The sequence below is a fragment of the Gavia stellata genome, chromosome 23, assembly GCF_030936135.1.
Source record: "Gavia stellata isolate bGavSte3 chromosome 23, bGavSte3.hap2, whole genome shotgun sequence".
In the NCBI taxonomy this organism is placed as follows: domain Eukaryota; kingdom Metazoa; phylum Chordata; class Aves; order Gaviiformes; family Gaviidae; genus Gavia; species Gavia stellata.
In genome coordinates this window covers 2,742,133-2,886,311 of record NC_082616.1, presented here as the reverse complement: position 1 = coordinate 2,886,311, position 144,179 = coordinate 2,742,133, and the positions used below count along the sequence as shown (strand labels likewise).

At 46.1% G+C, this 144,179-nt stretch overlaps 1 protein-coding gene across 1 annotated transcript; it reads left to right on the top strand.

Annotated features, from left to right (window-relative positions):
* The first annotated feature begins 39,414 nt into the window (after positions 1-39,414).
* On the top strand, positions 39,415-130,648 carry SPRED2 (sprouty related EVH1 domain containing 2). Its single transcript, XM_059828443.1, has 6 exons — positions 39,415-39,482; positions 104,774-104,951; positions 106,276-106,444; positions 109,313-109,377; positions 129,364-129,513; positions 129,920-130,648. The coding sequence occupies exons 1-6, from the start codon at positions 39,415-39,417 to the stop codon at positions 130,568-130,570; spliced, it is 1,281 nt and encodes a 426-aa protein (XP_059684426.1). The 3' UTR covers positions 130,571-130,648.
* The last annotated feature ends 13,531 nt before the right edge of the window (positions 130,649-144,179 follow it).

The following is a 144,179-nucleotide window of genomic DNA, read 5'->3' as shown; positions in this document are numbered from 1 at the left end:
GAGGGGAGACCTGTCAGATCTGTTACAGAGAGATCTTCAGACTCAGCTTTTCAAGAAGATCCAGAGCTGGTCCCCCGCTTCAGTTAAGTGGGAGTTGCAACACTGACTGCAGACACAGCAGAAACACACTGCATCAGGTGATGTGGCTACCTGTACCAACGAAGGACAGGATTTGAGGGCCTAGACATTCCTCTTCATACTTATGAGGCAGGGTTTTCAGATTTGTGGGTTTCGCAGGTGATCTGAAATGTCTGTTAGAGTGCAATTTAGTTAGAGTGCAATGAATTTTGAAGGGACTGATTCTGCAGAGTTTTACTGACTCTGCCGGAAACATTCTGGTATTTGCACTCCTTACTTTTGAAAATGTGCCCTTCAAAAGCCTAATTTTTTATCTTTTATTTATCAGGTTGATTTCTTATTTCAGAAGGTGAAACATAAACAACAGTGTCCTTCTCTTAGAAGACCAGAACACTTCTTTGTACCCAAGCACACCACAGTAACCCTTGCAGAAGAACAACAGGCTCTGCTGCTTAGCTTGGGCTTTGTAACTCCTACTGGTACCTCCAAAAACTCTACACCAAAGCAGCAAAGCTATTGCTCCAAAAGATAAATTGAAACTTCACCATCTGTTCCTCTGGGAGCCTTTCATTCTTTGACCATTCTACTTATCAAAGGACCAACATTAATCGATTAAATTCACCCTGCCATGGGCAGGAAATCCCAATAGAAGGCAGCTGCCCGGGAGGGATGAGGACTAGTTGGAGGTTGGAATTGAAGTTCTGGAGATCAGCATTTGTTTCCTCATACTGCACAGGTTTCCCGTGCAGTCTTGGGCCAGACACTTGATCTCTCTGTGACCTGGGTCTACGTCTGTTACAGTCAGCTCAGCATCGCTATATTCTTCCAACATGCCTCACTTCAGATTGCTGGGGTGGGGAGGGCAGGGATCAGCAGGTTTTTCACGACAGCAAAACCCAGCACCAACACTACCAGTCTGCAGCCAGCACCCTCTTCCAGAGCTGGCTGTGCCATCTGGGGACATTCTCATCACCCGCTGTCTGTTACGCACTTATCTGAAGTGAGCCTCACCTCTATACACCCACTGGCATAAAGGCTCATCATGAAAATTCTCCCCAAACCTGCGTCCAGCAAGGTCAAATTGCTCAGCTCAAATCATCTTACTGTTGCTCAAATCATCTTACTGTTTAAGGTAGCGTTGCTCATTTTGACTTCCAGTAACTACCAGAGACCATGCTTGAGCCTTGCCTTCCTGTTCCATTGTGAGTTTGAAATAACTATGTCCATCTCTATTCTCCTTCTCTCTTTCCCTCATATAATATGCACTTTCTCATACCTGCTGCCAAATCCACCCGGCCTCCAAACCCTACCCCCAGTATTAGCACACAAACACATACAGGCTCAGCCTGCCCTACTCGCTATCTCAATTCAGCAGCACTCCAAGCCTGAAAACACCTTGGCGAGGCAAGCTTCAAAAATTCACCTCAGTAGCCCTTTGCCATCCAAGGAGTTCCTGGGTACAAACAGCCATGAAACTCTCCTGGGAATGAAAGGAGGAAAGACGTGAACTGCAAACTGTCTCCCTCCCCAAGGTATCTTCTGTGTGTCCTCAAGGGATGACATCACCTTGCCTGAAAGTGGCCCCTTCACACACTTTCGGAGAAGTTTGATTTATTTTCAACCATCATTTGCTAACCCAATAATCAATAAACTTCTCACTGGTTAACAATCCCAGTTTAAACCAACCCATCTGGCTTTACCTTTAATGGATTAGGGACAATGCATATGGTCCCTTTCGCAGGCAGAGTTTTAACACTGGGAAAAAACATCTGGATTGTTTTCAGCTCTCGCAGCTGCTTGCAAAGCCCCGGACACGACAGCAGCAGTATTTAGTGAGCAACACTCTCACTACGAGGGCTGGCGTTGGGCCCTTTGCAATAAGAATGCGTTTTTACCTACAAATGGGTTTCCAGGCCTTAACATCTGAATGAGATGTGCCTCCGTTACCTGAGAACTGAAAAGCAGCAATGCCACATCCAGAGCAGACCTGTTCGGTGGAACACCTACAGAAGTACCTGAGAGCAGCGTAAGGCTTTAGGATGGTTTTTACATCTTTTCCTTTGTATTTCCTACTTATCATAAGAGCATACAAAAAGGAATGTGCCCTTGTCAGTAAGTCTGACTGAAGATATTTTTTCCTTGTCTTTCTTAATATCCAACACAAGGATAATTATAACTTTTTTCCAAAGCCTTTTTTTTGCCCTCAGTGGAGTCTCTCTCTACTTCCTCACACTTCCGCACGTGTAAGACAAATACCAGCTGCATTGCCAGCTATGCTGCTGGGATTGTGTGCAAGAACAAAAGTCTGGGGATTTCCAGCACGTGCATTCGGTGTGTCAGACACTTCATGGAGTGCTGCAAACCCCCAGTGAAGGCTTTGGATTTGTGTACATTTTCCATAAGCAAACACATTTCTTCTGGATTCCTCTGTGCTCACAGGAGCCTTGTGCTACTCACTTCTCCACGTGAGCTGACCAAACTGGCTTTCATGCATATGCTACACCAGGTTATATCTCTGCTGAAAGTCACCCCAAGGGAAAATAAATAAGTAGATAGCACAGTCCTTTCTCTCCTTTTTCCCTAAGACCAGACACATTTGGGACATAGAATAAGCAGAAAAAAAGACCTAAAAAACACCCAGTATGTTAAATCGCACTGAGAGTTGTTGGGAGAATTGCTGCAAATGATTGTCCTGAGATTCAGAGAGGAAAAAAGCCCACTACCACAACTAACAGGTAAGGATTTCTATTTCTGCACCTTCAGTAGAGCAATTTGTAGCTGACAGGATCTGACAAGCATCCCACTAGAAAAAAATTACTTCCACAGATGAGCTTTAGACCCATGGGATCATCAAGGCAGAGGATGGGGAGAAGTGGGGGGGGGGGTAGGGGGACAGCAGGAAGTTCTTTGCTCATTGAAGTGCAGTCAGATGCAATAAATATCATCAGCAACTGTGCATTGACAAACCATCCTGCCAAGGTCTGCAGCTAAGACAAAACAGGGATTAAAGTATGTTCTTAATCAGCATATTCTTAATCTCTGCAAGAGCACTGTGGACTGTCCTGTTCCACTGCTGATGTACCCTGGGCATACAGCAGCGTTACCAGATCCTTCCATTGGTGCAAACTGAGATCTGGTGTAAAACTGAGATCCTGATCTCCTTCTAACAGGAGGAAAAAAGTCTTTCTCAAATCAAAAAGATCCTGACTTTTTTCTGGACAGGTAACTTTCCAGAATTTCCCCAAGATCTTTTTCTTCTGTGTCTGCTCCTGTGTGGGAACCAAAGCTTAGGAAGGTGAGGTCCTCATAGCCAAGGGCTAGGAAAATGGTCATTCAATAGGAAGGAAGGTAATACACAAAGGACAGTTAGGAAACTATGGTGGATACATGCTAATGAAAGGCCCCCAAGAACCCTGCGGCTGAGATGATTTATTGATGGCTCATAGAAGGATCACAAAACTATCCATAACACTACAGAACTACCCATAATGCTGAAGGAACTGCTTGTACCATCTTGGACTACAGCAGAGAAGCATCTCCCTGAGCACTCCTGTGCATCTGGGCAAATTCAGATTGGCTTTCCCCCCTCCAGACTCTGTAGTAAATTGGAGCTACTGAAAAATCTGAAGTGCCTGGCACATAACTAACTTCTCTGAGATGCCCAGTCTTCTGACAAACTTTCTTGCCAAGACCTACATGAAAGATGAACAAGGCTGAAGGCTCAGTTTAAGAGATGGAACTCAGTACCTAAGCAAACTGTCCAATAAACTTCATCGCAAATTAAAAGAGCCAGTAGCCCAGATTCAGCTAGAAAATGGACTCAATGGGTTGTGCCACTGTCTGAAAAGGAAGATGCTATATCTGCCTGTAAAATGATAGCTTCTCCTTTGTTGGGTTTAGGGGTCTGCAAGGCAGAAGAGTGGCAGGACCCTGCTCCTCTATTGCATGGCAGGAAACAGCCTTCCATATTCAGTTCAGGAGCAATTTTTTAGCTGTAGAGCATTTGTGGGATGAGCTCTCCCTGAGGAGACACAGAGATAGAAGCCAAGCACCAAGCCCAGGAGAAACAGAAACTGATCTTCCCAGAAAATACTGTTATGCGTTGCTGTTAGAAGAGGCTTCAGACGAAGAGCTGACCTTTTGGGTAGCCTGTGTCAGCACTCAGGCTCAATGAATCATTTAGTCACTACTACTACTCACTCAGTCACTATTAAACTTCACTGCATCCAATTCAACAACTAACTGCTAAAACATTACATAGCACATCCGAAGTCAACTACCCTCAAGCTACCTCAGAGAGGGACAACAGCAAAGAAAAAGATGTTTATTCATTTCAGTTTCCTAAGCTGTAGGAGGAACCCATCTTTCTCCTATACCCTCCCTTTCTGGCTGTATTATCGTGCATAAACTCTGCCTTTTGGAACAGAGGCTATAGAAAAGGACTCCTGGTATTGTCTCCTTCAGAGGCTTGGTGGGAAATACAATCCCGAGTATCACAGCAGAGAAGGAAGGAGGCAAATGGGCATAAGCAAAACAGGGGGTAAGGAGTGGGGAGAAAATGCAAGGAATAATCTTTCTGTCCTTCAATTACAATGAAGAAGTGCAATTTAAATGCTCCTCTGTGGCTACATTTATGTAGATACCTTCAAGGCAGATATGGAAATACCAACAAAAAGGTGTCTCAGAGGTGCGCTACCTCTTTTTAAATGGTTCCTTAATAGACAGTGGATGTGTAAGAGAGGAGTTGGCTCAGCTGCCTACAGTAGAAACGTTAAAGGTTTGCAACACAGTAAAACACACATGGAGCTGAAAGTAAGTTGGAAGACAGAAACCAAATTTTGGGTCAGAAAATAAAAGGGCCTCTGTACCTGGCAGGAAGAAGGGAGCATTAAGCTCAGGCAGGAGCTTGGGAACACCACGAGAGAGCCCATGCTAGAAACAGGCTGTTTTGCTGGTGAAATTCTCTCAGTTGTGAGTCTACCTGACGACTCTGCAAACACATTAATAAAAGCAGACCGAGACAATTTAATAAGCTCACTCCTGCTGCCAATTCCTTTTCCTCCTTTAAAAGAAATAACCCATCCCTCTGGTTCCAGTCTGCTAACCATCTGGCATAAAGCCCAAGTGGGGCTCGGCTCTCCAGCCCTGAAAGGCAAGAGGTGAAATCCAGTCCTCGCTTAATACCAACAGTGTAAAGCCAATTTAAAAGTCTTTAAAAATCTATCTTTGATCGAAAGGAAGATGTTGTTTAATTGAAAAGTCTCCTTTTCTGGAACAGCTGGATTTTCCTCAAGCTGCAGCCACTTCAAAAGGATTCCCAGTAATGTCAGAGCTTCTTAGCTTCTTAACTGTCAGCATCGGAAGGGCTGCTACAGGCTTTCGTCTCCTGCAGGTTCCTAAAGACCTCTAGTGTATAAAAATACATTTTAAATAATATAAATGCTTTAAAAATACAGAAGGGAGGGAAGAGGCTAAGAAAAAACATTCCCTCCAAATATGAAGTTATCATAGTTTCTGCTGAGGACTGATTTCTGCAGTAGTTGGGTATTTTTTCAACAGTAATACTTCTGCTTCTCGTTCCTGAATTTGCATAACATGTAAACAGCAATGAGGTACCCATTGCTGTATACACACAAAAACATGTTTTGGAATTGCTGCTTTACTTCAAATGCATTGCATTTAAATGCAGATGGAAAATGCACTTAGGCAGGCATTATTATTCAATAAAGTGTGCCCCGTCATGTCTCATCATGCTTGACTAAAACTCTGTAACTCTGGCATAGCTGGCATAAAAATAGGGATGTGCCAGTATCTGGATGGAGACATAACATTCTCCTCCAGGGAGAGCAGACAGCAGCTTAACAAAATTGATGTCATACCCAAACTCCACTGAGCCCTCAAAATAAGAGAGACTGGCTTTTTTAAAATTTCAGAACTGCCCTCTGCACCTTAACTTTCATGACCCATGTGAGGCTTTACCATTTCTGTATATATAGCTTTAAATTCCTGGCACACACTGTCTTCATAGATCAGCAAAAACCATAGGCAATTGGCTTTAAAAACAATTCCTCCACACAGACAATGCTGAGGTCTGTTCAAAATTAAAGTAGATGAACAGAGACCCACCTGTTTTCTCAAATCCATGGGCTGCTCAGGTTTAAGGACAAAAGATTTGAGACCATTTCACTGTTGGACTGGGGAGAGCTGTGCTCTAGAGTCTGCAAAACATCAGGCAGGATCAGTCCCCTGTTCCCTCAGCTCTCTGCCTGGACTCACACAGGCCATATTCAGCCAACCTGGATTCTGCTACATCTCCATGCCTTGCTTTTCCAGCACATGGGCTCCAAGACACTTTCCGTTCAGCAGCTCATGTAAGTGTTGAGAGTTTCCCTGCCTGGACTTACATCTTTAGGGTGAGGTCCTCTGTGAATCTCATCCTTGTGTTTCTTTGTGCTTAAATTCCTCACTCGCACAGTAAGAACCACAGGACTTCAAAGGGTATTTGTGAGGGCAAACAGGGCTGCTCAGAGGCTGTAGGAATGGAAGTCATAAAGTGGGACACTGCAAAACACGTGACAGGAAAAGCTTCTAAAACATAGGCACATATTTAAAAACAACTGATTTTTGGGTTCCCCATGCATGAGGACCTGTAAGGAATCTTCTGTCACGTCACATTGTATTAGTCATAGTCATACCAGCGTATTCCCTTTACAGCAACTGGGGTGGCTGGTTTTCTGAATACTCATGTTTGATATCAGTAAATCTGGGAGTGAGTGACAAGGGGTTAGATTAGCACAACTAGAAGCTTATTCTGTTACCTATTACTTATATTGCTATGCTACCCCTGTGTTACCCCTGGTGTAATTCTATGAAGTTTTTGGAGTTGCAAGAGGGACAAATTTGGCTCAATGTGCTTAAATATTTTTTTGTATTCGATACTCGTGGCTGTATTTATATCCAAAGCAATACGTCTTTTATTACAAACATAAGTCTTTGTAATGGCATAAGCCCTGAATGCATAGGACATTTAGCCCATAAAAATAACCAAGGTTTGATCCAGTCTCCATTGAAAGCATCTACAAAACTCCCATAATTTCTAATGGGAACAGAATCAGGCCCCAGCTTTTCTGCCCTTAGAGGGGAGAGTTGCATTAAGAGTTAGTGGTAATATCCCCATATTGATGAGTCACTCGCTTTGCAGTACATAACATTTTATGAAGTAGAGAATCACTTTCCCTAAGCAATTACAATTTTGAGACAGGATCTCAGACACTGGCAAGTTCCTTTGTTTCACGGCCCGCTCTCGCGTGGTGCTACAGCCATTCTTAATGTGCCTGCCTGTTTATTTGCTAGGGTAAATAATCTGTAAAATGTGGGTTCTGTGATAAGAAGAGATCCCAGCTGGATATTAAAGTGTGGCTTAAGATTTCAATGAGGGAGAGTGTCTCTTAAACTTCTCACCCCGTTTCTTCAGCTTCTTGATTCGGGGCCTGTCAGTAGGAACAAGGACGTCCACCTCTGAAGCATATTAGCCCTACTGAAAGGAGTCTCTTTTAACCCTTGTCCAGTATCGAGTGTGAAAAACAGAAGCTTATCACATATGTAATAACATGAGCAAGTGCAACTACTACAGAAATCTTTAAAAAACTATGCGTGTTACCTCAGCACTGGCAGAAACGTAGACATTCCTTCTACCACGTTTTGGGAAATATTGCAGACCACTAGCAAAACCCTCACATCTCTCCAGCAAGACTGCTATGATCTAATGGGAGCTCTGCCCACAGGAACAATGGGCTGTACTGAGAGCATTGCAACAACCGAAATTTACTGCTCCATCAGAGGGAAAAGTACGTATTGGTATCGATTGCTCAGCTTTGGTGGGTGAAATAGGAAGATTTAATTATTGGGGATGAAGCCTCCAAGCCACACCTCTGTAGTAAGAAAGAGAAAAGGTGTAAAAATGGACAGGGCATCTAACGGCGTTTGGTGGATTGGTCCGGGGGGTGGCTGTATTCTTTTCGACTCAGAAACATTCTACAGGACTTAAGCAAAGCATTACCTTGGCCACTTGCTCTCTCTAGTGGCCAGTACGGAGAATAACCTAAGCCTTCCACAGCATGTACAACGTTTCAAATGTTGCTAAAGGAGAAGCACTTTTAGAAAAGAAAGCCAAACTACAAGCTTTAAACGGAGATCATTAAACACTTGATCTGCCACTCAAAGCTTTGTCATCTCACCATCACGCTGGGGAGAATGTAGGAAACAGGACTGAAGTATCTGATTTTCCTCTTACAAACCTCCCTGAGCTGCCAACTGAACTCCCTGCTTCAGTTTTCAACGTGGTCGAATTGTCCTTGAGGCACACTACTAATGCACAGAATGACTGTAGATGGGGGAGAGAAAATTAATCCTAGAAATTAAATTGCTATGGGCTCTGCAAAAATATCCAATTCTTTTTTGAAAGGTAAACGCAATTATTATAACCCAACAGACTTATCAGCCAGGCTTTCTGAACCAATGCATCTGCTTCCTCTTCCACTATAGTTTCTGCTCTTACAAACTTCAGATTGCCCAGCAGCACTGTAAATCCACTTCTAACATTTCCCAAGGAAGGGCTGTGGACCTTTGAATTATGTTCTACTAGAACTGGAGAAGACCACTTTTAAAATGTAAAGAAGAAATAAAAGTTATAGATGAGAGTCTAAAACAAGTGGAAAATAGATGTAAATTAAATGACTTACTGCATAACGGCAATGGAAAAGACAAGTACCAAGGCTTTGGTTTTAAATAGAACACTTTCATTCCATGTAATTTTTTTAATCCAGAGATTGAAGTTACAAGGCACTACCTCAGTCTATTGTTTAATGACATTTATAACTCTATAACAGTATTTTGCAAAAATTACTGCTCAGGCTTAACATTCCTGATTATGGAATAGACAATACAGTGATGTCATGAATGCAAAGTTAGTAAATTATAATCTGTCATCTGGCTTTAAATAAGTGTATTTCTTCAGACAATAGGCATGATGAATATAAGCACAAATGAACCATGAATCTCTTCAATTATTCTTATTTAGATTCATTTTCCTATGAATTTTCATTTAATTCCAACCACAATCTCTTTACCATAAATCAAAGGCAGTCCTGTCTTGTGGCAACATGTCTACTTAATATAATGAAGAAACACCTACAGTCATTAAAAATAGCATTTCTGTGATCTCAGGTTTTTTTATAGCAGTACAGTCTTGTGTTTGAGGCTATATCCTGGAGTTTGCAATATTGTCCCTTCTTCTCTAGCATCAGATTGTTACTATCAACCACAGCAATTACACAGAAACTTTTACCTTTAACAGGAATCCCAGGTAATCTGTGGTTAATAAAGATACGATTCTCCGAGTGCTAGAACCCCAGCTCATCTACCCATCACCATTCACCTCTTGCCCTGACAGCATGGAAATGAGCTGGTATCATCAAAATAGCCCATGTTGCCTCACTTGGACTCAAGCCCAATGCCTGAGAGATTCCAGATCCAGCTTTTCAACTCAGGCAGATCCTCGGGGGGACAGCGTAGGTCCTAATTGCATCAGTACTAATAAAGATGCTTAGCTTTAGCTGTCCCATTCAAGTCCACAGCCCCCTTGAACATGGCAAGCAGCTGGTCCAAAGTTTCCCAGCCAGAACCCTTGCGCTCCATCTGGCTCGTGCTGTCTTTTGAGTTGCAAACCGCACATCTGCAACGGGATTCCCATGCTGCTCATGACACCCCGAAACCATCCTTCTGGATGTCGTGGTCTCAGCTGAGGTCATGACCCCTTGTGAGAGTAAGCAAATGCATCCTAACTCTCCAAGAGGCTCCAAAAGACTCCTGTCATGCCCTCTGTTGGGAACCACTGATTTAAAGCCCCACACAACGCCCCGGGGTCGTAGGGTACAAAAACTGTGCCACAATTCCTTTATGTTGCTTCTCCCTCACCTGTCTGCCTCCTAGTACCATACCAGGTTTTAATCTTCTGTTTTCCTAACCTTTGTGGCATACAGTTGATTGGCTTCAGCCCACTTCCCAAGGTGATCCTGTTCACCCGTGGAGCCTCCTGCTCCTCTCTCCTGACACTCTCCTATTGTAAGCTAGCAGAATAGGCAGAAGGCAAGGGGATAATCAGGCAGCCGATGTGGTCTGAATGCAAGTCTCGTTATCTCCTTATGCATTCTCCCCTCAAATTGTATGACCTGCATTTCAGGCACCCTTGGGCTTGGGATTTACATTTTTAATATTGGGGGCTTGTGACGCCATCCTCTTGTTGGTTAATTGGTATCAGAGAGCAAGTGTTTTCCCTTCCACTGAAATAAATCTCCCCTAAAGCTGCAATTGCTCATTCTTTTGTTCCATCCTCATTTGAAATGGGTTCTGCAAAGCCTCCACACCATGCTAAATAATCTTCAACTCTCACTTTTTAAAATCTGTTGGTTTATGCCTTAATGGCTTTGATGGGCTTTGCTATTCAGTCTTGTTACTTAAACCACTTTCCTCATATTCCTAAACTCTGTGTTTTCATTCATCCTCACCACAGTGGACTCTTTGAAGCTGAAAGGATTTATTTATTATCCAGAATACTTTCCCCCCCTGATTTTGGAAACATACCTTTTTAAAAGACAATGTGACACAGTTCAGGGTATTTTCTTGGTCTAGAATACTGAGCCTAAAACAAACGCATTTTGTGTTCTGATTTGCTGAAAAATCCATCTGTACCTCGCAGGGAATCATTTTTCCAGTGGATCTGTGTCAGCTCCAAACAATAGAAATGTTGCACTCATCATCAGTTTAATGTGATCTGAAATAACATTCTGTTTGAATTCAGTTGTTAGTGGTGTTAATAAAAGCTAATCAGTAGCAATGGTGAATTTCTGGAAGATTACTGCATATGAGCTGTAATTCTCTGTCTTCAATATGCATTGCAATTTTAAATTAAACTAATTTGGACACACATAGGAAATGTCAGTCTGGGTAACGCTGTGTAAACAGACTGAAGTATCACAGAGGAGGATCAGGAACAAATAAAATTGTCTGTGTGACTTTGTTCTTAAATCAATGTTGACACTTTTGCTGCTCCTACAACGATAACATAACTTTCAGCTCTTTCTTCATATGCTGTCCTTATTGTGCAACCGTGGAAATATTGAAAAGTGTAATCATCATTTTGTTAGTCATTTGTTTTAATATTGTTCCCCAAATATTTGAAAATATCTAAAAACAAGGGCAGAATTTCCGAAGCTCATCTATCAGTCGGAGGCAGCCAGCTCTCTTTCCAACCCACACACAGCTTCTTCGAAAACTGGAAAGATGTCCATGTATTTGAAACATCGCCAGTTGCTTCCAGGCCAGACAGCTGATGTGCCCAGATTCCTCCATTCTCTGGGGAAAAAAAATGCAACCATAATCAGGAGCCAAAGTTTTTTTGCTTTCTTTTATATTTTTACACTGATTCCAGAAAGAGATGGTGTCACCGAAACACTTCAGTCAAAAAGAGTTTTTCTAATGACTGAAGCTGTGGGTCAGCCCCAAAAGACACAGCCCTTGAGCCAACCTGAAGCCAGAGATTTCACTTCATCTGGCTTCCATGGGAAAAGAACTGAATCCACACTGAGCCCGAATTTCTGGGCTGATAGGGAATAGCATTGGCCTAATTAGAGTCCAGCTGGAGGCTTACTGTATAGCTACTTCTCCAAGGGAGTTAGTCATGCACACAGGCTTGGCTGGAGACCTTTGCTTTCTGTGACCTAACCAGGACACAATGGTATTTAATGGGACTGTGACTCTTTTTGTGTTGCAAAATGGCCCCTGCAGAGCTTTGACTTTCCCTGCAGCCATGGTCTCTCACCTGCAGTACCTACATGCTCCAAGCTGCAGGCTGAAATACCAGTTTTAAGGGTGTGGTCAAATACGGAGGCAGGAGCCAAGGTTTGTATCTGCATTGGGTGGCCTGGGGTTAACCCACTTAACTACATTAAGGTCATCTTCTTAGTTTTAAGTTGAGAATAATACCACCTGTTTTAGTATCTCACAATGGGAGGGGCACTACCAGGATTAGCTGATGCTTGCAAAGTGTTCTCGAGGTTGTAAAGAATTTTAAGTGCTATTTTGTAAAGTTGTGTGCAGAACATGACAACACAAGCCACTCCTCACAACGTCTGTTGGTCAAGATGGATTTCTCCAGCATCAGATTTCCTAGTAATACAGTTCCCTGCTCATATTGTGGCTTTGGTTTCACCAGTGAAGAATTTGCTCTTAGGTTAGGCAAAAGGGAAAATTGAAATCCCATGACAGAGAACATTCCAGCAGTCCTTCCAGTGTAGAAATGGGTTTGTGCATTATCGGATACGCTTGAGGGGGGAGGTAGTCACCAGGACTCTTATCTCCTTGCACAGTGAAATGTTCAACAAGGATCAGAAGAAATATACCCTTGCTCTGCAAAATGCACCATGGACTACATGTCATTCATAGCCACGGTTCCCCATGCTTCCAGGAGGACTGTAAATAGAACTTTAGCGGGATGTAGACTGCTATCTCCATACTCCAGTGATGCCAATCAGTATCCATTAGGACTGAGGCCTGCTATTAAGCACAGCAAAAAGACAGCTTGCCTGCCACAGATTTTTCCCAAGTTATGTATGATAAGAGAGTCTTAGGCCTCACACAAACTTTAAAGACATTGAGCTTTAGGTGAGCTGTGGTAATTGCCCACGCATGGACACAGAGTCTAAGGGAGGATTTTGACTCATCTGAATGAGCTTAACTTTCAACAACAGAAAGTAGCTATGTTCAAAGTACGTTACCAGCTCAGGGACTAAGTGCTTGTGCATGCATATTTACCACAGGTCAGACAACATGATTAAACATATTCCCAAAACTGGTTGACACTCTTTGTCCTGATTTAATTATTTTAGATGTGGTATTTATTTTGTAAACTAACAAAAGCAAATCCATGCACACCCTTAATGCTGACACTTTTATAGAAGAGCAATGGTATAACTTCTACTGCTTTCATATATTCTCTTCTGATCACAGAGGACCTACCTCAGTCACTGCCCACCCTTCCACCTCTGCCAGAAGAGTAGGCAGGTCATGCAACAGTTAAGTTCTGGTCTAAACAAGTCAGGCTAAATAAACCATCAGCAAGTCCTAGTAAAAATGACCCAAGTTAAAAGGGCAAGGCTTGTTAACAGTTGCTTAACTGAACAGTGAAGACTAGGTAACTTAAGTGGGCTTGTTTGGACTTATACCATTTCAGGCAGTGACCACACATACAGTTCAGACAGCCGATGAGAAGGGAAGGGAAGGAATTAGACCCCTATCATTGGGCCCGCAGGTATTAAATTGATGGGAAGCTAAGAGGGGAGACTCCTTCAGGTAGCATAGCTACCTACCTTGGAAAGGGACACCTGGGGTAGCACCTTTCTTAACTGAGAGTAGCAGTGGCTGTACGTGGAATCTCCACAGGTCACTCTCCTTGCCCCACAGCTCCTGCAGCCACCTCCCTGCAGTCATTATGAGGCCAAGCGTGGGTAACCGGCTCCTGCCCTGTGCTACTTCAGCTGCTGGCTTTGTTTTTGCTTGCATGCCTCTTCTGCCCTGGCAGTATCAGCCCAGAATTTGACTCAGGAACTCTGAACCCAGAAACAAAACAAGCCTCTACCACCTAAGAGGGACAATATCTCTCTCCCTTTGCTCACTGATTAGTACTTTTTAGCTGCTTCTACTCCCCCTTAAAACTTACGGTTCAAGAAGTGGAGAAAAATAACTCTTCTCATTAGCAATAACAATCATGTGAAAAAAATACTTGTCTCACTAATTACGGGCATTGTGTTCGCAGTCCATTTGCTCTTGATCATCACTTCTGTTCAGTTACTCCTTGTACTGCTGCTTCATCTTGCTCAGTGAGTAGGACAGCCGCACAAGGGGATCCAGTACCTCCTACTGCTCAGCTACTTCTTTTTTTGCACAACCTTAGTGAGGCTTTTTCACCTCTCTCCCAGAGGATAATTAAGTATAGTGAGGGATAATACTAGAAGTCCAGTGACAGCAAGTCCTGTGTAATGCTACTCTTTACAGACATAGCATATCCTTAAACAGGTGAGCCAGCAGTATTTTTCCATGGAGCTTTCTCTGACCCAAAGAAAAAAGAAAGAAACCAATAAGCTAAATCTAGCAAGCCCCTTAAACTGATATTATCTCCCTGGTCATCCAAAGGAGAGACTGAGGACAAGATACCTCTGTGCTTAAGAAATTAAGTTAGAATAAGAGATGAGCTCAGCATCCCAAACTGGAAAGAAAAAAAAAAAATTGACAATTCCAAACTGCTTTCTGTTCATCTTGTTTGCAACCAGACAAACCTCATTAGAGCTGAATTTCTGCAGAGCATCATAGTGACATTCAATGGACTGCTTGCAAAGTATGCATTTCCTTCAAGTGTCCAGAACAAACTCTCTGGACCTGGAGCTGGGGCCAGCTGTTTGTTAGAAAGCCAAGCTTCGGGCAAAACAACCTTCCAAGCTTCCACACTTGCTCCAATTTGCCAATTAAACATACAAAGCAAATAATGGGGAAGGGGAAGAAGGAGGGGGGATCACAGTGTTGCTTTGCCAGAAAATGTCAAAATAAGCCAGAGACAGAAGCCAGTAAAGCTACTTACACCACATTGTAATATGCAGAGCATTGCCTGCCTCCTGATCCTGATAGTAATTTGTCATTATACTGAAGCCTCATTGCGTTTGTTTCCTTTAAGAGAGCCAGAAGTCTCATACAGCACCCCCGATCTTTGACTGAATGTGGTCAGGCTGCCTATCAAGACATTTCAAGGGAAGGCCAAGACCTGCGCCTTGGAAAGCCAACAGTTTCTCTGTCTGTGCGGAAACCTAATGGACACAACATAATGTGGAACAGTCTGTCCCAGCAAAGACCTGAACTACTAATCTTCTCTGGTACTGGCTAAAAGCTGCAAATGCTCCTGCTCTGGAAGCACAGTGAGGTATATAGCTCTCAGCCAACTCACGCAAGCAGTCAGCGCTGCAAAGGATGCCTTGGGATGCTTCTCCAAGTTTCAGTACCTGCCTTCTATCTGCACCCAGAGGCAGGTAGCCACACACCAGGGAGACTAAAGACAGGCCTGTGTAGGACCTTCTATATTAGACTCACCTTGACCTCCAATTTTGTTTGTGCACCAAGAAAACGGCGACTGGACACCATGTGAAAAAGAACGATGCTGAAATCCTCTCATTTTATCCATCTCTCTGGCACTCTGAGGGATGTTTCTGGCTGGGAACTGTGACTTAGACAGGTTGGGCGTCAAAGCATACTCGCTATGGCAGCTCAGGTCTCTGTGCAAGCTAATCTAACCATAAGGAGAAGCCAGCTCAGTACCTCAGCCAGAGCTGGCCTGAAAGACGATTGCCCTCCCAAACCCTCACTCCTGCCTCCCACTTCTAAAACCCGGCCTACCTATCTTGAGCCAAGACCCCAGCAATGTGTGGGTTGTCTCTCTACCCTGTGACTTAAATTCCCCATGCCTTTACATGCAGAACTCAGCTCTCTTTGCAACCCTGTCCTTTCTTTTCTAAGTTCTCTCCCTTTGCAAGCATCCAAGCCTGAGGGTAAGGCTCCACAGTAGCTTGAGCTTGAGTCTGTTTTGATCCCATCTTCATCTCTGTAACACAAGTCACATAATCCAGCCTCCTTCCTTGCACTGTTATTGGTGGTCATACATGCAAACCAGTTTAAGGAGCCAGCACAGCTGAAAATCACCCACACCAAACAGAGAAAAGAGAAGTGATTAAGTTTCAGACAAATCAGTCTCCTGAACAGATTCACTGCATGTGAATGGAAAAGGAGGGAAACATCTTTCCATGGGAAAGATATAACAAAGCAGCGTGGACCTAGTACAGCAGAACTGTCCCCACCGGCAGCAGCCAGGTGAGAAGTGAACCTGATACTTGCTAAGCCCAGAAGTATGCCTGTGCCAGCTGGTGGGACGTAACTTAACAAGATGGGGGCAGACGGACAGAAGGAAAGGAGGAAAATCCCAGGGTGGCTTCAGCAAGCCGTGTGTACCTAAGGCCAGCTCTGAGCTCTGCGCTGCACTGTAGCTCTGTCGTACAGACATACATATTCACTGATCTCAGAGATGGCAAGCAAAACCATCAGCAGTGACTCTGATTCACATGTAATTTCCCTTTCTAGCTCCAAATGTGCCCTGTGAAACTGTTCAAGAATCTTTCTTTGTATGAATTAGGAAATGCACATAGTTTGCTTCATTCATATATTTCTTTAATTATCAGGTGCCCATCTTGTAGTTACAAAGGTTCTGATTGCCTTTGAAATATAATTCATATCTACCCTTTACTATAAGAAAAACAGCAATCCTTACAAAAGACACATTATTCCAAGCCACCACCCTGTTTAGACTATACCAAGGAAAAAATGCCATTGGTAATTCGGACCATTGTTGAATATACCGATAGGTTTGTTTTGTACTCTGAAAGGGAAATCAGATAATTGCTTTGGCAAGACTGCACATTGCTTATTGGACATGGTTATTGCAAAACCTCCAGCGAAGATATATTTTAAAAAAAAAGTTTTCAGAGTCTTAAGCCTATCCTCTTGCCCCCAGCACCCTCTTTTTTCCCATCCCAAAATCTCACAGCTTTACTTTATCCCTGACTGCAAAATCGGCATAGAAAGTGAAACCTGACAGGAACTGGGGAAGCAGTTTTTAAGTAAAGGCAAAACAAATCTTAAAAGGATTTTGGTCATTTTTAAATATTTTAAGACTGCAACCACAAAATCAAAGTTTTGTGTTTCGGATACTTTTATGTACTGGTCTAACCGAAAACAGCTTTGTATAAAAATACAGTTTTGCAAGTCAGCCCACTTCAATAAAGAGAACTATCCCCTTAAGCTACTGCTAAAAGGTCATTTGGCCTGCAGGGACTTGCCCCCTTCTCTCCTACACGCCCCTTAGCAGAATGGGAATGACCCAGCATCCCATAAACCTCTAAGCTCTTGAAATACCAGAGGCACCCAAGTCAAAGAGTAAGAAAAGCCATTAATTGGGCGTTCATTTCCCTTTTTAGATGCTTGGTGTGAGCTGTTTCTGGACCTGGATCCTGCAAAGGCTCAAACACAGGTTTAGCTTTACACACTGCATGGGGTTCCATTTACTTCAACAATTGCAAACACTGGGAGGCCCAGGGACTTACAGACAAACTGGAAATCAGGCTCCGCTATCTCTTTAAAAAGGATCCCATCTATCTGGAAAGCCCATTTGCATCTGGGGGGGTTGGGGTTGTTAACCTATTACAGTTACATTACACCATGATTAGTCCAACTGAAAGAAAACAGCAGGAAGAAAAAAAAATAGCTCCTACTTCCTCTCCACTCCCAAGTTAGTTTATTATGTGTATTTGATGGCCCTTCACGAAGAGGCAGTAAGACCCTGAACCTGCAATGACCCCTGTTTCCACACAGAACATATGGACTTCAGTGCAGGGGTTTGCCTGGACAGGGCTCATTGTCAACCGAGACTCAAACATCCCTGAGCAAGCAGAAAAACAAAAACATATTTTAATATTGCCCTTAAAAAAAAAAAGATAAGTCTAGCAGAGTTTGACTATTCTGTTTCTGTGAGACAGTTCCTATGCTGTTGTTTTACAACTGAACACATCCCTGTAGGTGCTGGATGCTCTGCAGGGTCCGCACTATTTATGTGTAAGGCACCATTCTAGCACCCTGCTAGAGTTGAGGGCACTCAGACCCTCTCCGGATGGGACACAAAACTAGTTTACTTTGATCTTAAGTGCTGGAATTGTTTGTGATTAAATCTAATTTCATCAAATCCTCGAATGTAACAATTCCCCTAACATATGCAACTTCACTGAAAACAATACATGTAGAAATCACCAGCATCACACGTCCTACTGAAGATGAAGTTAATTTACAGAATCTAGGCTTTAAAATACAAGGATTTCACAACAAATCTGTTGCTATAGCAACAGAGTAAGCTTATGTGAACTTCAGGCATTCATATTCATAGAAACTCCTGAAGCAAGACTGACTGTTGGCCATAACATCCCTCCTCTTGCCAAGTTTCAAATAGTGCATGAATTATGCCAAAAATAAATGGGTGTGACTAATACAAGCACACAGAACACCGAGGGAAAAAGAAACACCCAAGCTTTTGCCTCTAAGGCAACATTTGTTGATAGAAAAGATGGGCATTTGGAGAGCATGCCTTTTCCTTCCCTCTATCTTTTTGCTTTACTTGCACTTCATAAAAGCCCCACATGCACATTTGCCTCCCATAAATTGTACGACTGCTAGTAATCGCACATCTTTGCAGTCCATAGAACAAATCTTTTTTTAAAGACTTGCTCCCTTTGTACTCCCCTGGTACTTAAGGAGCACGTGTGTGCTGGAGGAGGAAAGTCAATCTGGTTTAACTCACACCCTTCTGTCTCACAGAGCTGCAAGCAATTCTTTTTTGCAGCCTCTGAAAAAAGGATGCCCAGCCTCAGCCTGTGACAAGCTCTGCGACATCAAATCCATCTCTCTCACACCATCTCCTTCCCATCTCATCTCTGCACCCCAGCCCAGCCTGCCCGCTCTCATTTACCAAGGTCAGACTTTTCTAAGGGCCAGCCCTGCATTTAACGTGCTGTATCCAGATCCAGAAACTTCCTGCTAATTACTGTGGTCACACTTCCTAATCCAACAAGCATCAAACTGCACAGCAGTCTCTCAAGTGGAATAGGTCACCTAGCTATCTGCTGCAGGTCATTCAGTTGGCAGATTTTTCTTGATGAAAGATAGTTCTGCAAGGTAGCTGTTCCAACATGAACGGCAATCTAGACTAATTACATGTGATACACCCACTCTGACTCATGAGATAGCACAGAAGGAAAGGGAGGGAGGGAGGAAGGGGAAGGAGTTGAAGAGAAACGGGAAGAGTAAGCACGGTAAGTCCTTAACTCATCTAAGGAACAGAGGAAAGTTTCACACTTCCGACTGTTCCCTATGGAATAGAAAGGTCCTGCAAATTTTGGATTCCAAGAATTTATTCAAATCAAGATGTTACCCCTCTTGCTCTACCTGCCCCAGCTCCTCTTCCTAGGCTGTACACCAGCTCCGTTTCCCCTTACGATTCAACCAAAACCAACATTTCCTTCTCAGAAGTCACTAACTGCTCTTGGGTCTGATGAACTCCCTAAACGCTGAACAACACATTATTCCAAACAAACATGAAGGCAGTGGAAGCATCTCTCTGGCTGTCATTTCACCCCATGTTCCCACAAATGATTGCACAGTCTTTCACTCTGCTCAAATCCTGATTTTTGCTTAATGATGGAATTATCCCAAACACACGTTGTGAGAAGAATGTGAAGACATGGAAGGGTTCAGGAGACCAAGGCAGACCACCATGGAGCAGAGGTCTTGCAGTTGGAAAACATAAGGCCCATTAGATTAACTTTACAACTGATCTTGAAATTCAGTGTGGGGATATGGAAGAACAATTTCTTCTTTGCATGCGTTGCCTCAACATTCAGTCCACCTTCTCAGATCAAGTGTTAGGCCCTGAACCTGTATCTTTCACAGTGTATTTTGGACAGAATGGTGGCGTCTGACATGCCTCCTGTCAGGCATTATGTCAATGTGCCTTCCCTCATTTCAGGAGTGATGACACCCACAAAACTTCAGCTCAGCAATTAAGTTCCGTGTGGACAGAATTTTAGCCAGGCCTTAAGATGGTCACCTCATAGCCCCCATAAGTTTATTAGCATAGTTATTTTTCATTTATCTTGATAGTAAATGGATTTCAAGTGATTTGCATAGTTGTTCATTCCAGATTCTGTAGAGAAACTGATAAAAGTCAGCCAGGTCAACAACTGAATTCAAGAACATGCCATCTCCTCAGGCACAAAAGAGTTGGCCCAATGGGATAGATTAAGTAAGACACAACTTGCAACATGGTTGATTCAGGACTGATGCCACTTGGCTGGGTTTCCTTGCATGTGTCCTGGTTTTGGTGGAGGTTGTACTGATCTAGATACTAGACTGCATTTATTGTTTGCTCCTGCACCAAAAAAAAGGCAGTCACCTGTGTGTTGCTTGCTAATCTTAGTATCTTCTGCTAGGATGGCTACAAATGTTCAAGAATGAAAAGCGGTGAAATACAATAAGTCCTTATGAATAAGCAGGATAAGAACACAACTTGCTGATCCATTTTGACAGTCCATTGACAAGTCCACTTACGTATGATAGAGACAGCTGTTTCCAGTTTCCAGGAGCTGGGCCTGGAAGCTGTGAGATCTTGTGTGAAGTATCAGAACAACAGAAAAATAAGGAGGAGGGGAAGAAGGTGAGAAATCACAAAAGCTACTCATGGTCCACGGATTATTTAAGAATACCTATGTTACCTGAACACTTGACCTTGCTTTGCCCTGGATAATTCCTAATGCTGGCATCGAGTCGCCACTTGCCAGAAAAATCATGTTGGGTTACTCACCATCACATGAGATGGGCCTGCCTCCAAACAGTGCAGATTCAACCAATGCCGAAAATTGCACGTATTCATAAGCCTGTGCCAATTGACTGCCTACTTCCCAGCCATGAGGGTTTTGGTAGTTTGCCCTCCAGCCTTGCTGCTAACAGCACTCAACTGAACATAACAACAACTCTTCTGAGCATGCTGGGGCACTAGCAGACACTGCAAAGCCAGGTATGCCCCTCAGGGCTTGCTCAGATCTCTTAGAAAGGTTTACCTTGGCTAACATGCATCTTGGGTCAAACTCCACTCCCTCATATCAGGCTACAACAGTGAGCCGTGGGGGCGAGGAACCAAGATGTGGATTCACCCACTAGATTTTACACCACCAATCACAGTTGGTTCACCCTTAAATTATGTTAGAGGTCACTCCAATCTAACTGAGCCCTGTCACCTCATTCTGAAATGTTGGCCATGGATTTTGTCTTCTTGTTTCACAATCACATTTTGGTCTTGATTGATGGTTTCTTGAACTGTCATGGAGCGCTTTCACTCCCCTCTGGTCACAGCGTAGCACTGTACCACATTAATACATTTTCCTCTCAGAGTTTTAGTAAAGGCCTTCTGCAGGATGCAAGCCTGCACTCCCTCAGGCTTTAAACCATCTATTCTTTCAGCACTATAATGCCAACATCCTGGGGGCAATATGGACAGTCCTTGGAAAGGACTAGCAAGAGGATCTGGAACTTGCTTTCATTTCTACCTGTTACACATTTTTGGTGGCCTCTACCCTTTGGCAGAAATACTGAACTACCAGCAAGCAGAAGCAAATTCCTATAGCTTCATTCTAATAGTAGCCAAGGCTGTGTTGGCAGGCCAAGTAGTGCCCATCGCCTTTAAATGGATTAATTCTGCTGTTTGGAGAAGCATGCAAGTGAGTCTTGGCAGAACAGGAGTTAAGATTTCAGAGTAGTTGTCCTATAGTAGTAGTCTAGCTTAAAGAATTACAGGTGTTCCAGATGTGGGCCACCATGTTCAAACTGGTATTCTTAATACCAGCTCCCAGAACTGCCCAGGACTTGTAGCTCTACCTTTCTTCAATAGTTGTGATTAGTTGACTTCACTGGAAACATGAGCTTTTGTCCCAGTCAAGCTCCCTTTTCCATTTCTTCCCTCTAGAACAGAAAAATTTATTTCTACCTGTTTTAACCTATTGTACTTCTTACTCTTTGCTCCCAGAAAAAAGTTGGCTGTTTCTAGCCTGCAGTTTTTTGGAGGAAAAGAAACATTAGTTTCAGGCCAAAAAAAGCATGTAAGTCAGTTTGTAGCTGTTACAACCAGGAAGCCATTGTTCTTATGTGAACAATGAAAGGGCAGTCTCCACAAAAGTGCAGGATGTTCTGGACACTGCCACCAAACCGCCAAGCATCTACCCAGCTGTGTCAGAGGCAGCCTATCTAAGCAAGCACAGTAGTCTTGGTGTGATGCACTAGCGGGCCTAACTACCCCTAGAGGAGACAGGTTTGGTCTTGAGTGCCCCACAGCTGCCCTTTGCTTGCAATACTGGCAATACCCAAATGTCCTTTGATACTTTGCTCCCAGGTAAGTGCCCAAACACTTCTGGGAATTGAGGAGTCCTCCACAAATTTGCAATGTCAGAAGTATGAGTGACAAAGGACGTGCTATTGCTCTGGGCTTCCCATTTTGCGGTTCACAGGATCCGAAAGGCCATGTACTTTTAGTAGAGACCACACTGACCTCCCCATGAACTACTTGGGGCCAATGGAAAAGACTCCCACAAATATTCATGGATGTGAAACAGAGCCACTAGTAAGTGTTTGTAGGTGAGTCCTACTACTCACACTAAAGGAGCTTAACAACTTCTAAAAGAGAGGAAAGAAAGTACATTCCTAAGTATTATTTTAAATAACAAGTGCACTAAATATCTATTGAAGTGTCAGATTCAGAATGACTCTGCTCTTGGTAAATGAAGGCTTCAGTTTTCCTGGTAGCAAGATGGAGATCTGGTGCATAGAGATGAAAAACATTTCTCTCATTAATTTCAATGGGTCTGCCTGGAGACCCAAATCTTAAGCACATGCTTATGTACTTGATTGAACACGGAAAGGACTTAAGCACATGTTTAAGTGTTTTGATGAGTGTTGCCATATGAATTTCAACATGGATTTACAGATCTATGGCTTGACTGACAGACTCAACCCTTTCAAACACATATTATCTAATTAGTGCCTGAAGGGAAAGGCCTAGATATAGAACATTTGTCTTTTAGCATACAACTCACACAGCGGTTCATGACGTCTTGACACTTATTAATTGCATTCAGCTTGAATATAAACACTGTCACATGATCCTTAATTGAGAATTGGCTGAAATACCATAAACAAAGGATTACAAGCAGAGAGCAGGGAGGATGCATCTCAGGGGATGCCATGGGGAATTTTGGTTGTGTCCAGTCTTGTCCTCCAATGATAAGGAAAATAGAATTAAAAACAAGCCAGAGTTTGCAGATGGTAGAAAACAGTCATGAGAGGAGCTAGAAAAACATAGTACCTAGAAATGTTTGAAACTTGGTGGAAAGAAAGAAAGGAAGAGTTATAATGGAAGGGAAGAAAAAATTCCTATCTTTTTTGTCTCAGCTGGAACAGAGACAATATTCTCGACACCTTCTGTCCAAAGAATTAAGAAAAAAACACAGATGATCCAAAATATGCACAGAGCAATAGTAGAGGCAGTATTGCAGTATCATACAGAGCGTAAGAGTGAGACACTGTCTCCAGGAGGAAAGGCAGAGGACGAAGATGTCTGTAAAACTACCATGTCTTCTAAAAAAACCCTAGCAGCAGGAATGGCACCAGTATAAATCCCCTTCCTGCCTCCCCTCTGTCTGCCAATCTTCTTCCCTGAGGCTGTTACAGCTTTGCCATCTCCAGGTCTATGGACTACGGACTTCAGTCGTCCCAGCTCCTGTTAGAGGCTGGGACTTGTGACAGAGGCAAGATAAACTACTTTTCCTAGCTTGCCATGACCATCTGGGAAATTCCTTCCTTGCTCAAGCAATCAAAGCCTGGGACCAGGATGTGACTGCCACCAACAGGCAGTGGAAGAAGTGGATGACACAGAAGCACTCCTGGGTTTTAGAGTCTCCTGCAGGCGTGTATGACTTTGCATGTGTTCACAAGAGCATGGAAGCTCGTACGGGACTGCAGGACAAGAACCTAAACTTGCATTGGAAACTACGAGAAGGACTGCAAACCCTGGTACCCTCTTTCTGGATGGAATACGCTCTACCCTTCAGCTAAGAGGAAGCAACATGCTGGGGCCTGCATTCTGTATTTGTAGAGCTGCCAGAAGTTAGCCCAAAGACATTTTTTCACATTAGTTTGGCATTTGCTAAAAGCCACTACAGTTGCATTTATAGCATATCATTTTTCAGATGACCAGAAGACTTATTTTCATCTGCCTGTCAATTAATTCATTTATCATTCGGACCTTTCCTTTAAGTAAAAGCGTTCTCTCATAACTTTCATACCATTGTAAATTTTTACCATGTGGGGAATCAAGTAAAATTCATCAGAGCTTTCAATCAATGTGAGATATATATAGTTATAGAGAGAGATATATGAAGGAAGTGCAGCAATGGTATTAAATTTCAGAGCAAAATCATTTATTCTGCCTAACAATGAAGCTGCTATCTAGAAACAAGACTGATTATTCATAATACTACCCACTGCTATTACCAGAACTCTTTACAGCCCCCGATAAGCTTTTATCCAACATGTTTAACATGTCAAAGTCAATTTGCCTTTCCACATGTATATTTCATGAGGTTACTTAAGTATACAACCAGACAGCCAAGTATTAAATGCAGTATACATTTGTTTGTATTTATTTAATATTGGCCTAGCTCTTGACAACTTTAAAAGAACACACATCTTAGAAATAACTGAGGTTTCCTCAGGAAAAGATCTGCCGTGAAAAGTTATGGTTTTTCTAAGCAGCTTAATGGTAGACGGTTACTATTTTGAAGCAGGAAGAAAGGTTGTGTAATTATATATCTTTATAGTTACATATTGCAATATACAATACAATTTACATAGCTACAGTAACAAAGGACAAGGATATCTCCCCTAACAAACACCCAACAATGGTGAACTCCAGATAACATGAGAAATAAGAGGTAGGCCAGGGAGCACACAGCAGACAAACTGACCGCACCGATTCAGTTCAGATCCATCAGGCCTCCTGATCCCTACGACGACACCAGTCCCAAGCCAGCTACTGGAATCACTGACAATCCCTGTGCAGGTGGGGCTACAGTAGCTCAAGTAAAGCGACAGCACGTGGACATAGATCCGGTCCAGTACAGTCAATGCTGAATCAGACTTTTCAGCCCTACTGACACAGGGGCAGGCTGTTTCTGCCTGTGGTCCCACTTCTGGAGGCACCCAGATCTATCAGCTAACTGCTCGAGGGCTGCTTAACAGCAATGCCACCACTTCTGGTGTCAAGCTGCTCCTGAAAGCCATACAACTATTCTCACTCACTCCTGCATCTGAGCCAACACACCCTATGTCTCTGCACAGAGCAAGCTGAGGTCGCCCCACATCCATAGCCCAGGTATAATCCACAACCCAGGCAGCCGCTCACAGAACCCCAACAACATCCTGCACATAGCTTCATCTGCCCAAGGAGCACCACAGCTTCACCTGGAGCACCTGCGGGGATAACACCCACTGCCTCCTCCTCAGACCACCAAGCCCATCCTCATCTGCTCCCCACACAGCCAGTGGAGTTACCAACAGATCGCTCACCCTTCAGAGAGCAGCTTCTGCTGCCCGGTAACCTCAGGACCCTGCTGTACCTCAAACACAGGGCCCCATCTCCAGAACCCTCCTTCCCACGAGGGCACAGCTCTCCCACTCCACTCCAACTGAGGATCTTTTTATAGCCCAGCCTCCTCATGCTACACAGGACGACTAGGCTGACTGAGAGCCTATTAATGCTCCTTTGCCTGGTGAGGGTGGGAATGTGCCTCCCCACACTGCTTTACAAATACTGAACAACTTTACACAGCCTCTGCAGGACAAAGAAATTGTCATGTCCCCAATGGGGAAACTGAGGCAAGCAGCTTGAGCATCATCCCTGCTGTCAGCACCAAACCTGTGCCCTTCTTACATTAGCACAGTAAGTCGGGAGAAGCTGTGTAGGCCATAAGCAGATCAGCTCCTCACACACGAAAAGCCTGTCTGAAGTGCCCAGCACCGATGAGCTCTGAAGCCGATTTCCACGCAGTACTAGCAGGGCTCCCTTTTGGATGAAGCACCTTCACAGCCAAAAATGAAAGCCTGAGGAAAGCTTATTATCCATGAAACGCAGACTTACCAAAAAAATACAAAAACCCTCGGTATTTTCAATTTAGCTTACCTTGGAGCATCCCTGCGAGTGAGAGTTATGTGGAAAGACACATAAGCATGCGAACACTCAAGTACAGGTTAAGAACAGCTAGCTGAAACCTTGGGCCCAGTTTTATTCCTGTTCGCACTTCTGAAATAAGCCCATTTGGGGCCAGGACGTTCCTCTGCTTTCCTATCACCAAAATCATGAGCAAAATCTAAACTATTCCTAGTAAAACAGTTCTGGAGCATTCAGCTTTAAAACACACGTATTCCTCCTTCACACTGTACACTGCATGTACCTGACAGCAGATGAGAATGACAAAATGCAATGTTTTGCTGTGTTCACTTGTGTTCTTCTGAATAAACACAAAAAATACTGAAGATTTTCCCCTAAGTTACTTTGGAAAAGCTCCTTAAGTCATTCTTGCAGCCTACTGAGCAATTCCTCTAATAAATGCAACACCCAGAAAGATTGAGTTCGTGTCACAGAGACACATCCTTACAGCTGAGAATCACTTTCAGGCTTTGAATGCAGCTAAAAAGAGATGCATTAGCAAATGCAGACAACACATTACTATTTCATTTTGAAGGAAGTCTGACCAGTACACATGATGAATTCTTAGACGCCTACATGATATAAATAAATAGCCATGATTTTTTATTATTATTATTTGGAGCATTAGGCAAGCTTTTTCAGTTTAAGATTTAAATGAAAGACACCACACTTTTTCCCATTTATAGCGCATACCTTGGACAGCGCTGACAACAATTAAAATGGGGTAAAAAGGCTTCCCAAATACCTTGGCATTGTCTGGATGACCACTGAATTTTAATAACAATTTCAATTAATTAAGACAGGAAAATACTAGAATCATAACAACAGTGCTCTTTCATTGGCAGGCTATTGGGGGGAAAAAGAGCAGATTCATCTGTTCGCCAGCAATAAAAATCAAAATAACTGTAAGTAGCCTCAGGGCTAGATTCTGCTCTTATTTACACCATCCAGGTAATTCCATTTATTGCAGTGGGATTACTCCAGGCAGATATTGTGGTCATGCAGCTGTTGAACACCTCAGTCAGAATAGGGCCCTCCAAGGAGAACGTGGCTCCGGTCTTTTTTCGCTTTCTATCAGGCACATACCCCTAAGGGGCTATAACAAAATGTTAAACAAACAAAGTAAAATAAAAATAGGGACTTCTGACTCAGGTTTTAACTCTGCCCTCCTGCACAAGGTTCCAACTGATTTACCAAGTTAGTATTGTGCCTGGGAGGCACAGGAAAGTATGAGGGGTAAAGAACTCATTTCTCCATTACTAATTCCTATTATTGTTAGCTGGAGTCAAGAATAAGGTGATTCAGAATGAAGATGTCAGAAAAAAGATCAAATAACTTGAACAGGCAATAACAGCACATTGACTAGCTACAGCAGCTGGATTACAGGTGGTGGTTCTTCCTCCCAAAGAATGGCTGGCATAGGAAACAATTTTCAGGGTGAAACACAGGATGCTGCTCAGGAGAGCAAGAGAAGATAGAGTCTTTGAATGAATTCTCCATTGCAGCAGCCCTAAAGTAAGATACCCTCCTAGAATGAGGAAGATAGATTTTCACATGCCCTTATCTTTCCTTATGCTCCCTTACGTTTCTCAGTCACTGTGGAAGAAGTAAGCATAGGTTGACGATGGATGTATCACTGGAAGGTAAGCGAGTGCTATGGCTGGGGACCTATCCCCTGCAAAGGGTCTTTCTGTCAGGCTACACATGAAGATCTGATGTCTTTGGCTGAGGCCACTGCACTAGGAAATGTTCGTGCACGCCAGTACTTCAAAATGGTGTGACCGGGAATATTCACTCACTGCCCCTAGCTCAGGCAGCAGAGTCTTCATCTAGGCGGCTGTTTCTTCCTGACCTTCTCAGTTGTGGCCCACTGGTATGGTGGACTTGATGATCTTACAGGTCTTTTCCAACCTTAGTGATTCTGTGATTCTGTGATTCTGTATATTAAAACAGATGTATTGCCTCCATCAGATCCCTTCAGCTCCTAAGTAGGTTCTTGTGACCTTGTCACAGTAAACTATGACACAAATGATCTGCAATATAAAATTACTTCCAACCAAACTGATTCAATTTCACAGGTCTTTAAGGACCAAATGCTTAGGGACATGATTTCAAGAGAATGTATGCAGATGCTTTTAATTAGCTGTAGAAAGAAGTGCTTTGCTAAACGAGAAGCTAATGTGCAGCTGTGAAAGGTTGGCTTGTTAAGTGTAAGATTTCTCACATACCTGGAATAATACACCTGCTTAAGTTGGAGAGCAATAACCATTTTGTACCTCCACTACCCACTGAAGGCCAGGCAACCAAGTGTGTCTTTTGTCTGCACTGAAGTTGCAGAAAAGTCTCAGGCAAACAACTTAGCAGAGAGAAAAGAGTGTTTTCCATTGCACAATACAGATGACATTTTTCTTTACAAAACACTGCAGGCTGATGGCAGGATATCAGCACAGAGAAGTTATCTGTACTTGGTGACTAATTCACCTTTGGAAGATATTGCTCCTACAGCTGATAACAGACTCAGACAGGAGTCCTGCCCCTGAAATCATTTCCCATCAATCTCAATCACTCTGAAAGGCTCAGCCACCAAAGGTTCCCAAGTCAGCTGGCACACAAATGCCCAGACTCTGCCAATATTTTGTGATCCACTTACTGTAAACACACAACTAATGAATGTTCATTCCCTTGATGATTCTTTTGGAAAGTAGAGACACGTCTAAGAGTGCTTAGGAGGTATGTAGCACTCCAAAAAATTGATAAACATTCTGACACATCTTAAAACAGAGGCACCAATGCCTTCGGCCAAATAAATAATGCTAATCTTGTATGAAGACATGAGTTATCTCAGGAGCCTCAATGTATTAATTTCATTATCACCGATCATTGCAGTTGTTAAATATGCTGACCCCATAGCTTGGGGAAGGACAGGAACAAGAGTAATGTACATGAAAATTGTTTGTTGTTATGGAAACCTTTGCATAACTGTGATGGTGGTTTTGTGTCAGTCTGTGGATTTCGTATTTCCACCACCAGCAATGGCCATCGCTAACCCATAATGTCCACTTAGCAAGATCTGAGACTGTGCAGCTCTTCCAGCAAACAGGATGCCCCGGCTCTGGGAGAAATGCTGACCTGCAAGTGAAAATGAGATGTGCCAGGGATACTGTCCACCTTCCCACTGAGCTAAGCTAGAACTCAGCAATGCAGTACCAATAGCCTACGGGAAGACTCGAATCCTATTTGTCTTGATGCCCAGAGGGACTGCTCTTCTAAATAGCTGGGCAGAAGACAAAAATTGTTGTATGAATGCACTCATGTGCACACAGACATGCACACACTCAACCAGAAAGTTGCAAATGATGTTTTAACAATATTGTGCTGAGAACCACCACCAAAAAAAAATATTTGAGTTGAGTTTCTTTTCACTACAAATCCCTACAGGCAGATGATGGGACCCTTTGAACACAGTAAGAACTTGGCAAATGAAGTGATTTGCAGATGCTGTGTCTGACACAGCACATCTCCTATAAGGCTGTATTCACCGACTGCCATCTTAGAAAGCTTCAAGGCATCAAGGAAGTTGAATGCAATCTTCCGGTCCTCTCAGTCCTTCCACAGAGAGTGTGTCTTCCAAGGAAGAGAACAGGAATCCTGCTTCTGTGTGTGATCATGTTGCCATCTAGTGACCACAACCTAGAGAATACTCAAGACCTAACACTCCTACACAAGCACAGACAATGTGCGTGAAGCAACAGGGTCTTGTATAACTGAGACCTCAAGGGAAGTCTAAGCTGTTGCCAAGATATACAGGACTATTTCTCCTAAAGTTACAAGTCTCACTTAAGCAGAAAGAGCAAGTTGCTTGAGTAGGGTGATAAGGAACTGAAAGCTCATAGAGGCTGTAGCTCTTGCAGAATCATTTTCGTGCCACCCTTCAGCTCTAGGGCCAACACGGCGATTCCCTTTCCTGAATTCACACGGAGAATTGGCAAGACAGAATCACAGAATCACAGAATCACCAAGGCTGGAAAAGACCTGTAAGATCATCAAGTCCAACCATCCACAAAAAAAAAAAAAAAACAAAAAAAACCACACCACACACCATTAAGCCATGTCCCCAACCACAATAGTCGGTCGTGGCCAGCTGGTCTCTGCCATTCCTGTGAGACTTGCTCAACTTTTCCTGTTAAGCATGAAGAAGAACAAAACACCCCAGCACAGGTACTGAAGAGTGCAAGGCCTCCTCTGCTGCACCTGGATTCAATGGCAGATTTTCTGGGACAGGGGGAAAATGCAGTTATTTTCTACAGCCCAAAGGATGTAGGTACCCAGCACTCTTTTTTTAAAAGACCAAGATATGTAGGCAAATAAAATTTGAGGATTCCACACACAGGCACTTCTGAAATCCAACTCTCACTGCTCTTCAGGCAACTTCTACCAATCCTGGCCCAAGACGCTCAGTCTCCATCAAAGTTGTCTGAGTGTTTTTCAAACTTACAATTATGGTGGAACACTTCTTTTTTGGCCATTTGAGAAGGCAAACTTTTTTTCATAAACATGTATGTGCTGGGTCCATTTGTATGTAGATAACTGTACATATATGTGTGTGTACATGCGTGGTGTCTGTATAAATACATACATACACACAAACAGAGCATCCTCTCCAGGGTCCAATCTTTTTTTTTTCCCTATATACACATTGCTACAAAGTCAGTTGTAGACAACTGGCCAAAGATATAGAGATGCACTTGTATGTGACTTTCTGCAGTATCTCTTGCAAGTTTTTCACCCTGCCTAAGCACCAGACATTACCACCCCAACGTCTCTGTATCCTGAAAATGACTTCTCCCCACAGTATCAGGTCTTGTGGAATTTGTCTTTGGTTTTCCCCTTGTTGAAAGAAGGCCTCTGTTTCTGCCTTAACAGAATCACTAGTCAGTCTGGATCAGTATCATCTTGTTGGTTCTGTCTATAAACATACACACACACAGAGTAACAAAAACAGCTCATGTGTTTTCTTCCTATTATTCTCTGTATTACATTTTTCTTTTGCTTTGGGATCTGAAAAGCCACTGATTTGTTTTTACTAAAATGTAAATAAATTTTAGGCCATATATTCCCTGATCAAATACAGACAATGAAAGGCTAATTTCAGCATACTTTTCTCCTTAAACTGTTATAGAAGTCTCAATGTGGTTTCCTGAGAGATATGATACACACAAGAATTGTGAGCAGATATAATTTACTGGCTCCGATTTATTAGAGATCAAAGAATGAGGAAAATAGGCCTCATCTTTCCTGTTCTTCTTGGCAGTAGAACTTTTAGATCACTTAGAAAACCAAAAGGCAAGAGGAAAAGAAACAACATGAGGATATACAATTGCACTGGGGAGAAAATCATGATTACACTGAAATACCTAAGGGACCTAAGGATGGCTTCCAAAAGCCTTCATAATAATTAAATGCATAAACCAAGTCAGATGCAGATTACCAAGCACCATGGCCCTCATCCTCAACAGCCATAAATCAACCCTGGTGTAGCTATACTACTGTGAAATAGCTAAAGATCTTCCTCCACTGTGGTGATGCTCTAGGGTTTGGGATGGGATAGTTCCAGTGGAATATGGAGGAAAGCATGCAGCTACGTACATCCCTGCCTGGGAAATAAAGGAATCACATTTTTTAAAACCTTTTCCATCAAAATGCACTAGCTGATGAAGCTAACCTCTGCCACTCCTGTGAGATATGCTCAACTTTTCCTGTTAAGCACAAAGAAGACATAAAACATGAAGCAGAATGAAGGATGGCCATGTGCAGGATTGCTATTTTTGCTCTATTATGCTATATATAATTATTCATGCAGTCAATTAATTTTTCCCCAAAATAACTCACTAGCTGCGACTGGAGACTGAAATTTTGTTCTATTCTCTCCTATGGGAACTTACATTCCTCAGGCAACTCCTTAAAATCAGGTTTTCTTTTAGTCTTTAGCAAAGTGCTTCCTTTCCAGAGACACAACCCAGAGGAAAATAGAAAGTTCCACCGTTTCATATTCTTTGAGGAGCAGGATGCTGCATTCAAGCCCCATACTTAACCAGCCAGCAAGGAGTTAATGTGCTGAGCAGCTACTTCATGTTCTGCAGCTATGTATGTACTGATTAGCAGTGGTTGGAATAAAAGAGTACAGCCCAAGGAAGGCGGAGAGTTCTCAGAAACAGCAGTCTGGCAAGAAGCTGTCAAGGGAATAGATCCAGAACCCCCAAGAAGAATGAGATGGACTAACTGGGAACAATTAAGGAAAATCATCCCGTTCTCGATAAAGGGAAGAACAGAGGATCTTTCTGAAGTTGTGGGGTCCCTGGAAATCCCCATTAACATAGGATACAGATGGGACTAAAAGACAACAGACTGGACCGCTCATAATCTCACGGAGGATGACAGCAAAACCCCTCACAAGGAGAGTGGAAAGTCTTCCCCAGCATTATCTCCCTGTCAAATGTGCAACAGCGTTTCTAGAGCAGGTTTCACCTCTGTGCAAACCAGACAGCAGCTGGCTCCTTGTTTTGGGGGTCATTCGCAGTAGCTGTCTATTACTGCCTAGGTATGCAAAATTTCAAACAGCAAAGCAAAATGCTCCAATGCTAGTGGCCAATCTCTCCACTCACCTGACCAGCAGCTGCACTATGCTGCTAGAGAAAGCTATCCAAAAGGCAAAAGGTGAGAGCCCATCCCCAAGCCCATTAGTTCTTTTATTACTCTATTGACAGTGCTAATGATTAGCAATGACTATTGAGAGAGGTATGATGGAACTGGCTGATTGACTGACATTATCAGCTCCTTTTATGCAGACACCTGAACAACGCCCAGTCCCACCTAGGAACTTTTTCACTGAATCTTACCCAACCGCAGCTCAGGAAGCAGACAGCAGTAGTCATCCTGGAGAAAGATACAGGATGCTAGAGATCAACAATAATCTGTTCCCCATCCTCGTATTTGGACTTCACCTTGATTCCATCAGGTTTTATATCTTTTTCAAAAAACACGTTTAGCGTAAACTGTTATGAAACTGATTATCTTAATTACGCAGACAATGAGGATTTCTTCTCTCTGTCTCTTGCTGAGTTTTGGTCCCAATGCAATCCAGCGGCAATGACTTCCACAGACTAATTCCGTGTTATGTGAAGATGCATTCCCACGGGGCAGCTGTGATCCCTTATAGGAATCAGCAGCTTTGAAGTTTTTCTGTTACAGTGAGCATGCCTCTGTGGCCACCTCTGCTTCTTTCTTTCTTCTATGGGACCTCAGAGGACAAGGGCATGTCCCTGGCTGGACCTGTGTCACAGGTTGACAATCACGGTACAAAAATAGCCCCCGGCAAAACAGTTTATTAAAACTATTAAATGGTCAGCAAGGAGCAGGTCTCCTTAAAGATCAGAGACCCAGCCGGACCCGCCTCTCAAGCTGGAGTGAGGGCAGGTTACAGATCGGGCTAATCAGCGCTCTCTCTCACAAAACAGGAGTGAATGGGGGACTGAGCCATGAAAGCGTGAGACAGAGATCTACGAAAGGAGGGCGCAATGCGCAGGGACTCAAAGATATGTGTCCCATTGCTACTGCAGAGGATGTGCCAGCAAGTTATATTCCACAGATGATGGAAGAAGGAGACAACTCCTGCCATCATTCCCATGCTATTCCTTATTTGGGGAACTTTATCACGTCCCATCTCCTTGATCCTTGTAAGGCAAATGAAACCGTTCTACAGCAATGACTTCCTTCTGGTACATGGGGACTAGACAAGCTGAATGCACTGCCTGACCTCAGCACTTACGTCAAGTACTTTTGTGCCTATATGCCTCTTTTAGGGACAAAGACAGGAATAAAGTTCATGACTTGCATCCTGTCAGTCAACAGGTATTCTCAAATTCCCCTGAGCGTAACATGCATGGGTAGAGCAAAAAGACAGCCCTGTTTTCTCCAGACTAATACTCTCAGCCCTGCTGTGGAAAAGCCAGGCAAATCCATGGCCTGACTTTCAGAGGTGTCACAGAATCGCGTAATGGTTGAGGTTGGAAGAGACCTCTGAAGGTCACCTTGTCCAAACCCCTGCTCAAGTAGGGTCACCTAGAGCAGGCTGCCCAGGACCATCAGCCTCACTCCTGTTGCTTTCAGTGGGAATTACTGGTGCTTACAGCACCTGTGCAGGACAGATCTCTCTCCTTAGGCATGCATTTGATTATACACCAATATATAGACGAGGAAAGCAAGTGATAATATTTCACAGGAAGTAGTGCTACTTGGAATGGAGATGGATTCTGATACAAAAGACTGTTTGTAAAGCAGCTATTTACACACACACACACACGAAAGCAGAAATGTTTAAAATATTTGTTTGCAGGTTTAAATCTTAGCCTGTAAAACTCTGACTGCAATCTTGAATCAGAATGAGCCATCTGCTTATTTATCCATCTTAGTAAACCAAAAATATATAAAATAGCAAAACTGCACAAACCGCCCCCTCCCCTTATAGAAAATACGTGTTGCTATCTCAACACTGAAACAAAAAGAAAATCCATCATCTTTGCAAATCAATTAATTTATTGAAATTATTAAAGAACCAATCAGAAACAGTTGTTAAAAAATAAGGCTTCTTAGGCTTTGAAACAATTCAGTACTGAGAAATCCTATTATTCTATTGGAAAGGTCTTGAAGTGCTTTGCAACGGACAGCTATTAACTTTACAGATGGCAAACCAAGACCTTACAAGGTGATATGATTTATCCAAGGTCCTTTCACCGCTCAGTAGCAGAAAAGAGGAATACAAACAAGGTTTCCTAATCCCCAGTCCACCGCCAGCTTCCCTTAGCCTTACCTCTATCACAAGCAGGACTGGAACCGCACTTGATAACTAATCTGTTGACTCGTGGTCCCTCACATTGTGGTTTCAGCAGAATCCATGTGGAAACCTGGTGGGATGTAACAACACTGGAGGCCACTGTGCCACAAATCATTCTTCCTTATGCAACTAAAGATGCTAAGATGCAACAGGGACCCACTTCTGCATGAAGAAAAGCTATTTCATACTAGACTTGAGTGAAATGACCTTGTGTAGGAAATGCTGGGGAAAGGCTTTGACCAACTTGCCCCCAGTAGAGTAACGCTGAGGCGCTGCTTCTCCCTCCCTCACAGGCGCCTCGTTGCAGTCACTCATTCATCTGTCACCTCTTTCTTGTCGCCTACTGCGTCACAAGCGGAACAAGAACATGCTGCTGTGCCCACCCCAGCCAGATTCCCGCTCTTAGTCCCTTTAGGGGCACGTCCACCTTCAGAAAGATGAAACCATGCGGCAGGCCCAGCACAAGCCACAGCAACACACACCAGCTGCCTGGGCCTCTCCTGCAGGCCGGCGCAGCGGCCTTCAGCTGCAGCTTAGCCACCCTCCAGGTAAGGACGCCCCGGCTGAGGAAATCATTTCCACCAGAGGCTCGGAATTACCTCTCCCAGCCAAGCAGAGCGGGGAGCCACCGCAGAAGACCCTTGGAGAAGAGGCAGGGCCGGGTGTCGCGGGGGCCCAGGAAGGCCCTCAGGGCGACCGACTCCCTCAGCCGCCCACGCGCAAACGCGGCCCCGACGGCGCGCGCCGCGCCACAAGATGTCGCCCTCCCCTCAGGCAGGGCGGGCGCCGCGGCCGGCGGGGCGGTCGGGGCTCCCCTCAGGGCCGGTCCCGCCACCGCTCCGGCGGGAAGGGGGGGGCAGGCGGCGGGTTGCTGCCTCACCGGAGCCGCCCGAGACCTGCCGGCCTCCACCTGCCGCCGGCGGCGCCGGGCTGGCGCGGAAATGCGCCGCCGGGCCAGCGGCCGCCATGTCGCCGAGCCGCTCGAGGGCCGCCCCGCCGCGCCCTTCCAAGGCCGAGGGGCCGAGGGGCCGAGAGGCCGAGGGGCCGAGGGGCCGAGGGCTTTGGGGGCCGCGCTCTGCCCCGCAGGTCTGCTGCCTCTTCCCCAAGACCTCAGGCCCGCTCGCTGAAAAAGGGAGAGTTTAAGCACTTGGTTTGGGGACCAAAAGGGCTTTGTGGGGCGCGGGCTGCCTCCCCTCCGCGGCGCCGCGTCCTCCTGCAAAGCCACCGAGCGCTGGCTTCAAACCAGCCGCCCTCTTTGCACCCAGGGCACGGGAGGGTCCAGCTCTGGGAGGCTGTTCAGGGGCCTCACTCCTCCGCTTTACAGAACTCTTCCTTTCCATGGCCGCTTCATTCTGCTCTGCTCCTGCAACAGCACTGTCCTTTAGCCCATCTTACTTTTCACAGTGTCTTCTGAGCAGTGACAAAACCCCAAATCCAGCAGTCTAAGAGGATGCTGCTATCTCCTCTTGCTAGGAGCATGCAGCAGCATCTTACGGTGACACATTGTCAAGTAAAGCTACCACCTTTACTAAATCCCCCCATCCGGACCAAGCATTCCTCCAAAAATTGCTAAATGCAACAACTTGATCCTAAAATGGGTCTCTTGCAAGGCTCAGCAGCTTCCGCTCCTGTTCCGTTGACTCCTGGAAGGCAGCTACAAGTTTGGACTAAAAGACCTGGCCGGCATGCAAACAGCTGCTTTGCTGAAGATGTATCCACCTCTCACTTACTTGTCAGCTCCTGCCTGCTAGAGGGTTACCACCTTCCCGACTCTGTAGGTGGGATCACCTTATCTAAGTGCTGCCTAATCCGCTTCAGGCACAGACAGGCTGGCTCAAACAGTCTGAAATGGTGGGCTGAGCTCAGCTAGCAGGTTCTCCTTGAAGCCCGTAGTGGATACTAGCTGCACAACTCCATCAAAGTGACAGTGGTATTGTCTTTCCGTAGGTCCAACCAGATGAAGAAGAGAATGAGTGTCCTTCTGGGCTGTCACTCTCCATTGGCTTCCCAAGCTGAATGACCCTTTTCAAACGTACCTCCAACCTTTCACTAAAGACGTTCTGGTGATCCTGGAGGAAGCCTCCTATCCTTGCCATACGTAACATCTAGATCCAGCCCAGACCGCATGCGTTAGTACTCCGGTTCTGAGTCCAAGAGGCTCGCGCACATGTGGCCGTAAGTGTGGGGGAGAGGGGAAGAAAGAGGTCACCCACAGCAGCCTCTGAGCAATCCTCTAACGATGGCGCGTACGTAAATGACGTAGGAGAGTTCAGAACAGGAATCTGCTCTCAGAAAATATTTGCCCTCTGTGACACGAGGAGTCCTGCTGATGTCAATGAAACAGGAGTGGCAAGCCCTGATCCTCAGTAAGGAGTCAGATTTCCCTTTTTTTTAATATTCACAGGATTATTATGAACATCTGGTAAACAAATTTTTTCTTAACGATTGACAAGATTTTGACCATTTCCTTTCAGGCAGCTGGCTTGGAGTAGTAAGACACAGACTCTAGGGTTTAGATTCACTCTTTTTTTCATACGTAGCTTCTTCCGCACAAGAACGAAGCAAAGTTTCTGCTTACGCATAATTGTACTCACCAGCAAACCATAACTGCTGGGGGGGAAGTTTTCCCTAAGACTGCGTTTAAATCCAAGCATTCCCCCTTCCTTTTCAAGACCGTGGTCATTATTACAAGACAGACGCAATAGTACGAGCTTTGTACGATCCAGTGTTTGTTTGGTACTTCTGGAAAAAAAGATTTAACAATCCTAAACTCTGTGCAGGAAGTTAGACAGAAGAGTTACACAGCAATTCAATGCACCATGAGGAGATAGATAATTAAACCTGGCACACAGGAGAATCCTTTCTAATTGACTCCCTGGATCGGATTTTGCTGGCAACCATTGGAAGTGAAGATTAAAAGAGTTTAACAGCTTCCATTTTCAAAAAGTGATTTTCAAGAGGAAAATACCACACTTCATTAAGAATTTCATCGGAGCTGCCATGAATTATGTTCTGAACAAGACATTTCATCGCTATCTTTGCTTACATTGGTTCTGTAGATTCAAGTGGATTCTAGGGGAGGTTACCATGGTAAAAATTATTTTAACTGTATATGATCAGCATTGCCCCCTCTGTTTGCTCATAATCTCTTCTACTCCTCCACTTTTCCCTTCCAAATATATAAGCATCAAGATTTTTTTCCTTCTTTCTTCCTTTCACTCACATAAGTAACAGAAAAACAATCTCTCAAACATATCCAGTGGTGACACCTGTTTATTAACTGGTCTGGCTAAAAACCAGTTCTCTTTGTATAGCTAAGTATTCAAGACAAATCCAAACATTTTAATAGCTAGAAGTTAAACTCTCTTTTTTTTAGCCTGGCTTCCTAATGAAATGAGGCTTATGTGATCCTGCTGTCTGTTTTCCTCTCCTTTCCCACCCTCCTCCCCCATTCAAATGCTTTTAAACCTGTTGGCCAATTCCAGCTAAATTTGGCAGAGAGGTAGGAAAATAATATCTTTGCAACCTCACCGAGCTTAATGAAAATCAGCTCTGGGCTGAGAAGAGATACCCAAATGAATGCCCTTGTTTTAGGAAAGACCACGTAGTGCCACAGTCACCCGTTCAGCTTATGGGGTGACCCAGCAGCGTGCACACACCGGACAGCCTATCCATATAACGATTACTTGAGCTCTCCCACCCCAAGCGTCTGCTGCTTGGCTAGCTGTCGCTGTGGTATAGGAAAGCAGGTGAGACTTATACGATGGCTGGGGGGAAATGGAAGTGGTGCGGGGCTGTGCAAGGCATTGGGTGAAGCTGTAGTTACAGGGCTGTGTATACAGAGGCATGGGATAACGACACATAGGATGCAGCTTTCACTGCATTAGCTGCTCCCAGAACAACTACTCGCAGTGACTGATACTACCCACTTGGTAATAGCACAGTAATCCAAACCGGCACGATTCTTTCCCCATGATACATTTTGCTGTTCTGCATAAGCAATTTGGGTAGGACACGCACGACAAGATTTCCTGTAGAAAATACTGAACAGGAATATTCCTTATCTTCCATAGCCACTGCCTCCAGACAGCCTATATTATGCCCTTTGCATCCTGGGTGGGAGCCAGGACTGCAAGAGTGATGAATCAATAACATCCATAAGGAAAATGAAATGGAGGAGACTCTTATTCAGTACATTTCTCTTTTGTTAATTGTTGCTGTATTTCATTCCAGCCCCCCATCCCTCCAAATGGCTGGGACTGTGACTCAGCTTCAGCAGTTTACACGCTCAGAAGAGAGAGGAGTCATCCTCCTGGGGCTGATTTCACTATCGCTTCATAAGCTCCATGGCTCGGCAGGCTGGTCCATCACACGGACCCTTTTGCAGGTCTCACCCATCCCACATCCTGGATCCCTGGCTTGTCCCAGGCAGCTGACCACAATGGACAAGGACAAGGACAGCTATGGCATCAGGAGCCAGCAAGACAATCCTGCTAGCAGGACAGCTGCGTAGGGAAATGCTGGCTTTGCTCACCTGGTACGTTTATCCTGTCCTCATCAGACGCATAATCTCAATGACAGAGCATGAACCGGGTCTAAAGACAGAGATAGAAGACCCACTCTCCAACCCTGCTGCAGAAATGCCAGCACCTGATGGACAGGCAATGCAAACTAAGAAGGACAATTATTTCTTTGGCTGTGGCACTTAAATCCAGTAGATTTGGTTTGTCAGTCACCAGTCAGCTCTGAAGCAAGCTTGTGCCTTCACAAGGTATGGTATAGAAGCTTCAGAGTTGACATCTAGTAAGTCACTCTGTATGTATGGAAAGCTTAACATTGCTGTTCCTAGGTAGCAATTACACTAGACGGCAGATTGGAAGGAGGGGTTCACATAACTGACAACCAGAAAGAAGGAGTCAAAGTTAATGAGATTTCTTTTTAAGATAACTGCTGTGTCCTCCTCGAAATAGATCAAGGCCCCTTAGGTGGAAACTGAGTGAAAAGTGTGGTGAAAGCAAAACAAAAAAACAGTGAATAACAACAGGAAAATAAACTAGAACCATATGTAAAACAAAGGCAGATGCAAAACAGACAGGCCTTTTCAAGCCTCACCCTTTAAGCCCCAGCTCCTGGAGCCAGGGGATTGCATACAGTCCCCAGTGTCATTAAAGAAAGTTATTTTCTCCTTCTTGCTATCCTCTGCAAAGAAGACTTCAAAAACATAAGAGAGATGCGCTTTAAAGAAAAGCCAGAAAAGGCACCCAGATTTGGCTAGCAAACACCGGGTCTTTAAAACCAGAGTGACCTGGTAATTCTTTGAGATTTGCCCCACAACTTTTGAACAGTGAGGAAGTGTTCAAAATGCTGGTAATACTGCATGGGTTGGATGAATTAATAGTTTGAGCCCTGGAAACACTATACAACTATGCTGCTTTCCGGACATATTAAGACTATTTTCATAAAAAAGGTGTTTATGTGCAAATATGCAGCTTTCAGGTCAAAGAGAAACCTGCTATCAGAAAGTAAACAATGAGGACGGAGATGTCTAGAGAGGTGCTGAAGCCTGTAAGCTCTGTATTATAAGGCTAATGTTTCCAAGTGCATCTGGAGATGGTACATTTATATTGCTAAAAGATGCAGCTCACACCACAATGACAATGGGACACTGTAATGATATTGGTGGGACACTATAATGGTATTGGCAGCTGACTGCAAGTCTTCTACTGCTAATGTTTTAGAATAGGTCAGACACCACAACCCATATTTAGAGCATGCTTTTCAGAGACACTGGCCACCCACAATTCCTACAGGGCTGGGCACAGACATCAAGCCAACAGCTGTAAAGCTCTTATTTCCAATGTCGTGTTTCCAGTCAACACACAAAGCTTAGGTAGGGAACATATTGTCAGGAATGTCTTCTGGGTTTGTCTTTTTTTTTTTTTTTCAGCCTGTTTCCCAGCTAGCCTTACTGAGGAACAAGAAAATCAAATGACTTGCATGGAGGTCACAGAGTGAGTCATCAGCTCAGCCCAGTGACGGTCAAATAATGCTTATTTGTAAAACTATAAAATTATAGTGCTCTACTGCATAGCTTTAAAAATGAATGTATGGGAAAAATACACCCACATATGACAAACGTACTTATACTCTCTCCGCTTTGGGTGGACGTTCTGTTAGTCACAGGGAAGCATCTGTGTAAAGCTTTTTTTGTTGCTGCTTTTTGCTTCTCTAGACATTTCATCAAATGGTCCCTGAGTCAGAAGAAGTGGGTTTTGCTATTAAAGTCTGTGTGGAGGCTGCATTCCAAAGCTGTTGGAGGATTCAAAGATAAATATTCCTACTTTGGGGAAAAAGAAAAAAATTCAAACATCTTTGATTTAAAAAACAACAACAACAACAAGGCAAACTGAATGTAATGTTTACAAAGACAGCAAATAACTAATGAACCTGCCTGACGGTCACTTTGGAACTGAAACCCAAGAGGAGTTTCATTAAAGAGCAAGATCCTTTAAAATTGCTTTCAATTGGATAGTGTATGCACCTCCTGCGCTAAAAAAAATGGTATTGATTCATATTGAAACTAATTCCAACAGCAACAAAATATTAGCCAGCAACCTCATACAGCCACTGTGCGAGGAGCGAAGCTCTTTGGAGCAGGAGCCATCTCTGTTTCGTGATTTGTATTTTGTGTGGTAAGGGTGGAATGCAAGCCTGTAATAATCTGTCTCAAGAAAATATTTGGGGGTGAGCATATGGGCTATGGCTCCTTTGGCTCGCTACTTTGGAAGCCTCATGTATCCTCTCAGATAGACGGCTTGCATCAACAAAATGAGGGAGAGCTGTGCAGTGGAAGATGGTGGAATCACCTCATCCTGTGAAAGCGTTTCCCGTATACATATAAAACCAGCAGCTGCAGAAGACACTGGAGGTGTAATACAAGGACGGCAGACTTCAACTTAAATCTAGGTACGTTGCTGGAAGTAGCATCCCTGTCTTAGTTCAGGGCAGCCGCTGAGCAGTACCTTCAAACCCACAGTTCTCCCTGCTGTGCTCTGCCACGGACAGCAGAAATGTCTACGCTCTCCCTACATAGTATCTGTCATCATCCCTTCCATGGGGGTACCTAGGCCTAGATGGGCTTGGAAGGATTTTGCCCTCCCGCATGAGGCAGAAGGAGTGTTTTCTCCCTTTTGCCCTGGGTGTGCTGATGTGCAGGAAGGAGGGACTGACTTGTTGAGGGACAGGGAAGCCCACAGCAAAGCGGGGCCCAAAGGTTGAGTGCAAAGTTGAGTTCTTACCCCATCCCACTTTGGCAATGTCCAGCAATATTCCATGGCTGGGATGATCTACTTCATACTGAAAGAGTGCCCTGGATGAGGGGAGGGAGTTTAAGAAATTCATCTAGCCTCCCTCCCTCCCGTAGCTTTAACTCTTTCTTGCCTGGCTTAGCAGTGAACAGTTGAAGAGCTCCACCTCAGCAACCGTTCGAGGTGGAGCTGGACACAAGGGGAGGCAATGAGACTCTAAAAGTGGAGCTTTGCGGAAGGAAAGCTGTTGAGCAAGACTGCACAGGAAAAGGGGACAATTTTGTTTGAGCTGGCCTGGTCCTAGCCTCACATTGCCGTTGTGATCACGACCTAGGGAAAAACAGTCCTCAAGCAACATTAATGAGCCTGGTGCACCTCATCTCCGATAGCCAGATCACCAGGGCAATTATAGCTCATGTCCAAGAAAAGCTAAGAAGATGAATGCATAAAAATGTTGAAATATTAGATCATCAGTAGAACAATGAAAACCCCAAACAGATACAAACAATGTTATTGCCTTTTTTCTTTTTTTTTTTTTTTTTTTTTAAACTTCAAGCTGAAAACCTGTTTGGGCCAGAATTCTTTGGAATCGTGCTACTGAATGTGCCTATAGTTAGGAGATAAAAAAAGAGGCGTTAAAGCTGCTAGGAGATGTGATCATCAGAATGAGGGACTGGTTGCAGCCTGCAGGAACCTGAAAAGAAACTGGTGAGTGCAGGAGTTAGAAGGCATTGCTATGACAACAAAGCAAACCACCCCTGAAGAGAATAGAAAATATGTATAGCCATGCCAAGATCATAAGCAAAGAAATGTATATTCTAAGAGGAGGCAAATGAAACATTGACTTGGAAAACAAAATTATGCCTTTAGCATGATTTCTTCTTTATACATGGCACCTCTTCAGGAAAAGCATGCATTTAGCAGAGGGAAAGAAACTTTCGTCAAAGCCCCTCTTTGCCCAGTCGTTACGCTTTGAGGATGTAGCAGAAAGATCTGCGCTCTATGTTTGCACTCTCAGATTTCGGTTAGCCGTGGTTGTTCAAGCCATCCATAAGGTGGTCTCTATGCTTTTTTCCAACCAACACTTACTGTAATTGTGAACAAATTTAATGCTAACTTTCTTACATTTTCCCTCCTAATAAAATTAATCTCATTTACCAGAAGACGCCTTTTTATTCACATTCAAAGTCTAGGATACGCCATGGAGGGTTAAACGTAGAAATTCCTTTAGCATTCTGGCAGAGAAGGTTTCCATGTTCTTCTACAGCTGCACATAAGTCATTAACAAGATCGGTCCAAGCAGTTGTCTGGACCATACCTAGCAGAAAGCTCCCTGGTGACGCTGATGCTTGATGACAGTCAACTCTTGAAATCAGAGCCAGCATGGATGTTGACATAACGGTCCACACTTTGTGTGCTCAGCCAGGAGGGGGAAAATCCTCTGGTTCCCAAAGTGAAGGAGCAAATGAGCAGGCTGGAGGAATATACCGTAACAAGAGTGTGCTGAAGAGGTGGTGAGCAGCATCTAGGGTTTGTCGCAGGGAGCAGAGCTGGGCAGCTTTGTGCCACTGGATTGTTCTGCATAGGGGATGTCTTACACAGGGAGAATTGCATAGATACGGCTGGAGACAGAGCAGTATCAGTCCCCACCTGGACCATCTTACAATGGCTTTTAAGATTTATCTTCTAATTTAGCTCTGGAATGGTAGGAGAGAGAGTGTCATATACACAGGCTCGAGTGGTTTGTCCTCTGTCTCTACAAGGTCCTCATGATGCAGCCTCCTGCCTCTCTCCAGCAGACCTGAGCAGTTCTGTATCACTTTCTGGCATACTTTCCTGCTTCAGCCTCAGAGATTTCGTTCCCCTACAGCTCTCCTTAGCCAGAGACTGAAACACGGAGCTCAGCTGTTACAAACATACGCTGTACTCCGTAATATGTCTGGAACATCAGCAAACTAACTCACGAAAAACATTGTCCAGGGCTAGGAGATATCTTGCAGTAACAACAACAACAAAAACCAGTGTAATTGTCCTTGCCTGTCCTGTGAAAGCTACTGCCGTGGAGTGGCATGGGTTGAACCCCCTAGCAGGGACATGGCCTGTGCCACCAAAGGGAATTTCAGCCTACGGCAACGCCACCTACGTACCCAGACACGCTAAACTGTCAGAAACACTCATCTGTCAGCACAGCTCTGTCTACACCAGCGCCTTGCCAGCAGTGGGGGAGTTGATTTCTTTCCACACCCTAGAATTACACTGGCAAACTCTGTAGGTTACACTAAGCCACAGAGTGCAGGCCACGTGTGCATACACTTTATTGGCCTTCATTTGATCCTCTGCATTAAAGGCAGCTGGGCTTCCTCTCTTTCCAACTAAATAATAATTACACCTATTGTTCCCAGTGGGCAAAGAGACCCTGTTCACACATATCCAGAAAGACGAGGCATATAATTAACACCTTGCTGGGATAGAGAGCTTTTGTTCAGGTTAGTTATTACATGTCTTGCAGCCTGAAAACAGTGCTTCTTACATTCATTTCAGCTCATTTCCTCCCTGCCTCAGAGCTTAACTCCCTGCTTCTTCCCAGGTCTTGGTGCACAGATGAGTCCAGCAGCAGTGCTCGGTAAGCTGAGGCCAACAGCTTAATCCAGATGTCCGGAGCAGGAGGTCCGGAACTGTTGTGTGCATCCCAGATTCCTGCAAGTGGGCGGGTGCTGCGGCTGTCATTGCTTTGCCAGACCCATTTGCAAATGAATGGCAAAGGTGTCCCCCAAAGATGCAAGGCAGAGGACAGGTGTCTCACCTTGAGACTTGGGCTACAGGAAGAAGGTGAAGTTCCACCAAATGGCCGGGCTTAAATAATAGCTCATTGCTCTCCTCTTCCTCCTTCCTTTCTCTTTTCTTCCTTATCCCATTTCCATCCTCACTGCAGCTCTCATTTTCACTCTGTGTTCTGTCCCTTCCCTTCCCATGAGCTGGACTGCACCCTCTGTCTGCTGACCAGCATGGTCAAATAAATCTCCTTTTTTTGTGTGTGTGGATTTAGGTTTTTACTTTTTCGCTTTAGGTTTCATTTTTCAAGCCTCTGGTTCAGTGCGTTCAACTGAAGGATCCCAAACAGGCTGAAGACTGGCACAAAGGGAGAAGCAGAATAGTCATGGTTAGGGGCAGAAAGGGGGTGGACAGGGAAAAGGGGGATATGCTCCCCTCTTCTAGCAGCAATCTGCCATTAGATCGGCTCACGCTCTCTTCTGTAACTTTACCATTTGTTTTAGCAACACAGCAATTTGGATTACAGTGCTCTGAGGAGGTAGGGAAGGTCGATCATTTTGTCAGTAATAATGTTGCCTAGGTACAATTATAGCAGCAAGGAATCACTTCATTTCAGGGCCAAAACCCCATAGGCAAAAGCGTTGTATTGCCAGAGTAAGGTCTATCTTTATGACATGAGCTTCGCAGGAAGGCAGCGCTCAAAAACCCTTTTGGCCACGGTGCTCCTCAGCACACTGAAAGGCCCTATGACCCATCCAGGCTGAGCAGAGAGATCCTCCCCGCTCCTATGCCCCTGTTGCAGTCTCCATACATGAACTGCTGGCAAGACCGCTGCTTGTACTGACAGGCGCCAGCGCTCAGGAGTACAAGGCAGAGAGCAGGAGCTGAAGAGCAGAAGCTACACTCAAGACATGAGGAACCAGAGCAAGAGCAGAAACCAAATGGTCTGGCACAATCACTACAAGTTTTGGCCATCGACTGACGAAGAAGCAGCTGCGGCTACTGCCTTACAGCAATAGGTCCTGGCAAGCAGCAGGGTTACCAACGCCCAACCGACAGGCGTTTACATAGCCAACATTTCGTCACTTCGCTCCAAGCTCGGTCCAGCTGGTACTACCTGATTTGGCAAGGTCTCTGCAACCCCAGGGCGGTGTTTTGCCCACTAACAGCTTTAACTATATATATCCAAAGCATCGTACCAATACAACCTGAGTGAGAAGGAGCACTTATATCAGCTTAAAGACACCTAAGTACCAAGTTCCTTTGGTGGGACCACTCTCTGCTGCCTGTCATCAACATGAAGCTAGAGGTCAGCTCTGTATCAGAGTACTCCCAAATCAGCTGGATTAACTTAAAACCCCTTTGTCAGCTCCATAAACTAACATGGTGCGCAGCTGGGCTGGTAGCATGTAACATTTTCACTGCCTCAACACAGATAAAGCAGCACCGCTGCTTTGAAGAGAAAAGGTCTAAAAAAGACCATTCACACCTATACTAACTTAATAAAAACCATAATGGCTGTGTTTTGTAAATGGAAAGTGCAGTCTTGTACTTCCACACTTTCCTTGCACGCTCACGCGATCCTGGCAGACTAAAGTCTCCTGTAGCGCACAGTTCTGTCTTCTTTTGCAGCCTCTGAATGCAATGGCATCTGGTGCCTTGGGGTTTCAGCCCTTCCAATTAACTAACAAGCTTTATCTCCCACTGGTGCAACTGAAAGGTGATTCTGTGATCTCAGGAAACACTAATTGCTCTTTTTTTTTCCCCTGTTCTAATTTAAATAACATTCAGTCCTTCCCTACCAAATAGCCACTGTAAGGAGCTTTAAAAAGATACGGACTTAGCAGAATGAGATTGCAGCAGACAGGTAAGCAATTAGGCAAAATAAGCAGCAAGTTCTAATACAACAGCCATGCAAAGGTACTGTTCATTTCCTGTAACAACTACTGTATCTAAATGACGTAGGATGTTTAAATGGATTTGACACATAACATTTTGCTAATGATCTCTGGTTTCAGACCTCAGTCTTACGAAGTAGTGTGAAGGTCCCTTATGTATGCACCCCACGAAAATTGGTAGGACCTAGACAAGCATGTAAAACCAGTGTGATAGCAATGTCCCTAAAGCACATGGTGGTATTATTGGACTATGATTTTAAATGTTATTGTTAGAATTAGCAGTTTAAAGCCTGATGTAGCAAAAATCCCAACCCAAACCAAACCAAACCAAAACAAAAAACCCAGTCCCAGCTTCAGTTCTCCTTATTTTCCGATTCTGTGCTCAGCAATATTTCAGCAGCTGCCTCTGGAGAGGCTAAAATATCCCTGCAAGGATATCTCCAGGCACTGCCAGAAGGACACAGGCTGCTGGAGATGGGCGCTGCTTCCCCCGTCCCACGAAGCTGGCCCAGGGCAGCAGCCAAAGGAGTGTTATTTCAGATCCTTCTGTAACAGCAAGTCGGGAGAGTTCAGCAGTGCCTGACAGGCCAGGCAGAGACAGAAGGGATTTGTCCCAACTGCCTGGGACACTCCTGTCCTACTTTCCATAGGAGGTCTCTAATCTGCTTTTGCTGGTGGTGGCTGGAGATAACAGTAGCTGTACTGCCTTGGGCATTTTTCTCCAGGATCTCATCCAGTCCCCTGAATGGGGACAACAGATGCACATCCCTAGGTTCCCAATCTATTCCCTCAATGAAAAGCTACCTGACGTCCAAGTTATCTCAAAAGGATGGCTCTGGGAAGCGTGGCTTAGCCCTGAAAAAGGTCCTGTTGTGAGGAGACAGGGGAAGTAAGGTTAAAGAGAAAAGCAGCAGCAAAGCTGGACCACAACATCTGATTGAAATCTCAGGTTTTACTCACAGTTTACTGAAACTTCCCCCCCCCGCCGCCGCCACTTCCAAATTTTCTCATGACAGAATGAATTGCTCTATCAACAAGTGTAAAAGGAAATGATTAATTTACCCCTCCCATCCAAACTGATTACCAAGACTTCCATATCTTCAGGACCTGAGTAATGAATGAGCTTCCTGTGATTATAGCCAGGCACACCAAGAGGGCTCTGGTGCTAGTGTTCACGCCTCTGGGTCAAAAGCTGTAAGGACCACACAGCGTATCTGTGCTCATCAGAGACAGCAGCAATGTTTTCGCATGGCAAACAGTAACTCCTGTAGTCTTTGACCTTGTGCACAGGAGTAATCTTGTTAAAAAAAAATAAAAAAATCTCTGTTTCACACCGCACGACAAGGCACACGGAGCACTAGGCTAATGGGAAAATGCTGGAGTCCTGCTTTCCCTGCCATGCAGACCAGAGCAAGGGCAGCATGCCAGCTTGGACTTTCTTTCCGAAATGTGAGACTCGGCTTGCTGGGAGAAACACAAGAGGAATCGGAAGCTCCTATCTCGCAGAAAGACAAAATGCTGCCAGCAATTAATGGATGGTATCTTGCTTCCTTACATGACAAGCCTCACTCCTGGTGAGACGGGAATTCAGGGTGAGCTGAAAGCTGCAATTTCTTGCAGCTCCTTCTCTTGTGGTGGCATGGTTCCCAGTTGCTGATCTTACTGTGTGCCAGGCAAAAATCTGTCCTCCTGCTATCTTTGGCCTCCATGCTATCAAATGCTGACCCTGATTCAGAGCTGTGCCGGTCTGAGTTAAATGGCATAGCAGCGAGACAGCGGGGCTTCTCTGCGCTAACGCGCTCCCCGTTGCTAACAGCGATGGGAAAACCAGGCTGGAGATCCAAGCCGGGACGTGATGGTCACCCTCCTCCGTTCTGTCCTTCAGATCAGATGTTGAGCCAAAGCCTCTTCTCCAGCTGCTTTCAAGGTAGAAATTACAAACTGTCACCACCGTCATTCTCAAAAGAATAAAAAACGAACCTCAGCCTTAGCGCACAGGCCAGCATCCCCCCTTCGCCCCAGAGGAAAATGGTTTCTGTGTTAAACTTTCACAACTAAACCTGAAACCCAGTGATGTTTGTTTTAGGTTTTGTTACAAACCTAGAACGCAGGCCAAGTTTGGGAAAAAAAAAAACAAAACCCGCGGGCAAAGTTTCAAGCAAATCAAGACCGATTTATGGTTTTGAGTGGAAACCATGCTCAATTCACTATTTTCACAGGGGTTTGATCTGAAACCAGGCACAATCTGGCAGCCTCCAGCTGACTTTTGCTTCAGGTTAAATTGAAAGGCAACCTAGCACATCTCCCCAAGTACCCCGGTCTATGGGGTCCTTGCAAGAAGGAAGGATTCACAATCACAGATGCCCTAGAGATCCCGTAATTGCACAGCAGTACCTACGCACCGGTGTGTCACTCCAGTATCCCATGGGCAGCAGATCTGCCTTCAAGACAGTACTGTAACATACGCTGAGAGCTTTCAGTATAAAATACATCACATAATGCAAATTCTAGCCTGTAATTTTTCATTTGTTGGTTTGAGCTTTTTTTCCCCATTTCCTTTAATTGTTTGTTTTGCTTTTAATCTCTTTGCTGCTTTGGTACAGTTGGCTTTTTATCAGATTGCAGAGAAAAATTCTGGTGGTCTTGTATCAAAGGCCGTAAGTTGTTGCAGTAATTGAGAATGCTGTTGCGGCACTGATAGTAATTCACCAATTTTACTGAGAGATAAGGCTCATGCTTTACTATGTGCATATACTGCATTATCTCGGAGCTTTCTCTCCTTCTGCCTAACACTGATACTTCTGTACGTTTTAGGCCTGCTTTCGAAGTATTAAGCAAAATTGTCCATTTTAAAAAAGTGATGGCAACTGTGCCATTGCTAGACAGACGGCACAGGAGTCAGCGTTTCACAGAGGCAGAAGGAAGGCTGAAGTAAATAACGGACAACCAAAGCCATTATTTAATGATCCTGTGCCTGGCTTCTACCATTATTTCACATCGTTAAATGTAACGCCTTGCCTCTCCCTGCCAGCCCTCCATTTTCCGAGTCCTACTTAATACCTTGTAGATCCAGACAGTGAGGGTTTATGCATCCCTGAGTCTGAAGAGACGCTCCAGACATGCAAACATTCGCAACGCAACAGCCCTAAGTCAGCACATCAGTATTAGGGCCGTGCAGTCCGTGCCGTATACAGATGTACGTGTGTGCTTGACTATACGCTGGGAGTAGACTTTCATGGGATTAGCCACCGGGAACATTAAGTGCATGCTTAAGTTTTTGTGGGACTGGCAGGCCTATCTATTAACAAAAGAAACAGATACATAAATACTACTTTGCACGTATCCAGTTCCCCATCCTAATTCTTTGTATTTTAATCAGATTAAACTTTGCAGAAACGTATTATTTCGTGACAAAAACGCCACGAGGAACAATCCTTTGTATAGGATATCAAAGAACCATCTTGAGACATGGCTCCAGTCGAGTTGGCACGGAAGAGGTAAAGCATCCCCGGCCATGAATCCTCCCCAAGCCGGCAGTAAGCCACAGGGAAGTTTGCTTGCTGGAGCCAGGCTCCTGGAAACGCGCTGCTCTCTGTAGTGGTTTCAACAACAACAACAACAAAAAATCCGATAGCAAGTATGATGGGCTTAACCTAAGAGTCGTTCCCCATGCAGCCCGCTTGATGCGCTTCAGTGGGCACAGGGGAATCGTTTTGTCACCACCTATTTCCCCAGGTCCCTGCTGAGATGGGCTGTGCCTCCCAGGCGGCCCTTTCCCAGCGGGAGTATACGGGTGGAGACACACGTCCTCCTCCGGCCGCAGCTGTGCTGGCCGAGTGGCTCCCACCGCCACCGTCCCCGCAGGTCCCTCGACATGCTCCCTTCAAAATCTGCTCTTTAAGCTGCTTATCGGGCTCATTTTCACCTTCCTGTGACAAGCAACTGGAGACAGGCTGCAAGGAGCAAACATCCGCCCGCACCTTCACAGGCACATCTCCCGCAGTGGCTTTGGCTTCCTTCTCCGCAACACCGTGAGCCCCAGCAAGCCGTGACAGCCTCCTCCAGGCACTCCTCCGAGCCGGGGGACCGGCCAGGGGGTCTTCACATCTACATGGACTTTGCGGGGGGTTAAACAGAAGTAGTGAATAGCCCAGCACTGCCAAGAAATCTGAGTAACCCTAGTCCTTGCCAGACAGAAGGCTGTTTGGGTTGGTATTCCTTTACTTATCCTTCCCAAATTTCCCAGCCTGTGTGATCTTTTCCAGTGTAAATCACCTGAGGTGACTAAGGTTAGGAATGAATTTCTAGATGTTAATAACAACCGCCAACGATGCCACCATTCAGCTTGTGCACAGAGCTGCCAAGTAGCAGACCAAATTCCTCCCTAATATAATCCCAACGAAAGGAAGGTTATTCCAGCAGACGTAATTCTTACTTCTTCATGCTAGACACACGCCACTTCTTAAATCCAGTTTTCTATTTACATTTTAAGTATCCTTCTCGGAAGATAAGTGAATTAGGCAGCCACGCTGGCTACTAAGGCTGACTGAAAAAATGAAAAGAGAAAACTATTCCAGCTGAAGCACAGCTGGACAACTTTTCTTGTTCTTATTATTTGATGCCCTTCAGGATATAAAGAAAGTCCGTGCTCCATTGTTCCAGTGACAGAGTAAGGCCTGCTGAGACCCCACCACTTCGTTACAAAACATCACATTCTGGAGCAACCACAGAAGGCCACAGCTGGCCAGCTCTGGGAAAATCAGAAAAAGAGTTAGCTAACTTAAAATGGGTTGAATTCAGAATTTCTGTCCCCTGCTAGTCGGAGCACGCAGCGTTATTTGTTGGTCTGGAAGGAAATGCCCATCACCTAAGCTGCCAGTTACCATACATCTGGTTTTAAATGGCTACTGCCATCACATTAGATGTTACGGCTGGAAAGAGAAGCTTTAGAAGTTGACTGTCCGCTCGACATCATAGTGCAGCCCTGGTCCCCCTGGACCAGCTCCTGCCTGCCCCTGCCCAAGAGTGCCAACAAGTCGGGCAAACACTCCAGCTGCAAACCACATTTCTGCTTCAGTCAGTTGCTTGGGATGTTTCTCTCATGCCTATCAGCATCACCTCTCTTATCTGGAGTGAGCACAAGGCATTTTGCTTCTCCGTACGTCCCTAGCCTGCCTGCTACTGAGCAAGCAAGCCCCCGGCTCGAGCGGGGAGGTAGCTCCGAGTGCGCCTCCGCACCCATACCCCTAACAGGGCAAACCCGCTGGAGGAGCGAGTCCTGCAGAGCCCCACAGGGGATGGGGTGCATGCGAATAAAATAGCCCCCAGCACCTCTTGCCTGACGCTACACATCTTCCTCTATACAACCTGCCAGCAAGCTGAGAAAACCTGGAGTTTAGTGGGATGAAAGGCTGGTGCCGGCGATCCGGTTGTTAGAAAACCAACCAGCCAGCGGTATAGCCATTTAAAACCAAGCACCGTAAAGCTGCACGCATCCATGCCCTGTTGCCTCAACTCTTTCCTCACTGCTGCTTCTCCAATATCTTTGCTAGGAAATAAGAGGGCACTGGTAATGCTCTTGCCTTCAGCCATAGCCTGGCCTCTGCCCCAGGCGCTGTTGTGAGCCTCGTCCTGTGCCCTGAAGACACAACCAACAGTTGCAAACACTCCTGGGGCCTCCCTTGAGCTGTGACCCCCCCATTCCCCAGGCTACATGCCTCCCTTTTCTTGTTTCTGCAGAAGCAATTGCTCAGCAGAAATTGAATGAGGCCAAAAAACCCAAAAAAATGTCTAGGAAAAAAAAAGACAAACCCAAAACATGCAATTTTGGAGCTTCCAAAATTAATGAAACATGGTAAACATTTTCAACTGTACCCAAAATATAGGGGGAAAGGACATGCATATCTACATTTCTTGAAAGAAGCAGTTCGTTTTGAAAATGCCACAGCATTTTATTTCAATGCCTCTTAAACACAACCCTTTGATTTGCTATTTTGAAGTGGCATTTTCCACTCAAAAAGAGACCTGAAATAAAAGAAAGTGTGAGAAGCAAGAGGGGTAACTAACCTCAAAACAAAACATTACATTCAAAATGCAATTCGGGTTGACCCAAAATAACACGTTGGGTTTTTTCTCATTTCCCCCAAAGAAAAAAAAGACAAAACGACCATTTCTTTCGCTTTGACCCAATCCAGTTCTTTTCCTCTCCATTTTCCAGCTCAGCCCCTGAACTGAGGCCGCTATCATTTTCCCAGGTCTTTCCAGAGGGCATCTGCTCTGCTTTGTGCCTCCCTGCCGGGCGGTCCATGGGCAAACACAGAGCGAGCAACAAAGCTCTGCTCCTTCGGGGCAAGCCGAACCCTCAGGTGCCTCATTTTTACTCCATCTTAACTTCTACATAAGAAGTGAGTCGGTATTATCCAGGCTGCCTGACTCATGAATTTCAGGACCATCTATAAGGCCCAATGCAGATACAGTCTTTGCACGAGTGCGTGAAGCAGGCAGGGGAAGGGAAATCTGTTCACATTTATTCTTCTTTCTAACGCTGTCACACTTACTGTGTGGCTTTGGCAAGTCGATTTGCTCCCATGGCTCAGTTTCCCCGACTCCAGAGCAGAAACGAGCTTTATCAGCACAGCTACCTGCTCATGGGTGCACTCTCCTGAAAACAGGACGTTAAGCACTGCGCTCTTGTGCAGCGAAGTTTCTTTCCCTCTATTTCAGCATCTACAGAATACGGAAAGGTTGTAATGGTCTAAACCTGCCTAACACGTGTGTCTCTTTTGGGATGTCACCCTGCTTGCAAGGGCAGCCAAGCTTTGAGAAAAACAGCTCCTTCCCTCCCCCCTTTCCCCTTTTCACTTGTTGGGTTGGTTTTTTTTGCATCTTCCTCCGCGGGTTTCCGGCGGTTCCTTACAGCCCCACAACAGACAGCTGTGCTCACTGTACCTGTGCGTGTGTCTGACTTTTCCTCCCCGGGAGATTTGTCTAGAAGATAAGCACGCTTGCGGAAATCCTGTGATGCCGACCTTAGGGCAGCTCTTTGTAGCGGGGATCCCAGTGACATTTTGTCCTTCTGGAGGTCCCGCTGATGGATACATCCATGCATTTTGCACCCCCTGAAAATCTGAAGTAAAGCTTTGGGCGCTTTTCGTCGTCTCCCCAAACACACGAGGCTCCGCCGCTGCTCTGTGGTTGCTGTGGCCAAGCCTACTTTTATTTTGACGTGGTAGAGGGGAACGTGGTGTCTGGGTTTCAGCCAGGGAATCCTGCATCGAGGTCCTGTGTGCTGCACCCGAAAGACACTGCACACACAAGAATGATCCCTCTGTGCGGGGTCGACAGGGAATTTATCCCTCAATATCTGGGAGAACAGGGGTATAAATGCACCGCAGTGCTTAGTTGAGTGATGACTCTGAAGGGAGAAAGGAGCAGTGGAGGGAGGAAGAGTTGGGAGGGTGGTGAGATGGGTCAGGCACGTGTCTCCTGCATGGGAGAGTCCTGTCTTCTTGGCATGGAATAAGGTCAGTTCATTGCGTATTGTTGGGAGAAAAAACATATCCAGAAAAAAAAATCGGGACAAAACAATATCCCAAAGATACTTGTTAGGATGCCAGGACGGACCCAAGCCTTGGGCATCTGGTTGCCCTGAGTCAGAGAGAAGCGGGGTGCAGAGCCCCCGCGGTTTGACTGAGCTTATAGGGGAGTTCGGGGGCACCCGAGGGCAGGCAGCCAGATTTCAGCCTTTCCAAAGGAGCCACCTTGGTGCCCGAGCCAGCCGCCTTCTCCTCAACATCACGACAAAACTTCCCAAGACAGACCCTACAATATTCATCACAAAGACACAAAAATACACATAAAAAAACAAAGCCAGGCTTTCCTTTCCCTGAAGCTGGCACTGCGTACGACGTATCGGACTTTTCCAGTTCCACTTCAACCAGAGGGGTATAGGCATGCATTTTTTTTCCTAGTTTAGGAAAGCAAAAAATATTTCTTGGGCTTTTGTTTGAAAAATCACTATGCTGTGACATTTTTCAGCAAAATATTTCAATTAGGGTTTTATTGTTCTTTTTTTTTTTTTTAGTAAGACTGATTTAGTAGCTGGTTCCACGGACTCAGCAAGAGAGTAAATCAGAATTTATAGGAAGCTGGGAAGTCCCAAGTGGACCTACCCGGGTACCGAGCAGAGATTTAAGATTTATTTGAGGACGCGGAAGCAGAAAGAACAACAACATTTCCTTTGGGAGGAGCAGCTCTTGTGTTCATGGCTTCCAGTTTAAACAGAAACGTCTTCCCTCAGCAATTTCGCATCACAGGGAACTTGGGCGATGTAGCACAACTGGAAGAGGACAGGGAGGGGAATCCCTAGGACTCGGTGACAACATTAAGTAATTCCAGAGACTCTCCTACAGGAAACAAAAGTCAAAAGAGGAAAAGGAAAAAGGTCAACAACACCTTCCAGTTCAAAACTCTCTGTAAGCCATTGTTTTGCGGATGAAAATGTCAAGGGAGGCAGTGTCTTCTGGTGGTGAATATTCCCATGTTTCCGCTTCCTTTTGAGCTTGGCGAGCACATTTGTGTCGAGCCTGGTAACCCCGCAGGCAGCTGAATAACATTTACTGCAGCGTCTAGACACGGGAGAGCACTGCGCCTCCCAAATTAGCCCAGGATACCCTCCAACCGCGACGCTCTAGGAGAGGGATTGACAGTGTCCGATACTTGAAATGGATTGCAAAATCTTTTCCCCCAACAGTGAGTTATGAGTAAAGACTGCCGTCAAATAGAGGCAGAAGAGGAATTCTCACTCCAGCCGGAGTTTGGGGGTCCCTCTATATACCCACAGACTGATGGAGCCGATGGTTCTCTGAAGCTACTCGTTCAGTTCCCGGGAGCCATGGAGGTGGAGAACAAATTTGGCATCAATCCCATACGAACCCAGAAAGGAGGACTCTGGTTCTGTAGGGATGCACAGCCTGTGGCAAGGTTTCCGTAGCTGCATGGGAGCTATGTTAAAGGCCAGCTGCTGGTCTCACCGTGGTATATATATCCAAAATAAAGGCACCAGTGGTATTACTCCTGGTCCATACCACCATACCGGAGAGGAAAAATTTTCTCTAACAGTCTTAAGTAAGAGAAAGCCACCAAGAGCTAAACGAATAATTCTTTACACTGGACATGACCGGCCCTTCTCAGCCTGCAAACCACTAAGCAAAATCTTCACACCATGGGGAGCCACCAGACCCTGACCCCTGAGCCTGAAAACCACCTGGAGGAGGAGCTGGGAGGCAGAAAGGGAGAGTTACGCCATCCCTGAGCTCTGCAGCTCCCTGGGTCCTGCCGGGTGCCTGGCCACAGCGGGTCCTGCACAGGCTGACGTCCCCCAGGCAGTCAGCCACCCCCAATTCAGCGCTGGGCTCAATTTTCGCAGTCGCACACGTCTTCAAACCGGTGGGAATTAGAGGCTTTATGATCTGACTTCCATGATTCAGAAGCTTGCAATTTTGCGGGATGTGGGTGCTTCCCTCGCGTGGGACATCTGAAAGGCCAAGCCTTGCTCATCTTTGAAATTACATATAGTGTTTGGATATCTTTCATGTCGCAGTGCAATTTCCAGGATGAATGCATATGCTGCACCCCTTTATGGTAAGTGTGTTTTAATTTAGGCCTCTGTGATGTAAGACCCTGAAAAGTGCATTTAAAATTGAAAAGGCAGCTGGTCCTCAACACTAAAGGCACAAATATGATACCGCAAAACATTTTCTGAAGGGCGTGCCTTCTTCAAACACACCTTCATTAGAAAGATTAAAATTCAGAAGAGAGCCGGCATATGTCTTACAGTCATTATTAAAAAAAAAAAAAAGTCGGGGGAAGCATTATAAGTAAGAATCTAAGTTTAATTCTTTATCCAAGTTACATGTTGGCACAAGTGCAAAGGAAAGGGCTCTTGTTTAGGCAGCAAAAAGTATTTGTAGGTGAAAACACTTTGGAGGGTGAAAAATGTGTTTCATCTGTAGAGAGTGATTTTCAAACTTGGAAATCAGGACGTAAAGAATTTTCCTAGGGTGGAAATGCACACTGGAGCACTTTTACTCAGGCCACACAGGGCAAACGATTACAACCACGTTGAGTTTGATGGGGCAGCTCCACAGCAGCATTTTGTTTTAATCCATGCTGATGTCAACTGTGAGAAGAGAATAAGCAGTGTGGTGTTTAGGCTTGAAGCATTTAACTTTACTCCAAAATTCTCATAAGTTTGGAGTGATACTGGTATGTCTCACAAACATGTTAGAATTTATTTCTGTCCTTTCTGATAGTAAATTACAGGGGAACAGAGGGGCTGAGGTGATTTAAATACCACTTACAGCCACGCAATTAGACACACATAAATAAGCAGAGGGAATTAAGCTCAAGTGGATGTTGTTTTCCTGTCCTAGATGACTCCCAAGTGCTCCTGAGTCTGAGTTCTCCCCCTGAGAACTGGGTATCTCCTCGGGCTGTGATTTCTTCTGCTGTAAGGGAAGACCAATGCTTTTCTCTGCCCTTACAAAAGACTCTGAAGGATACTAATGAAAATTAGTATATAAGACCAGACATGATTACACAGATGCACTAACTATATCAAAAGTCGCAATGTATCAGTTATTACCTGGGTGATTACCTTTTTTCAAGATCTCATGTTCCTCAGTGATTATCTTCCCCCGATACTTGGAAAATGAATACGAGAAAATTCTGTATAATGAAGTGCCATTGTCAAAAGGTCAAAGACCCTTTTGGGGTAATTGTGTGTAGCAAGGTAAGTTACCGCAAAGCTTCCGCCGCTTTCTGGTATAGCAGATTTTACAGTCAAGTAAAGCTCTGGCTGTGATTTTGGTGACAGCCGTATAGTAGTGGCACGAAGTCCTTGCCACTGTTAGTATTCTTCAGAAAGCAGAAGGCAGCGGGCTCTGGTGCCCGTTCTCAAAGGGTGCCTTGCCCATTCCATTGCTAGCGGAGCTAAAGTCCATCTGCAGAGGGGGCAGAGTTGACCTCAACTTGCTACAGCAAGGTGAAAATCACCTCTGCTTTGCACCCTCCCAGGATTTTAAAGCAAGACAGATATCCATCTTCCTTTCAAGAAGACAAAGACTTATCCTGGTTTGCCTGCGACCCCGAGAGAGCAGAAGGGCCAAAATTCAGACTGCCATCTCCCAGGCCTGTGATCAAGTCTTGTAGGAGAGCTTTCACCTGTGTTACTTCCTTAGACCCAGAAACGTCAAAGAGAAGACCCAAATCTCTTCAGAACTGAGCAGGAACCAATTTAGAAGCAGCTTTTCAATGTCGCAGTTACCCAGAGCATTTTAGGCAGTAATAAATTAAATACTGGTAGTGTGGCGATGGCTTTGGTACGAGGAGCAGCAGTTATATGCAAGGTAATGCGTACGGGCCATGCGGTTAGGGTAATTCTGTCACCCCTCGAGGAGTTTTGGACTACATTGTATGGAAGGAACAGTTCTGGTGGGAGAGAAGAAGCAGAAAGCAAAAAATAAAGGAAGAGCCCAGACTCTGCGATAGGTCTGATGAAGGCAAAACCGATGGCATTAAAAAAAATATCATCAGTCACCAAAACGTCTTCTTCATAAGCTCTCTATCTCCCTGTTTAAAAAAAAAAAAAAGTGATAAAATGCTTGAAATGCCAGACAGTGCTGCCAGGTTGGGGATGTATAAGAAGCTAGGTGTCCACATACTGCTGAGGATCTTGTTCTTTGTTCCCCCAGAAATTTAGGGCCATTGAAAACCTTTCTGAAGCGAGGCCCATAACTTTGCAGAGATTCATGCCCACGTTGAACACGTGTGATGCTGAAGCCGCGCATGGTCCTAGCATACATGTGTTCCCCGTGTTGTCAATGAGACCTCTCCGACGTGTGAAATCAGGAGGCAGGAATTTGCCATAAGCTACTGAAGGTATGTTATGGCTATTGAAAATATAAAGTCCCTCCTGATCCTGCTGCCACTGCCCTCAGCGGGGCTGAATCAGGCAGTTATCATCAGTGCCACGTAACTCCTCCGGTACAAACCACCCCTCCAGCCATACTTTGTAAAGCTGCAGTTAAACAATTATCATGCGTTAAAAGTACGTGCAGGAGGGGATGAAATTCTCTTCCTAAACACAGCTTTCAGCACATCTATTTAAGTGTAAATGCTGGGGTTTATAGACTCAAAGAGAAAAACAGAATCAAAGGCAAATGTTTACCCGCCGTGGATCTAGGTTTCCTTCACAGTCTCTACAACATAAGTCAAGTACTCCTGACTATGGAAACAAAGCTTGTTTTCCAGAATGTCTTCCATTTGCTGTTTTCTAGCACTTTCTAAATAATTCTTCTTTGTCACAACAAACCTTAAATTAACCCCCACTCCTCCCCGCTTGCAATTTTAGTTTGATGGTATTAACCACAGAACGAACAAAAAAAGCCCTTCAGCTGCCACTTCAGTATGTCCCATATCTTGGATTGTTTTTATTTTCAGCTTTTAAGGTCAGAACATGCACCCAGCAATAACCAGCCCTTTTTTTTCGCCGGGAGACCAGAGAGGCTCCTATCTAAAACAAGGGAGTTTTGTGAGCCGGCTGCGAGCTCTGGGAGGCAAGCCTGTACTTTTAGCTTTGCAGGCGTGAAGCTCATAACCTGGGCTTGCATTTCTGGGCTTCGTTAACCCTGGCAGCAAACGCTGCTGGAGATGCGGCTGGCAATAAGCACGTGAAAGGCCTTGCACCCAGTTTCTGCAAATGGCAGCGTCTGTTAATAACCATGCACAGAGCAGAGCCGTGCATCTTCATTCCCTCGTAGACAGAGCTGGAATACATACCGGAGTATATGTACAGTCCCAAAAGATTTGTGTGGGGTGACTAATTACTCTTCTCCTTAGAAGTGGGCAGGGAAGCATAATGTGTTTGTGATTACAAGGACATAAAAGGAGTGTAGGATTATTTTCCATGGGAATCCTCGGGAACAGCGATGCAAGCGTCTTGGAGGATGGCTGTCTAAGGTGGTGCTCTCTGCAGGACCTTTAAACTCTCCCAGCTTCTTCATCATGTGCTGCGACTTATCCCTGGCAAAGCTATCCAGTGGTGCATGGGGTTAACCATGAACTTTCTTTAGCTCCAACTCTCCACCTCTGAGTCCTTCCAGGACACTCGTAAGCCATGTGCTATATTCGCCTAGCTGGAGTCGTTACGAGGACGTTGACACAAGGGAAAATATCTGCCTGGAGAAGAGGGTGGACTGCTACCCTTTGAAATTAAATATTGTCAAGCATCCATAAAGGACGTAAAGTGTCACTGAGCAGCCATGAAGCCGAGGGCTCGGTTAAGGACGGCACAGGCTCGTTCCACTCGTTTCCCTTGCGTACCATACACCACTAAACGTGTGACCCAGCCATGTCCTCACGTCCGTATTTCAAAAGCTTAATTTAACTCCGGAAGCCTTTCCTGATCAATACCCGTGGGGGCGTTTCTGCCACGGCTGAGCCTGGACTGGGTAAACCCGCAATTATAACTGCTCAGGTACTGAACTAGGACCCTACTCACAGCAAGACGCCAAGTGAGAAAAGCAGGTCAAGCCACGAAAACTGGTTTTGCCAAAGTAAGTAGTCAACAGTTCATCCTGTCGCCTGCTGAGGCCGACCAAAGAGCTTTGCAATAAAGGAGACAGGGGTGTTCAGATGGGATGGTCTCCCATTAGCTGTGCGAGAAAGGGAGGAACATCGGTTATCGAGTGAAGTTTGGGTATCTGAAAGCGACTTTCTTAAAATACACTTAAGGGTTCAAGCCTAATTCAAAAAATCCCCAAGGAGGGGAGGAAAAGGTGTGCACAGCTTCAGTGTCTTTCCCAGATCCATCCACTTTTGTGCTCCCTGAAGTAAAACCAGATTATTTCGCATCTGTTTATTTGGCTCCCATGAGGCCCTGGAAACAGCTGTATCATAAATGCAGAAACTTCTCAAGGGTGGAAAGGCATCTTGAGAGGAGAGCAGCCCTTCCCTCATGCCAAAAGTAGCCCAGCTTTCGGACAAACCCTGAGGTTGCCAGTGCCTCCGTGACACCAGCGGAGTTTGTGCATACTTATTTTTCGATCCGATGGGCCAGGGCACGCTCTGAGCCGGGAACGTACAGAAGCAAAGCAGTGCTGGGGAACCGACGGTGATACGTGAAGGTTTTGTAGCAGTTTTTCCTTCCAAGCATTCAGCAAAAAAGGGTATGCAAGAAGTTCAAGAAGCAGCTGTGCTCCCATCTCTTGTTGAGTCCCGGCTGGGGACTCAACTCTAATTGGACTCCCAAAAAATACCATCCTGCATCGCTACATCTGAAGGAATCGCCCCCGCCAATGTTGCTGTCTCACCAAACCTGCTCATGCCACCCTGTCACCGGGGTGAAATTTGGGGGGGTGGGAGGGAGGCTGAAGCACTGAACTCAGGATCAGAGCATTTTCCTGCTATCTGCACCACAGAGACAACGTGTCATGTGCTTGTGAGATTACAATTTGGGTTTGTTATCATCCCTTCAAATCAAAAGGAAGTTATGCACACAAAGGAAACACCAAACCATCATGTCAGAAGGGCTATAAATCACTTACTGCTGAATATTAAGAGGACATGAGAGTGCCCAGGAGGAAAGCAAGGGTTTTGAAGAGTCCCCTTTTCCTCGCAATCCCCTCATTTCAATAAACCTTGCTTTTATTTTGGGGGAGGGTGAAGGAGAGCGCATGGTTTCGTGAATGCAGCTACGAATGAAACCAGGTTAGTCCCATACGTGTGACTCACGGCTGACTGCGAGCGCTGGTCAATGCCTTCCCGGTCGTCGGGAAATTGCTGTTGCCCAGCTGGATCCCGTGGTGTCCGGAAAGGGCTGAGCTCCTGCTCCACCTCTGCTTTCAGCTGAAAGCACTGAGCTGCTCCTCTCACCAGCCATTTATTTTATTTGAACCTGCGAGCACTGGGTTATTTTGGAGATCTCTACTCTCCTTTCCCATTCCTCCCTTCCCCTTCTTCCCCCCAGCCACCAGCCCCAGCATCTCAAAGTTGTACAGAGGCGCACGCATGCAGTAGCGAAGAGGTCACATAAGCTTTGTTGCAATTTTCTTAGTAAACTGGTTACAAAAACCGAGAAATGGAAAAAACAGTGGGATAGTCAGATCTCGGGCAAAGCAGCCCATCTGGCAGCGAGGGTCCCTTTCTGCCTTCCTGCTCTGGTCTTATCGCCCTTCAAAAGGACATCCTGGGAAGACTGCGAGGAGCCCTGCACCTCCTCTTCCCCTGGCAGGTGCCCGACATCCTCACGACAATTCTCCAAACCACATGCTGAAATCCCACTCCTGCTGAAAAAAAGCTTTGTATTTCCAAACTCTGTGTCCTCCCAAAATGTGTCAACCCTGAAAGCTTTCAAGCTGACCGCAAACGTTGCAGATCGTTTCTGTAGCTCTTAAATTCTGAGCTATTATGATGGGGGAAAACACAGATGTAATCATTGCCTTTAAAATATGATTGCTGCTCGAAAGAATTATCGGGGAGGGGGGTAATTGTCTGGAGGATGGTGTGATTCAGGACTGCTGACTTCTACTCCGCACTCATTCAAAGTCACCGTGTGAGTCAGTGGAAAAGTCATTGAAACTAGCACAGTCAACAAGGTACCGACATTCATATTTAGGTTCCTAAATCAACAGTGGGGAACATTTCAGCTCAAAGGTATGGGTTTTAAAAGCAAGAGTGGGTGAAGGGAGCAGGCTGCGTTGCAAGCTTGCGGTAAATGCCATCCCAAACTCTGCCGCTTCAAATTCCAGCGCTTCTCACCCCAAAAAAGTGCCAGCTAAAGGTGTAACAGCCCATTTTCAGTCCAAGCAGAAACAAGGTCCATATACCAGGTTGTCTGCAACGACTGAAATATTACTCCGCAAAATAAACGTTCCTTTTGAATATAAAACGCAGAATAGTCATAGCACGCAAATCGTTAGTATGCAGAAGCTGCTGTCTCGACGCTCTGCCACCAATGGCTAATTAATTCTAGGTACCGTAACGATCGCATCACAGGGAAGCGCTATTCTGTGTGTAAGCAGAAGCTCTGTGTACAAACGGTACAATGCACGAACAGAAATCGCACCTCTGAGAGCCTTTGCATTCAGAAAAGTCAGTCATCCTGAAAGCGCCACTCACAAGAACCGGCATGGTAACCTGAATATGAGAAAAGTAAAATTCGTTATTTATCGGTACGAAAGTAATTGTAAGAGGGTTGTGCAGCGAGAGAAATCATTTGGAGAATAAATGGCTTAGCAGCTTCCAAATTAGGAGGACAGTGAAAGCAGAGATCAGATGCGAGATCTTGCAAATCCACAGGAAACGACTCAAGAAACTGGATCGAGTAAAACTTCAGCTTCCAAGCCTCAGACACGTTTGCTTCTCACCGTTGGGGCAAATATACGCATACACAACACAAGGACATAAAAATACATCCAGATCATACAGTCAAGCTCTCAAGCATTAATCAGACAGTGATTAATACCCAGTCCTCCTCAGCGGTACATGCATTATAATGGCCTTTTAATTACATGATTGTGCCCTGGGTTTTTCACGTGGCAATATCTCTCCCCATATTCTGGTTCTGCAGTAGCCAACTGTTAAATGCCACGCTCCCCACTTCATGCGCATCGGTGCTCCTGCTGACCACGGAAATTTTTGGCATGAAAGATTTTAAGGATGTCAGACGACTGTGCAATCTCAGCGTCGTTTGGGGGGAAAAAAAAATAAAAGACACAGGATGGGTGGAAGTGTGTCAAATCATTGCATCTGCTCTTTTATGGTAAAGCAGCTGAAGACGTTCCTGCCATTTCCTTGCCCCCAACCGCTTACTCCTGCCCTGACACTTCCTTTTGCTGCCAGCTCAGCTTTGCCAAGATGTTTATCATGCCATTCTGCAAGCTGGATCCTTGAATAACTTTCCAAAATAAAGAGGTATTGGGGGGTATTATTAACTGGGACCATTTAGCAGATCCAGCAGTGTAACTACCCAACGGGGGGATGCATCAGTGCAGCCAAGGGGGTGTCAAACTGTGCTTTGCAGAGGAATGAATGGGTGGGAAGGGGATGGGGAGAGAGGCAGCGTTGCCACCCGAATTGAGCGCGCCACAGGCTGCCAAGGGGAGGGAAGCGGGCTTGCACTCTCACACGTCATCTGCTGTTATGGCTGAACCTCCAGCAATGACAAGTGCATTACTATAATATTGTAACGCCACCAAAGCTGCGGGTTCTGGTACCATCGCCAAAGGACACGCTGCTTCTCCCCGGGGGTAACTTCCCGTAAAGGAGACCTCGAAGCTTTCATCAGCTGTTGCCTCCATCGCATTACTAGCAGCCCACAGATTTTTCTCCAGGTTTCCACTTCTGTTCCTGAAAAGAAAATTTACAGCACTTAAAAACTGAAACCCAACAGAGCAGAAACACAATTTCCACCCCAAAATCTGAAGGCCCCTTCAGGACTAAATCCCATAGACCAGACTTGAAAGATAAATCGGTAAGTGCCTTCCTTAGGAATCGCAGCCGCACGGGCTCTGAATATCCCTGTGCAGTGAGAGCAGAGACGGGACATCTCCCTACCCGCAATGGGAAAGAGATGCTGCAGCTGAGGAGCCTGCGGAGGCCGGAAGGGCAAAGTGATGTGCTCGGGTGGGACAGACAGATTTCTTCTCTCGGGATTGCCCGGTCATGGAGAACCTGATGGAGAAAGCAGAACCAAAACTCACTGCTAGTTACTCAGCTTCATGGGCCAAACTTTCTTTCCAAAAGTCGTCTCCTGTCACCCCCTCCTCTGCGGACCGAGCAAGTTTCCAGGGCGGGAGAAGATGTCACGGTGTAGCTGTGGACACACCGCAAGTTGGGAGAGCGTTCACGCTTACAGCACCGTTCATTGTAGCAAAATACTTTTAAACTGACTACAAAAAAAGCTGGGCGACGCTACCAGCATGCCCGTGCTCACCCCGGAGCATTGCTGAGCACGGCTCCCAGGGCTGATGTGAGCTCTTGCAGAGGGCAAGATGGGATGGGAAGAAGGCAAGGGAGGTGAGAAACCCAACTGCACGGGCCGAGGAGCCCCGTCACCTCAGGACGCAGCTCTGTGGGGGCAACACCGCCCCTTCCCCGAGCTCGTCTTCTACCAACAGGCTGTTAAACCCCTCACTGCGCACACGGCATCGCGCCCATCGCCTGCAGGAACCAAAATCCTTCCTACGGGCCTCGTCAGCCATGGCAAGGAGCTGCGCCGAGCCAGGCTGGCTTGGGCCGAACCGAGCTGGGCTAGATTGCGCTGGGCTGAAGCCAGCCGAGCTGGGCAAGGTCAGGCTGAGGCGAGCTAGGCCTGGCGGGGCTGAGATGGGCTCGATCGGGCTGAGCCGGGCTTTGCTAGGTCAGGCTGCACAGGACTGAGCGGGGCGGGCTGAGGCTGAACCCAGGCGGGACGCGCTGAGGTGAGCCTAGAGCCGAGCCGAGCCGAGCCGAGCCGAGCCGGGCCGGGCCGGGCCGAGCCGAGCCGAGCCGGGCCGAGCGGCGGCGGGCGGGGCGCGGGGGCTGCGGCGCGGGGGGCGGCGCCGGCGGGCGGAGGCGAGCGCGGCGGCGGCCGCACCCCGGGCGCTGCGCCGCGGGGGCTCGGTGGGCCGGGCCGGGGCGGGCCGCGCCGCCGGGGGGGAGGCGCCACTGGCAGGCGCGTCTCCTCCTTCCTCGCCGCCGCCGCGGCTCCCTCCCTCCCTCCCGCCCGGGTCCAGCGCTGCCCTGCCCGCTCCCGGCGGCCGCGGCCGCTCGGCAGCGCCGCCGCTTCCTGCCGGGGCTCCCCCCCCCCCGCCCTCCCTCCCTCCCTCCCTCCCCGCTCCGCCGCCACCCGCGGCGCCCCGCCATGGCGTGAGCGCGGCCATGGGGCTGGCCCGGCGCCGCCGCCTGCCCCCGGGCGCTGCGCCGCTCCCCCGGGCCCGGACCCCGCGCCGCCGCCGCCGCCGCCGCGCCCCGCCGCGCCCCCCGCGGCGCGCTGACCGCCGCCTCTCCGCCTCCGCCCGCCGCCGCTCGGCGACGAGCGCGGCCGTAGCCCCCCCCCTCCTCCTTCCCCCCCCCCCCCCCGCCGCCCGCGCTCCCGCGCCGTCGGGCCCGGCGCGGCCGCCAGCCCCGGCCCGCCGCGGCGCGGCCTCCCCCGCCATGTGAAGCGCAGGAAGATGCGGAGGCGCAGCCCGGCCGCCCGCGGCGAGGGATGAGCCTAGACGGGGAGAAGATGACCGAGGAAGCCTACCCTGACGAGTGAGCGGGGCCGGGGCCGGGCGGGGGGGCGGCGGGCGGGGGCCACCCTTTGTTGCCCCGGCGGAGCCGGTGCGGATCCCTCTCCCCCCCCCCACAGACCGCGGGCGGACAGAGGGACACGGACACGCGCGTACGTGTGCGCGCTGCCCGCCCGCGCATCCGCCATTTCGCGCTCCCCCCCGGGCCGCGCTCATTTGCATACCGCCTTTTCATTCATAAAAACCCCCGGGAGCCGCGGGGACGTCGGGGTGCGGGACGGGGGGGGGGGGGGGACGACGCGCACCCCCGGACACCCCTCGCCGCCACCTCTGCCCGCCCCGCCGGGGGGGGGCCCGGGGCGCCCGGCGGGGGCGGCCTGCGGCGGAAGCCGAGGGGGGGGGGGGGGGGGCGGCGCGGCGGTGCGCTCCCCTTCCCCCGCCCCGCACCCCCGGGGTTGGGGGGGGGGGTGTGGATCGGGGAGGGGGGGGGCACGTCGCGGATCCCCGCCCCGGCCGCCGCCGCCGTTTTGTGAATAGGAGGGCGGCCGCCGCCGCCGTCACATGACGCCGCATTCATAAACCCGGTCACCGGCGGCCTCCCCATTCACCGCCCCCCCCCCGCCCCGGGGGGCTGCGGGTGATGCTGCTGCACCCCCCCCCCCCGCCGAGGCACCGCCACTCAGGACCCCCCCGCAAGCTCCCCCCCAAATAAACCCCCGGAGAGGCCGCAGCGAGGCGTTCAAAATGCCTGGCGGGGCTCTTTTCCCTTTTCTGCCCTTTTATTTTACATTTTTCTTCCCCAAAATAAAACTCGGAAGATGCGACAGCGGCGTTGCGGGAGCGGCTCTCAGCAGCCGCGCTGGCCCAGACGTTGTTGCTGGCTATCTCTTTCTGCGCTTTGACAGTCAAGAAAAATGACTCACTTGCGTGCAGGACTGGTTTCGTGCCAAGCGCCATAGGATGTACCGCGCTTTAAAATGACTTCTCTCAGGGCTTAGAAAGCGGCGTTGAAATTGTGCAACTTTTCGGCTCCGTTTTTGGAGTCTGGGGGAAAAAAAATGAAATATCATCATAATTGGCGGCATGCGCTGCGCTTATACCTTCGTAACGTCAGACTTGTTTTTAAGGTGATTTACCGGAGAAGCGTGAGCGGCGAAGGAAATGGCTTCTGCCTGCAACGCGGGTGTTAGGAGGGATTGTTCTTTTGGCACTTCTTAATGAAGAGACTATAAGTACGTGTTTATATGTAGCTTCTGAAATTGTGGTTATTTTGAAGTTGGTATGGTTCTTCCAAAAAAAAAAAAACCCCCAAAACTTGAGTTTCTCTCTCGCGGATTGCCATGACCTAGCAGGCTGGAAAAATGCAGCCAACTCATTTCCAATAAAAACCCGCCACTTCTTGGTTTGGTTTTTCTGGTTTCATTTCTGAAATGGGACAAGAGGAGGAGAGGTGGGTCCCTGTCTCCAGGTTTGAGAGCGCGGGGGCAAACCCAACCCGATGCGGTGGACGAAAGCTGGTTCTCGCCAACCTTCGTCTTGCGGGACGACGTTGCTCCGAGCACGTTTTCCTGCGGGGCTCGGCGCGGAGGTGAGTCTCGCTGTAAAACAGCAAGCGCTTGGCTCTGATGGTTGGTTTGGGGTTGGTTGGTTTTTTTTTTTTTCACCTTAATTGTAGGCTGCAGTTTGTTTTGGAGTAAATTCTTCCTCCACGTGCCGCCGCGCCGAGGGAGGCTTCGGCTGATGGGTTTCGTGCGCGTCCTACCTGGGCTGGGCAGGGAGGCTCTCTGGTCCCACCGCCTCGCCGGTCAACCCAGCATCCTTGTGCTCCGGTCCCTGGGAGATGGGGAGCACTGGTGGCCACCCCGAGCTGGTACCCACCCCGCTTCCCGGGCCAGCCTTAGCTGCTTCCTTGGCGGATGGACCTGTTGGCTTTCGGGGTCAACGATGCGCCGTGGTCCTTACCCCGGCGCACATCCCCAGCAGCAGTTTTGGAGGCCGCGGTTGGGCTTGTGGCGGTGTAGTCCGGGCCTTCGCCGTGCCCGCACGGTGAGGTGTTCTAGGTAAGCCATGGTTTCCTCCGTCAGCTCTTCGCTTCCAGCCTTGCATTGATTGATAGCGTCGCTGAAGCCGGTGACTCATGGGTTGTTTTTCGTTTTGGTAGTGGGTGAAGTGATTTAATTCTCCCCCCCCCAACATATATGGTGTTAAAAGAAATAAGGACAGGCTCTCCTGATAAGTTTTCTCAAGCTGTCAGAACAATGGTAGTATAGCGTGCTATTTGCCCTAGATATCTGGCTTTAATTTGCATAGCTATTCTCATTTCACTGAGTGCACTGTGAGCAAATGTTAACAGCCAGATTACAAAAAAAGACCACTGTCAGGACGCGTTTTCAAATAACCCTCTTCAAGTAAATCGCGAGGGGTTTTTCCCCTGTTTTTGGCTTTTTTTTTTTTTTTTAATTCCTTGAGGACACCTCGATAAGATTTTGAGTTTGGAAACAATTTATAAAACCGAGGAGGGGAAAAAAATAGGGCTTAGGATGCTGGAAACTCATTGGTCTCTCCGTGACTGCACCATTTCGGATCGATACTTAGAGGTCAATTTGTCATTGCAAAGCGAGCGCCTCTTTCTGCATCTCAGCCTTTATTTCTGCTTCCCTCTTTCCCCCCCCTCCATCACTGCCGCGCTGCTCCTTTCCACGTTGCAGGGCCGGGGTGGGGGGGGAATGGGGACGCCCGGTAATAAATTGGAGGTGCGGAGCGTGAGTGATGGGGGAGTTTGGGGCAGTGCTGCCTGCACCCGGGCGAGGGGCAGCTGCCCGCCGCGAGCGGTGACCCTCTCCGCAGCCGGCAGCTCCCGGGTGGGCTGCTGGCCTCTTTCCGCTTGGAAGTAGGAGGATGGAGCCGAACCCTGACAACGATTCGGTTACGCCCGGAGGCTGCCGCCTGCTCGTTCCGATGCACGGTTCCAAGAAAGTCACAGGAAGTAATTAAATGGAAAAGGTCAGAGAACGAGGAAGTGTTGGTCCGTAGCTTTTCGCTGCTCGGGATGGAGCCGCGACGCCCTGCCCGAGGACACCCCGCCGCTCGGCGAACGCGTGCTCGATTTATTCCGGCGAGCCCGGAGCGCCCCTGCCAAGCGTTTGCGCGCGGGACCGGTCCCCCGGAGGTTTTTAACGAGTTGGGTTAAGTGGGAAACGTCTCGGGCAGCATAGGGGGTTGCTGCGGTGTCGTATGGGACAGCAAACAGTGGCGAGAGATGGCAGCGATGCTTCGGGGTGATGCGTTTTTCCTGTTCCAGGGAAAGAAAATTAAACTTGACTCACACTCGTTTGTCCTTTCGCTGGTCCCAAAATCCCGCTTCCCTCCCATCGCTGAGCAGGGGCCGGCAACGCTTGCGCTGAACACTGAGTCTATCGATATTGCAGTTTGCCCTTTGCACTGAAAAACCAATTTCTTTCTTTCTTTCTTTTTTTTTTCCCCCCTTCATTTTCACCATGCTTTTCCCAATACTGATGATTTTTCTGTAGCTGTCATAAGCGGCTCATTCAGCCAGCTTTTTTTTTGCTGCAAGCTTAAGCCAGGGAGGAAGGCATGGGACACGCTGTGTGTCATGACATGATTGCTCGCAAATAGGACAGGAAACGAAGGATTGCCAAAATATAACTGTTTATTTCTTGGCCTGAAAACACGCCTGTTTAAAATATGACATGAAAGTGGCTGCTTTGTTCAGTTACTGGGAGAAGTTGCTGTTTATAAGGGAATAATAGCTCTGTTGGATGAAGGATGAAAAAAAGGGATTTACCCTTTCTACTTCTGTCTTGGAAATGACTTGGGAAGGAGCTGTAGGTGGAAGATGTGCCGAGAGGGTGTTTGGTTGGACGCCTGGAAGAAAGACCTGTGGAAAGAGAGTTGCCACAAGCGGGAGAGAGCCAGACTTGAAATTCTCACCACGTTAGTCCACGCTACGGCCGCAGGCAACCCTTGGATAACCCCGATCCTGGACTGAAGAGGAGAAACCTAAACAACCCGCCTTTGGGCCAGAAAGTGAGGTGGTTTTTTTTGGTGAGGCTCCCCCTCGGCGAGAAGCGTGGTGGGACGGCGGCGGTGGATGGTGTCCAAGTGTGGCACAGATGCCGCACCAGCCAGGGGATCATCTTCGACCTGTTTTTGCAGCCTGTTTTTTATCTCGCTGGGGCGCACCCTCGAGCGTGGGTTAAAAGGTAGGCTTTATCTGCCTGTTTAATTAAATCCCGAGGCTGCAAACAAAAGTACGTTGTGCGAAGAGGCTCGCTCTTAACGTGGACTGGGTTCGCTGGTAGCTGGATGTAAACCACAGAATTGTTTCCTGTCGGCCACTGAACCACAAGGAGATGATGGTAATTGTCCTTCTTCTTCTGGACCAGGCTGGAAAATAGGAGCTGAGGACCAAGAGGCAGCTTAACTATTGGTTTCAATCCCTTCTTTTGCTTTCTTACACATTCTGGCACGCTTGAGGAATGGGTAAATAAAATTTCCTTCCCTCCAGCAGAATAACAATAAATGATCCTCCGGAGATATTAAACCTGGGAGAGATGTACTTGGAACGTTTAAGTACTGAAAGGGTGCAGGCAGTCGGCCGCATCCCGACACAAGCAGGGTTGCACATTGATCCAGCCCGTTGAACGGCAGCACCCTGTTTCTGCAGAAGTTGAGATCCTCCGGCTCGTCAGTAAAGGTGCACCTCTTGCTTTCTCCACTGTTAGAACCAGCTTTGGCCATAGGAACTGCTCCCTTGAAAAAATTTATTGAAAAATGTGTTTTGTTTCATTTTTCCTCCCCCCCCCCCCCCCCCCCCCCCCTTTTTTTTTAACAGTAGAAAGTAATCCGTCTCGCAAGAGATGTGCAGGAGTGGAGAGGGCATAGAGATCAGTAAAACTAAAAGTACAGTTCTGGAGACTCCGTTTTTGATGTATGCCGTGTTTGCTAAGCGGAGCATTTGATTTTTGGAGGACTTAAACTTCTGAAGCAATGCTGAAATTTAAAAATAAATAAAATAAAAAAGGTCAGTTGACTAAAAGAGGCACAAATAGACTGTGGAGTTGATTGACAGCAGACGCTAGCCGCAGCGGTCCCTGTTTCTGTGGACTACAGAAAGCAAGTGAGAAGCTGTTGTCGCATAAATCCTGGCACGGGTAAGAGAGGTCTTCGCCAAGCCTGCCAGCAAGCAGAGCCGCGCAGCATCTCCCAGCACCGTGCTTGCGCTGACCCTTTCTTCCCACCTTGGCCATGGGTCAACTCAGTTGATGGTTTCTAATGCTCCTTTTTTTTTGTTTTCTTTTCCTCCCTATCGGTTTTCCGCCAAGATTTTGTGAGTTTTTCTTTTCCTTCCTTCCCTTTTCCCTACCCACGTCTGTCCCCTTTCCTTGTCAAATTTCCTTTAATCATTTACTCTTCTGGTGCGTGTTCGGTACTGAAAACCAGACCCTCTAAAGCCGCAGAGAAGCGCAGGTGGGCTGTGCTGGCCGCTTTCTTGATGCCTTCCCTTTGCGTCTAGCCCTCACCTTTGGTTTTGCATCAGCTTTTCGGAGCAAAGGTTGGGTTTGCCCGCATGGTTTCTCACGCTTCGTTTCCTCGCGCGGCCGGGCCGGCCGTCTGCTGGTCCCCTCCGCTGGGTGAGTCCAGGGTGGCAGGTTGCAGAAACACAGCCAGGGCACGGGGGCAAGCCCGGCTAATGCGGGAAGAATAGCAAAGCAATGCCCAAGTGCTGCGCTTCTGCGCGCTGGCGCAGTCGTTTTTAAGGGTTTTATCGTATCGACGTGACCATCGGTGTTGGTACACACAAACATCACAGCGGTGCTCCTCACCTCTTTTCCTAGTCCGGCTCGATGTCAACCAAATGTTGCGTGGGCAGAGGAGGAGCATCTCCTTTAAGTCCAGGAGGATGTCTTTGCTCCGTCTCATCGCTGTCCCTCCTCTAGCAAAGTCACCGGTGCTTCCTCCCTCCCCTGCCCCGTACCCATCGCACCCAGGGAAGGGGGCTTGCCCCGGCGCCCGCTGGCCGGCTCTCCGGCACGGGAGATGCAGCTTTGCCTCCATCCAAGGCTGGAGCAGCTCTCCGCGCGGAGCCGGCGACGAGGGGCTTTTCCCTCCTTCCGCTGGGTTTCTGCACTTTCCTGCCCCTTTCTCCGTTTCGCTTCTTGTTTTGTGCCTTTCGTTTCCTTTCCCGTGCACTCTTGGGGTTTTCTTTTTTTGCCTCTTGCTTATTTTATTTCTATTTCTTCACGTGTCACTCTTGTCTGGAAGCAGGACTTCTGCCATCGCCGCAACTCCTGCTGCAAACCAAACGCCGCTGGCAATACTTTCTCCCTAGCGTGAGGAGAAGGTGGTCTCCCATAACGTGCACCTGATGTAGCCTTGGGAGAGAGATGCTGTCTGCTTCATGGAGTAGAGGTAGACGCTTCACCTTAAAAGTAAGCTGTGTTTTACCAAAAACAGCATTACAAAGTGTCCTTTCAAGGCTGTTAAAGACCTTTCTGCCAACAGCCGGCAGGTTCTACCTGTTGCAGTAGGTCTAAGTGAGATTTAACCCAAATTACTATTTTTGTCTCCGGTCTGCTTGTTCTTAGGCTTTTTGATTAACTTTCTTCTTTGACTTTCTTGCTTGCAGCTCGCACTTCAAGGACTATGTTTTGGCTTTTTTTTTTTCCTCTCCCCTTTGTTCTCAACTCCTACGTGTGCTGTAATCGGAGGAGAGATCTTGAGTCTATCAACGGAGCCCGATGGCTGATGGCTATTCCAGCTAGGAAGGAAACTTCTTCTTACTGGCACGCGTGGAGAGGAGGGGATACAGGGCTTTCTAACAAAATTCCTTGCTTTCCCCCTCTGTGGTGTCTTCAGAAGTGAGGTTGCGGAGTTGCCCACCTCTACGAAGTGCTTGGACTTGGACAGCGGTGCCCGGCAAGGAGGAAGGCGTTCCATGGCCAGAAGACTGCCATGGTGGTAGAGCTCGTTCCTTGCTAGCTAGTGCTTTTCGTCCGAGGTGCTGCAGAAACCAGGCAAAATGCAAGCCAAAAATAGCCTCTTTAGTGAACTACCTAAACAATTAAATGTTTTTTTCTTTTGTTTGTGCATCTATTAAAGGGCCTTTCAAAAGTAACGTTAGGACTTGTTACCTGTGCACGTCTCTCTAGGAAGAAAAGCGTGTGTCTCTTGTTGAGAGCAACCGCTTCCCCCCCACTTTTTTAATAGGAGAGTTGAGTTGGTGGCTGTTACGCCTCTGCTGTTGCTCTTTGGGAGACTCACGTTGATGGCGCTGGGAGATGTGTTGTAAAACCTGATAGCGTCTTTTGATCTAGTGTATGGGAAACATGTCTCTCTGCTTGTAAGGACCTGCGCTGCCGTGCAAGGACAGGAGCGTGTTCTGCACATGCACTCAAGTCCCGAGGAGGTCTGGAAACGCTTAGATTATTTTTTTCTTTTAATTGCATTATACGTACATCCTGTTTGGATAGTCCCTTTACTTCTTTTTTTGCTAGTTAAAAGTGGGTCTGATGGCTAGGCACCTTCCCTCCCTGTGCTGCGCGTTAAAATGTTGAGCGTTGCCAGTTCGGTGGGTAGTTAGGAGCAAGATTAGTTTCCTTTGCAATAGCTGACATACACTGAAGGTGTTTGCACAGCAGTCGGAGTTTCAAAACGCTGTGGGAAATCACGAAGCTTCTTCCCTAAACACCGGAGCCTGTTGCAGCACCACGGTCTCGCCTACCAGCTCCTTCCTCGTCCTCCCCTCGCCTGCGGAAAGACAACATTTCTTAAATGATGTGGTTTTATAGGAATTAAGTCCGTGCTTAGGATTAGTTGATGCCACTAGCAGCAATTAGCAGCTGAGCTAAAGCACATCTGTGTAACTCTTTTTTTTCTTTTTGAGTCACTAGACCATTTACGCCTTTTATTTATTTATTAATTCAGTACTGGGGGTGGAAAGCGTTTTTCAGGGGGGGAACATGAGGTGAAAGAAGGCTCTCCCATAGCCTTGTGTATATCTGTTTCTAGGTGGGGGGTTTCCTCCCTTTAAATATGGGCAACACGCATTTTTCTGCGGCCGAAATGACTCCTCACCCGTAGCGCCTGGAGCGGGTCCCCGCGGTGAAGGGGATGCTGCCCGAAAAGATACCTGTCGTGCTCGCCCCTGCCTCCGTCCTGCGCTTGCGCTCGCTGAAAGCTCACCTCTGCTCGCCGCATTTCTACCGCTGACATGTCCAAACACTCCCGCCCGGGTTTTTAAGCGCTTGGAAGGCAAGCGAGCTGTTTACGTGGTTTTACGAGTGGAAAGGTATGCCCCCGAGCTGATAAAGGTTACTGATGCTTCAAGTTGCAGCATATAGGGAAGCGTGTGCTTTGCCTCGAGTTGGGACAAAATGAGGCACGGAGCGGGGTGAATAGCTGGGTTCGTGCCCCCACGCTCTCGCCGCGCGCATCCTTCCTCCCCTGCAGCCCATCACCCTGCCTCTGGGCTGGGGTGCTGGGAGGGTACCACCGGGACGGGTGTTCGTGGGGTCTTTGCAAGATCTCCGAGGGCTGAGAAGAGAAGAAGTATCCAGGTGTTAATACTGGAGAGATGCTTTTTTTGTTTATTTGTTTTCCAGAAATTGAAGTAAAGAGCTGCTGGAAGGCATCAGCAGAGCTGGCGAGTAGACTTGGCCACTGCTGCCGGGCTTCTGGGTCTGGGGTTGCAGGTTATTTACAAACAGTCTGCTTCTTGAAAATTACTTAGAGATCTGAAAGTATCACCTAGGCTAATCCAAAGCACGCTCAGAGTTTTTTTAACTGTTTAGCTTAGGTTTTGTTGAATAGCACGATTCCTGTAACGCTTGGACCTTTGCATCTCTCCATCGTTCGTCCGTACCGCCTGGGTGGGGGTGCGAGGACAGAAGTCCAGCGGCACGATGGGGACAGGAATGCCTAATTTTGCCTTAGGTGCCCAACGCAGTGGGTCCTCACGACGCCGGCAAATTCACCCTCCTCTGCTGCCAGGTTGGCCGTTGAAGAGCTGCGTGGAAGAGCACGTTGCTCAACGTTGGGGCTAGACCTGTCTTCTACCGTCTTCTCCAAGGTTTTGGCAATGCAGCCGCCTTATTTGATCACATTTCCTAAAACCCAAGGTGCTTGATTCCTTAGCACTTTTTTTTTCCCCAGTTTTTGGTTTTATTTTTTAACTTTTATTAAAACCCCCGCTGCCTCGGTGGGGATGGAGAGCCAGGGTCCTGCCACCCCTGTTAGACCGCAGCGTAAATCCCTGTATTTCAGGGCTTGTTACGCTCCGTGTATCGAAAGTGTGTGTATAAATTACCGAAAAGCCACTGATACTTCAGCAGAGCAGGCTTGCGCTTTTTTTTTTTTAAATACTGGCAAAATTACAGCGAAAACTTTATCGCTGGAGATTTATAGCGCTGCCAACATAATTCATCCTTGACTGAAACTTGGCATGGGAGGTGTTAAGCTGGTTGCAGCCCATCGTTGCTTTACGTGTTGTTACTGGATGTGTGCAGTTTGGTGGCTGTAAAGATAGGAAGGTTGGGAAATGGGCTAGAGTTTTGTAAAACAGTAATTGTGATACTTGCGTTGCTTGAATAACCTTGTGTTTTTAAAAAGGCGTTGGATGTTTAGTTGAACTAGAGGAAAAACTTAGTGCAGGGCTTGTTTTCTGTGTTTAAAAACAAGAATGAAAGACTGCAGTCCAATTAAACCACTAGAGCTGCTTAAGAGAAAAAATTCCTGTTTGTTTTTTTTTTTTTCTCTCCAAGTATTTAGCATTTCGGTATTGTAACACTGCCTGAGAGTCCAAACATTGAATGGGTGGAAGGTTATTAAGCAATGCTGGAGATGAGCTTCTGCTTGTAGTCCGAAGGAGGTGAAATGTAGAATTGGCTAGCTTGGTTAAAAACAATAAATAAAATAAAAAATTAAAGGGGGAGTGATAGGAGAGGGGGAGAAGGGGGACTAAATGCATTTTAAAAGCGCAGTTGAAAACCCAAACAGCATGATGAGTTATATAAACAAGGATAACTTGCAGATTTTTCTAGGAAAAAGCACGTCAAGAACAACTGTAATTTTGCTGTATCTTGTCCACCTTCGTCACTCGGAGCTCGGTCCTGCTGAACCACGGGACTTCTCGTGAAGCACCTACAGCCTCTGTGCTTCTAAGGCGCTGGGTATAAATATTACAGACAGGCAGGCTGGCGTGGAGAGGAGCTGGAGGCGTGCGGGGATCACGGTCTCACAAATGCAGTCAGGAAGTTCTCGAAATACCCTTTATAAACACTGCATCCTACAGGAAGAACCTTAAAGCCCAAATAAACCATTTCCCCCTATGTCTATGTATACATAAACTCTGCTGGTTTGGAAGATCTTACCAGGTCAGCGATGTGCCTTTTTACAGTAGTTCCCAAAACAAGTTACGATATATATTAAATATCAACTTTTTTTTTTTTTTTTGAGCCCTTCATCAGGTCTGTCTGTGCTTTTATCAGTTATTAAAGAGTTTAGGTCTCCCTTGCCCTTACCCAGAAGTCACAAACCTTCCCAGGTCAGTTCGTCTGCGTAAGTGACCGTTTTTGGTTAAAATCTTTCCAACCGCAGAGGTGTGCGCCTTGGGGCGGGAGGGCAGAGGCAGGAGGAGAGTGGGTGATAAAATGATGCACGCGTGTGGCGGGGGGGTCTTCCCCCACCTAAAAGCTGTGTTTATACATGTGTGGTATGTGTAGAAATGATTAACAGACAGCAGATAAAGGGGAGGCAGAAATAGGCTTTTCTTTTTTTTTTTTTTAATGCTTTGGAACAAACTGTTTCTTGGTGCTGAGATTGCCGTGGCTGTCTTGCGTGATGCTGGGCTGGACGATGTTAAAATAAGTGTGCTTGAAGTACAGCGATGTTTTCACCCAACTTCTCTCCTCTGTTTGCACATTAAAAATCTTCTTGCTTCTCTCCCAGTTTTATTATTAGGTCCCAGAAATCCTGTGTACCCAGAAGCCACTATCTAGTTGGGGTCTCCCGGTTTTTGGGTGTGGAGCTAGCGGTCGGCGAGCCGGTTGACCTCAGCTGTGCCAGTCCTCCCCCAGCGAGCGGTTAAGGAGCCCTTCGAAATCACAGCCTATGAATGAAAAAAATTACGGCTTCACAAAATCTGCCACCAACCACTCATTTGGTTGGGTCCTGCATGCACGCCTTTAAACCAGATCCCCGAAATAAATTTCCAGGGCGTGCAGAAAAGCTCCCCCCCCCCCTCCACCCCAAAACCCCGGTAAGCAACAAAAAAGACTGTTCCCTGAAGTTAGCAGCCGCATGGATTATTTTAGACATGGTGATCGTAAAAAGATCTGTAAATTGCAACGCAAAAAGCCCCATCTGAGGCATTTGTATCTTGGACGTGAGGGTTTGGCTATGGAGCGCTGAAATTCTGCGGTGCTTAGTGCCTCTGCACCCGTGTACCTCTGTATTTTCTTCTTCAGGAAAGCTCTAGGTGCATTGTAAACTGGGTTAATTTGTTGATATAATTCTCCATTCTGTACAAAAGCCATTAAAAAATATTTCTAGCAGCTTTGTTGCTGGTGAGGGTGTTTGGGTGGGTTGGTTTTTTTTTTTTCCTCCTTCCCTTTACTATATCGCTAAGGAAATGCGGGCTACCTTTATCAGAGTATTGGTGGAATAGCTTCCCCAACCTTTCATAAGGTCAAATAAAAAAACAAACACTCCTCCTTATGGGAAGGAAGGGATGGGGAAAGGAGGGTGTTTGCGTACACTTTCCCATTCATGTTTTAAAAAGAAAATATATAAACTTCTGGAGTCGGTGCTGCGTAATTCATGCGATTGTAGGAGTTGAGAGTCGGAAGCTTAATTTGCTTTCTCAGCGCTGACTTGAAGAAACAAAACTGAAGGGGAATAGCAGTGAGCAGAGCACTTGCTGCTTCGGTTTGGACAAAATGCACTCCGCGTTCTGCAGTGATTTAAGCAATCAGGTCACCAAATGCTCTTGCAAAACTGTTCTCTCTGGATTACGAATGTATCTAAGGTTCGTGTGTTGATTTGGGGTAAGATGATACAGAGGAAAATGTGTCCTTTGTTCCAGCTCTTACATTTTGAGATTTCATTAAAACACGTACCTTTTGTGCAAACTTTGTATTGAGAAAAACCAGTTAAATATTACTGGACTGTTTCCCTCTTCTGCTTCCTCTCTGCTGCAGGAATAGGAGGAATAATTTTTCACAAGACCGTTTACCAGGTTGCGGTTCTACGTGGGTCTGGTACCCTTCTGAAAATACCTCGACTGCAAGCAGTACTTCCCTATACGTGTTTTAAGAAGGTTGCTCTGATTTCTGTGCTTGGGGTACAAATGGTAGAGGTGGGACTAGAAAGGAGCCTCCTCAGTCGGACCTTCTCCAGATGATCACCCACCTTGGGGCACCGGTGGTGAGCCCTGGCTACCTACTCGTCGTGTAGACGTTGAAAGCAGCCCGGTGCCGCGTTTGTGCGAGAGTAAAGCCACCCCTGCCCCGTAAGGAATGCTGGAAAAACCCAGCTGCTTTGTCAGGGGCTTCTGGATCTGTCGTTGCTGATCAGTCGTCTGTGGAACAGTAGGAGACAATATACGAACGTACGCTATTTGTTGCAATTAATGCTGTAAAGGACTCATTCAATGGAATTCCAGGGATTGAGTTGAAAACTGCTGCTGATGGTTGCAGGGAACACGCCTGTGCCTGGAAGAGGTTGTCTCTTCGGAGGGTTAACGTTAGCTGGCCTTCAGCTATGAACCATCAGAGAGATCCTTCGCATCCTCTCTAATCTTCTTATAAAAGTGACAGTCCAAATATCTGGATGCGTTAAAAAATACTTGGTATATAGCTACCAACGTTGCGTTTGAGTACGGTTAGTACTGGATTTTTTTGCAGTGTTTATGGAAGTAAACATCCCTGTGTGTAATGGGAGCAGTGGGGAGAGAAGGGAAGGATGGGATGGCAGAGAAATTTGTTGACTTAATTGGTGATGGGTCAGCAGAAAAAGTACTCGTGTTTTTTGTACTGATTCATTCCAGTTTGTGGTTTTATAAACTTTCCAGAAAGTGAACCTGGGCCAGCTGGGTCACCCCTTGCTGCAAGGGGCACGGATTAAGCCGAGGACCGTGTCTTTACGTTCTGGCTCCTGGCCGGGTGCAGACGCCCAGCTGCGTGGCAGGGGAGCGGGCGACGTGCTGTTGGCTTCCACCCCGACTGCTCGTTGGGGCTCATCCTCGTTGCCTTGCGCGCTCGATGTCATCCAGATGTGTGACGCCAGGGCAGCTTCAGGTGACTCCGGAGCTGCAGAAACAGCAGTTTTGTGTATTTGCTTGGCAGCGCCGAATTGCTATAATGTTTGCAGAGGAAAGCCCAATTCTGCTTTCTTCCCTGAAGCGGTGGGGAACACAAGGTCACGCTGAGCTCCTGTTTGCAGAATGGCCCAGGTGAGAGGGGTGCTTTGGCTTTAGCTAGTTCTCTAATTGAAAGAGGCTCCCAACAACTAATAACTCATCTTTTAAGCTGTCGTTTCCTTAGGTGGAAGGAATAAATGCTCAGCCCCATTCCTCTACTTCTGCACGTGACTTTCGTCAGCAAGAAACTTCTGCTGCTCCCTGAGCTTCTGAGTAGAACGAGCTCCTCGGGACAGAAGAGGGAAACTCCTTGAGAGCCCTCTCCAGCGCTGAAATGTGCCGTATAAAAGCACGTTTGTACATTTTGTTACGTGACAGAACTCCTGGCCGTGCCCAGCCTTAAGTAAATAGCCAGGGAGAGGCGACCGAAGCGTGACGGATGGCTGTGGTTGGCGAGGAAAGGCACGCGGCGTGGAAGCAAACAGTAAAGGGAACCATGCCGTGTTTTACGGAAGTGGTGTTGTGTCAGGAAAAAGCTGACCGGTGCCTAAAGCTATGGTCAAGGTCTCTTGCAACAGGTACAGAGGATGCGGAAAGGTTTTCTTCAGTCCATAGGTAAATTTTCCTGTTACGTCATGCATTTCAAGACACTTGAAAATGGTAACTCTTCATCAATGAAAGGAAGTAATCCATTGTGGTGTTTTGCTGATTTGATGTTTAGCTTCAGATTCTGGACACAAAAAAACCTCTGGAAGTTTAAAATCCTTTTCTAGAGGATGCATAATACAAGGTCCAGGAAAGTCCTACTTGTAGACTGCCTGAGATGCCCTAGGTTGGAGAGATGGCAGAAAACCAAGCAGGGTTTTCCTTGAATGGTTCCAATAGGAATGTGCCTGGCTGAGCACCTGATTCAGGCGTCTCTTGCTGTATAATTCATAAAGGGGATTTAGAAACTCCCTTGACAGCAAAGGTAAATTTTTAAAACCCAGAGAAAACTCAAGACCGGAGAGAGGGGAAAATGTGGCTTGTTGGAAGGCGCTGCGTTGCAGGGAACGTGAACGCTGCTGTGCAAGAGTTTCTTTGCTTAATTGAATAAAAGAAGTTGAAAGGTTGTGCATGTTCACAGCTTGTACACGTTCTTGCTATTTTATATTTAACTTCAGAAAATTGTAGACCTTAAATATGGGGAAGGAAATACTTAAAGGCTAAAATCCAGTCTCTGTATATTCGTTTTATTTTGGAACATCTCGAATACAGGAACTTTTTTGCAGGAATGTGGCTTTGTCATTCATGATCTAACTAAAATGCTAGATATGCTAACCTGTTTTGTGCTCAAGGAAGATACTTGCTTCTGTATGTGGTAGCTTCCCTCTGCAGGATAGCCGTAATTTTGTCTATAGTGGCTTGTTGTAAAGGTCAGAAGATGGTTACTGTCTTCCTTCCGATCAAATGTGTGCAGGCAAACATGGAAAAAGCCTCTCTGAGATTGGTCTTTGTGGTTTTTCATACAAAAACACACAATAGCCTGGCACAGGGATATATAAGCTTGCAAGGAAGCTATTTATAGAAGAAAGTATTTCCCATGTGTTTGGTGTCCGGAAGGTGGCTTGCAGATACAGTCTCCTGCCCAAGCGCGGGTGGCAGCCTCTGCGAGGCCATGCCTTTGGTTGAGCCCAGCAGTTGCCAGAGTTGAAGAATGAGGTTTGCAATGGGCTCCCTCAACGGGTCGGTGCCGACATGCGTGGTAGCGTCAAGGTTTTGGTAGCGTCAAGGTTTTGGTAGCGTCAAGGTTTTGGTAGCGTCAAGCATTGCGCAGGCTTTTTCCCTGCATTGCGTAGCACAGCAGTCTTGGTTTACGTTGTCTATGGCTGTAGCTCTAGTTTTGTGAATGCCTTTTGCCATTTAGCGCTCCTCTGTGTAATAGATCATGCATGAATTAGTCTGCCCATGTCATGGAGCAGGATTGTGGCAGAGTGGATTTTTATTTTATTTTTATTTCTTTAGCTAGGCAGCGTGCTGAACATGTTCTCCCTTTTGGCTAAAATTAAACCTTCTCCCCACCCCAAGCTGCTCTCCCACCCTTGGACTTCACCACGCAAGGCATGAGAGACATGCAAAGCACACCATAGGTTGGCGCGATGTTTCAATTAACTATTAAATTCTTTAGCCTGGGATATGACCTAATTAAACTTGAAGAGCATGCTTGCCCCAGGTGAATAGAAAGCCTGCCTGAACAAGCACGGGGACACCAAGCAAAAATTACTCCATATTAATTCTAGCCTTACAAATCTAAATGTAACTTCAGCAGCTTCAGTAGCAACTTCAGCAGCCCGTGGATGCAGGTTAAAGTCAATAAAATCTGCTATTTGGAAACGGCATGGGTGCCACCGGGCTCCTAAGAGCCATCCGTGCCCATTTCACAGCAGTGTTTCAGGAAAGCAAGCGAGGAGCCGCTTTGAGCTTGCAATGCCACTTGCTTGGCAGAGGGTCACGAGGAAGTCCCAAGCGCTATCCAGGAGCAGGATTTTTGGAATAGTCCCCGTACCATCCTCCATACTGGCAACAGCTGGTCATCACAGGCATGATGGGCGTCTAAGGTCCCTGGCAGCAGAGCCCAGCCTTCCCCGTTGCTACCTTGGTTGGCAGGAGAGTCCGCAGTCTGTAGGTGCCATGGAAATTTTTTGAGCTGCTTGATCTTTTTTATTAGTAGTATTTTTTATATTTTATTTCTGATGTCATTGGCATGCATCTCTGACTTGCTGAAGTACCCATGGACCTCAAACACTCGTTGATTTAATGGATAAGGCAAAAACGCCCCGTGGAGCCGGGACTGTGCAAAGGCAAGAAGCCATGAGATGCCCCGGAAGAAGAGATGTCTGACGCTTTCAGCATCGGCTTACAGCTGTCCTTGTGCACCGCGTGCTCTGTAACCAGGTCACCAAAGCTTGGAAGGCTGCTTCGGACAAGGCACCCATCATTTTATTGTGCTTTTTTGATACTTCATGCTATTTTTGTATGCTTTGAAGAAAGGGACTTGAAGAGCCAATCTATGACTCCTTGAAAGTATCTCTTGAGTATTGACAGAGGATGGAGAAAAATGGACTGTTGTATTTTGCCGATGGGCTCACCCTTGACGAGCTGCCCTAACGGCACGAGTCAAAGTTTGGTATTTTTCTGGAAGCGTTGTCTAGTTTTTGTTGGTAGCTCGTTCCTCTGTCTTCGGCTAGGGCAAAGAAAGAAGGGGTGAAGCCAGAATATCTGGGTGTCATTTCAGGGTTGAAATGGCATTTCTGGGTGCGAAGCGCGGGGAGCCTCAGCGAGTGCCGTATATGGGTGCAGTTTCTCACCGCCGCCTCAAATACTTAATTAGCTGGAGAGCATGAACTTTAACAGCGCTCTTGATAGCGATTTGCTAGAAGCCGGTGCTCAAGGGCTCTGTCTGCGTCTATTATTATTATCCCAGTTTCTGCTTGTAATTGATGTGAGCTGTTTAATTACCAATACCATCAGTTAACGTGAGGAGCTACGAGGTGGTGTAAAACACTTGGTCGCGCAGAACCCTGGTACCCCAACACACGTGGGAGACAGAAACAAAAATTAGAAAAGATTAACAACCGGTCTACTTGGACATGCAGCAATTTGGCAGGATTTCAATGTAAGTAATCACTTGAAAAGGGAATGTGAATTGGCATAAGGCGGGTACCCACGAGCTAGCCTGGCTGGCTCAGGTGGGCTTTTGAGCACAGACCTTTGCTTACCCCTCGCCATCGGGGAGCATGTCGATGCGCTCTAGTCCACTGTAGCAGTATCGGCATTTCTCTAGATAGGAATAATTTGTGTGAACTGAAATTTTAAGTTATTTCAGCGTCAGATTTTTGCTTCTCTGATTTTACTGCAATTTAATTGGCCATACTGTTACAGTCAGTCACTGTCCTAGTTGATATGTACAAAACCAGAAAACGTGTGGCTTGGTATATTCCGTCAGACAAGTAGGAAATGCTTAATATTTAATACAATATATAGATATTTATATATCTATACAAATGTTCCATACAGTAAGCATACAGATAACATCTAGTTCTTCAGTGCAGTTGTGGTAGAAGTCAAATCCAAGTGGAAGGTTAGGTTGATAGTGTTCCACTTGATTTTTTTGATGTAGATCATTATCTTCCATAGTTAACTAACATCTGCTAACTCACGTGGAAATTTAGTTATATTTTCTAAGTGATGAATGCCCTAGTTCAAAGGGATCACTTCTAGTGGACAAAAATAATTCAACAGTATACGGTACTAAAGAGCAAAGTGACAAGAACATTTCAGAAGCATAAATATTTAAACAAACTGTTTTTTTCAGTTTAGGTTAAACTCCATTTCTGTAGTTATGGCTTTACATGCTTTGGGAATTCTGCAGACAGATGTGCGCTTACTTCAGCTCTTAGAGCGGCATTCAATACATCTGTGTAGCATTGGTTGCAATGGGAACAACGTAGATTTTTTTGCAGGCTTTTGCAAGAAGGAGGTGGAGAAGTTGCTTCAAAAAGTTCCTGGATGAGGACAAATTGATGTGGTGTCCCTGTCCCCTACTCTCCCCATCTCCTTTAATAGCAGAAGAGCCCTGGGCAGCGCTGTGGCTCAGCCCGACTCACTTAAGTAAGATAACTTACCTATAAGACGTGACATGAGTCCAAGGGCTCCTTGGGATGCTACCGTGAGCTAGCGCGAGATGTTTGAGGTGGAAGAAAAGGTTCGTGCCTCCGGACAAAACGCTTGTGTCTGCTCAGCTTAGGTGACTCGTGATGGTCTGAAAATAGTTGTGTCACCAAGTTGCTGCAGAAGCGGTGCTTGGCCTCAGCACATCCCCGCTGCATCCTTGGAGGGACTGTAATTCATGGTGATGGTAGTTTTGTTTTGATTTGAACAAAAACCAAGGCAGGAGAGTCCAGATCAGCTTTTCTTGATAGTTTATGTTTGTGGCAAAACCCTTCATTTCCAGCAAGTACTTCCTTCATATTCAGTATTCACACTGCCTTCATATTCAGTATTCACGCTACCTTCGTATTCAGTATTACGGTAAATATACCGAAATACGTATCTGAGGGAGCGCCTTCGTCCTGTGGCTGTGGGGGGGAATGCAACAGCAAAATAACTTGATTTATTGGTATCACCTACAGAACATTGTCCACGCAGCGATTGCCCTTTCAGTGACTTGTAATGACTTGAAATGAGGTGAAAACCGAGTAACAATGTTGGCTGACCCGTAATTTGCAGGATGGCCTCCCCAGACTGACAGCTCTGGGGACCTGGGTGAGGAAACTCTCTGCAGCTGCTTTTGTATAGAGAATAGCGTGACCTGCAGATGGAGGCTTTTGCTGGTATCTTAAGCTTCAGAAAAACAAATATTCCCTCAAAATAACATAAAAAAAATAAACTTCCACTTCTTCCTGTTTTTATAGTTTGCTTATTTCCTCAGTGTCATGGTTTTGTCTCCAGTACTGTAGATTATTAATCTTCAGAGGATCAGGACCTTCATAGAAGTATTTCCTGTACATGTTTATCTGTCTCTTTTACAAATTAGTATCTACTTGTTCTCTTCTGAATTTTCCTGCAAATAATGGGAAACTCTCCCCAGTAATAAGGCTTTTTGTGAGAAAAAAACATCTAGATGAATCAGTGCCAGGGGTTAAAGTACCTTTTGTATGACTTAGTCGATGGCATCCTCTAGGACATCTGCAAGTAGCCCCAGATTCCAGAGGTCACTGTCTTTGTGTTGGTTTTGGCGAAGCATTGTTTCAGCTAAACTTCATTTATTTGGTTGTAAGTGCATCTGGAAGTCTCCTGTCCGAGTGTTACCTAGGCTCCTCGAAGCGGGGTGCTGCTACCTCTAGAGCTTGTTTCGAGACTGCCATGGGTTTCCACCTAATTTATTAGCAGGAAGATGGATGCAAGGTGAGCGTTGGCCGTTAGTCAACAGAGGAGTGCCCGTTTTGTACGTCCAGCCCTTGCGTTGCCTTGTTATAAAGGGATGGAGGCAATATTTTCAGCCGCTATACTACTAACTTTTGGTACTTGTAGCTAATCTCAGCTCAGTTTTTAAATATATGCATTAAATACATGCATTTAAATATATTCCTCCTAAAACGTGCATTCATGTGGATGGGGACTTGACTCCCAAGTTCTCCATGGACTCGTTCCAGCCCGGGCACATCTGGACAGGCTGAAGCAAGGATGCGGTTTCTCCCTTCTACCTCAAAGTTGACGGTAGGCATCATCCACGCATCTCCAAGGGAGAGTGCTGCATTGGGACAAGTAGACGGCTTTCCACCTCGGCTTTCTATTTCGGATGGAGCTGTCATCATCCAACTCCATCACTAAACCTGCTGAAGCTGGGTCTGTTACGCCGCTCATAACTCAACGCTCGCGCTTGCACCGCCTCGGGTTTCCGCAGCACACGCTGGATTGCAGCGATATCCAGAGCATCTTCACAGCGTTGGCCTGGTGCCTCCTCCAGAGCTGTCCCTGCGCTGGAGGAGACATGGGTTGGGCACCTGCCGCCTCATGGTGCTAACATTCATAAAGAGGCATCCCTGGACAAAGAAGCAGCTTGTGGGTCCTTCGAGGCATAACCTTTTGAATTGCCCCTTGCCCCACCTTGCAAATTAATATTGCAAATAGCACTTGATCAGACTCAGAAAGGCTGGGGGGGGTATTTTTTAATTTTTTTTTTTTTTTTTTGCAGACAACTTGACAACTTGTGATTTCCCATCACAGTGCGAGTTGTTCAGCAAAGCTCGTATTCAACGTGCTTTTGGGCAATGCGTGCGTATTTCTCTCCCTTAGCACGCCGAAACACCATCACTGTTTTCTCTGAATATTAATTTCTAGCAGACAACAAGGCCTTACAGGGCAGTCTTGGCACGTTGCGCTTCCGCCGCCGTCTTGTCTGGGAGCCAAAACATCCCGCTGGAGTGCTGGGAGCTGCCCTCCCTTTGCACAAATGCAGCAGAGACCCATCTTCAGACCAAGGCTCTTCCTTACTAAACTTTTTCCTGCTCCCAAGATATTAGTGGACATAAAAAAAATCCTAAGCAAGGAAGCCAGAGGCTCATAATATACCTGGGTGAAACAGCCTTAAGGAAAAAGAAAACCAAGCTGTTAGATGTACACGCTTATCCTTCAACGTCCCCTCCTGTCGATTTTGCGTCCTTGATAAACAGGAATTAAAACCCTAGTTAAATCTGAGTTTAAGGGGCGGAAAAAAACTTAAGACGTTTCGGATTGAGATAAACGCTTGCGGTTCCATTATCATCCGCTGAACACGCGTAGAGTGGTTGTAACACGGCTTGAGACAGTGAAAAACAAGTGGGAAGTTGGAAAAAAAATCAGGGTATATCTTCTTCCTCCCTTCTAGACGTTACCTTAATAATTTATTGGGGGTGGGCAAGGTATAGATGGGGCTTTGCTCAAACATAAAAGGTAAATGTTTTCTTCTCGCAGATCTTCAGCGTGAAGATAATACTGCTTTTCTTCAGTGTTCATTTTTTAATCTTTTTACACAGAGTGTTGTGGCCTGTTAAATGAATAGACTTGCATAAGCTGTTACTAGATACTTTCTAAGCTTAGCAGGTTTTTTTGGTCTTGTGTGGGGCATTGATGTTCTGGCATTCCCTGATTAAACCCAGGAGATTTGAGATTGCAGCTCCCAATGATACCGAGTGCACCGAAAACCCTGACAGCAACAGGGTGAGAAGCTCCTTTGCCATCTATGCTGCTCAAAGGAGACCCCACCGGAGGCTTCAGTCACCTTCCGATACGCCAGAGGACACCGACGGTCCCTGGGCAGACGTACCTAAAACTTAACCTTTTTGGAAGGAATTGGCATGAAAACACGTACGTGCAGCGCATTGACCAACTCATCCTTACCCGTCAGAATGAGAACATGGGATGACCCTGGGGTGATCTCCACTGGTTGACTTCTCTGCCATATGCCAACAAAATCGCTTTTGCCGGTGATCCATTCAGCGGGCACTTCGCACCGCGGTTATCTTCCAGCGTGTCAAAGATCCGCCTGTTAAAACAGAGCGCAGGAAATACAAGTCGTTAAATGCGAGTGACACTTGCGACGGGGCGAAGGATGGTGGTAGGAAGAGAGGCACGCAACTGCCCGCGGCTTGAGGAAAGGCTTATTTGTTTGTGCTTTTTCCAAAGCCCTTCTGCTTTGCAAGGGAAGCGGCGGCAGAGATGTAAACAGGAAAGCCGGCTGCAGGGAGAACAAAGTCGAGGTTGGGAGATGCACACAGCTGGCTGCAGGAAACCGAAGGGATTGGTGCGAAATCTCTGGTGGCTGTGGGATTTAAATAATGACATCAGAGAGCTGCGCGATGGTTAATGCCAGGCGTCCCGATACAGGGCAGGCATACTCTATGCAGGAGGGGGAACCTGCCCCGTATCATTTCTGTGCTCCGGAAGAGGCAGACGGTGAGGATCGGTACCCTAAATAAACAATAAAATAATCCCCACACTACTAAAAATCAAGGCACAGTCATAAGCATTAAACATCTTCCTTTAAGGCTATAAAATAGCAATTTGTTCCCCAGAGCAGCGGAAAGAGCTGGACAAGGTATGTTTTAAGGGCAAGATAATGTTTTACTAACACTTAGAGGAGAGGCAGAATGATCTTGAAAACTTAAGCTGGTCAGATTAAGTCAGTCCCTGGCAAAACGGGGAGCTGGCTGAGAGGAGGTGCAGTCAACATCAGCTCGAGCGTGTGAGCTCGGAGCTGGTCAACATGGTTTTATGGAAGTTTTCAGTGGATGTAGAAACGTAGGTGGATAAAGGTTATCGTATCATGGTGATTGCCTCGTGGTCTGCTGTATTTTGCTGCCTTTGCGGGTGCTTTTAGCATGAAATATTGAGTCCCGGCATGAGGGCTTTGCAAAAGGTAGTGCCAACCCTCAGAAAGAGCAGCAGGAGTGATTTGAAATCTAGAAAGAAGGAATTGGAGAAGACAAGAAGCTGGATATACGCAGTCTGGGATACGCGTAATTAGTCTGGGAGTACTTGCATGGGAAAAATTTTTATCCTACAGAAAGGGAGAGCAAAGATGCAGTGGTTAGAAGTTAAAAGAAGATTCACACTTAAAAGGAAAAGGTATTTTTTTAGGAATGTTGTGGATTCTTCATCAGTTGAGATCTGTTGCAGATAAACGAGAGTAAAGCATCTGTTAGATTAGAGAGTCTAGATTAAAGCTGAAATGAAACAAAAGTTTGATTTAGGAACAAGCAGCCAAGTCAAGCTTTTCAACCTGTGTTATGAGCGATCGGTTTTCTCAAGGGGTCAGAGGTATGAATCCATCCGCGGCAGTGATTGATCTTGGCTGGTAGAGGCAAGAGGCTCTTTGGGTGGTTGAGCTCTGGCCAGTCGAGGAGATACCGATACCGGTGCAAGGAAAACCCAAGTTCAGATGCAAACCATGGACAGGCAGGGCATCAAAAGCACCTCTCCTTTCAACTGAGTATTTAAGCGCAAAAAAAGGAAGGAGGAAGGTCTTGGTTTTACTAGCTTTTTTTTTTTCCACCATTTTTTTATCAAGAAAATCAAAATTTGCAGCCTGCCCTACGATGATCGAGTCCGTGTTACACGAGTGCAAAGTACAGGGTTAGATTTCCTGGTGTGTATTATGGCTGTTTGTCCAGGTATCAATTAGGAGCTATGGAGGAAGGGTTTAATTAGAAGAAAAGCAAACGAGGCTTTTCCGGTGCGGAGGAGCTCGGTGTGTGTCATTTGTGTAACCTCTCTTCTGGTCATGGATGTTTATTTGGAGTCGAGTAAGACGCTCTCGGCGGCTTTCCTTTGATCTGTCTGCAGGAAAATTAAATCCACATGGCCTCCACCCAGAACCTTGCTGCATCCTGGATGGAAATACCCATCTATGCTGGGGTCGGTTTTTATTGTCATCCATATGGATAAAGGTCCATTCATCTATGAGAATGACGTGTCTGTCCAAGGCCTAAGCTTTAAAACACCCAGAAAAGAAAAATGGTTGTTGCAAGCTGTCAGTCACCCGGGGATGGTCTTTTTAGACCGATACGTAAAGAGTTGCCTTTGTTTGCAGTTTGAAACAGCAGAGAACTGCTGCCTCCAACTTGCCATGCTCATTTAGCATCTCTGTAATTTATAAACAGGTCGTGCCTTCGCCAGGACCTGAGATCGTGCTGTACGTAGTGATCTGGTGCCAAAGGGATGCCTGCACTAGTCCAGCCGGGACGATGGCCTCCCAGCCCGGCCCCTGAGCTGCAAAGCAATTGCTGCCGGCCCTTAATGGCGAGACGCTCCCCGTGCCGGTGGCCTGCAGCTTGCCGGAGCCGACTGTGAAAAGAGAAAGGGATGGATCCTCTCTGTTTCGGATCAGATGATGTCTACAGGAGGAGAAATGCTGCGGCTTTCCTCTTCCCTGAGTTTTACTGCAGTACTCGGGGTGCATTTGTGTTAGGAAAGCATCGTGCTCAGTGATGCTTAACATCTGGGTGAAGTCTCTATTGAGAAATGCGTAAGCAAAATCGAGCTGTGCCGTGACCAGAAGTGCTCCCGCGTGGGCTTTTATGGACCCCCTGTCCCCCAGCAGACTCCTCGACTGCTGAACTGCTGTTCAGCTGTACTTTTAATAATACCTCGCTTTTGTGCTGGCAGAGGTCTGCAGCACGGGAGAGCCTTACTCCAGTTTCATGGAAAATAGGGAAAGCGTGGTAATGGTAGGTAGGGAGGAGCATTTCAGTGCTTCTGAATATTCAGCAGCCCCAAGCATATCCTAAAAAGTTTGAAGTCATCCCTAAGGATCAGCTCTTCTGCCCTTTTTCCCCATTTCTGCTATACTTCCAGTTCTTCCCTGCAACGTGACTTGAATGAACGCTGTATTCAAGAAAACTTTGTGGGCAACAAGGACAGCGTGAACGAAATGGGTGTCTCTGAAGTGCTGGAGAAAAACTACACTGATGATGTATATAATGTCTTTTGTTTGGGTTTTGGGTATGTTTTTTTTTAAATTAAAACAAAAATGGAGAAAAGCAACCTTCTTTACCCCTCACAAGGCACCGTAAGCAATGTTTAGGCAATATTGCTATAGCAAATCTTGAATGCTGCACCTAAGGTAGGTTGCCTGGTGTTCCCAGATGATGAGACATTGGAAGTTTCGGCATGTTCTATACGGACCTGGGGCTGCAGATACTCGGAAGCCTACGCTGCACCGAAATTATGTGCCGAAACGTCTTTTTGCCTGGTTCACCAGCTGTCAGGGCTTGGTCCTGTGCGCTGTGTTAATGTTGTGCTGCAGAAGTTCAGCCCGTTAATATGCCTGGCATTAACGAGGTGACTGAGTTTCATTCTCTTAATCACAAATACTCCAGTAGCCACAGTGAACGTGGGCTCCTCTTGCTCCGACCGCAGTCTCGGTTCTCTGAACCGTGCTTGTAGTTGACCGGCAGGCAGCGGAAAGCAGATCCACCACCTTCTTGGCTCTCCAGTTGCAATGTTTACTTTAGATTTCTCGTAGCAAAACCCTGTGGCAGCGTGCATCCGGCTGGAAACTGGGGAAAACGTTCATGTGTTAGAGCAGCCGCTCACCAGTCCAAGCTAGGAAGCGCACAAAAGCTTTGGAAGGTATTTCACCGTAGCAGCGAGCTAGTAGGGATGGGTGTCCTAAGGTGTACTGGACAGGGCAGTATTTAAGGGGGAAAATGATAATAATTAAAAAAAAAAGCGCAGCGGCATTGCCAGTCCTGGAGCTAAGGTTTGTTAGCTTAGCCCTAAGTTTAAAGAACATTTGCAAAAGCGAGAACCCAGCCAGTGGTTTGGTTGATGCTCACAACTATCCGGTGACTTGTTATCCGCTTCCCTTCGGAGAACACCCTTGGGAGCAGGGCTTGCAGCCAACTAAATTAGGTGGTGGTGGTTCTTCTTGACTGATGCAACAAGTTCGCGGTGTAGACAGAAGGCCAGGGCTTTATTTGCATCCGTATGGATTGAGCACGCTGGAACATCTGTAACAGAGAGCTTTTCTGTGTCTCGCATTTTCACGCGCAGAGCGTTTCTCCCTACCTGCCCCTGATCCCGGCACGCCAGCCAACAGGCGACTTTGCAGAAAATACCTAAGTCGTGGCTCAACCCAGCCACGCGAGCCGAGAGCTGCCCTGCGGCAGCTGCGGAATTGTGTTAGCTTTACGGTGTGATGGCTTTTTCCGTGTCAACCCGTCTTTTGATGTGCGATGCTGGAATCGCGTTTCTTAACGCTGCTCCTCCGTAAGCCGCCTTACATCGGTGCTCGGTCCCGAGTCCCGCCGTGCGTTGTGCTTTGAGTTCCTAGCAGGACCATTGGATAGGCAAGAAAACGGGAGCTTTGGGGAGATGTAACCGCTCAAGCTGTTGTTTCAAAAACATGATTACAACACAGCTTATTCAAAGATAGTTTTGTCTTACACTGGGAGGCTAATTTCATCTTCCACCGTCCCTCGGGAGAAGAACTTTAGAAACTGGACTTGCAGCAAAAAGGGCCAGGCATCGTTAATTTTTCTGGCTGCCGTTGCTTTGGACTTGTGTGCTGACTTCTCGCTGGAGACGGCTGAGGACCCAGCTGATGGGTGCAGCGGTAAGCATTTGAGGGTAAAAGCAATGCTGCTGCAGAGCTTGAAGAGGAAAGCAAGGCAGCAAATCCTGCCGCATCTGGGTAGGACAAGTTGTGGACTGGGGATGTGCAATTAAAATTAAAAAAAAATATATTTTTCTTTTAATTGCTTGAATAGCACGACCCTCCGGCTGGCTTATGAGTTACCCAGTGGTCGCAAACGCACTTCCACCAAAACAGAGTACACTTTGCCCGTTAAATTAAGGACCTTTTTATGTTGTATATTGAAATAGGGTAAACTCACCGCTCACTTGATCCCACTGTAACAAACTTTAAAATGCTGCCTGTTGCCTGCAGCGTGGCTTTGGTTCCATGGTCGTGACAAAATCCAGCCAAGCTGCGACTAGGTGCCTGCGGCTACGCCTGCACGCGTACCAAATGCTTCTGTCCTGGCGACTCAGGACGTTCTCGGCATCCTCCGTCCTCGGCATCCTCCGTCCAGCCTGCTGTCTGCGCGCTGAAACTGGGTTCAAGCCTCGGTGGTCTCGAGCTCAGTGTTTTCGTGGTCCCGAGCTTGAAGATTGTGAGAGCGCGTGTGGTTTTAGGTTATGATGCCTGTAAAATAGGGATGCAGCTTTCCTAAAGGATGCTTTCCGGCAGCATCGCCTCGGCCACTGTTCTTCATCCTGGGAAAAAGGGATTTTTGCCCCAAATCGAGGTTAAAACAGGTTGGATATAAGGAAGGCAGAAGCAGCTGAGCCTGGAAACACTTAAATTCGCTTTCTTCCCCCCTCCTGCCTAATCATCGCCATAGATTAGTTCAGAAACCGGGCAACTATTTTTAGAAGCTGCTTTCAGAGCCTCAATGTCACAATTTTTATTCTTGTCATTGGTGCCGAGGCAGCTCTTGAGCAACATTTCTGCTTTAAAAAAAAATGAGAGGGCATTTAGGGATGATCATATAACTTTGGGGGGGGGCACACAACTGGCTGAGCGAGGAGTTAAAGCGGTTCTGAAAGTTTTTGAGCAGCAAGGGAGCGCTTGAGACCAACCACCCGACACGAAGCTCTTGCGTAGGGATATAGCTGCGATGACACTTTGGTTGAATGGGCTGCCTGCAAAGGTACGGTATACAAGGACCTATAGCTGATATTTATAAATACCAACTTGTTGCAAACTGGAAGTATTTAAAATCCTGTTAAAAGCTGCGACGGAGACAAGCACGGCGGGAGGCTGAGCGCTCCCCCCAAGCCTGTGGAGCTGTTTGGACCCTTGGTCCCAGCGCTGCGTTAGCAGCTTTTAAGGAATAAAGTGCAGCCGGGGTTACCGGAGATGATGACGCCCGCTTTCAACTTTGGACCTGTTTGCAGTCCTGGGTGAGTGGGTGACGCGCCCGCCGGTCTGGTGCAACCTCTCGGCAGCGTGTTTGCTCCGTCAGCCGCTGCTAAATGCCCCCGTTATTAGTTTATGGCGGTTATATCGTAATTATTTTATTTTTTTCCCCCAGCCTATAACCGGGGTGGGGAAGCAAGGATCTTTGGTCGGTGCGTGCGCTCCTGCTCGCAGAGCTGGGAGGATGTTGAGAATGAGTAATGGTCCGGCCGGGGCTGTAATGTGCAGAATACCTCTGGGATGACTCACCCGGTACGATGCAGCACATCCCTCAAGGAGACTGAATCACGCAGCGGGGAAAGCCGCTCGCTTGGCCGGCTGGGACGCGGGGTAGCCAACACCGATCCCTTTTATCCAGAGGCTGCGGGCGGCAATGGTGGTAAAACGGAGCAATTGGGGTGTAAAATGTAGAGGCAATGGCATCCCCCAGCAGGTATGTGTGTGTGCTCTCGCTGTGTATAATTTCATTTTTTTTTAATTCTGTTTTTTTTTTTCTCTGCCTCCCCCCATCTGCCCCCACAGCCCTTCTGAATCTTTTCTAAATCAGCATATAATTTATCAGTGAATATGTATGACTTCTTCTTGAAACACAGGCTTTCTTTTATGATAACGTACCATTTTATTTTTTTCAGAAGCAGTGGTTTAACGTCTTAAATACGAGAGATGCTGCCTGGGAAGGTGCTTCCCTTGGTGTCCCTCTCACAGATGCTTATTGGGGTTGGGGAGGGTTAGAGAGAGGTGGAAGGCAAACCCAATGGGCATGCTGGTTTTGATGTAGTTAAGAATATCTTTTATTTATTTTTTTTTTAAATGCATTTACCTGGCAAACGATAAAAACCCTTTAATATTTAGATCACGGTTATCCTGCTTATGCCTGCTCCCCTCCTCTAAAATAGATTCAGCTGGAATTGAGTCACAGAATTCTTTTTTTATATATATATATATATATATATATATATATATATTTGCGAAATATTGTTTAGCCTTTGTAGTCGTATCGTACGTGTCAGGGAGGATGTTTACAGGGGGATAAATGTAGTTGTATTCTTCATCAAAATGGAGGAGAGTGGGGGGAAAATGCAAATTCCTTAGGGTGAGCAATTTCTGTGGGTCTTTCCTTCTCTTCGTAAACTTTGAATTTTTCAGAAATTCAATCTATACGTGTGTGCGCGCATAATTCTTTTTATGTTCCAGAGCATCATTGATTCCGTAACCGCAGATGAGCCCGCTTTGCATTATTTTCTTTCGCGCTGTAATATGGCTGCGTTAGGACGGGTAGCACTTAATCTGCAAAATGTGACATCATAGGGGAGTAATGGCATACCTCGTCTGGCCGACGCGTTCGGTGGCGTCATGGGCGTCCCGGCGGTCTACGGCGTGATGGCAAAAACTCATTGGATGGGGAAGAGGGTTGTGTGGCAATCCTGTCGTCTTGTGAATTGAATAGATTTCTCCATTGCATTCCTCGGTAATTTTTGGTGAGCGCTGTCAGATCTCTAGCTTCGTTTTACAAAACAAGGAGGGCGATAAAACTTCTAAAGCTGGAATATAGTTGCTGTGGTTGTTGGTTTCTTATTTTTGCTAAATATCACTGTTCGTTAGCTAACATAGCGTAACAGTAACAGAGCGTTTATGGTCAGTATATGTTAGAAAAAAATTAGGAACTTGGTTGTGGCTTTTTTTCAGGAGGGGGGAAAAAAAAAAATCAATTGAGGACGCAGATCTCGTGCAACTACCTGTTTGGCTGGCTAAGCTTTTATGTGCTTTTTGCTTATCTTGCATGTGATATAAAACAAATACCATCTGTCATGTAATAACAACTTCCTTTCTCATTACAGTAAATGATAATACTAATTAGCTTTCCTTGAAATCTGTTAATATTTTGTACCCTTGCGCGAAAGCAGGAGGACTTGAGCCTGCAACTCTTCGCTTCGGGAGCTGCAGAGTAAATTATTCAAACATGTTCTCTTACTAAACTGGTTTTTTTGGTTTTGCTGCTCCTTACAACTTTCCAAGACTTACCGTCACGTGCAGCTATAATGATTTATTGCAGAATCGATCCATTAAGCAAATTTGAAGAAAAGTATTTTATTTTTTCTTTTAATAAACCCCAAACCTGTCATTTGCAATCACTGACAGAGCAGCCGCTGTGCGAAGCTGCAAGGAGGTTGGCCCTGAGATAATTCACTTCTCCATCGAGACAGAGGTTCGCTGTGATTTTATGAAGAGGTTTCAAAGTTTTGTCCTTAGCGTGCATCCCGGTGGTGTCGTGGCTGTCTTTTAGGGAAAAAAAGAAAATTTTTGCAGTATTTTTGCAACAACCTTTGTTGTGGGTTTCAATAGCTCTACCACAGTTTCAACAATATATTACATAGAGGCTTCGATACGGCTGCGAGTAGTAAATTAATCCGCCCTGATGCAGTTAGACTTTCATTTTAATTCCATATTGCTTGCGTAGTAAGCTAATTTCTTGGGAGAGCCCTTAAAATCCGTGTGCTCAAGCTGCATCAGTGGATCTTCACTTGCCCGACAGCATGTTCGCAAACCTGCTTTTTTCCCTAAAAAGCCACTCTTTGGTTCATTTGGGGTTTTGCCCGCATGCGTAGCACTTGGTGGGGATCGCTGGGCAAGGCTGGCGCAAGAGGAGAGGTTCTGCTGGCCGAAAGACTGGGTTTAGCCCATGCAGGGCTAAACCACCCAACCCTACAGCTGTGCGAGTAGCGGTCGTGTTACCCTGCCTGCGCCAAACCCTGCTGGTTTTTAACACCAGATCCGTAAGGAACGAGAGCCGATGGCCCCGGCTGCAGCCGAAAATTGCTCTCGTCCCCTGGTTTGGTGCATCCAAAGTAGTTGGGACGTTGCATTGTAAAAGTGCGCTGCGAGAGTTACTCTGACGGCAGAAGGTGATGCTTTTGTGTGTGTCGTTTAAAAAAAAATTAAAAAATATAAACCAGAACAATTTTATGCACATGCAAAAAAGAAATGAATAAATCTAAAAGAAAATTTTCAGATCTATTATATATATTATGTATGTGTATATTTAATATACACTGCGGGACATGGTTTAGTGGGCATGGTGGTGTTGGGTTAATGGTTGGACTTGATGATCTTACAGGTCTTCTCCAAGCTTAGTGATTCTGTAATATATATAATAAATATATATATATACACACACTTAAAAAATTAGTTCTCCATGTACTTCCTGGAAGGATCTGAAATAATTGGGGGATTATGAAACCCCATTTGAGCAAGTTAGGATAGAGCTGTTTCTTGTAAACTCAGTAAAATCAGCCTTCAATGTTTAACAAACATTTTGGTGAAAGGGTTCCTTTGTTCGTCCTTGCCTCGGCGTTTAAGGGAGATGTGGAGGCGGGCGGCTGGATTGTTGCAGGTGTCTTGGTTTTTTGGGAAGTCCTTTTCCTTCTGAAAAAAACAAACAAAACTGCTATTAATCTTTCTTACGGAGGCTTTTCGGATGGGCTGCAGTGCTGGAAGCCAACCCAGGCTTGCTGGGCACTGGCCATGGAGGACCTGGCCCCTCTTTATTCTGCCTTTGGTGCTGCTCTAGACCCAGAAAGGCGTCAAGGAATGAAAAATAAAATCAAAAGGTACTTCTTTGGGTTTGCTCCAGCCTCCTGGAGCTGTGTTCCTTGCGTGAGGCTGTGTGTCGTATAAGAAGATAAGCTTTTGAGGGTTGAAGGCGCTTGAGCCCTCGAGCATCCCGGCCCCTGGCAGCCCATCGCAGCCATCGCCCGGCTGGGTTGGGTTTTTTTGCTGCACACAACAAGATTTTGGGCGGCACTCGGCCAGCAGGAATTGCTCCAGCGGTGAAGAACCTTCCTGCAAAACTGCTCCTCTGGGGTGCTTTACGGGACGTGCAGGTAGGACACAGCCGGCTGAATGTGAGCCAGCAGTGTGCCCAGGTGGCCAAGAAGGCCAACGGCATCCTGGCCTGTATCAGAAATGGTGTGGCCAGTGGGAGTAGGGAGGGGATGGTGCCCCTGTACTCAGCGCTGGTGAGGCCGCACCTCGAATGCTGTGTTCAGTTTTGGGCCCCTCACTCCAAGAAGGACATTGAGGTGCTGGAGCGTGTCCAGAGAAGGGCGACGGAGCTGGTGAGGGGTCTGGAGCACAAGTCTGATGAGGAGCGGCTGAGGGAGCTGGGGGTGTTCAGTCTGGAGAAGAGGAGGCTGAGGGGAGACCTCATCGCTCTCTACAACTGCCTGAAAGGGGGTTGTGGTGAGGTGGGTGTTGGCCTCTTCTCCCAAGTGACAACTGATGGGACAAGAGGAAATGGCCTCAAGTTGTGCCAGGGGAGGTTCAGGCTGGATATTAGGAAAAATTTCTGTCCTGAGAGAGCGGTGAGACACTGGAAGAGGCTGCCCAGGGAGGTGGTGGAGTCACCATCACTGGAGGTGTTCAAGGAACGTGTGGACGTGGCACTGCGGGACATGGTTTAGTGGGCATGGTGGGGTTGGGTTGGTGGTTGGACTTGATGGTCTTACAGGTCTTTTCCAACCTCAGTGATTTCTGTGATTGTGTGTCTTATAACTTACCTGCAGTGATTCCCAAATCCTACACAAGCGCTTCCTTTGGGGCAGGATTTTCCTCTTCCACCTTCTGTGCTGCTGCAGCTAACACTGTTCTTGGAGGTAATATAATATTTTTTCCCCATTTTTTGGTGAAATGGTCAGTCTACAAGCTGAACACGTGCTGCCAAACTCAGTTCAGTAGCCAGGTGTGAACAGGGAGTCGGAAGAGAAAACTCCTTTCTGTTCCCAGAGGGAAGCTGGGAGGAAATGCTACATGCCAACAAAGTTTTCTTGTTTTATAGAGAGAGAGAAAAAAACATCCTGAAACGGAGCTTGTAAGGTTAATACTGGTTTAAGGTGAAGTGCCCCAGGTCAAACGTACTGCAGGACTCGGCCGGCGTCGCTGGAGCAAGGCGTGCGGAGATTGAACTGTCTTGTATTTACTTGGACCAGGTGGAACCCAAAATTTCCCAGAACACGTTTTTATTCTGTCAGTATTGGATTTGAAAGACAAAAAAATTATAGGTTGCAAATTTGCTATACTAGAGATATGTTCCTGGTGTGATGCAGAGGTGAGGGCAAGGAAAATTTTGGGGAGGTTTTCCATGGTTTTATACAGGCTGCATTGTAACGGTGGGTCTGACCAGAGTGGTGCAGATGGCTTTTTTTTTTTTTTCTTGCTGGTATTTAATGAAAAATCTTCAAACCTGCTGGAAATCTAAATGGTATCGAAATGGCAACTTCATTTTGCCATGACTCTGTGCACTCAGAAGTTTTCTTTCTAACAAAGTGCTAAGTTAGGCTTTTGAAGAAGAAAATGCTGGTTGTAATCTGCAGATATTTCACCCTTGCTAGAAGGTTCACGAACCAAGCACCAGACCAAGAAAGCGGGACTCCAGAAATAGCAGTTTTTCATGACTTCCATCAAAATGCCACCGCTTTCCGGCTGCGGCGTGAACTCCAGAGAGGATCTTTGCATTACAATTTCCAGCGATGGCCAGGGCAGAACTGGATGGCTTTAACTCCAGCTCTCTGAGTTGCTGGGCATGGAGGGCAAAGTAAGAGCACCGGGAAGTACATCCAGCTCAGCCAAAGACAGGTTGTGTCCCAGTAATCGTAAAGTTAGATTTGCGTGGATCCAAATAGTTCAAATTGTGTTTAAGCACTCGGTGTCTGCGGTTCGGTTCAGCTGAACAGCCCCGACCTCTGCCACTGGTGCGGTAGCAGCCTCCGGCTGTTATTTTGGCTCTTCCCTGAAATCTGGGATCTGGGAATGTCGACGCATTAAAGACAGCGGTCCGTATTTTTGAAACCCATTATATACAATTACCTTTCTGTCTGAGACCTGAATCTCTCCTGGCCTTGTAAGCTGGGAAGCCGAGAAGGGAGGAAAATACTGAAGTGCCGTATGGATGCGTTTGCGTGGAAGTTTGTAAATTCATGTTTTGGTCAACTAGTGTGGCTAGAGGAAAAACGTTATTGAATTATGGAAGGTGTCTGGGAAGTGGTTTAGATGCTAAATGTGACTTAAAGGAAAGTAAATGTGGTGGTGTGTTGGACTACTTTTTTTTTTCTTGGCATTTTTAGCTGCAAGACATCTCAGACATGGTATTTGCAGTTGTTGTATTTGAAGCAAAGTGGAAAAGAAGAGCAACTGGTAGAAGGGAGCTGCAGGCTTCAGCTGCGACCCTCCTTTTAAAAGACACTGGCAATATTAAAGCCTTGACTAACGAAGGCATTATTTGCCATTTAGTCCTGGATGCAAGATTGCAGCCGTAAGCCCACGCCGGGCGTACAGCAAGGCTCGGGGTTTTGTCCCCCGTTGGTTTCGCTGCGGTGCGGTTGCTGTAAGTGATGTGGCTCATGTCGGAGAGCGCTGGGTGGTGTCAGCCGCATTTTACAATGCGGTTCGTGCATGCTGGAGGAAAGCGCTTTTTTATCCGCCTTAAACGTCGCCTGTCTCTTAGACACAGATGCTTTGTAAAAGTTAGGCTATAGGTAATGCAACCATGGTTTGGTGATCGCAAAGGTAATCATTCAGTCACTTCTTGTTTAGGAAAACTCTCAATATCCTTCAGAGTAGCAATTAGACACACAGTCTTTTTTTTTAATATCTTTTTTTTTATATATATGCACACCCACGAGCTATAATTTTTAAAGCCCTTTTCCTTCCAATAAAAACAGCACGTGGTTTTCTGCGCTACCTTTACTCCCCAAGTTCATTACGGTTTTTTGCTCTGGGTGGGGCGGGTGAACAACCTGAAGCAGCCCTGGAACACGCTGGCCGGCTGCCATGCAGCTGGGTAATCCCTGCAGATACTTTCCTCCCAAGCTTTTAAGGCTGTCGAAGACAAATCTGTAGGGTTAAGATAGCGAAGTATTCCATTTAAGAGCGTAATTAAGAATAGTTTGTATGAAACACGTAGCGCGTAGGCCATAAACCCGACAATTAGAGCGGTCTTAAAGTTTTAAGAAGCCAATAAAATGAGGGGAACTAAGGCTACTGCGGGTTTTTTTAGCTGTTTCATTTTTAACTATGCGAAAGGCTTGCGTTATCTAATCTCAGCGGCAATCACTATCTCATTAATGGGAACGGACCAAATGTTTTCACGTACCTCAGTAACCATTTCTTCTGGAACAGTGGAATTGCACAGTTACCGTGATAAATATGCAGGGGGCCGACTTGAGTGAGCGTGGTTGATTCACTCCTGAAACCTCGGTGCGCCGAAGCAGCGACACACACGTGGGATTTGCAGATCGCTCCTTCATTCCGGAGGATTTTGAGCGCTTGCAACCAGCCGGAGCCTCAGTGCAGTCGTATAAAATTAAATAGCAAAGAAAATAAACAGCTTTTACGCTAAGGAAGCAAGGTCCTTATATGGACCTGAAATATTTGAGTACCTCCCAAGTATTTATCAACACTGGCATGAGGGAAAGAAGCATTGCCTATTCTAGGCTTGTGGATGGAAACCGCAGGCAAGATTTTGACATATAAAACCAAAGGAAGTGGTGCGTAGCCTTGGAAATTCAACATGCAGCTTCTGAGTCCTAGTCCAGTGACTAAACCAAGATGTCAAGCCCTAAGAAGCCTTAACCACCTTCTTTCCTTATTTCTTCTTTCTTTTTTCTTGGCATCGGTTGCACGTTGGGAAACGTGCGCCTGTGGCTGGAGCCCAGTGGGAACGGGGACGGGGCTCTCCAGGGAGCGCAGCGTCACCAGTGACTTTTGATCGGGCAGGAAAGCGTGCCAAGGGATTACGTTAACGGAGCCAGAGCTCTGCGTACCTTGCCAAAGGTGAACCCTTCTGCTGGACAAGGTCCTTTTCTAATAGGGGAGCAGAGGTCTTCTTGCCGTGGCAGGAGGAAAACTAGGTTTTCTGGCTTGATACATTTAGGGAGGTAGCGTAGCTCTTCAGGCTGGGAAAAATGCAGTTTATATGGTGTTCTTTTGGGTATTTGGGGGTGACAGACAAATGCAGTGAGTTATGAGGAAAGGAGTAAAATTTTAATGTGTTTCACTTGGCACTCGGGTTCCTTCAAGTTTGTCCTCCACCACATATTCTTGAAAAGCCAACAAATTATTCTCTGCCATCAATCCATCCACTTTCCATTAAAGCAAATTACCAGACTGCTCTGTTTGGGTCAAGAAACTGCTATTCCAGCTTGTTTCCCCAGCCCCTTGCCCCCCAATCCCTGACCCTTTGGCATCACAAGAGCATCTTGGATGTAGGCGCATGCCAACTGCCAAGCTCTGGTCCAAATCCTGTCCATCTCCTCACCGATCTGCAAGAGCCTGAGCCGGCTACACGAGGCATACCCGGGTGAGGATGCTGACTTCCAAAAAACGCCACTCAAAAGTAGAACCGGCGGTTTGAGTTAACGAAGCGCCTTTCGTTTTTCCCCTAATAGGCGTTACGTCTAGTTGCACAGCTGTTGGGCACATGGGTGAAATCAGCGGCCTTGGTGGCAGAGGTTGTAAGAGCCATAGGTCACGATATCAGCACAGAAATGAAATTGAAAACCGTATGGCTCTGTGCCCTGCCAGATTGTGATTATAATGGGCAGGGATAGTAGTCGAGGGACCTAAATTTAATGTGTAGGCATGCGGTAGTATTCAAACGTAATTACGAGCCTAGAGAAATCTCCGAGGGGTGATGGAAACACGCAAATAATTGGTAGAAATCACAAAGTACTGAGTAGCTGCTGCTTTCTTCCTTTTCCTTTAAGTGGACAATTTCTGCAGCACAGTAACTGAAGACGACGTTACTTTTGGGACAGCCGAAGGCTCTGGCTGCTGCCGTAAAAGTGAATGGTAAATCCCGCAGGAAGCTATCTTGCCAGTGGCAATTTTCAAGCGTGGAAGGAGGAGCAGCAGTTTGTGGGCATGACTTTTGCGGGAGGATGGGAAGGAAGGTCATACTGAGCGGCTCCGACTTCAGAAAAGAGCTTGAAATTTAATGGGAGTTCCCCAGAAGTGAGACGAGGTAAAAAACAAGTCCAGAAGGGATCCTTGGGAACAGGAGAACTATATAGAAATGTATAGTTGGCTTTACATTTTCTTTACCTTTTAATTGCTAATCCTTATAGACCATATGGGAAAGGTACAGAGAAGAAAACAAAAATTGTCTTGGTTGGAAGCAGCTCAGTTTTTGCACAGTAGGAAATTAGCTGAAATATTTTGCTTAATTCTGAGTATTGGGTAGCCAACAGATTAAAGTTGCCACCGGTAAAATCTAGAAATGGGTTTTCATCAGAAAATAAAAAGGTAACTGGATCAGTTTATAGATAAGCTTGCCCAGTTTCCTGTACCAGGATGCTGCTTCAAGGACTCAAGAGCAAAAATATTCTTAAAAATGTTGTTTCTCAGTTCTGTGAACACCTTGTGTGTGCCAGCTGTGGTACGGGCTGCGTATCAGTACGCTGAAAAGCTTTTATCAGGCAGTGCAAAGCCCTCCGAGCAATAGGGGATGAACCTTACGCCTCTGTGTACAGCCTTCGTCGTGTAGGTCCGCTGAGAAAGTTGGTGTATCCGTAAAATAAAAAAACTACCTTCAAGTAGGACCCATGAGGCTTCTTGCTTAGATATTAAATAAAATGTGGTCATATTAGAAAAAGGGGAACTCAGACTTCAAATATTAGCACTCAGATTACAAAAGTGATGGAAAAATAATGTCTGAAAACAAGAGGCGGTTTTACCTGGGGCAGGATGAAGACAGCTACCGTTGCTTGTAATTTTGGATTGAAAGGACCCATTCTTTTGTCATCTTGTACAGGATGCTGGGAAAACGTCCGGATACGGAGCTTTCCTCAAGGAGGAATTTCTTTCCGTAAAGGATGATCCCTCTCGTTTTGAAAGGTCTCTTCTGGGACCCCTCTACAGGTTGAGCTTCCTCCTCCTGGTGAGCTCAGCTGGTGGCCTGGAGATGGACAATTCCTGGGCAATTTTCTTCACGTGTCCTTCTTCTTAGCCCTAGTTGATGTTCCCGGGTTTGAGTGCCCTGCGGCACCTTTGCTGGTGGGTGTTTCGGCAGCTCTGCAGCCGACAGTGCTATGGTTGTGCATGGTTGACATCTAACCGTGCCGTGGTGACCTCCCCATCAGGGTGTCACAGCCGTCAGCGCTGTCCCTGAGCAGTCACTGGGTTAATCGATGTCTAATCTGTGACAGGTTACACCGAGCCGGGATTCAGCAGCAGTGTGAGGACGGAAAAGCTAATTTTGGTATTTCCCAGTAGCTCTGGGGTGGGGACAACCCGTTTTAGCTTGGAGTCTGTTGCGTGTCCCATGCAAAGCACATGGCTTTTGCCTATGTCCTGTAGTGGCCTTTCTGCTCCCAAATGACCCCCTCCCTGGCGATGTCCGCAGCAGATGCTGGAGCATCTGCTCTGTGGAAAGGGTACGGAGGAAGGCCTGGGGAAGCGGAGCAATGGGCACCTAGATTATCCCCAAATCTCTCAGGTGCTTCCAGACAGCTTCTTGTGAGGTTATGATGTGCCGCCTTTGAAAGCCCCTTGAAGTGCTGGTGGAGCTGTTTTAGGCATGTGGTGTGATCCTGGTGACCTGAGCTGGGATGGTTCCTGTCTCCTTTCGTCTGAGGTACCAGCTGGAGCCACATCTGTGGTTATTTTTCCTGTAAGGCTGTCCCAGTTGCGGAGGGATTTGAGTGTCGTCTTCCAAAGCCCACTTCACTAACTTGACCACAAAAACCTTAAAACACTTTGCTCATGGGTTATTTGAGCTCCACATGTTCTTCCGACACTTTGGAGACCTGATACCCCAATACATCCCCTGTGGGTGGTGGCACTGGGTGGCATGGGTGGCATGGCTCACCCCGCTCTCTCGGTCCCTGTCCCCAGGTGCATGAGGGAAAGGGTGTCTAGGACCATGGGTTGTTTGATCTGTATGTTGACATCTGGAAACCCAGTGGATTCATTCCTTGCTGTTTGGTGGGTCTCTTTCCTATGGTGGCTTGAGCGGTCAAGACCATCTGCCACGGAGGTGGACTTCCATCCTGGGCAGAAACTCCGTGTTGGGGCCAGACCAGTGCTGTCTAAATACCGCCCTCCGGAAAAATGCTCTGATGAGACTGTTTGATGCTCACAAAAGGTTTTGTTTTTGTTTTGTTACCATTGCAGTGACAGCTATATTGTGCGAGTCAAAGCTGTGGTTATGACCCGAGATGACTCCAGTGGGGGATGGTTGCCGCAAGAAGGAGGCGGTCTCAGTAGAGTTGGCGTCTGCAAGGTCACGTACCCGGAGGGCAATGGAAGAAGTGGATTTCTAATCCATGGTGAAAGGCAGAAAGACAAACTGGTAATAGACCCTAATTCAACTTTTGTCTGTTCTTATAATGAGAATTATCCCAAATCTATTGCTATTGTATTCTTGTGCAAGTTTTTGTAAAACATAAAAACCAGGCATGTGCAAATAGTACCAGATTGGACAAAACAAACCCATCCTCATCTAGAATTGCCGTCTTTTGCTATCTAGGTTGGCGGGCTGCCACCTGGAAGGAGCGGGTAAATTTTCGACATCCATGTGCAAAAACCCCCTTTGATTGAAAAAGGGCCTGTGTTTTTTTTTCTAAGACCTAGCAGGGGTAAGTGAGAAGTGAATTGAAGTGTAAAGAACCCATGAAGCCAGTCACATTGCACTGAGTAATGCAGTGCAAGCCTTTAAAACGGCCATGAATTATTTATGCTGCGTGCCGTTCAAGGTTTGAACGAGGAGAGTGAGAATATGAAGACAAGTTGTCTCTTATGAATTGACGCACTCGGTTTCTCCTGGTAGCTGTTTATCTAAAAAGGAGCTCTCTTCTTTCCCCGCACAAATCAAATTAATAAAGCCTTTTCCCTATTTTCAGGATCCGTTTTAGATGTTACAGTTTGTTATCTCGTTTCTATATATTTGATTCTTTTGAAACTTGCTCCTGTGAAGAGATGGGCTAGCTTAAAAATAGCGCTCCCTGCACAGGCTCTGTGAACTCAGCGTTTGGGGGAAAAAAATGGCATCATTTGAGTCAGAAATGATCTTGCTTTCAAAAATACTGGTGTTTTAAAGCTCTTTCAAGTATAGTTTGTTTTTTGCAATACTATTTTGCTTAGGACGCTTTTTTGGACACTATTTGGGAGCCATGCTTATGGTTTTGGGGGACGGAGTAAGACTAACAAGCCATTCCAGTTCTCCCTGAGCATCACCCTAAGAGATGGGTTTTGGCACAGCAGAGCTTGATATGAATGCCTGGCCAGGGGTGAGGGAGGAAAAAAAAGTGAAGGGAGTGTTACAGCACCTCCTAAATCTGCTGCTGGTGGATAAAATTTCTGTTGAGCAGTATTATTGAGGGAAGAGTTTCCCCACTAGCTGTAACCTGTGCCGTGCTGGGTCTGGGTCCAAAATAGGTTCCTGGGGTAGGGAAGCAAGCACCTACTCAAAGCACAAGCGAAAGATGAATGTGTGATGGTTTTGAGAACAATTACAGTGTCTGGTGTTTATTAGTCATCATTTGGTAGGGGAAGGATGTTCCCCTACGCAAGGCATGACTTGGCTTGCTTTTGGGTCCGGGCTGAGACCGTGCCGGCTGTGTCCTTGGGGTGGAAAGAGTGACTTTACTCCTCTTTTGGGGCTCGTGCCCTCCCAGGTGGTGCTGGAGTGCTTTGTGAAGAAGGACCTGGTGTACACGAAGGCAAACCCCACCTTCCACCACTGGAAAGTCGACAACAGAAAGTTCGGGCTTACTTTTCAAAGCCCCGCCGACGCTCGAGCCTTCGACAGGGGAGTGAGGAAAGCCATCGAGGACCTCATTGAAGGTACCGCAGCACGCGGCAGCGGCCACTTCGACCCTTGGAAGAGTGGGGAAGGGGGTTTGAAGCATGGAGCTGGGAAAAGGGGTGGGTTAAAATCAGTCCTTGAGCTTGGATGTCCCTTGTGCATATGCCCAAGCGTAGCACAGCGCTTACCCTGTGCCGAGCAAGCTCCAGCTTACTTTCAAGAACTGAGTTTTCTAATCCCTTAAGGAGAGAGGGATTTCAGTCCAAGTATTTTCCAATCCTACCTGGCCTGGTCTGTCCAGACTTCCCCCCTTAATTATCATCGAGTCTATTATTACTGCTTTTTTTGATAGGCTTGGGTTTCGTGCTAGCGATGGCAACTCAGCCCAGGCTCTTCTTTGTGTGCAGCCAAATCTCGTCTTACTGAGTCTTTGTTAAATCGTAGTATGAATTCCTGTCTGGAGTTGAATAAAACTTTGTTTTGTTTTTGGTTTTTTGCAGTAATTAGTTTTGTCTGCGTCCTCTTCGCTGAATGGTAGTTCTTGAAGACTTTGTTGTGTTTTTGGGGTGGGTTTTTTTTTTTTTAATTCTGTAAAAAATGCGTTTTGACTTGCCTGTGCTTTGAAGTTGTCATAAATTTTTCCTTTTCACATTTCATTGCAATCAGGCAATCATAATACAGCTATAATTCAATAGTACTTTATTTTAATGAAATTTGATTCTTCATGGGGTTTTTTTCTTGATTTTTTTTTTTTTTTTTTTTTTTTTAACCATGCCACTTTCTGTAGGGACTTAGTGGTCCAAAGCCTTTCTCCTTCTCACCCAGTGTGACTGGGATATTTTTCTATATAGATGGTATTATTTTTTGAGGATACTAGCTCAAATATATATACAGGTGTTTATTCTTTTTGAGGACCTTAGCTCCATGAGACAGCTTAATGTTCTGCATGCCCTGTCCTTGCTTTAACATGGAAATGGTAGATACTGGGAGAGATTTAATCACCCAGGGCTCTTTCCTGGTAAATACCTCGTCAGTTAGAGGAAGGATCTTCTCAACCGGTTATTCATTTGCTTTTTCCTGTGCCATTAACATGAAGAAGTTACAGCTAAGCCTTCCGCTTTCTTCTTCTTGTTTGCTAAAACTGGGAAGTGTTTTGAGTTATAGAAGTGATGTTTTATGTAAGTGGCACGGGATTGTGCAAAGTTTCAAGGAGATGATAACTCAGCTGTATTGAGTAGTATTTTGGAGATGCCGGTACGTGGTGCCTCCTGTTCTGCTCTTTCTGATCCATTTTACAGTGGAAGTATTTAAAATCAAGTTCTGCTGTATCTCAGATACTTCAAAATCAGCAAATCTATATTTATCCCATTAACAGCACAGACTGATCCTTATGAATGTGTTCCTCCTTAACTTCCAAAAAAGGCTTTCTGAATGGAAAACAGTAACTGGCTCGTGCACACACAGCATTGGGCAGTGGATTTCATTTATCGTTCGTTTTTTGTTCACGTAGTTGATCAAATTTAGCAGGTAATATTAAGCACAACAAACTATGCGCATTCGAAACTTCACTTCATGAAATCGCTGCTCTATTATTAATATTTAACCGATAGTTCGTTCCCTGTAGCATCAGAAGTTTTGTGCACAAGTACAGGAATCCTGTGCAGCTCTGTAGAGCGTCGGGATTTTTTACTTTTAAAGCTAATGTAGCAAATGGCACAAATGTTTTCACGTTACTTGGTGTTTTAAGTGGGCTTTCGCACTTAGCTCTGTACATCTTGGTGATGATGCAACTGAGAGCAGCCAAGGCTGGTGCGGATAGCATTATATAAAGCACATTATTTTTAAAAATTTCCAGAATTAAGGTGGTACAAACCGTTCAACTATTTTAGTCAGGGATGCGATGTGGCCCTAATTCACTGGAACAGTGGGCTTACATTAAAAAAAAAAAAAAGCCTTTGACTTGGGGTTTCTCACCCCCGTCAGAGCATCTTGCTGCTCCCACCCTCCTTGGCAGCCTCATGGGGGGTGCAGCCAGCAGGGAAGGGGGTCCGGGACCCTCGGCCAGGGATGGGGAGAGGGGTCACCCCCTTTTAGCCACAGCAGAAATTTACTGCCAAGTCCAGCGATGGCGTGTGCCACCCTCCCTGCTGCCCTTCTGCGATGTGGGTGCTGACCAGGCTCTCGAGCAGCTCCCCGGGGACATCCGTGGGGTGAGGGAAGAGGTTGGAGGAAGGTTTTTTTTAATAAGATTTCCCACTTTTCCAGACGTTTGCCATGTAATTAATGAGGACTGCACCCCAGTATTTTGCTCTTGTCTATGGTTTTACACATTTCAGCTCCTTTCAAATACTTGGCTTACGTGGGGCAAGTTGGTTTTCTGAGAAATAGCTGATAACAGAGAAGACCTTTAAAATATATTACAACTTCTGAAATTAGAAGAAGAAAAAAAAAAACAATCTAACTCTTCATTGTCAAAGTGAGGTCTATTGTTTTTAAATAAAAAGTCATTTTCCCCCCAGATTTACGGAATATGTGAAGAATAACTCATATATGGTTTCTTGACAGCTGAGGATCTAGTCTCGAGCACTGATTAGCACGTAGCTTTACGGTTCTTCAGAAATGAAAGTTTTCTGTAATTGGAAATGGTAACTGCTATTTTTAACATAGTTAATTAGCATTGGCAGCCATGCAGTTGTGTGTCAAGAAACACTTTCAGATTTTACCTTTCCAACCCAGCTATCAGTAGATGGGTTTTTCTTCCTTAATTTGAGCCATTCTTTTACACATCTACAATATAAAAACTTGTGAGAATCCAAGTGTTCACCAGCCTAATAAAAAAAAATAAATACTTGCACAGGGATGCCATGTGTTTAAAAAGCTGTTGTGTGTTGTTTTTTTTTCCCTAGGGTCAACGACTTCCTCGTCAACGCTTCACAACGAGGCCGAGGTTGGCGATGATGATGTCTTCACTGTAAGTACATCTCACCTGAGGTCATCCTCCTTTACACTCCGGTTTACATGGTCAGGTTGGAAAGCATTTTCCTTTTTATGCCTCGGGGTTGGCTCCCAGCCGTCACCATGTTTGGCCAGTGGGTATGTTTTATTTGATGGAAGTATATCCTCTATAGAAGGTAAAGCCTTGGGTTTCTGTTGGCCTCCTTTGCTATGTGAGAAGCATGGCAGAGCAGATGTTGTCTGGGCTAGAAGTGAGCAAATAATATCTCTTAAATTTCCTATGGCTTGGTCTGAGTGGTGCACACACCTTTTAATACCTCCTCTCTGTCCTTGAGAAGCTTCCCACAAACTCAAGTACCTGTCTGCTACTCAGGTACCTACTCAAGGAAATAAGATTTTGAATTGTAATTGTTAACAAAAGCCAACTTTGAGTGTTTCACCTATGCGTGAAATGTAGAAAGTTCAAACAAGTGTTTTTCAGCTGGAGGAAGGCACAGTAGCATACCATCTGCCTAACCAGCAGTGACTTAAATAGGAGTGAGTTGCTCGTATTTAATTTGTGGTAATGTCTAAAATGTATTTTGGAGCTTGCCTGAAATGGAAGAAGCTACTGTCCCCACTACACTTGCACACTTTAAAAAAAAAAAAATCTATAAATTATGTCAGATGAAATTGTAATCCCGTCACGGATATTCCACAGGCTGAAAACAAGATGCTCGCAACAAATACTTTGTCTTATTGAATTTATTTGCTCAGCTCCGATCGCAAACCCCCGCGCACACGCATACATGTGTTAGTTGTATTACAAATGCTCTCCTTGTCCCGTGGCGCAGGTGGGCACTGGATGGCAGGAGGGTGGAAGGTGGGGCACCCTCGGCGCAGCAGCGGGAAGCTCAATTAAAGTCACCTTTGGGATGCTTCCCTGCATCTTTAGGGTGAGTGAGGGAAAACTGAGGACCGGCATCAAGCCCTTTGAAAACAGGCGCCGGGAAGCACCCGAAGCTGAAAGGTGTTATTGATGGTGACGTTTTGCCGGTATGGGACCGGGGCAGGTTCCCTGCTGCGTTTTGACCAGATCCTCCCGACAGCGGGCATCTTGTCCGCATCTGTCCTTTTGTCACGGCTCCGGGAGACAAACAACAGCAGGCAGGGTTAAAAGGTGACTTCCTGCGCTCCGCAGCAAAACTATCATTAGCAGCTGCTTCCCAACTACCTGCCAGAAGTGATTTATAGGCACTGGGATGGGACGGGACGGGGGGAGGCACTGCTGGAGCCAGAGCAGTTTACCAATTTGTGCGGTTTTGTCCCCAAATTCGCCGGGCGAGCCGTGCTCTGCTGGGGCTGGATGTCATGCTGGACTTGCGTGCGGCTCTTCTGTGCTCGTCGGGAAGGGGACGACCGTCGAAATGTGCCTTGGACAGGCATGTGCCAGCTCTCGCTGGGTTAGATGTGGAAATACTGAGTGTTAAAGCAGTGAGAAGTAGTCTGCGGAAATAAGAAAGGATATTTTTGCTAAAATCCAACTGGCTGATGTTTAGGGACCTGGGAGTGCTCCTGTATTTCTCCACATGCTCAATCTTGTGGTTGAGTATTGATTTTTAAACTTGTAGGGTGCTTTTTACAGGGAGGAAGAAGTTGTTGCCTTTAAGTGTTGCTTTACATTGGGAAAGTTGGATGAAGGTGCTCCGGCTGCCTCAAAATCACTCAAACTCCTGCATTCAAAGTGAAGAGCCGAAGCTGTGAGAGATTTTTGTTTTCCCCCCCTACTTGACCCCAGGGAGGTGACAGATAACCCCCTACCATGCAGATATTTATGGGTAGGATGCTCGACGGAGAAGGAGGAGCAAGCTACTCGATAGCATTAGCAAGGAAGGAAACCTCGGCTGCGGTTGGCACCGTGTTGGGATCCCGGGGGACGCTAACACCGGGGTTGTGCCCTGCCTGGCACCTCTCTCCGCATGTTGTGTGATCTCCAGAGCAGTGAGAGGGACTTCACCGATGGTGGTAGGTCGCATGGTGCTGTTAGTGAAGCTGTCACATCAGGGCGGGTATGTTGTTGTACTCAAATATCAGGCTTTAGGAGCATCTTTTTCCCGAATACGACTACTTTGCTTTCCTGGGATGAAGTCTTTCTTTTTCCTACAGTCCTTAAGCTCTTTGAAGCTCTCAGCTTCCCATTTATGTAGTAGGTGATGGCGGAGTATGAAGTCTGCATAAGCCAGAAATAACAGACTGAAGCGTGGAGGGGTTTTAGACTGGAAGAAATTGATAGGGCTGTGATGTTTTATTTTTACCTTTCTGTTTCATTCTTTCTTTGCACTTCTTTTTGATTTGGTATCATAGTCCATTCAGCCATCCTTGCACACAAAACTTCTTTACAACTTTCCTGTAAACTCTTTTCCCCAGCCACAGCAGTGGATTTTTTGGGTTTGGGGCTTTTTGCTCTCTTTTAAAGAGAAAGTACATTTGTTCTTTTTTATTTCCTAAGGTAGCTATTAAAATCTTCACAGTCCTCCCCCTCTCCCACACATGCATGAATAAACTTAACTGCGTGCGGCAGAATTTTCAAAAGCATCTGCATGATTGAGTCATTTAATCAGTCATTTATCCGTCTCTGAAAATCCCAGCCGTCGCTGCTGTGCTGCTGCCTTAAATATTTGGCCTGAGGTCCTGCCCCTGCTTGAAGATGTTTCAATCTGTTCAACCACAGTGGTCCAAAACTTCACTTTTCTTACACTGCTTTACAGATGGCCACCCCAGCTTTACCTTGCACATCAGCACTGATGTTTGCACCGATGTAATGGTACCGGCTTTAAAACAATCACCCTCATTACGTGTAAGCAGTGACCCTGATACGGCTGTTGGATATTGATTGACACAGGGCTTTTATACTGTCCCTGACCCTGTTAGCTTCAATACCGCTCCGTGGGATGATGACTTTGTGTGCATATTTTGGTGCGTGCAACTCAGACATCATCCATTCGTTTATTCGTCAGCCAGCGCGCAACCCTTCCGGGCATCCAGCTAGTTATTTACATGGGGAAGAGAAGGTTTGCCCCAGAGGTAGAGCTCTCCCTCAGGCTATGATCTTGTGTGGCTTAATGGAGGATCATTTTCTTGTACCAGAAGGTATTTTTTTTGTTGTTTTTAAGGGGGTGAGTTGTCTGCAGCTGTGGCTGCGTGAGCGTTTGCTTGGGAAGCATCACTGGTGTCGGTAGCCTTATCTCCTCTCATCGCTGTAACTTGCAGTGCCGAGACAGTAACTTGGGCAGCAGTACCTTGCCCCATCCCTACGGCATATGCTCCTCATCCATCGTTCTGAAGCATGGGTTATATCTTTAAAAACAGGACTTTGCCATCTGATAGTTTTCCGGTGGATTAGACCTGCAGCCACTAGACAAATTGATACAAACCCTGTTCTGAAACTCGTACCTGACAAGGCAGAAAGCAAAAGGGTATAGAAATAAACATCACTGGCTGGAGGGGAAAAATGCTTATTTCTAAAGTGAGATCTCCATTTAGAAGTTTTAACAATATGTAGTTGTGTTTCTTTAATTCCAGATCCTCAGCAGAGCCCATAAATGTTTTCCATATGTTAGCAAATAAATTTCTCCTGTCTTGTACATTATAAATCGTCCTCTCAAGAGATGCAATCTGAGTAAGACTAGCCATCCGTTCTGTCTCCACTGGGGGAAACATTGTCATTGCAGCGGTCTGAGATTGTTCTGTTTGTCTTCATCCATCCAGCCTGCATCTTCAGCCTTCTTTAATTAACATTCATTTCAGAAATAACGTTTAATAAGGACTGACTATATTCTGCCACAGAATTTGCCATACAACTGAGTTATTATGCAAAATTTTTTCCTTAATCTACACTTTTACTTTCAATTACAGATAATAATCCCACATGACCATGAAGTGAAAAATGTGAATTGAGTCCAAGGAAAAAAAGGTCAATAACTTCCAGAGTCTGCAGAGTTCCTGAAATGGTGTCTTTTTGCAACCCGTCTGAAAAAGCAGAGGTGTTTCTTCTGAAACCTTATGACCAGTTCAGCTGAAACATGTCGCTCATGTGTTTTACAGATAAATCTGCAGCCTTGTGCCTGCTTTAGTGCTAAAAAAAAGCCACCCACAAGCAGGAGGAGCAACAGCTCCCGTGTCAGTTCTGGTTTGTGAACCTAAGAATGACTGCAGTCCCCTTTTGGGTTAACGGGAACGTAAGGGAGGAAACAACAAAACTCAACCTTACTAAGTTTGATATACATGTTACAATCATAGCTGGTTCAGGTAATCGATAATAATTTTTTAAACCTCCTAGGTTTTGTTCAAATAGAGGCTGGCAGAATTTTGCAGGTAGAGCAGGCGTGTTCTAGAGGTGCATGGCTGAGCTGCAGGGTTGCGTTTCAAGACACCTGGGATCAATCCACTTCTTGTCTTGCTGACTCCTGGCTAAAAGCTTGTTTACCTCGGTTCCCCAACTACAAGACGGGGAAAATACTCTCTTGTTTCACTAAGGTGACGTGGACAGATCCTGCTGCCACCACCGCCACCACTTTCCTTCTCAAGCTTGCTGCAGAAGTCTTCAGACTCACGTTTTCACCACGACGTTGCATGTTTGGAACGATCCTGCGCCCCTTGTGCCTTTTCCTCAGCATGGACGTGTACTCCTGTGCTGGGGGATGTTTGAGCTAGGAATTTTGTCATGTGGTTTGGACGCTGCTGACACTCGTTTAAGAGACAGACACAATTACCCATTCTCAGCCGTAGCGGTGCGGATTGTAGCAGATGTTAACGTTACAGTCCTCCTTGCATCTCTTCTGGTTTCCTAATTAAAAAAACAGATTTCTCCCTGCTGCTTTTCCATGAAACCTTTTCCCTACTTTCATCTCCCATGTGGGCCTCAAGCGTGTTACAGCCTCACTATTAAAATTTATAAGATTTATGTTAGTTAGATAAACACTAAATCTAATTTTTCTTGCTGGCTTGGTCATTTCACGTTCAGATGGTTCTTTTAAAGAACCACTGTAGCTCTTTTTCTTTAAAGTAGACGTGTAGAAACCCAGTCCAATTATTTTGGAATATATTTGTAAGTTCTGTGTGACGCTGGAGCATCTCTCGTCCCACCCCTCCATGGAAAACGATGTTGCCGAGAGTAGAGACGCACTGAGTTGCAAGATTTTTTTTCTTTCATGAGTTGCGTTCGGGGTTTGAGGAGCCTGAAATTTCCTTTTTTCTTAAGGCTAAGCTAGAGAAACAGAAAGGAAAAATGCCTTTTGGAGGAGCAGAGCTCTGTACGGGGGTGGTGGGGTGTAGCGCTTAGGTTGTCGCTGAGCAAATCTACCTTGTTTGCTCTGTGAGGCTGAGCAAAGCGATTAGGGGATCGTCACAGCGATAGGACTGGATGGTCTTACCTGTGTTGTTCCTCCTGCTCAGCAGCCAGCTGCGTTGTGCATGTACGGCCAAAGAGTTCATTGCTGCTAGCCACATCCTCCAATGTCTGGATTTTGGGGCTTGCGTTGTAAACCACAGCTATTCTAATTCAGCTTTCAAAAGAAAAAAAAAAAAAAAGTACTTGCCAAGAAGAGAGAAATGCACACACAGAAACCAGCACGCTCAAATCCCTCCCTCAAAAAAAAAAAAAACAAACAAAATTGGATTTGAGCAATGAACTGGACTAAGATTTATTCGTATTTCTTTATAGTTGTGTCTCTCAAGTTATATGCAGTGCTCTGGGCATCCCCGTCCTACACTTGAACAGTCAGTGCAACACCAACTTAACAATCGCTCGTCATGTCTGAACAGGACTTTCACACTTCAGCGCTGCGAAATCTGCCTTGATTTGTTCCAGCAGACTGACTACCAAGGTAGTCCTGGAGTCTGAAGTCATTGGTTTATCTGTAGTTTAATTGTTGGGGTTTTTTTCTTCCTCCCAGGATGTATCGGCTTCTTGGTGGAATTCTTCCTGCTTTTATGCCGGGGTCAGGAGGCAGGAGAGATGCCACTGAAATAGTGAAAAGGTCCTGAACATCCAGCTATTTTCACAGAATCATTAAGGTTGGAAAAGACCTGTAAGATCATCAAGTCCAACCACCAACCCAACCCCACCATGCCCACTAAACCATGTCCCACAGTGCCACGTCCACATGTTCCTTGAGCACCTCCAGTGATGGTGACTCCACCACCTCCCTGGGCAGCCTCTTCCAGTGTTTCACCACTCTCTCAGGAAAGACATTTTTCCTAATATCCAGCCTGAACCTCCCCTGGCGCAACTTGAGGCCATTTCCTCTTGTCCCATCACTTGTCACTTGGGAGAAGAGACCAACACCCACCTCACCACAACCCCCTTTCAGGCAGTTGTAGAGAGCGATGAGGTCTCCCCTGAGCCTCCTCTTCTCCAGACTGAACACCCCCAGCTCCCTCAGCCGCTCCTCATAAGGAGGCTAGCTTCTTTTTATTCCTTTTTTTTCTGCTTTTCTTCAGGTTAACTCTGCTCACAACAAATTCATGTCACTCGACAGGAATGGATACCGATGCTCAAAGAGGTTTTTCGGTAGGGCAAGTCAAGTGGAAGGTTTTTCTCTGGCTGTTGTGTTTCTCCCTTTCCTTCAGGACCTCCTGTTTCTTTTAAGTGATGCTGGAAATTAACCCATTTATTTTCTTACTCTTTCAACTAATAGAAGCAAGCTATACTCACTCTGATAACTTAATACGATTGTCGCTGAGACGGAGGTGTCGCTTCTGTGATCTGGGGTGGCAGCTGCTCTTTTCTTTAAATCCTTCAAAACTGTAGGGGCAATTACTCTACTTCAGCCTATAGATTGTCCTTGCTCACTCGCAGCCTGTCGTCCGGACAGAAGGAAATACAAAAATTACTGTGGTGTGGAGGTACGCAGTACATAAAATCTATTTATTCTTACATCTATACAGATTCATGAGATGTAAATCAAGTGAAGAGCTAAGGGGAACTGATAGGAGAGAGAACTGGGGGGTAGATTTGAAGCTTTATTTGCTTTCTTTAAAAGAAAGGAGAGGGAAGTAGAGGTCTTGCATAATTTACATATTGCCGTATTGTATTTATAGTAGTATTTTTTGCTTTCGGGTCAGTCTCTGGCGGGCAAAGCAGGCTTTTCTTGCTAGACATCAAGAATATGCAGTTTAACACAATTCCCAAACGCAATGAACTTCAGTTGCTTTGGCACTATTTCAGTCTAAGGCTTTAAAACAATAAAATCTTTTTTTTTTTATTTTTTTTAAACCAAACTGTATCAGTCCAGTTATTTTGCCACACACAGTCTTCAAACTCCTGAGTCCCTGGCAAGGACAGGATCACCCAACCAGTGATTCCCAAGGGTCCAGCAGCCACCACCACGCCGGCGGGGAGATGATGGGAACGCGATCGGAAATTTGGTTGGTCACGGGCATCCCCGTGCACTTTGGAGAGGAGGCATAAAAGTGTTTGCTGTCACAAAACCAGGCCCAAAAGAGAGGATGTGATTATTTTATTTTGATGTTAGCCTAAGTACGGGAAGCGGTCCTTTCCTGCAAGTGTCAGCCTACCGAGAGCTTGGGGCGTTTGGGGTGTCTGTGTGAAGACAAGGCGAGGAGCATCTGTCGTTTGGTAACAAATTATTAAGCAGAAAATATCTGTATTGCTATCGGATACCCCAAGTCTCGCTGTCACGTAGTTTTTATGTAGCTAATTACAGCAGTGACTTGGATGTGTCGAGCTACTTTGCTGAGGGTAAGGAATTTCTCTTGTCACAATTCTTCCTCTCAAGACTGGTTTTGTAGTGTATTTTCTGGCTCTGTACCGTTCCCACATCCACACACAGTTGGTCCTGCACTGGGATTGGGATATATCCTGCAGGAAACTGAAATACGATCTTCTGCTGTGATGGAAGTTTCCTTAGAGCTGTGTCTTGCCAGAAGTTGTGTTGTAATTTGTGCACCAGTTAAGTATTGGGTTTTGTTCAGTTTGCCCCAGCAATTCAAAGGAGATTTTGTCAGGGTGGTGGGTTTTTTTGTTCCTTTCTAACACCTGTTTTCCCCTTTCCCTGTGCTTAAATGATATGGTGGTATAGTTTAGTGTGCCAGCTCTTTTGGTTTTATACTTTATTTAATTATTTTGTTGGGTATAACCAGACTTGAATTCATTTAAGTAATCTTCGGAATACCGAAAGCCTTTTTTCTTGTAATACGCAGTCACCTGAGGCTTCGGGATGAGGAGGGTCACCAGCAAACCTGCCCGTACGATTCCTTGTCCAAAGATGAATTGACCGGTGCCTCCCTAGCCGTAGTTTCTAGCTGATGAATTTGTGATCTGCGGGCCTTGTAGCACCATTTCACACTTGCAGTCAGCTAGCTGCGTGTTTGTCTTCCGAAAAAATAATTTGGCTGTGTAGTAATGTACTTAAACTATGTGATGAGTTAAAGTGTGAAGCTGTTTATGAGCGTGTTCCCTTCTAATTCATCTGGAGCTGAATGCTTTAGTGCATTTGAGTGCTTAAGGCACAAATGTGTCAGAAACAAAACATAGCCAAGACAAAATTGCCCTTTCTCAACATACAGTAAGATGGAGGGGGAAGAGATTTTTTTTTCCCCACTTTTTTTTTAAAGGATTATTTTTTAACCTGGATCAGCTTACTAGTTGGACTTAGCGCATGGCCCCGCAGGCGACAGCAGCAGCCCGGGTAAAGGGGGCATGCAGGGGGTTGAGCATCCAGAGGTGGAGCCCGAATTGCCGCTGGCTACCGACAAAGCCATCCCTGGGACCCCTTGCTGAAAGTGGGCTTTGCTGTTCCTCCCCAAAAGCAGCCGCCGTGGCCCTCGCTGTTGCCCTTGCATAGCTCTGGTCCCTCGCCCTCAGCCAGGAGGAGCGGTTGCAAGTACGGCTCGTCTTTTCCGTGTTGGCAGTGCGGTGGTTTTGCCTACCTCAGCTTGTCAACAGAGCTTTGCGGGCTGGGTTTGTGGCCTTCTCGTTTGGCCTTGCTTTTGTTCAGCTGTGGTTCCCCGGGCATTTCTTCGGCATTATGTAAGGGGGACCTGATTTGAGGCAAGACGCCCATGAAAAGCAAGTTATTTTCCAGTCAGCTCGGTTCCCCCCACGTTGCTTTTGCAGCCCGCATGTGCCAAGAGCAGAGCCGGCGTTGGGAAGCCAGAATGGGGTTGCAGGGGTTATTTTAGCACTATAATGAAACCACAGCCAAGGGATGTGACTTGAATGATGGCATCTTTAGCCTCAGCGCTGCTGAGAGCCAGCGAAGCGGAGAGGGGCTCCTGCTGTCCCCCTTTTACCAGCACAGCTGACCCCGCGCTGAGCCAGCCCGGGGAAGTGAACCAAAAACTAGCCCTATAAAAGAAAGGGAATACTTTTCCGGTGGTTTAGCTCCTTGAGCCAGCTCGCTGTAGGGCCGGAGAAGCAGAAGTGTTGGCTTAAGGGAAACTGTAAGAGCAATCGGCTAAGCGGGCGGTGAAAAAGCTCTGCCACCCCGCTAATACTCATCGTGCCACCTGAAATCCGTCGCGTACCCCCCAGCCGTGGATACATCGCCTTCTGCAGGACAGCTTCACCGCAGACCTTTGCTGCGCTTGTGCCAGTGGGACAAGTAAGGAGGTTCTTGCACACGTGGCTGAGCCTGGCTCGGTATTTATGGCATTTTCCTCCTTCATGTTGCCACTGCCGAATTCATCCTTCCATTGAGACAAGAAGGAGACGACAGGATAGCTGAGGTGGTGTTGATGGGGCTGTGTTACGGCCAAATGTTATGCTCTTACCTTGAAAATAAGTAGTTGATATTACTGTAGTTTTCCATTAAGTTCCTTCTTTAATCCAGGCTATGCAGTCAGCCTTTGAAGTGTATAGTCCTTTTTCGGCCGCGGGGTGCTTGAAAGTTTTGCAAAGACAAAAAATGGCCTTTTCTATTATTTTAATATGCAACCTAAGGAAGTCGCTTTCAGCAAGCAGCTGTATTTGTAAGCTGCAATCTCTCCTGCTGCTGTGTTCAAACAAAACTCTTTGTCCTGGGGCGCTCATGGTAGGAGGCACCGGGGATGCCAGCCGGATTCGGGGTGTCTCGCGCAGCCCCGGGCGCCGCCTCTGAAGGTAACAGCCGGAGCAGACCCTGCGCGGGGTGGAAACATGTTTGGAAAGAGGCAGCCTTGGCTGGGGGACAGAGTGATGATTGACAACTTCCCGCGTCGCGGCAGAAAGGATTAGGGAACCGCCACCCAGTACATAACCCGGCGGCACTGGTGGGGTCGGAGGGATGCGGATCGGGAGTGAGTGGGCAAAGCCGTGCTCGACTCCGGCATCCCCGCCTCTCTTTGTAATTTAGAGGGGGAAGAGCATTTGGCTCCTGGTGCCAAGCTGGAGCATCCGTCTTGGCAGTGATATGAAGGGGGCTGAGTCGGAACCACAGGGCAAATGACTATGTTGCCTTGCTCTTCGTGAGGGAGCCTATAATTTCCACGTGCTGTTTAAACACTGGCAAATCTGGTTTGAATCTGTTGTCTCATGTAACAGGTAGAAAAGAAAAAAGAAAAAACAAACGCAAAGAGTTCGGGCTGCTTGGAGTGTGCACCCGAGTTCTGCTAGTCTATCCGTAATTTGGTTGCGTCCTCTCAAATGTGTGGGGGTTTTTTTGTTTGTTTGGGGTTTCTTTTTTTGGAGAGTTTGGAAAGGAAAAGGAGGAGTTTGGTAAAGCTAAACAATGAAGTGTGCTTTTAGGTGAGCCTTCAAGAATGGTTTGCCTTTAAAGTGGCAGGCTCCCCCTTTCACCCCTTTAAAGGAAAAAAAAAACAAAACCAAAAAACAACCTTCTGACTGACAAAATACTGCAGGATGGTGTTCCCTCCACCCCCGGGCATGTGTTTGTTCATCCTCAGTTACTACCAACAGAATACAAGAGTCTGGGGAGCTCAGAATGGACCTCTGCCCAGTACAGAAATGCACTATAAACAACTGCATCTAAATAGCCCTGTTGCCTCCCCTCACCTGCCTAATGTGTTTTGCCAAGGGTCTGCTTGCCCTGTATCTCGTAAATATTTTACGAAAATTAAATCAGAAGTGATTATAGGGAGCAGTTCATCTGTCTCTGGTTCTGTCTGCAAAAGGAGAAGGAAAGGCAGAAGTAAAGAAGTACCATTGCATTTTTAAGCGGAGCCTGACATATTTGCAGTGCATGTGAAGAGGGTATTTTAAAAGTTTGCATCAGCTGTTGGATTCTATTTTGGTGATGAATTCCAGCTAAAATAACGTGGATGCTCATAACTGTGTGAATAAATGACCCCTAACTGACTTCTTAAAATATCGTATCCGTCTGCTGTGGGAAGTTTTGCATTTAACTGTTTTTTCCCCTCCATTTGTAACCTGGCGTATGAGGAGGAGCGCGCTGCTGAATTTAGAGGCTGAAGTGTTCAATATGTACATAGCAAAGATATTAATGATGGACTAGGTGCACCGATTCTTTTAGCTTAGCTAACCTAATTTTCATTAGCATTTTCCTTCCCCCTCAATCTTATTTTCTGCCTCCCCCCAGCCCCGCCTTGGAAATTTCTGTATAGAAGAACTGAGATTCAGTGGTGAGTTATGTGAAGCCATCTGTTCCCGGCTGCACTCAGCAGCCGCGCGAGCTCTTGCCATCCCCTGTGCGCATCCAGTGTTTTAACACCCCCCCAGCTGAGCTTCGCTCCTTTATTTCCTAGCATCCCTACCCGTCTTCCGAAAGGAAAGCTTTTCGGCAGCATCGGGCGTGCTAAGTTCCGTTAGCACCTTAAAATTAGGAGCTGACGCTTTCCAAATTAATTGCAGCTATGCTGATGACGAGCAGGTCAAAGATGGAAGACTTTAACGAGGAGCTGGCACCAATCTCCCTCTCCAGGTCCCCCCGTCTCTGCCCCCCTGCTTCGCCTGGAGACCCTTGTGCCATCAGGGCACAAGCCTCTACGGCTGGTCAACTGGGATCAGGGAGCTGATAGGAAAATGATTTTGGGCTGGATTCCTGTGATTCTCCACCCAAACATGCGCACAGAGCAGGAGATGGGACCGGTGGGAGGAAGAAGCTGGGACCATCACCTCCCCACGGCGGTACGGACCTCGGTGGCCATCCCTCATGGCCTTAGCAGAGGACAGCTGTGGTAACGTGGCTAATATTACTTGTTAGAGGAGGGAGGCTTTGCTAATCTTCGCGGAGCTGTACAAACACAAATATTGGGCAGCTGATCATCCCGACAATGCTGTAGTCCGTACCGAGATGTCATTTCCAAGGTATAAACAGATTAACGGAGTCCTTTATGCAAAAAGGAAAAGCCTGCCTCTGTCCCTAGCTGGTTTTAAGGAATTGGTTGGTTTAAACAGTTCCCAGGTTTAGGTAAAAAGATCCCGCTGAAGCGATGTAGCTCATCTCAGCATGGAGAAATCCAATCAGACCACAGCCGGGAGGAGTTACAGGAATGAAGAAGGAAACGTAGGAGTCCTGGTGAGGAGAGGCTCTCCAGATTGACGAGGACACGAGCGCCTCGTGGGTAGGCAGAGCCATCCCACTCTCACCACTGTACCGTGGGACTGCTGTGCTGCCTGGGGAGCAGCCCCAGTAACTGGGGCTTGTGGTTTGGGGTTTTTTCCCCTTACAACATGCTGGTTTTCCCTTACAGGTACCTGATGCACAGACTTTTCCTTCCATTGAAGTGGTGCTCTAGCCCAGTGGTGCAGTAAGGGCAAGGCGAGGGGTATCATACAGGAAGGAGATGTTGCGTGGACCCGCTTACAGCCTCTGCTCCCGGGCTGAGTCCGAGCAAAATGGGGTACTGTCTTACTTCAGTCCTCCTCTGACTTTGCAGGCATTTGTCTTTGTATCTGTTCAAATGCCTGCTTTTGCAGAGATGTGCCTGACACCTTGTATTGCTGGCGAGTCATGAAGCAGCAAAATCTCACTGAGGTTTCCCCTTTCCCCATCTGGGTGTTTGCCATATCATTTAACAGTGTCTGATTCTCATATATTCTTTTTACTCCTCGAAGCGAGCCGTTAAGCCACATCTGTGGTCCATGCAGAACTGACCGATGATGCCAGAATCGGGTTTAGCGTTAGCTTAATGGAGATGATCTTGTGCACCGAATCCTTGTAAACGTTCCTTAAGTTTTGCTGACTTAAGACAGCACAGCCACCAGCGTCTTTCTGGCACTAAAAGCTATAACCACGAAACTTAAAAATAAAAAAGGTAGCAGTAAAACAAGCTAGCTTTCTGCATTTATATTGGTATTTGTGTAAGCGGTGCCTAGGAAACAGTCCAAAGGTTTGAGAAATTATAGTCCTGTTCTGGTTTTGGAAAAATTTGAGTCCTTGCTTATTGTAATGGTTGTGTACAGCCAATTTGTCTTTGAACTGTACTGGAATGGGATCTAACATGAAGCTTTTCCTTCAGACTGTCTGCTAGGGAATAGAACTAGTTCCAGATCCAGCGGATGAGAGTGTCAAAACGTTTCAGAAATATATAGAAGTGATTTTCTTTGATACAATTTCTGTCTTGTCTTCAGTGATAGGAAACAAACAGAAATTTGACAAAAGCGTTTTCTTCCACGGCTTTATCTTGCCATGACAAATTAAAAGCTTGTGCTCAGGAGACAGGAGTCTCGAATCTTAAAAGACTTTTTCACACCCAACCTTTTTCTTAATGCTTAGATAATCTAAGCCCCCTTTGAAGTGGGCTGTCCTGAGTATACAGGGCACACTTAGAGGTGGATGGAACACGTCAACTGTTTACTTTTCTAATTTTCTTGAACAGAGAGCAAAAGGTGCTTTGAGACAAAAATTAGGATTTTTGCTGTTCCTCTCTCTGTGAAACTCAAAAGTGCTGTATCTCTTTAGGCTTTAAAAAAAAAATCCTGGAGGGGAAAGGAGGGACTTGTTCTGGCAAGATTAAGCTGAGGGAGTTCTGGGAGACTATATTTTATCTTAATTTCTTTGGAAAGGTGGAAGTTTCTTTGCCATGTGTCCGAAATAACTCTCAGACTTCCTCTTTGTGAAGTTCATAAACAGCGGAGGCTCTGCAGATAAACTTCAGATTGGCGCTTAGCTCAGTATTGCTCGCTCGCTGTACCGTTTCCCCGACTTTATCATTTTTCCTTTCTGTATTGATAGCACAGCTGTGTTTTCCCTTATTCCAGCGAATGAAAAGGGTCAAGCGAAGAAGAGCTGGCTTGTGCCGGGGCTCCCAAGGGATCGCACCTGGGCAGAGCGCACAAACAAAGGGCTCTGGCTGTCTGCAGGGAGCTCATCGCGCAGGTCTCAGCCGGGGGTGGTCGCGCTACGGCCGGGGGGAGGATGCAGCTTGCTGGCGGTCATTTTTCCAGGGTCATCCTCAAGCCGTGACTTGGTGAGGGAGCTGCATTTCTTGTCCTGGGGACAGCAGGGATGTCTCTTCAGATGTCGAGGTGGCAATGGATTCCTCTTTAATGTGTCCAGGCTTCCCGAAGTGAACACAGGAGGAGGTTTGGCGGTTGCAGAAGGCTGCCTTGGTGCAGATGAGACCTTGAGCCCCCACCAAGTTTTGCATTTCCATGCTGCGTGTCGACAGTCCCCCTCAGATATGGGTGATGCGGGGAGCGGGCTTGCACGGCAGTGGGAGATGAGCAAAGTGGAGCATGGCAATAGAGAGGAGGTCGGCTTGTAGAGGGCTTGTGCTGTGCAAAGGCCAGGCTGTCATGGGTTTTCGATTCCTTTAGGACCATTACTGGCAAAACTACTTGTCCAACCTCATGATACTTCTATTGCCCTTTGTCCTTTCCACCTCATGTAACCATTAAAATCCTACAGGAAAAAAACCCATCTTGTCTTGTTTGACCCACGATGATTTTTGACAGCAAACTTGCGAATGCTTTAGCTGACTGAGAGCACTTTGGGAAGTTACGAGTTACAAAGCTCCATAATTTCCCTCTGGCAACCGATTTCTGACAAGCTGCCACAGATTGTATTGCTTCATAATTTTGAGATTAATCTTTCTTCTTTTTCGTAGTCATCCTTGGATGTTGCATCACACGGGGTGAACCTATTCTGTAAAGCCATTAGAGGCAAGGTGACCAGTCCAGTTCAGGACTAGACTTCTTTTTCTCATCGGTTTTTATGATAGATGCTTATCTCAGAATATTACTTAGGCACCTGATTAGCCGGCCGTTCTCGTGTAGCAAATCCATTTCAATGAGGAATAAACAGCAGTAAATGATTAACATAATCTTCTTTACTAATGACTAGGGTTTTTTAATTTAATGAGTCACTTCTGAAAGTCTGAGGGGGAAATGGGGACTTTTTTTTTTTTTTTTTTTTTAATTATCACAGTGCAATCATTTGTACGTAGAAGCCCGGTGTTATTTCTCAAAGCAGCCATATCAAACAGGCAGTACGTGTGCTCGCTCAGCTATGTACAGCTCACTTGCAAAAGGAAATGTGTTGCATGGGTTTTATAAAATTACTGTTATGGTCATGATTAATGATTTTGTTATCCGAGCAGTGAAACCACAAGACTTCACGACTGCCATAGCAATCGCAAAGCTCTAGTACACAAATTTCTCTAATTGAGCGTTTGAGGGCGTGTTGAAACAGAGTTTCTTACTGGACTCCCTGTTCCAACAACTTTAGGTTTGGGTTCATTTCTCTTATGTGGCTAGTGGGCATGTTTTCGATAGTTTTCCCTCAAAAACAAATACTGGAGCTGGATTGTTTTCAACAGGCTTTAGAGGAAGACAGTGTGTCTCTCACAGACTGGTGGCTCGATGGTTTGGGACATGTTTTTCCATCGGTGAAATAGCCTGGCTCTGGAGACCACATCCTTTCTAGATGTATTCCTGTAGGCAAGTGTGTTGCATTTGGGTGACCTGCAACAAACCTCTCATGTCTTTCCCCTCCACCATCTTCCCCAAATTTTCAGTGGCGGTAGAAAATCCCAGCCAAGACCCAGTCTTGTCATGGCGGACAGAAGTTGTTCCCTACTTCCATCACTGACAAAGTCTTGCCATCATTTGTTCGTAGTGGCACTTGGCTGAAGGTAAGAGTGCCTTTTCTTTGAGAACATGCCTGATTTTGACCAGTCACCAAGTCCAGGTTCAGTCCCAGTGGCGTGTTAGAGGGAGCGGTACGCTGTTGAAGGCCCGAACGTTGTCATACCTTTGATCCTTGGTCACTAATTTTCTTCTGAGGGTTTCCGTATGGCTTCTTGAACCGCATTTTAACTATGGGCTCTGTCAGAAGTACTTGCTTGGGTTTGAACCTTATCTGAGCCTGTTCTAGTGAATGCCTTGCGATCTTCTCTTCTGAAGGAAACCAGAAGAGTAATTTCTTCCTACTCGCATTCCCATGGGACTCACAATTCAGTAGACTTCTTCTCTTCCCATCTTCATGGTCCCTTCCATCATCTCTTTTCCAGGCTGGAGAGACCCAGGTTATTTAGTTAGCTGTGGTTGAGAAGCCATCCCGTGTCCTCAGTTGTCCTGACCATGGCTCTCTGAGCTTACCATGGTGGGAATACCCGTATTGACACAGGGTGGAGGGGGGGCCAGGGCCGCAGACAGACTGGGGGAGCGCAGCAGATACACGCTATGCCTTGATGATCATCTTTGTTGCTGCTGCTTTTTTTTTACCTGGTGCTGAGCCACCAAGGTGACACCGTCACCGAGCTCTGTTTTAACCCCAAGATCTCTTTCCTGAGCAGCGTTAGCTGGCTCAGAGTGCATCATTGTACATGTCAGGTCAAGGTGTTTCCGTCACTTTGCGCTTCAGGGGTAATTTTTTTTTTTTTTTTTTTTTTTTTTTGACATCCAGCCTCTCAGCATTATGAGATTCTTTAGCAAGTTTTCAGGGTCAGCTTTCATTTTTACTCCCTTGAATAACTGAAGTTTCATCAGAAAACTGTCTCATCTTGTTCACCTTTCTCTTCAGATCATTGATGAGTATGCTCACCAGCACAGGTGAGGAGCCTGTGGTGTTCACTGGTGACCTTCTGCTTGGGAGGGGGGTATTTTCTACCTTTTTTCCCCCCAGTCTTCAAACCATTCATTCCTACATGTCGAGAGCCTTCTCTCTTCTCCTCCAGAAGTTTGAAGCTTCAATGGGGGACCTTGTTGGAAAGTAACATGCTTATCCCAGCCGCTGGTCAGCAAGGTAACCCTGCAGACGCTGCGTTTGTCAACCAGTTGCCTTTAGCGTCACCAACCAGGAGTCAGCGTGAACATTTTTACGGACGAGTGAGCAGAGACCTAGTCTCGGATAGCTTGCTTTCTCCCTTTCTGGGCGCTTAGAAAGTGTTTGTGTTGGCAAACTGCCCCTCTAATCTGAGGACATTGAACGTGGAAATGCAGCAATTTTTAATAAGGTGAAAGCGGAGGCCAGAGCCGCAGCCTCTGTGGTATGCTGCAAACAGGTTTTGTAGCCATGTCAACACATGTGGAGGAGAGGCTCGGTTGCCCTGCCGGGTCTGAAGGAGAATAAGGTGTGGAGGAAAGCAAGGGTAGATAAGAATCGGGCAAGATAAAAATCACTACAGCCTCTTTTCCAGTTGCCTATTGCAGAAATACTGCCTTCCCCGAGAGGCAGCAAATAGCATGCTGCTTGGAGGGCTGGTTATAGCTCCCAGCTGCCCCGCTGAGATTATCTAGCAGTTATATCCAGTTTGGGATTTTTATTTTCATCCAGGAGGGTGAGGGGGTTGCAGGCCAGTATGTGCAACCTCCTCCAGTTAGGTGATTTTCCCAGGCTTCGTTATTTTGACCATGAGCACCCACGATGTTTTCGGAGCGTATCGGCGAAAGGCTGGTCCCAGCAGGGCTCGGCCGCGGTTCCAGTGAAGGTGAAGGGTCCTGCTGGCTGGCACAGCACCGTGCTAAGGCCCTGCCTTCTTTTTGGTTCATGCCAGTCAAAGTTTAACTTTGAGAGCATGCTGCAGGCTGAGGCTGCCCGGACTATGGGGTGTGTGCCTTTCTGCTGTTGTTCTGAGAAGCTTAAATTAGAGCTCAACATCTGGGTCTGCACTGCAAACAGCACTGCAAACAGGTACTCGTATGAGGCGGCTGTTGTAACTGAATCCTAACTCTTAGGTTTTCCAAATAGGTTGGAAGCTTAATGTTATTATGAAGTACGTGGTTGTAGAAGCTGCTCATTTTCTTTTGAATCGTCCCCAAAATGTGCTAGGTATTTTAGGACCTAACGTTACAGGCACAAGGATTAGCTTTGAAGGGTTTAAACCCTGGATTTGAAGTGCCTTTGTCTAATAAGTTATGAAGACTGGGCTGATGAAACCACTTTTTAAAAAGAGCCTGAATATCAGCACAGTTACATTTTAGAGGTGGTGCTAACTATCTTAAGAGTTGTTCTGCTTCTCGGTACTTGTTTAAAAAAAAAAAAAAAAACAAAACAAAACCAAACAACCAAAACAAACACATGCATTAAAAGTCTGCCCTAATGGGTGGGTCAGCCATTCAAAACTCATCCTGCTTGTTGTGCCTCTCAGATAACCCAGCCTGGCTTTACATCACACTGCAAACAGATCTGTATATTTGCTTTCAACAAAGTAAGTTGGGAGTTCAGTGCTTTTAAGTGCTGTACAGGTTGTAAGAGGATCAACATCTATTTTGTGTGGTAATGCTTTAAGGTGTGCTCACCTTTGGACAGAGTCTTGCAGAGCGTTGTTTTCAGAATAAACAAATATCCACAATGAGCCTTCTTGTATTCTTGGAGTAAGAGACATGTCTAGTACGATTCATTAGAGAATAATATTTAGAGAGTGCATTCTTGACAAGGAGAGAAGGTTTTTCAGGTAAAACCAGTCTTCTCTCACTACTGATACAACTTCTCTCTGCTCTTGAGGTTGTGTCTCTAGCTAACTGTTGTGGCAAATGGAGACCTTTGCCTTGGACTCGTCGTAGCTGCAGCACAGCTTGTTAGTTGGAGGGGGATGGAGATTTTTCTTAGCTCAAAGCACCGATATTTTAGGCACATGCAATGTTACAGCGCTTCTGTTCGTTGTGCACGGAGGCTCTTTTTCCTGCTCCGAATCTGTTAGTGCATTTAACAGCTGTCCTCTGATATTCATGGTAGTATGAAAAAGCCCAACCAATCTATGAAAAGAATTAATGGGCAAAATCCTGAATGTCTAGATAGTGTATGGAAACTGTTTTAACCAAGGAAGGGCCATGGAGAGAGGATGGCTAAGACTGGTACCCCACTGTGTATCTCTCCAGGAGGAGAAATACGTATATTAAGAAGCTGCAGGTATTGGCAACAGCATGTTATTGCGTGATATTTCACCCTTTCATGATCATTGTTGTGTAATGATGTAACTAATTAACCTAAAGAAAGTGCTCACCGTGTGCCAGGAATGTATAAAAACACAAGTACCATTCATTGCACATTAGAGATCAGTGACAAAATGAGAAAAAAACCCTGAAGTTTTTAAAGGAAAGCTGATTATTCAAGTAGCCTGCGATGAACTGGAATTCGGTGAGTGTTTGGAGAAGAACGTGTAAAGGAGTTTTTGGCTTAATGGGACGCCTGCAGGTTAACAAAATTGCCAGTATTTTTGTAGCCTGGGTAACTAGTGGGGTCCAGCCTGGGCACACAGATGCTCTGTCTGAGTCTGCCCGCAGGACTTAGACGATTGCATCATTTGACGGAGTTTAACTTTGCTCTTCAGAGGTAGCGGCTAGCATGAACGCTCATCATCCTGCAGTGCCCAGTATAACAACATGCCAAGTGAATACGAGTGGTGTTGGTGAATATGTCACGGGTAGGCTATGGCATACTATTTTTCCATGTGTGTGGCGACAGCTTTTATGGCCTGGCAACAGATCTGCCTCTTTCAAGTATTTTATGTGAAATTTTATGGAGCTGCCTGCTGTCAGGTGTTGCCAATATTGCAGGTGTGCGCGAAGTCAGTGAGTGGCAAAACATCTCTTTTAATACTGCGTGCCGTAACAGCTGAATGTATGACGATTTTTTTCCCCCCTTTCCATTTAAAACAGAATGCTACAGATAGCTCCTCTAACTCCTCTCAAAAAAGGGAACAGCCTGTGCGAACTCTGGCTTCTCCTGCATCCTGCGAACATCGAAGAATTTGCACTCGTGGACACCTTCATGACCATTATAGCTCTGACCACTACCATCTAGAACAAGTAAGGTTTCTTCCCAGTGTTGCCTCCTAAAGGGCTGTGTCTGCAATAGCTAAGACTGGTGTTTGGTTTCCCCCCCATATCCCTGAAAGACACCCACCCCTTCCTTTCTCCCCCTTCCCTTCTCAATTAGCTTTAAATGGCTTCCAATTATTAAAAAAAAAAACATTTTGATTTAGTATGTTATGTTGTACCACGTGCACAGGCCATTGTAGGTCTGTGACAGTTGTGCTCATTCCTGAGCCGAAGGCTAAAACCCTGTGATGGGTTACGGTGATGGGCATACAAAGAAGGGAAGACAAATTTGTTAAATATTGGCTTTTCACCAAGCAAGGAGACAGTGATTGCTGATAGCAAGGTGAGCTTATTTATCTTTTTACCCTCTTCATCTCCATCCCTACTTCCACAGTCAGTACCGCGATCCTACCGGCACGTCAACTTTCCAGACGATGATGAGGAGATAGTGCGCATCAATCCTCGGGAAAAGATTTGGATGACTGGATACGAGGACTATCGCCATGCCCCAGCACGAGGAAAGAACTTTGATCCTGATGACATGGACTCCTACGTACGTTTTGCCAAAAGCGAGGCCTCAAAACACGAATACACTTATCCTTACGTAGACAACTCGGACTTTGACCTGGGTGAAGATATCAAGGGTGCTGTGATAAAGACTCAACCTGTCAAATTCAAGCCCAGGCGGAAGGAAGATGGTGAGAGGTCGCGGTGCGTGTACTGCAGGGACATGTTCAACCATGAGGAGAACAAACGGGGTCAATGCCAGGATGCTCCAGACCGCGTCAAGACTTGCATCCATCGAGTGAGCTGTATGTGGTGCGCAGACACTATGCTCTATCACTGTATGTCCGATCCAGAAGGAGACTATACAGATCCTTGCTCGTGCGACACCAGTGATGAAATGTTTTGCCTCCGGTGGATGGCCCTTATCGCCTTGTCTTTCATTGCTCCATGTATGTGCTGTTACTTGCCGCTTCGGGCTTGTTACCACTGTGGGGTCATGTGCAGGTGCTGTGGTGGAAAACACAAAGCTGCTGGATGACTACAGATGCATTCGAAGTGTTACGTTTTTCCTGTAGTTCAAGGAACACGTTGGTTTTGGAGCATTGAGATCACTTGTTTTGATGCAGCCACTGTGCCCAACAGCATCCAGAAACCACCAGTTTGGATCACTTTACATTCGGTCGTCTGGGGCTCACACTGCATTGATTTGCTCATCAACTGTTCTAACTAACTAACCTACAGCATAGACTTTTGTATTATTAATCTGTAATCAAAACAGACTGTCTTGTACATGTTTATATTATTTTATTTTTTTTTTTCAGTTAAAATGAGTTGGAGAAAAGAACTGCTTTAAATGGTGGTGGATTGTAGAACATCTCCAGGTTGTGTCCGTCTTGCCTCCGCTTGTGCGGTACCATCAGCGTGTTAGCAAGCTTTGGCATTTCTAGAAACGGGGTGGTGTAGTGAATGAAATCTCACTTGGAAGATATTTTAACTTGCCGTCAAGTTATTGTGTGTGTATAGAAGGTGTGCTAGTAACAAACTTGTACCACAACACAGTATTTCTGTCACTGGTTTTCTTTGGGTTTTTTGTTCTGTTTTCCAAAGCCAAAATAGCCATCTAAGCTGCAGTTTCTCTTCTAGAGTCCATCGTCATTTCCTTCAGCAAACATCTTAAATTATTTCTCTGTTCGTAAAGCTCTGCGAACAGAAAGCAAGGCTCAGTTACCATAGTCACATAACCATTGAGAATCTGGTAGTTCTCCTTACCTGTAATCATGTCAGACCACTACTTGAAAGGGAAACGTAAATTTTAGGGTTTTCTTTTTTCCCTAAATAACATTGGAAAAATAAAACTGTGTTTTCAGAGTTCTGCCCAAAAGAAAGGGAACTTCTTCATTAGCCAGCCATGTAACGATCTGTGAATAAAACACTAAGGTTCCAGATGAGGAAAATTGTTGTTATGCAAAGAATTACTAACAATGCAACGTCAAAAGCACTATTATGGCAATTCTGGGGAAATGCTGCATTAAGTGGTGGATTATATGGAAAATCGTGTTTGTTTGTTTGTTTTCTGTATAATACATGAGCACGAGAACATACGCGTCCACGGTAGAAACTACATTTAGCAATCTAAACAGGTATTTACAATCAAAAGCCAGGATGTTAACCACCGCTTCCATTCCCTGACCTGCGGTCCCAATCCTCCGGATGCTTACACGTCTCGACGTATTGCGCGTGCACCGGGCGTTTCTGTGAGTCTCTGTGTAGGATTGAGCGTGTGAGTCTTTGCAGGAGCCAGACCGAAGCGTCTCCCTGGCTTTCCCCTCCCCAGTTCACCACCCAGATTTATCAAGTGGATGCATAAGGTGCATACAGCAGGATTAAGATTACTTTAATTTTTTATTTTTTTTTTTTTTTAAATGTCATGTTGTCTTGTGTACAAGGCTTGTAATTAGCTTGGAAAAAGAGTATTTTTCTAATATATTACAAGGAATAGCCAAATAATTTTTATTAAAAAAAAAAAAAATGATTTAGCGCAGTAAGCTCTAACTAGCATAGTACAATCGGAATACTTTGAGGCAGCTAGGGATTGGCTTGTCAAAGCTGGCACTGCTGTTCCTGCCATAATTTCTTTCTGCAGTAAATTGCCAGTGGGCGCATGTCCTTTCCCTCCCTCTATTGCACATTGACATCAGTCTTAAAAGAGAGGAATTTTTTTTTTTTTTTAATTAATTTGCCAAATAAATGTAAAAGGAACGCTTGCCATTCTTTCTTGGTGGAATGTCCCAACGGTTCCTCTGAGAGTTAATCACAGCTTTTTAGTCAACCATGAATTAAGTATGCAATGTGCTTGTACACTATAGGGTTTGGTAGGCTTAATTCGTAGCAGTTGCTGGGGATTTTTTCGGTTGGGAAAAAAAAAAAAGGAATGATAGTGGAAAAGGGATGGAGTGTTACACTCTGGGTGATGTGTCTGGGTTTGCTGAATGAAATATAAATATTCTGTGCCTAATAGCAGTTGACAAATCTCTCAATGGTGTCTAGTAAACATCAAGCCAGCCTCGGAAAAAAAAAATATAATTAATGGAACAACCTTTTTCTTTTATTTCTGTTCTCAAAAGTTGTTTCATGTAAACAAACATCTGTAAGATCTTCTCTCTATAAAGCACAACACTACAAAAAGATCTTACAGCTCTTTGTCCGGTCTTGAAGTGCCCCTATTTATTTAAGTAAAGTAGACATACTCCAAGCCTTTCTGTATGTCTGGAAATAAAAGTAGGTTTTTTTTAAAAAAAAAAAAATCCCTCTTTTTATTTTTTTCTTCCCCTCCTCCTCCCTCCCTCTTCTCTTGGGTTTTTGTAATACTTGTAGATTTTGCTGCGTGTGTTATTTGGTTTGTGAAGGCAGTGGTGTAAGGGCACAATGATAGAAATGGGTGTTTTTTTGTAAATATTTCTCCTTAATTTCCACACTGCTGCTGAACAGTGTGTAGCGTTCTCCCGGTCAGCTTTGCAATACTGACATCAATCATTTGAGAGAAATTATTCAGATTTTATTTTTGTATCTGTGGTAACAAAACATTAACCAAATTTTTTTTTTTTTCTGTTGTGCAAAGGGTTTTTTTGTTTGTTTTTTTTTCCAAGCTATTGCTCACGTTAACAAATTAAAGTGCCTGAAGCCTCATCATTATTGTATCTATATACTAAAAGTTAAAACCCTGTTGTATTGATTTTTATAAGCCTTTTTACCTCTGTGTAAAAAAAAAAAAATATATATACAAGTGTATGATGTACATTTTAGTTCTTAACTTCTTTTTTTATTGTTTCTAATATGTATGATCAGTGTAGCTATTGCTTTAAAATGTACCATGTAAATATAAATACATCATATCAAAAGGACACTGTTTATTGTTATTTGGCTGGCTGGAAAATGAGGGGAACACGAAACGGTGCCGGGAGACGCGGGGCCGCCGCCAGCGCCGCCTCCCGAAGGCCTCGGGCTTTCTGAGGGGGAAAAATGGGTTTATTTTACGTTTTTCGGTGGCCAACGCCGCCAGCCTTGGGCATGGGCCGTGCTCGCCCCGAGGCAGCGGCGAGCGTGGGGGCAGGTGTTCTTTCAGGTGGTTTTTGAGGTGGTTTTGAGGTGGTTTTGCACATTTTGGGGGGGGGTGGCCCGGCCTGGTGGCACCGCGCCTCAGGAGGCCCCGGCGGCCATGACAGTGGCCGAGATTCCCCTCCTGCTCTCCCTTCTCTTCTCCCCGGGCCCTCACCCCACACACTGCTTAGGGCTGGGCTAAATACCCCCCAGGGACGTTTTTATTTTATTTTGTTTCACCCAAGCAGAGCGGCCCCAAAGAAAAGGGGAAAGCAGAGAGAAAGGCCGACAAACGTGGCTGCGGGGCGAGGGCCGCCTTGTTTTTTGAGGACGGGCGGTGGGAGTTGGCAGGGCCGGCCGCCGCTGAGGAGAGACGCCTGGGGCGGCTGGCACTGCCGTCCCCGCTCGGAGAGGTTTAACGTGGAAGATGGAAGAGGAATAACCCGGTTAAAACAGACACCAGGCTGCGGCCGATCAGCTGAGGAAACCGGAGGAAAACCAGTGAGTATATGTGAATTTTTACAGTTATTTCCAATGGGAGCTAGTCAGGCCAGCGCCACGCGCTTCTGAAAACCCAGTTTTATTTTTCCGTAGGTAAGTGATAACCAAGGCGATAACGCAACCAAGCCATCGCTCCTTTTTTTCTGATGGGCTGCTGCTTGTTAGGCTGCTGAACAGCGAAGCCGCCTCGAGCGGCGTGTAAGAGAGGAGGCAAAGAGCACACGTGCCAAACTATACGTGTCCTCGGATAAAAGATTTGCTCCCTGCAACGAGGGTGCTTTGTGTCATCTGTGCCCACTCAACCCATGGGATGATGTGCCAGTTGCATAAATAACCTTGATGGTTTAATTTGTCACAGCTTTGCTGAGATCCTGAGTGCATGTTTGCTTCTTACTGGTTTCTATTTGTATTCACGTATTTCTAGAAATATTATATGCTCATATAAACATAGATTTCTATTTGCATTTATGATACAAGGGTGTATTTGTTACAGATTTTTAAATAAAAAGACTTTGCAGGCCGCCTGAGAAGCACTTGCACTGTGAGTCGGGTGTTGTGTTCAGGAGGACTCTTGTTGCACACAAAATCCCTCGGTCTGCGTTGGTGTTCGCTCCATCCGCGGCTGAGCCGAGGGCAAAGGGTCTCCGCCGGCCTGTTGCTTACAGTTCATAATCTCTCGACTAATTATGGCAGGAAGACTCCAGCACCGTTCCCTGGCCATTCGGATTCAGCTTGTCCCGCAGAAAGCCTGGCTTAAGCTATGTATCTTCTTGCAGCCTGCCGCGTCCTCTTGCGTTCATCCGTGAATCAAAGGGGTTGCTTATGCCTGGAGATTTCTAAACTGAACCAGTAATTGGTACATTTGGACCCTGGATCCTTGGAAAATGCAACCACCACGAAGATACAAGGCACCATGAAAGGCAATCAGCCTTCTGCAGCCTGATCCATGCGGAGATCCTGGGCTTACTCCTGCGGATCATCTGGGATAGGGACTGTCCTCTTGGCAAGATGCAATCAAGGAGATCGAGTTTGGAGAGGATGCAGATATTGTAAGCTTGTAAGTATGCTCAATCAGATGAAAGAAGGTTGAATATTTTATGGCTTTAAAAAAAAAAATCTATTTCACTAGTAAATGTAATACAAATTGCATTTTAGAATAATGTCCTTTCACCCAGTCTGAGTTTTAGGTGCTGACAAACGCAGTTTGGCATTTTATAGCAAAGAGACTTGACACCAAACGTGCTGCTACCATTGCCTGGGTCAGAATGGCTCTCCCGGCCTCTCCTCTCCCCGCTTTGGCAGCAGTAGCGGTGCCAACCCAGTTCACCCCCAGGCCTTTCTCCCGGGAGTTATCCTTGGGATCAGACAAATGTTATCACAGCAGTCCCACCTGTGTGAACTTTTCTCCTGGCAGCCTGTGAACCTGAAGAGACAGAGGGCAAGAAGAGGATTTTCTTGGCTGTGCTCACTCAGGAAACCTGCAAATACTTCCAACACGCCTCTCTTCATAAAAGCAGTATCAGGTCAGGAATTGCAGGGGGAATGGAGGGCAACTGCGAGGGATATCCAGTGTGGGTCTCTCCAACTACAACAGCTCTGTTTTCTGCAAGGCACCACGATAACAGTGTCAAGCATTTCTCAGGAGTGACTGCAGCTGCCCAGCGTTACCTTCAGGGGCAGAATTTTTGCATGAGGAGGGTTCACCCGGCCTCCTTTAATCGCTCAGTAATAAAAAGCGCTTCTCACTCTGCTCAGAGAGCTGTAATTTAAATAGGCAAAACTGACTTATTCCTGTTGCGAAAATGAGTAAGTCCAAGAGAGTTTGAATGACTTGCATAACGTCACATGGGGAAATTGTGGCAGAAGCATCCTGAGCTCAAGTCCACCACCATCTTCATCCAAAGGTTGTCTCTCCTGTCACTATGAAGATTAACGGGGAGGTTTGGGCTTCTACAGGAGCCTGGCTGCACGGAGCACAAACCAAACCAATCAGCCCGGTCAGCAAGGAACATGTAAATCTCCTTTCTCTGCTAATTCCACTTAGAAATGCAAATTGGAAGTAGCTGTCAGGATGCCTGGAAACAAGAAGTATCATTGCATGTGTTCCCAATGCTTATCGCAGGCAGAACTTGGCTTCTCATACAGACCAAATGCAGCCTTTTTCACAAATCATTGGAGAGTGAGCTTGCAGCGCTAGCGACCGGAAACGCTTTCCTCGGCGCAGGATGCTAGATGAGTTAACATCCTCCTAACACCTTGTCCTTTTCCAGGATGTTCAGCCTTCTGGTATTTTCTTAACATTTTGAATTAGGCAATTAAATTCCTTAGTATCTTGGTGGCATCTGTGGAAATAAATAGAAAAATGTTTGGCTTCCACCCAGAGACAAGATATTTAAATGGTGGAAAGTATGTGTGTATTTTTGGGGTGGTGTACTTAGATCTCTACAAATATTTTTAGTTGCTTCCCTGCACTCATGCGCAACCATCCCATGCCATTCATCTCATTCCCCCATTCCCCACTTGCAAATTCATTTAGGAAGAGTTGACAGACTTTGGTTTGGCTTCTGCTAGGTTTCAAGCCTGCTGCCTAATGTCGTGTGAGACAGGATCTCACAGCAGCGCTCTGGGTGATTGCAATGAGAAAGGTTTCCGAGGACTGTAACACACCCCAGGTCTCTACATGCGCAATCACAGCTCTGTGCTCTGATGAGTGCTCTGAGGTGGCAAGGAAAATACAAAGTCATTTCCAGACTTAATATAATTCATGTAATGACCTAAGGAGTCACTGACATTAAGAATATTTATCATTGCACGGGGGAGCTAGAATTAATGCATACTTTGGGATGGCTAAGACATTACGAAGTCATACACAGCCTTAAACTTAATTCTTATCTAGAATTCTTAATTGTTCTTAATTATATAGACAGTGTAATATGAACTGACATTTCTTTTTCTGCATTTTCTAAGGTTATGTCACGATGAGCTGCAGAATTGGCCAATATCTGTTTTAAGGGAACTGACAGGACTAGTATCAGGCTTACCTGAAAATAAGCAAGCATTTTTCTGATTTTCACACTCTTAATTGCTCTCAGTGTTGTGCCAATGTTAGCTTATTAACTCTTTAAGCTCTTGATTTCAATCTTATGAAAAAAGAACAGGGATAGGGAACTTGTCAGTGCAAACCGTGAGATCCTTGATGTTGAGGTATCAAATGCGCTATGTTCCCAAATGTACCTATCTTCTAATCTGAGATTTCCGGTATTCAGATTACGTTTAGCTCTGATCTGATTCAGAAACTAAAAGCTCAGACACTTCTAAAATTTGAAGCATTAATGTCCTTGTGCCCTGGAGAGCCATTTCCAACCTTAAAAGCCTAATTCCACTGAACTCAAGTGATTTCACTTTAAAAGTGCTTACTCTTTACAACTTCCTGAGAACAATGATAAAAGCCAGGTTAGAAAGTATAACTTTCAACCACATTTTGCAAAAGTGCTGTCCACAACTTAAAACAGAGAGCATTTTCATGTGCGCAGCCAAAAGCAGCAGCGCTCTGCTGGTTTTGTTCATGAGTCTGAACATTGCAAAATTCAAATCCTAATAAATTTGTTTCAGAAAACTCCGAGCAGCTACAAAAGACAGAGTAGAAGCTAGGAGTGAATGCCGATGCAGGATATATGGTTCATCCCAGATATGAAATACAAGTAGAAATACAGTCCTTTGGGGTTTTTTGAGGGTTACCTAAAATGAAGCTCCTGGTATCACAGTGATGTATTGGTACGGGGGCTGCTGTTCAAGCTAAAGTACCCCCAGCAGTTTCCATGTGTTTGTGCCGGGAAGGGCAGATGGTCTGTGCCTCTGAGAGTAGCATTCCGATCAATACTGCGGCTCAGGCTGCCAAGCAGGAAATGTATATACACATATTATATGTGTGTGTGCGCGCGCGTATCCTTTTGGAGCAGAAATCTGAAATTACCGACATGAACTAAAAACCCAAGTGATAGTTACCCTTTAAATAAATAAATAAACAGGTAAAACTCCAGCTGTGTGGCTGACCCTGGTGGCTTGGCAACAATGAATGGGGTTTTCTGTGCAGTGGCCCCAAGTATTGGGTATCGCTGCAGGATTTCTCTGTTCGCTAAGTGACTAGACCTCAGCGAACGGCCTCATCTTGGGGAAAACCCCAGAACCCCATTAAGTGGTTGAGCCAGCCACAGAAATGGGAAGGCTTCCAAAGTAGAAAGCGAAATAGCAATAGGATGAAGCAGAGAGATGTGTTCTGCTCGGAGGAGTTATCTGCTTTGCTGTGACTTGAGGGTCATGCACTGAACGGTCAGCGGCTCTGTTCCTCTGGGGCTGTGGGGAACCCATGGGCATTTTGGCGAGTAGGAAAGCCTGTGCATTCATTCCTCTGCCTGAAATGGAGGGGTTTGGGGCAAACCGTTTGGCCAGAGCAAGGCAGCCTTTGCAATGATGCCAGTACCACAGTTTAGATATGGTTTCTGCCGTCTGCCGCAGGGCTGAGACGTAGTTGTACCTCCACATGTGGCCAGGAGTGCCACAGGCCTGGAGCAGGCTGCTGGGTGAGCAAAGTCCTGTCTTTGCAGAGAGATTCAAAGGGCTGTAATGTGTCAGAGAGGTAGTGAGAACTACCACATACGTACATTTCATTTCAAAACTCTAGCACCCATCACAGATGCAATGCTATTTGCTGCATTCGTGCTTCCCTAGGCTTTGAACAAACGGACTCCTTCCAGCATCAGGTAGGAGAAGACTGGAGAAGAACAGACCATTTAATGGCAGGAGATTGTGTTCCCCAGTTCCCTGGGGTAAAATTCTGGCTCCCCTTAAGTCAGTGGCAAAAATCCCATACGCTTAATTGAAGCCAGGATTTGTCTCCTGGGATCTGCAGGATTTGGATGCCAGTATCTCAAGGTTTGGCACCCAAAGTACCCCCTCCGCTGGCAACTCCCTGAGGTGAACTTTCCATGGTCTTCTCCCTCCCCATTCTCCTCAGGGACACTGGGTACAATGACAGCCTATGTCCGTAAAAAGGGATTTCTTATGCCACACAGTGCACCAGCTCCCCAATTCCATCTTTAAAGGGTTGTGTTTGAAACGGGAGCCGCTTTCTGCTCCTGCAAAGTTACAAGTGGGTGAGTGAGGCGCGAGAGCGTCCTGCTGACAGCCGAGGAAGGGCTTTGCGGGACCCCGGGATCACTGCTTTTAACCTTAGCACCTTCGCTCGTCACCTTTTTTCCTGTGCCCACTTGCCAGGTCGTTTTATTCATTTGGACCTTCACAAACCAGCTTGGAAAAGAAAAAAAAAAATCTATCTAGGAGGAATAAGCAGTTTTGACTTTCAAAGCGACAAATTGGCAGGGACATTCCCTCAGCCACCTTTCACTCATTTTTGACAGCTTGCAGGGTTTCGAACTAGCAGCAATTCTTTCTGATACCAGGTTGAATTTCCAAACAAAGATTAAAAGGCTGAAAGGGTGCCTACGGACTAACGTACATACATGAGAAAAAGGTCCTGTAACAAAGAAGCACCCCTGAAAGGACTGTGTTTTCAAACCCACTCACATACATAACGTTTTAAGAGCTGTCACCATCAGAGCACTTTTTACGGCCAGTTCCTGAAGGAAGTGGTTGTAAAGATGTGGCATGAAGAGCAGAAAATCCAGGTGCTGAGCAGAGAGCTTTTGAACTCACAGCAAATGCGTGATACTTTTTTCTAACCAGAACAACTGCTGTTTGTGACCATCTGAACTTTGAGCTACAAGAAAATGTCTTTGGGGTTCGTCAGGCTGATATCCTGTCTCTAACCACAGCCTGTACCCGCTACTTCAAAGGGAGAGAATACAAGAAACTCTGTATTGGAATCATCTGCTAGCAGAGGAAATTTCTTCCCAACATCAGACAATTTGTCATTGATTTATCCCCTCAAACAGGAAAGTTTATGTGCCTCTTAAAAAAAACATCCAATGGAATGTAGCAGCGGTGTGAGTTTATTCATTAAGCCTAACAAATTTTTATTTGAAATGTTTTTGATTTCTCTGAAGCAACCCTTCTACTGTTTTCTCTGGAGGTTTTTCTAGTGCTGAAGTGATAGTTTGAGGGTATTTGCCCACCCAGTTTTTTTACACAGATAGCCCTGCAAGTGTGATGATGTTCAGGAGCTGCGGCCCTATAGCAGCCATTTTGCACATGCCAGTGTCTCCTCCTCCAAATCCTTCCCCCGGCAAGTGTTTTTAATCCCCTTTTATGGATCCTTCAACCTTGATTTTCTTACTGTTGGGATGATATTGTGTTCTTATTGTTGTACAGTTTCTCTGAAGCCTCCGATGTGTCAAAAGACACAAAACTGATTGAGGATATGAGGCGGGTAGTGAAAAGACAGCAAATTTATTGTTTTGCTTATTTGCCAGATTGCTGACTTTGAGCTGGACGTATAATATTTGTTTTCCAGGACTCAGATACTTTCAGAGACAGCTGTGCTGTAGCTGTGAATATAAACTAGGATGAACTGGGTGTCTGAGATGAAGATGTGAAGTCCGCATTTAGTCTCTCAAGTGCAAGTGGCTTTGCTCTGAGAGGTGTTGAATGTCTTTCTTAATTTCTTCCTGAAACACGTAAGATTTCCTAGCTGGGTAGGTGTAAAACATTGGCCCCACTGAGGTCAATGGCAAACTCCCCACTGGCTTCTGTAATATATAATCACCCCCAAAATACAGAGTTAGGAGACTAATTATTGGCAGCTATTTTTCTAAGAGCTGGGCTAATACATCATAGAACAATACCAAAATGCGTCTTCATGTTTATTTCTTTGTGGAAAGCTCTTCTATGCATTTTCCCATCCCCTAGAAAGAAATACAGAAACATTCTGCAGCCTGAGTTGCCACCACAATCTATTTAAGGGTCTTCTATTTGGTCTTAGTCACAAGCAACACAAGTGAAAGTCCTGCTTGCGTAAAACAAGGCTTGGCCAGGTGAGCAATTCAGCCAAATAGTAGAAACTTAGTGGTTCTGATGCAGAAATTCATCGGTTGATGTTTGGATCCTAATTTGAGACTTCTAATTTGATAATTTAGTAATTGTTGATTGCTTCAACATGAACTACAGATGATCAGCATCTCCGGAAATCAGGCCACAAATCACTGAAAATACGAGGTATGGGGTTTTTTAAGATGTGGGTCCTAAGACTCTGCGCCTCATTGAATTTAATCACAGCTTGGAGTAAAAAGACACACACAAATTCAATTTTGGCCTGGTTTCTAACAGATTTGAATTTGCACCATTAATCTTCTGCTTGTCCTACTCCTGTAATGGTTCTTGAACCACACGGCCAGGGAAAAACAAACTGAGGTCCTGAAGAAACTCGTTTCCTACGGGCTTCATAAAAACAGGCAGCTGGATAAAATGGAGAGCTCTTAGTACTCTTGCTGAGGCAAAGCGAAGTGTGAGCTCATCCCTGATTAGACACCAGGAAAACAATGTGGGAAAAGCCTTGTTATGAATGCCCTACCTGTGGATAAACTCAGCTGGCAGTCATGCCCGACTGGACACTAAACATCCACCCCACAAGAGCAACTTCGCTTTCACACCATACCGCTCTCTTAAACAGCCAGTCATGCTCAGACACATCCTTTGGAAACCAAGCGCTGTTGTTTTCATCACTTGTGAAATACTTGTTTTAACATATACCAGTGATATCTAGGAGGGAAGTGACATGTTTTCCCAGTCAGGGCAAAGAAACGTGTCAAGTAATGCCCTGGGTTTTTTCAGTCTGGCTCTAGCTGCTAAAGGGTCTGCTTCACAATTTGTTCATTCAGCTGAGAGTGTTGGCTGTATCTCTGAAGGGCTGTAGGTCGATGATTTGTGCTTTTATTTGTTGCCAGATTGAAGTCTGCATTCACCTTTTTTTTCACACTTGCTCGTGCATCAATATGAGTATCTTTCCATCTATGAAATTAAATTGTTGTAGCTGGAAAGTCAATGATTCCAAGAGATTTCCTTGGGCTTCTACTTGCATGATGACAGAGATTCCTGGGCTCCAAAAGGCTTAAAATGTCAGTCTTGCTAATAATAACAGCCCAAAGGGAATAGTCCAGCTGACTGTATGTAGGCCAGACTTAATCAATTAACACACTGAGATAACGACATACCAGCTTATGGAGCCTCCTAAATATGATCACGTGTGAAGACAGCCACTGGCTACAGGAGGTCTGATGGCTTCACAAATTAAATAGCACAGAACTGCCGATATTTAGATCTGGGATTTCCAGAAAGCCACACTGAGATAGAGAGCAAGAGCAATTTCTGAAGAAATGTGCATCTTTCCGTGTTAATATCTAAACCGAAACCATGGCTCAGGGGGCAGCCATACCAGAAATAAATAAACCTCTTTCAGCCGCCGTCCTTTATGGCTGGTGGTTGCAAACTGATACCTGTTGGAGTTGTTCAGCGAAGTCAATGGGACCGTTCCTCCATACGTCTTTGCAGAACGGGGTCCAGCGTACGGAAACGTTGCTTACTTTGGAAGTTTCAGTTGTACGCGTCTCTGTATTGTTCAAGCTCATGTGAGCCGAAGTTTGCATAACAGCTCTTAAAAAAGTGGGCCTCAAAATGTCAAAGGGAGCCCCCTTTCATGTAAAAGATGAAAGCCACGTTGTCTTGGCTGAATTCCAGCATCTATCCTTGTGTGTTCAAGCGGATGATGGAGGTTTTCTTGTGATGGCTCCTGAACCGGGTGCCCTTTTACAGCCGATAAAGCTAAGTCGATTTGCCTTGATTTTGCTGTGGGCTAAATTGCGTACAAAGGGGTTACAGTAAACTCTTAATTGGTGGCTGCTTGAATGTGCGTGTGAGCCCTTAGTTCACCCGTCTGTACGATGGGGGCAAAAGAGGGGTCCCTTCTTTTTTGACCCTTTTGTCTAATCTGGTTTGATTGTAAGAACTTCCAGGCAGAGATTGTTACCACATGGTTGCACATTGTCTACTGGGATGGGGACCCTGGTCCCAGTGGTAAATAACAGCCTTCAACAGATACTCTCACGTTAATAAAATACGACCGGCAGAGTGATCCGAGTCATCTATCAAATAACCCACAGCTCCACCCGCATACAGCTCCTCCATATGAATCCTGAGGTTAATTAAAAGAATCTGAAGAATGGTGGGGTTAGGGTGATTTTGGTTGAGCTCTGAAGATTGATGTATCCTCACAATCTCCCCGTGCTGTTCCTCCGGGCTGGGGGTTTTGCATGGTTCCTGGCCAGTCCCTGAAAGACCAGGGCTAGTTTTCTAGCTGCTCTGTGCAGGCTATGCCAAACTGCAGGTTTAAATATTCATTGCATTCTTCACATGCCAAATCATCTAAGTTGGAAAGCAGGAGCCCAAGATCTTGCAAAGCTGCTTTTGCACATAAAGACCATTAAAAATTCATCGTGACAGGGAAAAAACAACAACGTTGCCAGTAGTAGGGAACTTTATGTTGACTTGGCTAATGCTGTGTGGGGCTAAGTTAGAGCTAACCCACATTAATCCACTTAAATGGAAGGGTGAGCCTGATCCAGTAAAAGCAATAAATCCTCTTTAGAGCTGACCAGACTCTGGTTGCGCTATAGGAGAACAGGTCTGGATGGCAAAGAGTTGGCAGGAGGTAACTGGATGAGGCCTGAATTTCCAATGCGCCAGGTAATTTAACCCACAGCATCCCCTTTCCCCCACATGCGCAGACCGGTTGTGGGTAGGACCACATCCCAAAGCTCTTGGTGCCAGAGGTGGAATGACAGACTGCCAGGTGAGGAAACTCCCTGCCAATACAGAGCTGGAAAGGTTGAAGCAGCTCTCCGTCATCGCTGGGAGTGGGTACTCGAGATGCCTGTGTTGGCAGAGTTGTTATCCCAGGCAGCTCAAGCAAAAGGGGCGAGATGCAGGGAGCAGAGATGGACAGACAAACGCTGGACCTGGAGCTGGTGAAGCTCTGCCTTGCCTTGGAGGCAGCCTGCAGAAGTCAGGAGAGAAGGGCCAGCTGCTGCTGCTTTGCTATG

Coding starts and splice junctions, on each gene's coding strand:
- SPRED2 (XM_059828443.1), top strand. CDS start 39,415: ATGGACAAGGACAAGGACAGCTATGGCATCAGGAGCCAGCAAGACAAT. Junction 104,952..106,275: donor AAAGGCAGAAAGACAAACTG/GTAATAGACCCT, acceptor GTGCCCTCCCAG/GTGGTGCTGGAGTGCTTTGT. Junction 129,514..129,919: donor ACCACTACCATCTAGAACAA/GTAAGGTTTCTT, acceptor CTACTTCCACAG/TCAGTACCGCGATCCTACCG.